Source organism: Sus scrofa, chromosome 2 (genome assembly GCF_000003025.6).
Source record: "Sus scrofa isolate TJ Tabasco breed Duroc chromosome 2, Sscrofa11.1, whole genome shotgun sequence".
Lineage (NCBI taxonomy): Eukaryota > Metazoa > Chordata > Mammalia > Artiodactyla > Suidae > Sus > Sus scrofa.
The window spans coordinates 26,785,866-26,903,509 of record NC_010444.4 but is presented as its reverse complement, the minus strand read 5'-3'; the positions used below and the strand labels follow the sequence as shown (position 1 = coordinate 26,903,509).

At 43.9% G+C, this 117,644-nt stretch overlaps 2 protein-coding genes across 4 annotated transcripts; both read left to right on the top strand.

The window, feature by feature from the left end:
• Positions 28,085 to 72,523, top strand: CAPRIN1 (cell cycle associated protein 1). The gene is made up of 19 exons (XM_005661021.3): positions 28,085 to 28,296; positions 28,861 to 29,076; positions 45,909 to 45,971; positions 46,064 to 46,150; positions 51,258 to 51,496; positions 51,589 to 51,671; positions 54,515 to 54,652; positions 55,787 to 55,839; positions 55,917 to 56,003; positions 57,333 to 57,488; positions 57,609 to 57,717; positions 61,043 to 61,104; positions 61,591 to 61,701; positions 61,907 to 62,056; positions 63,272 to 63,422; positions 67,102 to 67,296; positions 67,795 to 67,895; positions 68,298 to 68,361; positions 69,907 to 72,523. The coding sequence occupies exons 2-19, from the start codon at positions 28,861 to 28,863 to the stop codon at positions 69,969 to 69,971; spliced, it is 2,130 nt and encodes a 709-aa protein (XP_005661078.1). The 5' UTR covers positions 28,085 to 28,296; the 3' UTR covers positions 69,972 to 72,523.
• On the top strand, positions 76,450 to 117,338 carry NAT10 (N-acetyltransferase 10). 3 transcript variants are annotated; one of them, XM_003122875.5, is made up of 29 exons: positions 76,450 to 76,647; positions 78,555 to 78,677; positions 79,070 to 79,161; positions 82,519 to 82,690; positions 84,045 to 84,167; positions 85,762 to 85,823; positions 87,213 to 87,327; positions 87,424 to 87,531; positions 91,008 to 91,141; positions 92,431 to 92,524; positions 92,668 to 92,766; positions 96,671 to 96,807; positions 100,343 to 100,467; positions 100,877 to 101,027; positions 101,301 to 101,397; positions 102,838 to 102,954; positions 103,968 to 104,069; positions 104,159 to 104,233; positions 104,821 to 104,937; positions 105,770 to 105,903; positions 106,110 to 106,158; positions 109,285 to 109,381; positions 109,461 to 109,571; positions 110,486 to 110,658; positions 111,169 to 111,288; positions 111,623 to 111,721; positions 112,103 to 112,176; positions 113,253 to 113,336; positions 116,568 to 117,338. In XM_003122875.5, exons 2-29 carry the CDS (start codon positions 78,570 to 78,572, stop codon positions 116,677 to 116,679), a joined length of 3,081 nt encoding a protein of 1,026 aa, XP_003122923.1. In that variant the 5' UTR covers positions 76,450 to 76,647; positions 78,555 to 78,569; the 3' UTR covers positions 116,680 to 117,338. The 3 variants fall into 3 exon arrangements, with proteins under 3 accessions (XP_003122923.1, XP_005661077.1, XP_020938856.1); XM_005661020.3 differs by lacking the exon at positions 76,450 to 76,647 and adding an exon at positions 76,685 to 76,858; XM_021083197.1 differs by lacking the exon at positions 76,450 to 76,647 and having other exon boundaries at positions 78,553 to 78,677.

Sequence of the window (117,644 nt, the reverse complement as noted above, 5' to 3'; positions counted from 1 at the left end):
CTGCCAGTGCTTAATTAAGATACAAACATTTTGATGAAAAAAAAGATTAAGTCTGCAAATGATCTGAAATATTTCATTTCACCAATTTAGAGTATAATGTAGGTCCACGTAATAGTCAAATATAAGGGACTTGGAAGAAAGAAAAAATGAAAGGAAAAGAAAAGAAAAGAAAAGAAAAGAAAAGAAAAGGAAGGAGATCCTGTGTGGCTCAGTGGAAATGAACCCGGCTAGTATCCATGAGGATGGAGGTTCAATCCCTGGCCTTGGCTAAAGGATCCACCATTGTTGCAAGCTGCAGTGTAGGTCACAGCTGCAGCTCAGATCTGGTGTTGCTATAGCTGTGGCAGAGGGGGCAACTGTAACTCCATTCGACTCTGAGCATGGGAACTCCTAGGGTAGGTGCAGCCCTAAAAAGAAAAAATAAAGGACTTGAACTCACAGGCAGACCCTTCTCCGGAGGTTCTCCTTCACAAATGCCTGCTTCCCACGATGCCAGTGGGGTCTGCTGCATGCTGTCACCCCAGAAACTCAAACTGCCTGGGCAGCCCTAAGAAATGCTGATTCACTGCTGCCATCACCACTTCCCTTGGTAATTACTAGTCTGGTCAGAAAAGGTTCTAGAATCCACCACTTGCTCAACCGGGAAGTATTTGCTCCAAGTAAAGACATAGTTGTCACTCTTAAATCCTCCCAAATTAAAGGCAGACCCCACCATGAAGGCGAGGCAATCATGGTGGTCCACAGGACTGCCCCCTACGCTCTGCACAGTCTGACCAAGATCACTGAATTTTTTTTTTCTTTTGTCTTTTTGCCTTTTATAGGGCTGCTCCCTCGCCATATGGAGGTTCCCAGGCTAGGGGTCTAATCAGAGCTGTAGCCGCGGCCTACGCCACAGCCATGCCAGATCTGAGCCACATCTGTGACCTACACCACAGCTCACAGCAACACCGGATCCTTAACCCTCTGAGCAAGGCAAGGGATCGAACCTGAAACCTCATGGTTCCTAGTCGGATTCATTATCCATTGCACCACGACGGGAACTCCCCAAGACCGCTGAATTTTTAAATTTTATTCTTTATTGTTGATGAACAAGAAATACCAGTAAGGAAGCACACAGGAAGGGCAAAGCAACCAATAAAAGAAATATTATGCCAGCTATTGCTGTGGGTGACTGGAGCCTAATACTGAAGATCACTGAAATTGTAGAAAGCCATTTCTCCTTCTTCAAAGTCATAGGCTGGTCAAAGTCAAGCTCCATGTGTACTACTAAACAGAACAAGAAATCTCAGACCATACAGCATACAGGTTTAAGGTGAGCTGCAGAGCTTTCCTGGAGATCACTGGTGAATGTTTGCTTTATATATAAATAAGTAGCCTGCTATGGTGAGTTTCCCCAAAACCAAGGCATCAGCTCCAAAGGCAACTCCAGAAACTGAAACAAAACAGCTCCCTTGGATGAAAAATCATGCTTTACATAATGTACATGGAATATCCCATCTGCCAGAGTGAGGAAGGGGTACTGATGAGAGGAGAGGCTGGGATGGAAACCAGTCACAGAATGTTAGCATCATAAGGTTTAGTAGTTGGCCTCCCCATGAACCACTCCTCCCAGTAGCCACACCCTTGTGTAGTCCCCTCCCACAGCAACTCTGGGCTGACCCTGCTACTTGCTTTAACCAATGGAATGCAGCAGAAGTGATGCTGAACCAGATCTGAGCCTAAGATTTGAGAAAGCCTGGCAGCTTCTGCATTGTACATTGAGGAGCCTTAAGTCACTATGGAAAGGTATCTGGTTATTCTGTTGGAGAGACTACATGGAGAGGGAGAAGCCCTGAGACCCTGTGGAGAAAGAAAAAGGAGCAGCCCTCCCAGAATTCCAGCTGAGCTCAACCTTCCAGCCACTCTCCTTAGGATGCCGGATGTGAGTGAGGCATCTTGGACGTGCTAGATGACCCCCAGATGATCACAGTCCCAGCTGACGTCACAAGGAGCAGAAGAATCACCTAGCTGAGCCCACTCGACCCAGAGAATTGTGAGAAATTAAAAAAAACAAAACTATGTCTTTCTTTTGATAAGCCATTACATTTTGTGATTGTTTGTTGTGCAACAGTAGATAAGCAAAAGAGAAGGCACCATAAATTATCAGATAGAAAGATGATCCAGACAAACATTCTCATTTGGTACGTGCATTAAAAGGTTCAAAGCTTCAGCCAAGGAGTTCCCATCGTGGCTCAATGGTTAATGAATCCGACTAGGAACCATGAGGTTTCGGGTTCGATCCCTGGCCTTGCTCAGTGGGTTGAGGATCCGGCATTGCCGTGAGCTGTGGTGTAGGTTGCAGATGCGGCTCAGATCATGTGTTGCTGTGGCTCTGGCATAAGCTGGTGGCTACAGCTCCAATTCGACCCCTAGCCTGGGAACCGCCATATGCCACATGTGTGGCCCTAGGAAAAAGGACAAAAAAAAAAAAATCTTCAGCCAAAGCCATCCTAAGAAAGAAAAATGGAGCTGGAGGAATAAGGCTATACTGACTTCAGACTATACTACAAAGCTACAGTCATCGAAATGTATGGTTCTGGAGTTCCTGTCATGGCTCAGTGGTTAACGAATCTGACTAGAAACCATGAGGTTTCAGGTTCGATCCCTGGCCTTGCTCAGTGTTTCCATGAGCTGTGGTGTAGGTTGCAGATGCGGCTTGGATCCTGCGTTGCTGTGGCTCTGGCATAGGCTGGTGGCTACAGCTCCAATTAGACCCTTAGCCTGGGAACCTCCATACGCCGTGGTAACAGCCCAAGAAAATGGCAGAAAGACCAAAAAAAAATTTATATGGTTCTAGAACAAAGACAGAAATACAGATCAGAGGAACAGGATAGAAAGCCCAGAATTAAACCCACGCACCTATAGCCAACTAATCTATGACAAAGGAGGCAAGAATATACAATGAGGAAAGGACAGCTTGTTCAATAAGTGGTGCTGGGAAAACTGGACAGCTGCATGGAAAAGAATGAAATTAGAACACTCCCTAATACCATACACAAAAATAAACTCAAAATGGATTAAAGACCTAGATATAAGACCAGACACTACAAAACTCTTAGAGGAAAACATAGGCCAAACACTCTCTGACGTAAATGACAGCAACATCTTCTCAGATCCACCTCTTAGAGTAATGACAGTAAAAACAAAAATAAACAAATGTGACCTAATCAAACTTAAAAGTTTCTGCACAGCAAAGGAAATCCCAAACAAAACGAAAAGACAACCCACAGAATGGGAGAAAACATTTGCAAACGAGTCAACTGACAAGGGAATAATCTCTAAAATTTATAAACACCTTCTGCAGCTCCATACCAAAAAAACAAACAACCCCATCAAAAAATGGGCAGAAATGGAGTTCCCATTGTGGCTCAGTGGTTAACGAATCCAACTAGGAACCATGAGGTTGCGGGTTTGGTCCCTGCCCTTGCTCGGTGGGTTAAGGATCCAGCGTTGCGGTGACCTGTGGTGTAGGTTACAGACGTGGCTCAGATCCTGTGTTGCTGTGGCTGTGGTGTAGGCTGGCAGCTATGGCTCTGATTAGACCCCTAGCCTGGGAACCTCCATACACCGTGGGAACAGCCCAAGAAAATGGAAAAAAAAAATGGCAGAAGATCTAAACGGACAATTCTCCAAAGAAGACATACAGATGGCCAAAAAACACATGAAAAGATGTTCAACATCACTCATTATTAGAGAAATGCAAATTAAAACCACTCTGAGGTACCGCCTTACGCCAGCCAGAATGGCCATCATCAAAAGGTCTACAAAAGATAAATGCTGGAGAGGGTGTGGAGAAAAGGGAACCCTATTACACTGTTGGTGGGACTGTAAATTGGTGCAACCACTGTGGAAAACAGTATGGAGATCCCTCAGAAAACCAAAAACAGAATTACCATTTGATCCAGCAATCCCACTCCTGGGCATCTATCCACAGAAAACCATGACTTAAAAAGACGCATGTACTCCAATGTTCATTGTAGCACTATATACAATAGCCAAGATATGGAAACAACCTAAATGTCCATCAACAGAAGAGTAGAAAAGGAAGATGTGGTACATATACACAATGGAATATTACTCAGCCATTAAAAGGAAAGAAATAACGGCATTTGCAGCAACATGGTTGGACCTAGAAATTATGCTAAATGAAGTCAGTCAGACAGTGAGACACATCATACGCTATCACTTATATGTGGAATTTTAAAAAAGGACAGAATGACCTTCTTTACAGAACAGATACTGACTCACAGACTTTGCAAAACTTATGGTTTCCAAATGAGACAGTTTGGGGGATGGGATGCACTGGGGATTTGGGGTGGAAATGCTATAAAATTGGGTTGTGATGATCATTGTGCAACAGTAAATGTAATAAAAAAGCATTGAGTAATAAAAAAATAAAATAAAAATTCATTTAAAGAATGGGACAACTAGAGTCCAAACAAATTTTTAAAAATCCGTCTTAACTTTGGTATACATATGCCAGAGAAAGTCCAAGACTGAGAGTTAGGGTTTTGGAACTATGTGATCGCTCTCTTTCTCTCTCTCTAATGGTTTCAATATAACCACTTGTACAAAATAGAAATGTCAGCATTCAGTATCTGTTACACATATATTCATATTAAAAATAAAAACACTATAATAGTGCAAAAAAGGTTCAACACTTCTTGTGATCATTTTATAATATATAGAAATATGGAATCACCATGTTGTGCACCAGGAACTAACGTAGTGTTACAGGTCAATTACACTTCAAACAAACAAATTCATAGAAAAATAGATCAGATTTGTTGTTACAAGAAGTGGGAGTGGGGGAGGGGTTGGATGAAGGAGGTCAAAAGTACAAACTTCCAGATATAAGGTAATTAAGTACTAGAGATATAAAGTACATGATTAATATCATTAACACTGTTGTATGTTATCTATGAAAGTTGTTAATCCTAAGAGTTCTCATCACAAGGGGAAAATATTACTTTCTTTTTCTAAAAATTTTTTATCCGTAGAAGATGATTAATGTTCACTCAATTTATTGTGGTAATCATTTCATGACGTATGTAAGTCAAATCATTATGCTGTACACCTTAAATTTATACAGTACTGTACCTGATTATATCTCAATAAAACTGGAGGAAAAAAAGTGGAAAAAATGTATATCAAAGTAAAAATATATCTATAAATAAATAAATATTTATTGGCTAGGCAAGAAATAGAATTCTGGCCTCAAGGTTTTTTGTGGGTGTTTTTTTTTTGGTTTTTTTTTTTTGCTTTTTAGGGCCATACCCGTGGCATGTGGAAATTCCCGGGCTAGGGGTGCAATTGGAGCTGTAGCTGCCAGCCTAAGCCTCAGTCACAGCAACGGAGGATCCAAACCACATCTGTGACCTACACCACAGTTCACAGCAATGCCAGATCCTTAACCCACTCAGCAAGGCCAAGGATTGAACCTGAAAATTCATGGTTCCTAGTCGGATTCGTTTCCACTGCACCGCAATGGGGACTCCTCAAGTTTTAATTAAATACACTTTCTACTAAATCCTCAAGTGTGAAGAATAGCCATTAATTCACATTAAGTGCAAATTTTTAAAAAATGATCAAGGAGGGTAATTTTGCTTAAAAAGGACAGTTCCTTGGGCTTTAAATTAATATTCAATATATTAAAATTTTTTTAGGTTTTTAAGTTTATAAGTACTGTTTTAGTTACAAATCAAGTACCTTTGATATTCAATTACTTCAAGTTCTTTAATATTCTTTGATAGTCAATTACTTAAAGTTTAACAGACTAAATTCTCCCAAATAACTAGTCTCAAATTTACAAGTGTAATAAATATATCTAAATGTTTTAAACTGAATTTGCATAATATCCCCCCAACATTTCCAATAGTTTACAGGAAAAACATACAAGCCTATTTGCAAAATCTTTTTTTTTCTATCTTTTTTTTTTTTTTTTTTTTTTGTCTTTTTGCCATTTCTTGGGCCGCTCCCTCGGCATATGGAGGTTCCCAGGCCAGGGGTCGAATCGGAGCTGTAGCTGCCAGCCTACACCACAGCCACAGCCATACAGGATGCGAGCCGCGTCTGCAACCTACACCACAGCTCACGGCAACGCCGGATCCTTAACCCACTGAGCAAGGGCAGGGATCGAACCCGCAACCTCATGGTTCCTAGTCGGATTTGTTAACCACTATGCCGCCACGACAGGAACTCTGCAAAATCTTTTTAAGCACTTAAGCACTTCTTACAAATGCAAGAAATGCATTAATGTAGTAAATCAGTTTCTCTTGCAAAGAGTCTAATTCTACTAAAAATTATCTTACATCCTTCAGCTTAAAATTACAAGTCTAGGAGTTCCCGCTGTGACATGGTGGGTTAAGAATCTGACTGCAGCAGCACAGGTTACTCTGGAGGCATGGGTTCAATCCCTGGCCCCCAGTGGAGTGGGTTAAACAATCCAGTGTTGCCACAGATGTGGTGTAGGTTGTGGCTGCAGCTCAGATTCAGTCCCTGGCCAGAGAACTTCCATATGCCATAAAACAACAACAACAACAACAAAAAACCAAAAACAAAAAACTTCAAGTCTAAAATAACTCACATATTTCAGATAAAATATGCTGTCTGATTCTCAAATATGCCAGATTCTCTCAAATATTAGGCACTGTATCAGTCAGGATACCCTCTAGTTATTCCTCGGTAACAATTCCAAAAATCTTAGTGACGTAAACAACAATTTGACCTCTCACTCATACCACACGTTCACTTTGTCTTAACTGAGGGGTCTGCTCCAGGCATTGTTCCCTCTGGGACATAGGCAGATGGAGAAAGCATTAAATGGAGTGTTGCTGGTGACAGGAAGAAAGAGAGAATGTGGCATATTGTGTGCTAGTTCTAAAGCGCTCACCCCAAAATGACACATGTTATTTCTGTTCACATTTGCTTGGCTAAACAAGTTACTTGGCTACTCCTGACTCCAAGGAGGCAAGTAAGACAGCCTTTATCATATTTCTCTGCTCATGAAGTGGAGAGCTAGAAATACTTCATAAGAATAGCACTAATGGTCATCACAAGCACTAAACAGGAAAGGTACCTGTGACCCTAATAACTGAAAAACATAATACTAAATTTATTGTTATTGGTTTGACTTATTCAGTGATGTGTTGGAAAAACCAGCCTGTTCCCACCTACTAGAGCTGATTAAATTTGCAAGAAATATGCAAATCAGTAGTTAAATATTATTAAAAATTAAATTAGGGGAGTTCCCTTTGTGGTGCAGTGGAAATGAATCCGACTAGCGTCCATGAGGATGTGGGTTCGATCCCTAGCCTCACTCAGTGGGTCAGGGATCCAGTATTGCTGTGAGCTGTGGTGTACGTCACAAACGCGGCTTGGATCTGGCGTTGCTGCGGCTGTGGTGTAGGCTGGCAGCTGTAGCTCTGATTCGACCCCTAGCCTGGGAACTTTCATATGCCGAGGGTGCAGCCTTAAAAAGACAAAAAAAAAAAAAAAAAAAAAAAAAAAAAGGAGTTCCCTGGTGGCTCAGCAGATTAAGGATCTGACATTGTCACTGTAGCAGTTCTGGTTGCTGCTGTGGCTCAGGTTCTATCCCTAGCCCAGGAACTTGGTCATGCTGTGGGTGAGGCCAAAAATGTTTTAAATTAAATTACGTTTAAATTACAATTAAGTAAATTATATTAAAAACAAAAGTAATCAATACTCAAAACATGATTTTTTAATTATTTTACTACATTCTACTGTTATCTGTTTTCTCAAGTTTATTTACATCTATTGATCTGTAATGGTAGAAGTAATTTATAATGGGTTTTTATGGTCCATCCCTTCCTGTGTTCAGTGACATCTCATTATTAGCTTACAATTGGCCATGGTGGGATATTTCACACCATCAAAATCAGCAAACACTATAAATCAGGATTTGATTTGTTATTTTGTTGATTACCTAGATTTAAGAAAGCGATAGAGCTGGTGTTAATAACATAGTTTAAACTTAAAAGTGTGTGATGTCTATAATCGTGACATTGTGAATATCACAAAAAAAACTGAAGAAATATACTTCCAGTATTTAAAAAACATTATCTTGGAGTTCCTCTCTGCTAAAGAAAGAAAGAAAGAAGAAAGAAAGAAAAGACAGTATCTCATTCAGTAAAGAAGTTAATCATGTTATTGATAAACAAGTGAAACCCTGACACACAGCTTCATGATTTCATTTTCATCTTACCCATTAATGTAAAGGTAAATATTCACCAAAATTCATGTCAAATCTATACTTGTTTGTCAGTTGCAACCATTGGTTGGCTGTGAATATTAGATTTAGGTAAAAATCAACAAAAGCATTTTGTGATAGTCAGTTGCTATATAGAATTTAAAATAAAAAGTTATATATCTTTATTTGTATGTGGTGTTCTATTCTTCTTTTATGGCAATAAAATGTAAAACACACATGTATTTATGTATGTATATAACATAAACACATGTAGGCACACACAGGCACACATTTTCTGCCCAGAGAGCTAGATGAAAATTCAGCAGCAACATTCGGCTTACCTGATCTCAATATATCTTCCTGAAATTGCAATCTTTTGGAAAAGGTCAAGTCCTCAATCCTTTGACTCTGAAATTTGAAGTCACTAAAATCTACCAGAACAGATTTAACGTGATCCTCGAACGCCTGTGATAGGAAATTAAAAAAAAAATCACTGTCATAAAATTCCCCATGAGTCAAAAAAGATCCTAGACCCGTAGGTTCACTTTTGCCTCGGGCATAGGAAAATTAAAATCCCAGCTCTATGAGAAGGCCCTGACTCAGTCTCTTCAAAGGTAGGCTTGAGAGTTCCCTGGTGGCTCAGCAGGTTCAGGACCTGGCATTGTCACTACTGTGGCTTGGGTTCAGTCCCTGGCCCAGGAACTTCTGCATGCTGTGGCTGCAGCAAATAAACAAACAAACAAACAAATAAATTTTAAAAATAAAGGCAAGCTTTAAAAGAACAATAACATCAGGATTTCCCCAGTGGTCTAGTGGTTAGGATTCAGTCCTTCCACCGCTGCAGAACCAAGTTCAACTGAACCAAGTTCAATCCCCAGCCTGGGAAGTGAGGACCCCCACCCCCACCCCCCGTCAAGCCACTGCACTGCACAGCCAGAGAAAGAGAGAGAGAGAGAATGATAGTATGAATGGCGCTGAGTTGCTCTTGCATAGGGAATTCCTGGTGATCTTGGCTCAGAGCCTCCTGGGGGTAAAGACCGTCAGCCCCAGCCCTGACTCTGACCTGCCAGAGTTTTAGCAGGCAGTGAGACCTAGCCCCAGGGCAACAGTGTTGAGCAGAAACTTCTCTACACATGGTATGAGTTTCAGCTGAGTGAGCAGACAGAGTCTGGGGGTAAATGTAGAAAACTTCAGGCTCAAGCAGGTCAGTCTGACTTTCAGCTCCAAAACGTCAGAAACCAAGTTGTGCTAAGGCCCCAAGTCCTGAAGCCTTTTGGCTCTGAGTAGAATTGTAATGTCAAATGAGGCTTTTTTTTTTTTTCTTCCTAGAGCAGTAGCATAAGCTTAATTTAATTAATTAATTTATTTATTGTCTTTTCACCTTTTTGTAGGGTTGCTCCTGTGTCATATGGAGGTTCCCAGGCTAGGGGTACAATCGGAACTGCAGCCTCCTCCGGCCTATGCCAGGGGCACAACAATGCCAGATCCGAGCCATGTCTGCAACCTACACCACAGCTCACAGCAACACCAGATCCTTAACCCACTGAGTGAGGCCAGGGATCGAACCTGCAGACTCATGGTTCCTAGTTGGATTCGTTAACCACTGAGCCATGATGGGAATTCCCATAAGCTTAATTTTAAAATGGAAGGGAAGAGGAGGAAAAAGAAAGAAGAGAAGAAAGAAAAAGGCAGTTGCCTGGTCTTTAAAGACTGACATGAAGTTAGATACAAATCTAGCACCATGGCAAAGAGCATGCCCTTCATGCTTAAAACAGATGTGGAATGGCAGTGAGGGTTCTCACATAGACAAATCTTGGTAGGTCACCAAAGGGCCACATCCTAGCCTACAGGAGAGCTTGCCACCAAAGCCAGAAGTACAGAGGTAAAGGCAAAGAATGCTTCTTGGGTGTTCCCTTCACGGCTCAACGGTTAACAAACCTGATTAGGATCCATGAGGATGCAGGTTGAATCCCTGGCCTCGCTCAGTGGGTTAAGAATCCAGTGTTGCCATGAGCTGTGTGTAGATCGCAGACATAGCTTGGATTCTGCATTGCTGTGACTGTGGTGTAGCCCAGAAGCTATAGCTCTGATTCAGCCCCTAGGCTGGGAACTTCATATGCCAAGGGTGTGGCCCTAAAAAGCAAAAGGAAAAAAAAAAAAAAGGTTCCTAACAAAGGAAACTTTAAAATATCATCTTTTTATGTATTTATCTGTTTGTTTGCTTGGCTGTGCCTGCAGCATGCACAAGTTCCCAGGCCAGGGATGGAACCCATGCCACAGCAGTGACCCACCAAGCCACAGCAGTGACAACACCAGATCCTTAACTTGCTAGGACACTAGGAAACTCCTAGAGTCTTTTTAGAGGACTATTTTCTTACCCTCAAAATATTAGGCCCAACATTAGAAAAAGCCTCAGTTAACTCTGACCTAAATTATAGCTCTAGATCTTAGCTAAGTCATTTAAACTCTCTGATCCTCTGTTCTCTCATCTTGGTAAAGAACGCCCACCTCACTGGATTATTGCATAAATTGAGAACACGTATGAAGTGCTTGGCACATAGTAAGTAACCAGTAAATGTTAAGTTATGCTTGCTTCTTCTTAGGCTTTTCTTTCTTTCTTTCTTTTTTTTTTCAAATTTAAATTTTATGAGGCTTTGCTAAACAAATAGTTAGATATATACATTTTTTTCCACTGTACAGCATGGGGACCAAGCTACACATACATGTATACATAATTTTTCCTCCCATTGTCATGTGGCGATATAAGTATCTAGACACTACTTAGGCTTTTCAAGTAGTGTCTTGAAAACACTACTTAGCAGTGTTTCATACTAGATTTTTTTTTTTTTTTAAGTCTGAGAAAGTACTTGCCTTAGGGCTTATTTTTTTTTAATCATTCTTTAAAATTAGTAATGGCTTCATTAAGGATTTCTTAAAGAAAAATTAAGAATGTTTGAGGAGTTTCCATCATGGCTCAACAGAAACAAATCTGACTAGCATCCGTGAGGATACAGGCTTGATCCCTGGCCTTGCTCAGTGGGTTAAGGATCCAGCATTGCTGTGAGCTGTGGTGTAGGTCCCAGATGCGGCTCAGAGCCCATGTTGCTTGGCTGTGGTTTAGGCTGACAGCTACAGCTCCAATTTGACCCCTGGCCTGGGAACTTCCATATGCCATGAGTATGGCTCTAAAAATAAATTTAAAAAAAAGAATGTTTGATTAGAAGTTTCCCTGGGACTCGGGAAAAACAATTCAGTTTGACATGTAGTTCTGTACAGGTACTATCACTCATCTCTTTAATGTTACCTAAGTTTCAGCTATAGATATAGAAAGGAAGAAGTAGCCTCTGAAGGACTGTGCAAAGCAAATTCATAAAGACGTGTGTACTGGGGGAAAAAAGTGCCCCTGGTGATTGTGATGTGTGCTCATAAATATTAATTTGAAGGAATGGATTTTCAATCCCCTAAACTCCACAGTGAAGAACCTCTGGAAGCAAATTCAAATTCTGTTGCCAAGTTGTGCTTTCTTGCCCTAATTTCCAGTTAACTTTAGCATGCCCACAGGGTACATGGCAGAGCACTTCAGATCGTCTAAAGATTTACCAGACAGATATTTCACTTCCTGGTAGGTCCCTGGTTCTGTAAGGTGTTGCCCTGCCCTGGCCGGGAGCCAGGGTACAGACAGGAGAGGCCCTCTTCTTTCCCACAGCCAATTAAAGGGAAGGGCACAATATAAATCCAGTCTCATCTTGAGACATTACAGAAGTGGGGTTAGTTTCTCTCCTTTCATGGGGACTAAACTGGCCTAGTGAGTGTAACTTTGGGTCATCAGCCTCCTCTAAAGAGCCTGTGGAGTTCTTTGTACCCCTTTTAGGACATCAGGGCCAGAGGGAGAATTCTACCTGCCTTCCCAGAGAGCTGGTTGGGCTCTGGCTCAAAATGCCACTCCTTTTCTCTCCTCTACTTCCTACATTGTGTTCAGACAAAGCTTCCAGCATTATTTTAACTCTAGTGTTTCTGCCCAAAAGAACTTATGTGACTTCTCCCTCTACCTGCCCAGTTAGCAGCAAATGATGCCCAGGATTCAAGGACATGTAATTTTCCCTGGGAACTTCACAAATGTTAAGAGAGAGGGATGGAAGTCTAAGCGATACTGTACCATCTTCAAATCAACTAAATTATAGTGTTTGGAGCTTTGAGATTCTAGAGCTTAGGTTCAAAAATGTTGCCAAAATTCAAGCTAAGTATCAATGGGGTTACTCATATATGAATACCCCAAATTTTAGTTCTCCAATCCTGCTAGTCTGTTACGTAAGGTCTTGGAGCATCAAGATTAAGATTAGTGGTGTAATTGTGACTTCATTTGTGTAATCCAGTTTGTAAAGTCTGAGACCTAAGAGTCACCAGCAGCTCTGTGTCACTGTCATTCTGATCAAGTCATCTATGCCTGGTGGACCTTCGTTGCCTCAGGCACTATTATTGCATCTTAGTGGACCAGATACCTGATTGTATCACTGCTGAGACTTCACAACCCAAGCCCCAACAATTCCGTTGGGATGCAGCTTTAAGCTAGCCTCGAATTCCACTGGATTTAGTATAGATCAACTTCAATTCATTAGGCAGCACTGCTCTGTGCTAGGGTCCGGAGGGGGATGCTCCACAATAAAGATGTCTGGACTCCATGGTATATTCTCTGGGACTAAGCTAAAGTCATTTGAATTAAGACCAGACCCTCACATTACCCTAAGCTCAGTGTACCAGTGTCATGCTGATATTATCTAGAGTGAATGGAGCCAAGCCCTCTGCCCATTAGCCCAGAACCTGACATCCTCCAGGAGGTGGGTGGGACTAATCCACTCTGCATTCTCATCCCTGTTTTCCTTGCCACCTAAGTCACTGGTCTTCCATTATATCCACAGTCTGAAAGTGTGGTCCTTGGACCAAAGCATTCACATCACTTGGGCACTTGTTGTGCAGATTCTCAGGTCCATCTCAGATCTACTCAATCAGAAACTCTGGGAGTGGGGCCCAGCAATCTGTGTCTTAACAAGCCCTCCCCATGGCTGTGACGCACAGTAAAGGTTAAGAATGACTGCGCTATACCATCATCCCCGAATCCTCCCTGTTTCCTTGTTCCTGTGGCTATTCCTCATTGTTCTAATACACACCTCCCCACCCTAGCTCTCCAATGTGCCCTCTGGAGTACCTGCTTGTGATCAGCAAATTCCTCTGTATCTACGACATTTTCCAGGAATGTCCTCCACACCTCCTTGCATTAATTGAAACCCATTCTTTTGCAGAGCAGCCCTCTGTGGTGGTGGATCTGTACTCATATCCATTTACTGCAGGACAGGTCCTCGTCCTCCTTCTCTCCATCACTATGTCTAGACCATGACTTCTACCCCACCCTCTTGTAAAAACTCCTACTACTCCTTTGAGGCTCATGCCTTGTGGTTATACCACCCTTCCCCCTCCTTATTATTCAAATATTTTGTACCAGGCTCATCCTGGGTCGCTTCAAAGTCCATAATAATGGCTATCAACCAAGCCTCCAATTTCTTGACTATCTTATCTCCACTGACCATTTCCTTTGTCCTCTTCCATTGACTTCTGCAGTTATATTTAGTACTTTTGTCCCTTGAAATTGCTTTATCTCCCAAATCAAAAATACAAGCATCCCTTGGAGCTCCCTTTGTGGCTCAGTGGTTAATGAACCCAACTAAGATCCATGTGGTTGCAGGCTCAGTCCCTGGCCTCGCTCAGTGAGTTAAGGATCCAGCATTGCCATGAGCTGTGGTGTCAGGTGCAGATGTGGCTCAGAGCTGGCGTGTCTGCGGCTGTAGCATAGGCCAGCAGCTGTAGCCCCAATTCAACCCCTAGCCTGGAATCTTCCATATGCGACGGTGTGGCCCTAAAAAGCAAAAAAAAAAAAAGAGAGAGAGAGACAGACATAAAAAAATACAAGCATCCCATCCCCCAGCCACAAATTCTTGTATTACATTTGCTCAGTCAGCTGTTTCCATTATGATAATTTTCCAACCCTGCCAGAGTCCAGCTCCAGCCAAACCAGGGCCTCCTGAAGGATGAGTGGCGTGGGTGAAAGAATGGATACAGACCTGATGCTTCTGCAGGACTGCTCGTTTATTAATTAAATCAACCATGCTTATATACAATTTTTACTTTCCTTTGGCATACATCATTCATCATATATCTAGTGATATTTTTTAACTTTCCACTCCATCAAATGTTACCTTATGACCTGGCACATGACCAGGTACATTTGGGAACACAAACAATGCTCTTTTTTGTACTTTCCATTTGACTTTTTAGAATTAAATGTATTCATGTTGATGATCTAACTTTGTGGGTTGCAAAAGCACAAAGTTATTAATTTTATAATTAAAAATATTTTATGTGTCTAAAACCTAAGGCCAAACTATATTCTTTCAGTAAAGGCTAATCATATTTATCAAAAGTTATTTATTCTCAAAAAACTGGAAACCATAGCATTGACACTTCTTAGGGTTGGGCCAGTAGGCCTGGCATAGCAATATACAACTGACTGAAAGTAGGTAATTTCCTGACTTGTATTCAATTATGTGGTGCAAACTGCACAAGTTTTTCTATAGCTAAAGCCCAATTTTTACCCTATTCACCAACTAGTCCCTAGCATAGAAAAGAACTACCTGCTGGAGCATGGAGAGACCTGTGCCTCAAGCCTCTCTTTTGTCTCCAGGATTCTTTCACAGGTTAAACCATAACAGTCCAAACATGAAAGCATTCTATTAGGGTCTCTATAGAAAAAAGGGAGGAAACTCAGAAGTGAATGATGATCATAGAACAAGGGGGTAGTACGAATCTGTGGGTAAATACCAAGCCCCGACGTTTACCCTCCCTGGGGTCTTTTTTCGGGGAACTTTGACAGCAATTTCCCAGCTCCCGTAGTTTTTATTAACATCATAAACAGGCAGAGAAGAAGAAGCAGGACCGTCACTTTCGCAGACATGCTGTGCAGTCTGGGGTCCTCGATCTCCTGGACTTTGTCAGCAGGCAGACCTGCACGAACGGCTCCCAGCACAACCCCTTTGGGCTACTTAGGTTCAAAAGTTCCCCTTTAACTCTCTTCGCATTGTCATCTCCTTAGTTCCTTATCCAACTTTGATTGGATGTTCTATCATTGCAACCATTTTTTGCAAATATCCCCATTGACTTTGTCCTTCTGACCTTTTGTTGCTACGCTGGGCCAAACCCAATGTGGTTGACCTCAGCTGTCAATGAATCAGATATTGAACAAGCATCAACCTTGTGATGGGTGCTTTTATAGGCCTTGCAGATGGACATAGTTCTCTGTGCTTCCATTCCCCTTTAAAACTTGGTGTTGTCCTGGGTCATCTTCTCTTTACTATCTCAATAGATCTCATTTATTCTTACCTCATGACTTCAATTACTATCTGTATATGAATGACTCCCCCATTAAATGTTGAACCAAGACCTCTCTTTGGAGCTCCAAACCTAGCTCAAATATATGCTTAGCAAATCATTTGAATGTTTCATAAAACCAACAAATGAAACATACAAAACTGAGCTTTCCATCTTTTGGTTCTCCATCTGGCCTTTCTGAAAAGATGGTCTACCATCCACCCAGTTGCACAGATCAGAAACCTAGGATTCATCGGCGATGCTTCGCTCTCCCTCCCCACCCCCTCATAGTCTATCAGTTACCAAGTTCTATTTATTTATTATCTCCCTCTAACATACATGGAATAATATATGTTAAATCAATTCAATTCCCTTCATATCTCTGCCCGTCTCTGGTTCAAACCACCATCACCTCTCGTTTCACTGATTAAAGTGGCCTCTTGTATTCTTGCATCATATTTGCCTCCCTCCAATCCATTTTCTATAAAACAGCCACAGTGATCTTTCAAAACTGCAAATCTGATTAAATTAATATATCCTGTTACACTCCCCTGGGGTTCAAAACGAGGTCACATTCCTTTTCCTGTTCAAATCAGGTGACTTGGAGCCTTCAATTTGTCTCCCTTGTGTGATAAGTTCACATTCCAAAGGTTCAGATTGTCTTAATAAATGGAAGTGGAAAACCTGCTCATATTCTTTTTGACCACTGTGACTGTCAGAAACACCAAACTCCATTGGTCCTCTGTCCTTGGGGAGTCCTTATCCATTGCAGCATGATCTGCACTGACCAGGCACAGATGTCTACCCAATAGCCCAGGGTAATCTTTATTCAGGGAAAGAAAGTGTTATAATGATCCAGGCTCAAGAGTATTTCAGTTCTGGAAGTAGGAGGAAAAAAATCTTTCTTTGCAAGTGTTATATTCATCTACGATGGCTCAATGCCATGATAGGTCTGGGACCTAAATGTTAAAGCTCTTTTACATAGTTCAGTTAGTTCATTCACATGGATAAGGAGTGCTGGTAGGTGTCAGAATCTGCTTACATTTCCCAGGACAAAGCCATAATGCCGGAGTTCCTTTGGTGGCTCAGTGGTTAACAAATCTGACTACCATCCATGAGGACGCAGGTTCGATCCCTGGCTTTGCTCAGTGGGTTAAGGATCCAGCATTGCCCTGAGCTGTGGTACAGGTTGCAGATGCGGCTTGGATCCTGCATTGCTGTGGCTGTGGTTTCGGCAAACTGTAATGCCTTTGTGAATTTGTACATTTATTCCTGCCCAAGTTTCCTCCCGCGCCATTTAAGGCCTAAATACAAAGGATGTCTGTCCCCAGAGGCGAGACGCCTGGGCCCCAACACTAATCAGGATGCACCTGAAGCCGAAGGAGTTAGGGTATGGTCTACTCTCTGAGAAAGAAGTTTACTTTTTTTCCTCCCATTTTATTGAGATATAATTGACATACAGACTTGTATAAGTTTAAAATGTATAGAATAATGGGAGTTCCCGTCGTGGCTCAGTGGTTAATGAATCCGACTAGGAATCATGAGGTTGTGGGTTTGATCCCTGGCCTTGCTCAGTGGGTTAAGGATCCTGCGTTGCTGTGGCTCTGGCGTAGGCTGGCAGCTACAGCTCCAATTCGACCCTTAGCCTGGGAACCTCCATATGCGGGAGCAGCCCTAGAAAAGGCAAGAAAACAAAAAAAAGAAAAAAGAAAAAATGCACAGAATAATGATTTGACTTAAATATATCATGAAATTATTATGTTTAGTGACTATCCATCATCTCACATAGATGCAAAATTAAATAGAAAAAAATATTTTTTGCTTGTGACGCGGAGGACTCTTGGAATTTACTCTCAACTTTCCTATATAACATACAGCAGTGTTAATTATATTTATCATGTTATACAGTATATCCCTAGTACTTGTAATTGGAAGTCTGTACATTTTGACTGCCTTCATCTAATTCTCTCTTCCCCCAACACCCTGCCTTGGGTAACTGCAAATGTGATGTCTTTTTCTATGAGTTTGTTTTTTAAGAATAATTGACCTTCAGCACTATATTAGCTCTTGGTGCACAACACATTGATTTGATGTTTCTATGTTTCTAAATAATCAAAACTCACTTTTAACCAAAATTTCCCTAACTCAAGCTAGATACACAGGAGAATCCCAGAAGCTACTGCTCCCTCAACCCTCAAGTCTAATCAGCCATCAATCTTTGATGACTCTACCTATGAATATCTTCAGAATTTAGCTCTGACACTGCTTTTAGTTCAAGGTAACTGTCCTCTTACCATTCTAATCAGTTCCTACAGGTCACCCTGGCTCAACTTCCAATTCAACCTCCATACTGCATTCCCTGATCTTTCTAAAATATAAATTTGATCCTGCCTCTGTTATGTTTAAAGCTCTTTAATTAATACCCACTATATAGGGAGTTCCCTTTGTGGTGCAGCAGAAATAAATCTGACTAGTATTCATGAGGATGCGGGTTCGATCCCTACCCTCACTCAGTGGGTTAAGGATCCGGTGTTGCCGTGAGCTGTGGTGTAGGTCAAAGACACAGCTTGATCCTGCGTTGCTGTGGCTGTGGTGTAGGCCAGCAGCTGTGCAGCAGCAGGTGCAGCCCTAAAAAAAAAAGGCAAAAAACCCCCACACTGTCTATTGCAAGGATAGGATTCTTAATCTGAGATTCATGAAGCAAGAATCCAAATGGATGGACATCAGAGGAATTGTGGGTTATATGCAGATTTTATATTTGCGTTTTCCCAATGAGATGGCCTCTTTTCTTTTTTTCTTTTCTTTTTTTTTTTTGTCTTTTAGACCTGAAGTTCCCAGGCTAGGGGTAAAATCGGAGCTGCAGCTGCTGGCCTACACTGCAGCCACAGCAACATGGGATCAAAGCCGTGTCTGTGACCTACACCACAGGTCACAGCAACGCTGGATCCTTAACCCACTGAGTGAGGCCAGGGATCAAACCCACATTCTTATGGATACTAGTTGGGTTTGTTTCTGCTGAGCCACATGGGAACTCCAAGAGCATGAGAATTTTTTAAATGAGCAAATTAGTTTATGGTAAAAAAGCAGAATAGTGGTTACATTTGGGTTAGGTAAATTGACTGGGATGAAACACAAGAGGCTTTGAGATCCTGGCAATGTTCTATTTCCTGTTCATAGTGGTAGTTACACAAGTGTATTCGCTTTGTAAAAATCATTGAGCTGGTGCACGTTAATGGTTTGCACACTTCTGCTGGTATGTTATACTTCAATAAAAATGTCTCCTTATAATATTTTCAGTCTTTTATGAGCAAAAATATGGGCAAAACCAGAAGCCTGTATGAGAAAAACAGGTGGCTTGTAAGTGGGATTGGTTAACTCCTTATGGGATGCAGCCAGGAAAGGCCCTCTGGAGATGTTGCCAGTGCTGGATTTTGAAAGATAAATTTTACAAGCAGACAAAAGTGGGTAATGGAAAGAGGAAAGGCATTGCCGAGAGAGCAGCATGCTCGAGAGCACATGAAGGCATGGAATCATATGGTGTGTTTTAGGAATCATAAGCAATCCTATGCTGTTGGGAGTATTAGTTGAAGAGCAATGGCAGGGAGGGAGATGCAAACATTAAGACTGGCCAGGTCATGAAAATCCCTTTCATCCAGTTCAACAGCTTGAGCTTGAATTCTAGGTCTTAGCCTTTCCATAGAAATATATTCCTCTGAAATATGAATAAAAGGGGCCATCTCAGAGTTCCCACTGTGGTGCAGTGGGTTAAGGATCCAGCATTGCTATAGCTGTGGTGGTTGCAGCTGAGGGTCGGATTTGATCCCTGGGTTGGGAACTTCCATATGCCATGGGTGAGGCCAAAAAAAGAAAAAATACTAAAATTTAAATTTAAAAAGTGGCGAGAGATGGGAGTAAGATGACAGAGTAGAAGGACTGGAGCTCACCCTTCTCTCATAAAAACAATAAAACTACAATCAATTGCTGAACAACCTTCAACCCAATAGACTACAAACCATCAAAAAAGATATCCTACTCCAGAAGACAAAAGAGGAGGCCACATCAAGACAGTAGGAGGGGTGACTGTGCGATATAAGCAACCCCACACCTGCTGGATGGGCAGGCCACAGATTGGAAAGTAACTATCACACAGACTCACCTTTGGGAATGAGAGTTCTGAGCCCCACATCAGGTCCCCACGCCTGGGGATCTGCCACTGGGAGAAGGAGCCCCTGGAGCATTTGGCATTGAAGGCCAGTGGGGCTTGTGCACAGGAGCTCCATGGGACTGGGGGAAACAGAGACCCCATTCTCGAAAGGCACACACAGGCTTTTTCATGTGCACTGGGTCCCAGGGCAAAGCAGAGACTCCATAGGAATTTGGATCAGACCTGCCTGCAGTTGGATGTATTTTACCTTTTGGAATGATAATAATATATTAAAATTAGATAATGGTGATGACTGCATTACTCTGGGAATACACTAAAAATGAATGAACTATAGGAGTTCCCATCGTGGTGCAGTGGTTAACGAATCCGACTAGGAACCATGAGGCTGCGGGTTCAACCCCTGGCCTTGCTCAGTGGGTCAAGGATCCGGCGATGCCCTGAGCTGCAGTGTAGGTTGAAGACGTGGCTCGGATCCCCAGTTGCTGTGGCTCTGGTGTAGGCCAGTGTCTACAGCTCTAATTAGACCCTTAGCGTAGGAACTTCCATATGTGGCAGGAGCGCCTCTCGAAAAGGCAAAAAGACAAAACAAACAAACAAAAACTAATGAACTATGCACTTTTTTTTTTTAGGGCTGCACTCACAGTATATGGAGGTTCCCAGGCTAGGGGTAAAATCCGAGCTTCAGCTGCTGGTCTACACCACAGACACAGCAACGAGGGATACAAGCCACATCTGCGGCCCACACCACAGCTCATGGCAACACCAGATCCTTAACCCACTGAGCGAGGCCTGGGATCGAACCCGCAACCTCATGGTTAGTAGTCAGATTTGCTTCCACTGTGCCACAACAGGAACTCCGAACTATACACTTTATAAGAGGTGAATTTTATGGTAACTTATATCTCAATAAAGCTGTTACACAATAAAGTGTTAAATTTTACTTTTTTGCATACTTATTTGAATTATTTGCAATAAGCATGTATTACTACTGCAATTTCAAAAAAAACCCAAAGTTTTATTTTATTTTATTTTTTAGGTCATTTAATTTGTTTAATTTTAATTTTTTTCAGAAGTATATTTACTGAATTTTTTCTTTTTTAATTTTTTATTATAGTTGATTTACAATGTCCTGCCAATTTCTGCTGCAAAGCAAAGCAAAACAACCCAGTTATACATATATTCTGTTTCTCACAATATTCTCCATCATGTTCCATTACAACTGATTGTATAGTTCCCTGTGCTATACAGCAGGACCTCATCACTTATCCACTCCAAATGCAATAGTTTGCAACTACTAATCCCAAACGCCCAGCCGACCCCACTCCCTCCCCCCCAACCAAAATTTTAAAAAGTACTTTTTTTTTTTCTTGTGACAACGTTATGCACACATATTTCCTGTGACATTAACACCTCTTCTTTTTCTTTCATCAACCTGGTGTCCTGAACAACTGCTGTCTTTCTTTAGGTAGATATTCATGAGAGGAAGCAGCACCAGCTCCAACCCTAAATAATGCCAAGGAACACGATCTTGCAGTAGGTCGGAGCTGCCCCAGGGCATTTGGTTTACACAAAAAGAACCTAGAGAAAAGGTGGCATGAACTACAACTAGGCTGTCTAATACCTTCTATTTTTTATCTTCTGGCCTCTTGAAGAGGAAAATTGAAACAAAATTATAGCATAAACCATGATTTTGTAGTATGCTACTGCCACCTTTGATTACTTTTAAAATTTCTTCTCTCCTTCGTTTTCGTCCTTGCTCCAATAATTGAAAAATGTAAATAATAATAATGATGATGATAAAAAGAATTCCTCCAATCCTGTGCTTCTCAAAACACAGTTCCCAGACCAGCAGCACCAACACTACCCGTGGACTTGTTAGAAATGTAAATTACTGCTGGCCGAACATCCACACAAGGTGTGTGACACTCTGGGCGGGAGCCTGAGAGCGTGCCTTAACGAGCCCACTAGGCGATTCTGAAGCACAGCCCATGTTTTAGCACTTTTAAATCCTGCTGCTTTTTCTTAACCAGCAGCTTTTCAGTGTAATCTACAGTAGTAGGCGCTACGGATTTGCTGAGTCACTTTCCCTTCCCTTATCCTAACCTTCCATTCACCACTCTGCTTTCTCTCCCCAGCCTACTTCTCTCAACATTTTCTCTCCCATCTTGGTGTCTGATTGCTCCTTTTCAAAGAGCAACTCGGGTTTGCTGTCTTTTTCAAAGTTTCTGGCGATTGCCAACAACACCCTACTTAAGAGATTCCCCACAGCACTTCCTGGGAAGCGAGATAAGAGGATATCATGAAAAGAGGTTATTTTTGCTTGAACACTTTATGGCACTTATTTTTATGTGAAAATAAGCGGGCCACGTTTATTCACAAACTTGAATGAGCAAAGAGGAGTTTAATTTTTTAAAATGCATATCCCAAGATCTTAGATTTTGAGATGTAGATGCGGTATCTGGGGGTGGAGCCCAGTGGGCTCCATTCTTACAAGTGCCAGTGGTGATTTTGAAGGTGCCACCTTGCTCCCTTTGACAAACACCACACAAAGCAGGAGATTTAGGGTGGGATGGGGCTTCCAAACCTCTCCCCTTTGCAAATAGACACTCAACTGGAAAATCAGTACAATTAAAAAAAAAAAGTAACACAGGTCCTACATCTTTCTGGAACATTTTTCATGTCTTTGATTTAGTGATTTAGTGCTTAGGAAACATTTCTATCAAGTCCTTAGACTCTCAGGATTAAAAAATGTTATTAACACCTGAAGAGTAACCCATTAATGTGGGGGAGTTGTTCTTTTAGGTGTGAAAGTTACTCTTGAATAATATATATGCTGACTAGTTGTAGAAAAAATTCTGACCTAGAAATTATCATGCTAAGTGAAGTCAGCCATACAATGAGACGCCAACATTAAATGTTTTCACTGACATGTGGAACTTCTTTGCAGAACAGATACTGACTCACAGACTTGGAAAAACTCATGGTCTCCAAGGGAGACAGTTTGGGGGGTGGGGGGATGCGCTGGGGTTGTGGGATGGAAATCCTATAAAATTGGATTGTGATGATCATTGTACAACTATAAATGCAATACATTCATTGAGTAATTTAAAAAAGATTTAAAATGCAATAAATACATATTTATCAATAAAAAAGAAAAAGTTCTGAATAAAGTAACTTCATAATGTACTTATATTCTCCTAGTATGTAACTTTAAAAGTTTTATTCCTTTTAAAGTTTGTGCAGCAGTTGTCACTTTGAAGGAAATTCTTTTTTCTTAAACTACCATTATTTGAAGTGGCTTATATGTGTTAGTAGGAGAAATGAATATATATACATACATACTATATATTGCCTGAAAAAGACCATGATTATGCATCAGTTGCTAGGATACAAGATGAATATCTGTTCCTAGTTGTGTTATGTCCTTTCACGCTTTCTAAGGATTGTTTTTTCTGCCAGTGTCATCTCAATATTTTTACTTATGAAAGTGCTGGAAGAAATGACTACATTTTTGGCCTCTTAAAAATAGAATAGAGTTGCCCAACCTCAGCATTCTTGGCATTTTGGCCTCAGTAATTCTGTGTTGTTCTGTACATTGCAGGATGTTTAGAAGCATCCTTGGCCTCTACCCACTAGATGTCAGTAGCACCTCCCCCCCCAAGTTGTGGCAATTTAAAAATACCACCAGACATTGCCAAATATCCACGGCAGGTTGGGGAGGGGGTGGGGACAAAATTGCCACAGATTGAAAACCATTGAAATAGAAACATCACCATTAAAAGAATGTACAATTCACATTAAGTCACTATATAAAATTTTTAAATACCTGTGGTCAAGGCATTGTTGCTTTTATGTTGAAAACAGTGTGCTTCTACACAGTGTGTTCAATAAGAAACAACAGTGCTTTGTGAACTCACTGAAAAAAACTATTCTGGACATGTACCTCTATAAAATATGAAGCATATTTTGAAGCATATTTCTAACTGTAACATTACAATTAAAAGGTAGACATAAGAAAATGTTAGTAGGGGGAAAAGAATATTACCTCAGCTGATGATCAGAACGCAGCAAGGTAAAGAGGTGATATGGCTCAATAATATCAATACCTCATTAATACAATGATATACTGGTAGGCAACATTTATTGATAAAACATTTCTGCCAGGCATATTACTGCTTCTGAGAAGACAGAGATGAAAAACAAAACAATTGTTTTCTTCTGGTGAAAAGCCCAGGGGCTAATGGTGGCTCACGGACACACAGACAAATAGTTATGGCATTATCATAAAAAAGGATGTGCTGAAAAATTTATGATAGAAATGTCTGCTGTTGACTTGTAATAAAATGGCTGAAAAACAAAAGCCTTAGCTGTGTGAGCACTGTGGTTCACATTTAGGTCAAGCTTCTGTCAACCTGACGCAGAAAGGCAGTTAATGTAATTCAGATGAAAGTTCCCCTCTTTTGCTACAAATAAGCTTGTGGCATTAGCTTATTGGGTGAATTGAAGCAGCTCAACTATTTTGCCAAAATGATCAGGAGAAGTAGTTCAGTCAGTCACTTCACTTGACTATGGAGACTTCAGAGTGCTGTTGTCTAATGAGTTAAATAAGTGGATGTTAACTTGAGAGATTTGTGTTATTAAACTATATTAATATGGGGTATAACTTTTATACCACAGTTTTTGGAGAAAGTATTTTCCATTTATAGACATATTCTGCTCTCCCACTAGTTTGCTGGGAAAACTCTTTTTCCTATTTCTTCAGTGGTATAACGACTCCAAGGACTGTATGGCTTTACATTGGGGAAAAAAAGGCCAAAAAAGATAGTAAAGTATTAAACATTCTCACAAATGTAGCTTAAGTCACCTTTTTGTCAGGTGGGAAAGAGACAAATTTGGTTTGCTGGGACTATGGCAGTGGGCTGGGCAGGAAGTTAAACCAAACACACTGCTTTAAACTTCCTGGAACTGCTGACCTGAACAAATAACTACAAGAATTTCAGAAAATCAAGGAAACTGAATTGGGATAGATAGCATACTGAACAAACTGAGAGCATGACAGCTATGTGTGTCCACTAAAATATTTCTGGTTCACCTGGCTTCCTTTCAGGCATGATAAGACAGCATCTATTGGTTGGACAGGTCATGTGACCCTTTCTGTGACCTGGCTAATGAGGTGTGAGCACACAAGACACACAAGTATACCTGTCTAGAGTATTCAACTACCTGAGAAACCCCTGAGTTCCTTTTTTCTTATGGCGTAGTAATCAGCAACACTTGAGATGTGGTTTCTCCATCAGCCTGAATCACTGGTTGCTGTGAGCTAAACTCTCTGCCAAACCATGATGGGTGTGTATCACTTGTTATAAGCCAGGAATTGGCAAATTTCTTTAGTAAAGGGTGAGATAATATTTTAGGTTTTGTACATCATAATGTCTTTATCACTACTATTCAACTCTGCTGCCCTGTGGCATGGAAGCAGCCATTAAAATATGTACATGAATGGATGTGGCTTTGTTCCCCTAAATCTTTTACAAAAACAGAGGGCCATTTGGCCCAGGGACTTATTTTGCAGATTCCCACTTTAAGTCACAGAGCTTTCAGGATTGTTACTGCAGCATAACCTAGCCTATCCTGATACACTGTGGGCTGTGAGATGAACCACTAAACAAGACTTTGTCAGAGTTCCCATCATGGCTCAGGGGTCAATGAATCTGACTAAGATCCATGAGGACACAGGTTTGATATCTGGCCTCGCTCAGTGGGTTAAGGATCCAGCATTGCCATGAGCTCTGGTGTTAAGTAGAAGACGTGGCTCAGATCTGGCGTAGGCTGGCAGCTATAGCTCCGGATTTGACCCCTAGCCTGGGAGCTTCCATATGCCGCAGATGTGGCCCCAAAAGACAAAAGGCCAAAAAACAAAAAACAAAAAACCAAGACTTTGTCATATGTGTTGTCATCTATCCTGCTCCCTCTCAACAATCTTTCCTTTTTCTTGAAGCCTAATGTAGGGGTTGCTAGCTGGTAACATACCAAGGAAAGGCAGAAGAGCCTTTTCCTTCTTACTCCTAGTCATGACCGCTCTTCAACTCAAACCTGAATTGTCAGAGGTCTCCAAGTCATTGGCTTTCATACTTTAAACGGGCATCAGAATCATGCAGAGGGCTTATTAAAGCACAGATTGCTGGGCTTTATTTACCTCCAGAGTTTCTGATTCTCTAGGTCTGGGGAAAATTTGCCTAGCAGAATATTTCATGTCTGATCTTAAAGACACTGGTCAAATTCTATGGAATAAAACATTTTTCTTCTTTGAACTTCACTGGGCATACACATTGGCTGAGGACCTTGTCAAAATACAGATTACCTCAGTAGCTCTGGGATGGGGTCTGAGATTTGATAGTGACAGTGGTCAGGCTGAAACACTAACTGCCTCAAGGAGCTGAAGGATTTTAAATTTCCTTCTAGCCTTAGGCTTAGCATAGCTTTAGCTTAGTGCTAAGAACAGTTCAGGTGCTTAAGTCTTGAATAACCTTAAGTCAACTTTGACTTCTCTCACACCTAGCTGGTTGGCAAATCCTTTTGGTTCTACTATTGCAATGTATAAGCATCCAACCACTTGTCACCTTGTCACCACCTTCACTGTAACAGCCTGGCCACTACCATCTCTGGGCTGTATTATTTCAACAGACTCCTAATTGGGCTCCCAGCTTCTGCTCCACCCTCCCTCCCATTTCAAATACACGCTTACTGTAAATTCATTATATAATAGCAAGAGGATTAAAAAAAAAACACAGATTGATCATGTTCTTCTCTAAGATTATGCATGCCTGACTCCCTATTTCATTCAGCAAAAGCCCAAGTCCTAATAATGGCCTATCAGGCTTTACCTGACTGGCCCTCTTTGTCTTCGACCTCATCTCCTACTCTACTCTAGTCACTGTGGCTTTCTTGCTCTTCCTTGAACCCACCAAGCACATTCCCAATCTGAGTTCCTGGCACTTGGTTTTCCTGCTACCTGGAAAATTCTTCCAAGTGAATGGCCCTCTTCTTCAACTTCTTCGGTCTTGGCTCAAGGGTCATTCTAAGGCTTCTCCAGCCCACCTTGTTTCTTCTCTACCACTTCACTATCTGATATGCATTTATCTTCTCCCCACTTAGAATGTAAGCTCCATGAAGAAACTGTTTTGTTCACAATCCCTAGCACTCAAGAGTTCCTAGCACATAGTAAGGTGCTCTGTATTTGAAGACGAGATAACAGACTGCAGCTAACTGGAATATCTTGAGTCTGGAGGCTGCTGCTGTGTTTCTCTGGGCTCCCTCAGGATACACTGTTGCCAGCCAGTATTACTCATTTCATTCTCTAGGGAGCGGCGGGTTTGGTAGGCTCCTTTTCTAAATCCCTTCTATTATGGAATTTAAATTATAAATTGGTCATTTACTGTTGTCATACATCATGTGGCTGAATTTTCCACTGATTATATTTTTTTAATACACTTTCTTCTAGCCCTCAGCTGCTTTTTGTTCATTCTCCATAGCCTTATTACAATGCTGGAATAATTCTCTTGGAGCAGATAAAAAAAAAAAAACTGTGTTTCATTTAACATCTTAAGTTTTAGGTAAATTTAAAAGGAAAAAAAAATCTGATTCGTAATACTCAGGCCTCTTAGGTACCTGTCATCTTAAGGTAGCTGAAGATAATTTTAAACATGACGAGTCCAGAGTTTTAAGACAAAAACAAACAAAACCACCCAAACCCAAACATCCATCTTGCTCCTTTCTAACGCGTTTACACAGAACTCCTGGGTTACTGAGAGATTGTTTTGTAGGGGAAGCCGCAACTTGTCCTTAGACATTTTGGGGGTGTGGGAGTTTGCTTGCTCGCCGTACAGAAGGAATTCTAGAAGCTGGGATTGCACCACCCACCCCACACACCCCTTACTTGCAGAAACCTTTGCTCCCCCCCCCAACCCCCACCAAATAAGGGCTCCTCGCCCGGCAGTCGCCAGCTCCAGATCCAGCTGCTTGACACCTATTGTCCCTGTTTGGACGTCAAGCGACTTCGCCTGAAGGACCCTAGCTTTGATTTCGCTCAAAACTCAAGGCACTGCTCCGGCAGCCTCTCAGAGGCTGTTCCGACCTGGGCTGAGTGGCCAGCCCCCAGGCTAGGGTCTTGGGCAGGGGTGGCGGGAGGCTGGGCAGGCCCTTCCCCGCAGGCGTTCGCGCCGGGCAGCCCGAGCGGCAGCGAAGGCCCCCGCCCGCCGCTTCTCCCGCCCCCTCCGCCCCAGAGGGTTGGCTGCCTAAGTCCCTCCCGCTCCCAGCTCTCCGCCTCACTAGCAGCGGCTCTCGGTGCAGCGGGGAAAGGGCGAAGCGGCCTGCGCCCACGGAGCGCACGACACTGCCCAGAACGCACCGCCACCCTTGCCCCTTCAGCCGCCCCCTCGGGATCTCCAGCGGCCTCCGCGCGCGCACGGTGAGCGCCACCCCGGACTGAGGCGCTGAAGGGGAAGAGGGCCGCTGCCCCGAGTGTCCTTTACCTCCGGACTAGCTGGACTTTCGCGAGGGGCTTGCTCCTCAAGTCACCCCACCCGCCCTGGTCATTTCCAGTGCCCTTCTCCACCCTTCTCCGCCTCTCAGCCCCGATCGCTCTCTTCCCTCCCGTCCTCGCAGGGCGGCGAGGGCTGTCCCTTCCCTGCGGGGACCGTTGCACTGGCCGTTGGCGGCCGGCGCTGCGAGGCCCCGCCCCCGGCGCGAGCCTCGGTGCCCCGGGGCAGGTAGGCCGAGCCGGCGGCCGGCGCGGGGGAGGGGCGGGGGGCGGCGCGAGGCCCGGCCGGGCGCCCCGCTGGCGGGTCGCGCGCGCGCCCGCGGCCCCTTCCTGCCCCGGCGGCGCGCGCGCGCCGGCCCCGTCCCCACCCCCACCGCTCTCGCAGGCTCCCGCCCGCTGCGCGTTTTGTCCCGCGTCTCGCCCCGTCCGCCGCCTGACTCGCCGCTCTTGTCCTTCCTCCCGCTTTTTCTTCTCTCCCCTCACGGTCTCAAGATGCCCTCGGCCACCAGCCACAGCGGAAGCGGCAGCAAGTCGTCCGGACCGCCACCCCCGTCGGGTTCCTCCGGGAGTGAGGCGGCGGCGGGAGCCGGGGCCGCCGCGCCGGCTTCTCAGCACCCCGCGACCGGCACCGGCGCTGTCCAGACCGAGGCCATGAAGCAGATTCTCGGGGTGATCGACAAGAAACTTCGGAACCTGGAGAAGAAAAAGGTGCCCGGAGTTGGCGGGGAAGGGAGGGTTGGATGCTGACCCTGACTGCTGTAGCCTTCACGCTCCGCGTCTCGGGCGCTTCCCTTCCTCCCGGTCCCCACCCCCCACGCCCCGTCTCCCCGCTGGAAGTGGAGCTTCGTGCCCAGAAAACGGGCTCCGCGGGGAGGTGCTTGTCACCTGACCCGGACGTGGCGCTGGCCCCCGGGCTCCTTATTACTCTGCTCTTGCCGGGGGCCAGGCTGTTGGCCTTTGGGAGTGCGATGTGTAGGGGTGGGGGCCTGTCCGATCGCCGTGTGTGTGTGTGTGTGTGTGTGTGTGTGTGTGTGTGTGTGTGTGTGTGGTGTCCTTGTCTTCGTGGCCGAGGCTGGATCCGCGGGGGTCAGCGGGGGAAATGAGGACTCTCTGTGGGGAGGGCTCAGGCCCAACCGACTGCCTCGTGGAGTTGGGTTGTCCTACGTCCTATAGCCTAGGGGCTCGTCCGCCCCGTTACCGTGTACTTGAGGCTTGCGCAGTGGCCCCTCTCCTCCCTCGCAAGGGAAGTGTTTTTAGATCTTAAACTAGACTCGCTTCTTCCTCAGGCTCCCCTCTAGGAGCCTTCGACTTGTTCCCTCGCCCCCATCTCACGGGCGCCCCTACGTTTCCTTCTTTGTTTCAATTGTCTAGGTCCCCCCCCCCGAACCTCACGCTCAACTCGATCCCGAGAAGATTGTCTGCGGCGGCTTTTTGTCCCTCGGGGACTCTATAAAGAAGGATGGGAGGGAGGCTGCACCGATCGAGATTCGTTAGTCGCGGGGGAGGGGGGGGTCTGGGTTGGACGGAGGGGATCGCTAGGTCTCTGGGCACATGGAGAGCGCGTCTAACATGGCGGCGGCTACGGGGAGAGGGAAGCGCTTTACAGGAGCTGCATTGTGAGCACAAAGCGAAAGCAGAGGGGGAGGGCAGAGACCCGGCAGCCGCCCCGACTGGCCTCCCACACCTCCTCTCCAAAAAAAAAAAAAAAAATCGAGTCACACCCACAAATTTTTGGATTCGATATTTAGCCGTTCTGGGTCACACAGTGAAGTTTATCTTCAAGTTGGCCTTTTGTTTTATGCTTTCGGCGCATGACTGTGCCAGCTCTGTTTAGAGGGACACGTGTGTGCGCGCCCCTGTGTGTGTGTGTTTGTGTATGTGTAGAGAAAGGGTCTTGGCAGAAGTGAATAATTCAACATTGGAGGTGGGAAGGGAAAACAAATCAGTAGTTTAAAAAAAAAAATGAGGTAACTAACATCTATGATTATTACGCAAACTTTTGCCTTTTACCTTAAAAATAACTCCTTTAATAGCTTCTGTTTATCTGCCTCTAGTAAAACATTTATTCTAACATCTTGAGTGTTGAATAAGTCGTTTAAAAATGTTTTTCATTCATCCAGTAGTGTTACTTAAGATGTTGAAATAGTAACTACTTGGCTAAAATTTGGGCTGTGTGAAGAAAACTGATGATATTTAGGCCTTCATTACTTTAATTGCTTATTATTAATTTATTTTACATTTTGGGGGGAGTTTTAAAACGTTTTTAGAGTTGTTAATTCTGTCTCAGGTCCTATATTTGGGATTTCACTTGAATTTTATTTGAGGCTAAGAGATGCACTAATCGTGGATTTCTACCTTTGGCTTATCCTTTATTTTGATTAAACAAGTATGGTTTATTATAAATGAAATAATAGATTTATCAATATTAACAAGCAACAAAAGTATTTTAATTGCAAAGTAGCTATGTTCAAATGTGTAATAGGAGAAGCATGCCCAAGACCAGTATCTCGAGTCTGCCATCTGATTTAGTTTTTGCTGCTCTATTTGAAATTGAGACTTAGGCACCTTTTAAAAGGCTCTTAAGGCAATGGATAATCCTTTCAATCTGTTGATACTTACATAGTTGAATTTTCAGAATTCCTAAGACATATGTGTTTTCTTCTAGAATAGGAATCAGAAGATAAATATTAATGATGATGTATTTTAAGTGTAGACATCTTAATATAGATATTTATATTTTAATGACTGAAAAATGATTGTTGAAAATATTTATAACATAGCATTAGACACTGGTTACCAGCTGACTCAGTTGTGAGGTAATTTTTACATTCTAGTGTCCAAGTGTACCTGAAAAAGAAGTCAAGTCTATAAACCCTTTAAGTTGCCTAAGCCATGACAAGCCATTCATGTGTATAGGTTTGTATTACTATACATTGCCTACCCCTCCCCCCACAATTTTAGGGGAGAAAGTGATATAATTATTATTACAGAGGTTATAGGCTAAGTAGTAAGTACTGAAAATTCCCTTTTAATGATGGAGATTTAACAAATGATACAAAGTAACACATGTATTTCATATCTTTTTGTCTTCTCAGTATCTGGCTGCTAGGTAGCAGAAAGGTAAATTACAGTTTAGTGGGGCTTTTTTGATAACTCAGACTGAGCCACCTGCTTGTTAAATAGTTGAGTTGGAAGCATGATGTTGTGACTTAGTTACTAATAAAAATGATAGGTTTTATTTTTTGAGCAACTTCCAGGCATTTGGATTTTCCTCGAATTTAAGCATATATGATTTCTAGTTTAAATTGAATTTTTTCTATATCTAAATGATTTACTGTATGTATGAAAGGAGTTAACTATGACTCATTTTTTAATAATGAGGTTTTTTTGTTTGTTTTTTGCTTTTTAGGGCTGCACTTGAAGCATATGGAGGTTCCCAGGCTAGGGATTGAACTGGAGCTACAGCTGCTGGCCTACTCCACAGCCACAGCAATGCAGGATCCGAGCCATGTCTGTGACCTACACCACAGCTCATGGCAACGCCAGGTCCTTAACCCAGTGAGCGAGGCCAGGGATCGAACCTGCAACCTCATGGTTCCTAGTCAGATTTGTTTCTGCGGTGCCACGATGGGAACTCCAATAATGAGCATTTCTAATACACCTAAAGTGGGATTTACTTTTTACAAATCAGTTTTGAACCTTTTTGCAAGCCTTGGTAAAGTAAGATACTATTTACAACTGGATTTCTTTTTACTTCAGTCTGTTTAGCAAGTTATATTTGAGTTGTATTTTAGTCTTGACTTTTTCACAGGCGCCTTCTGGACAAAATATCTTTTTTCTAAATACCTTGATTCTAAAATCAAGTATTCTGATAAAAATTATTGCTAAGTAATACAGTAAAACACAGAGAATTGAAATACTTCTATTGTACTTCATTGAAAAAGCAAAAGTATTTGTTAATTTTTTTAATAAATGAAGCAATTAGAGGAAAGCTAAGCATCTGTTCAGTGAGAATGCATGCTTAACATTGATGAAATATGATCCTCTTATGTAATTCAACTAAGTGGCCTGGAGGTTTTTGAAATTTGCACTTAAGAAGTCCACATGAATGTTTACCAGAGAGAAGAAATGCAGTTGTAATGAAAAGAATCAAGTGTAAAACTCCATTTACCAGTCTTTCAACTGATTAAAGTACAAGTAATGATCAGATTACTGATTTGGTTGAGTGGTTGTTGTTTTCTTCATCACTTCTTGGTATAGAATTGGGCTCTAGGCTATGCAAGATGATATTTAGAAATCAAATCTTAACTTACACTCAAGAGAACTCATTCATATGGTAAGCTGTAATGTTTTGATGTAGGATAAAGGATGTTTTAATAAATAACATTTAAAATTATTATACTCTGTAAATGTAAGTTTAGATAGTAGTGACTTTGATAGGTGAAAGATTAACCAGTGTTGTCTAACAAAACAACCTGACAGTTTTGTAAACAATATGTGATCAGGAATGATAGCCAAAGTGTTCTCTTTTTCATACTTTCTAAAGTCTTTTTGCTCTTTATATATTTGCAGTTAATATTATTCTGAAAAAGGATGTTATTGTTAGGATGACATTTTTTTCCAGAGCATAGCAGTGTGCCTCTATTTAGACTTCAATTACAGCTGTTATACAGAATTCCTTTTAAGTATTTTGAAACAATTACCGTATTATTTCATAAGCAGGATCTTTTCTTGGGATTAACATCTAAAGTTTTTCTTGATAGTAAAGTCTCAGATGTGTTTATTTCTCCATTGGTTGCATGAACTATTCCTCTGCAATGCAGAGGACAAGATTACTATGTTTTGCATTCACCTTGTCCCAAAAAAAAGTATTTATAATGCTTAATTTGTTTCTCTTTGTCTCTGTGTGCTCTGTGTCTGTGTGACATAGAGAAATATTTAAAATTTCAATTTAAAAAGGAAAAGGTATGAATTCTCTCATGTGAGAGAATACCTCACATAAATACCTTTTTCTGGGATGAAAGTAGAATCCTAAGTATCACAAAGAGAATTTATTGTTTTAACCTAGCCATGTTATTTTACTCTAGGATAATTCCAATGTAGCAAGTTTTTGTATCAGAATGCATTTTGAGTTTTAGAGATTAAGCGTACAATTTGTCATCCTTTTGTGTAATTTCTTAGTTTACAGTTAGAACTAGGTGAGGATTAGCCTAGTGCTGCTTCCTATTTTTTAAAAAAATTAATAAGTACTTGAAAAAGGTTAAACTTTCAACAGTATGGTCTTAATTTTGTTATCATACTGTTAAAGATTTTAAGATTTTTAAAGAGCTTAATGCCATCTTAGAATTTTATTCCAATTCATTTTACAGAAGAGGAAATTGAGATGTTCATGTAAAATGACTCAGGTTGAAATGGGTGAATTCCAAGGTCTCTTGTAATGTTTAGGGAGGTAATTAGAATTTGTAATGCTATGCAACATAAGTATAATTTTTCATGTTTAAGCTGGTCCTGTAGAACCAAGTAGAGCCTTCTACTTCAAATCGTTTCATTTTAGAGTACTTCTCTTTAAAAAAGCTCAAAGCAAAAGAAAAAACTTTTAATTTTTTTCTTTGATAGACTTTTATTAATGTTTCATTGTTAAATTTGTGTTTGTAGGCTGTCTAGGTATTGGAGTCTGGAGTCTAGCAGTACAGGTGAAATCCCATCATATCAGGTATCATTGGGACAGCCATACTGTTGTGATGAAATTAACTCTATTAAGTGTCAACTCTAAAGTTTCTCTCTATGCTTAGATAAGCCCCAAATGTACATTTACCAGTCTCTTTTTAGCTTGGTATTGTTGTAGCAAATTTGGGGAAAGCATTACCAGTAGAAGTAGGAAGTGTGTCTATCTTTCCATCTTTTTTTTTTTTTTTTTTTGCTTTTTAAGGCTGCTTCCGTAGCATATGGAAGTTCCCAGGCTAGGGGTCTAATCAGAGCTGCAGTTGCTGGCCTACACCACAGCCACAGGAACTTGGGATCCAGGCAGTATGTGTGACCTCCATTGTGGGCTGTGGCTCATGGCAACACCAGATCCCCTACCCACTGGGCAAGGCCAGGGATCGAACCTACATCCTCATGGATACTAGTTGGATTTGTTCCTGCTGTGCCACAATAAGAACTCCTCCATCTTAATTTTTGTATTCCAAGCATCTTGATGTTTTTTCATTCCTTTTTGGGAGGGAAATGAATAATATATATGTATGTAGTAGAAAAGAATGAGAGGAGTGGCAGAAGAGATAGTCAGCTAAAGTTGGGATTGTAAGGTGGGTGACTTGCTCATCTTACTTCTACCTGAAGCTATATACCAGTATGAGTGGTGCGAGTAGAGTATGAGTGTAAAAACATAGATGAAAGAGACTTTAATGAGCAGAGTTTAGAATTATACTTCCTGAAGAAAGGGGAAGGTGTTCTTCTTGACCATGCTCAACTAAGAAGTCTGCTTCCTTTAACTTCCTGTGCTACCCATTGGCTGTACACTTCCTCGAAATTTTTATATTGGTTTATGTTCTTACCTCAGGTATTTTTCTAAATAGGTCGTAAGTTCCTGGAGGGCAGAGACTGTTAGTAACATCACACTGTACCTTGCATGTGGAATATGCTAAATAAACATTTGCTAGTTTGACTAAATCTTTACATAGAAATATTTGTAGCTTCGTCAACAAAATTGTTAAAATGGATTAATCCATGATAGGGAAAATGCTTTTTGTATAGAGCTGTTTACTTGTACTGCTTTTTACTGTAGTGGGATTTTTCCTGAAGGCTTTCCTCCTCTTGCTTCCCCTTTTCTTCCTTCCTTCCTTCCTTCTTTTTCTTTTTGGTCTCTTGAGGGCTACACCCATGGCATATGGAGGTTCCCAGGCTAGGAGCCTAATCGGAGCTGTAGCCGCCGGCCTACGCCACAGCCACAGCAGTGCCAGATCCGAGCTGCGTCTGCCACCTACACCACAGCTCATGGCAACCCAGATCCTTAACCCACTGAGCAAGGTCAGGGATCAAATCCGCAACCTCATGCTTCCTAGTTGGATTTGATTCTGCTGCGCCACGACGGGAACTCCAGGAAGTGCCTTTTCTTTCGTAGAATTAAGTAGGCAAGTAAAACGCTTATTTTAAAATTTAGGTAGCGTAAGCAAGATTTGTTAATGGTCTTAGGAAGGAGGACACAGATGATTCTTGGCATTTGCATTGGAAGTTATTAGAAATTTCATTGTATTCCCCTTAACACTCTTATCCAAACATGGAAATATATATTAATGTATCTGTTTATATGCTTTAATGTTTATATTTTACATTGAACTCCCAACAGAGTATGTAAATCATTCAGTTATACCAGCATATCCTAATGAGTAGTTTGGGTAAAGCAACTAATAAGTCAAAAGATACTTGTTAAGATTATCTATGAACATTTGTTTTTCAAATGCACAAGCTTTAGATTTTTTAAGAATATAATTCAAAGTATGTGATGCTGGGAATCTTTAAAATGTTTCATTTTCCTGCTAGGGTTAGGTGCTTCCATTCATTCAGACTTAAGTACATAATTATAGCCACAAAGAAAAAGAATTTTTAGAGGATTATTGTCTCTGTCCCCCCCCCCCAAGTTGGACAAAAATCTTGTCAAATTAAACTACTGGTTAGTTTTCCTGAAAAATTATCTTGCAGTGGGACCTTGGATAACATCTAATTTAGCATCCTTCTGCTGTCCTTTAGTGTTCAGAACTCCTGCACTCCTGACAGGTGTTCTTTGAGCTTTTGCATTAGTCAGTCTTCTAGGGCCTGGCAGAATCCTTATTTCTTAGTGAAAATCTGTTTCATTTTTAGACAAGCTCATGATGTTATGGTTACATCCTTGCCGCCACTGTTTAATACTTTATTTTGTTTTTTGAAACAACTCAGGTTTCTGCATGAAAAGGTTTTCCAGCATTTGAAGAGCACTGTAATGGATCACCTTTGGATTGTACTGTATGTGTTTCCCACCCTCCTTTTAAAAATTGAAAAAACTTTAGATTCTTTTTATCTTTCCTGTCTTCTGTGAATTTTCCTAGCAACTTAGTTTCGATTTGAATTGGAGACAGAGTCAGCTGCCTACCACTATGTGGGCAAAGTCAGAACTGATATGTCTAGGTGAAGAACAAGAATGTAGGGAATGGGAACTTGAAATAATGTCTGGAAGGACCACTGAAGATTATGAAGAGATGAGAGGAAAAGAAATTCTTGTCTTTCTGTGTTTGCATTTGTCATTTTACAGATTCTGCAGGTTCTTTCAGTACTATAGAAGTGATTTATTGGCCTGGAGACGTAAAATAATTTAAGATATAGCTAGGTGTTCCTACTGCTTTTGTTATTTTAGGCTCATTTTTAAGTATTCTGTCTCATGTGGAGATGCCCTTAATTCAGAATAGGAGTTACATGGTAGTCAAGCTAAAGATGATGCTTCCTTATCTTTCTTGTTATGACTGTTTATAGTTGTCCAGTTGAAGAATTTTTTGGCTTTTTGGAGCCTCTTTTGCTATTTCTTTTTAATGAGAGTTTTTCAGTTATTCATTTAGGGAATTTGTTGGATGTATCAGTAAGGAAGGAGAGCTCTGGAGGACAACTATTATGGACACTCATCTTCTAGCATCCTCATGGCACTGTAGTGAATTAAAAAACATTTTAGTAAAGTAACTGGTAGTGAAGGAAAAAAAAATCTTTTGGAAAAATGGAAGATCTGGGTGTACTGTGATTCTGGACAAAGAAAAGGAGAAAAGTAGCAGCCATGGGACAGAAAGAAAATGTGCAATGGCTGGAATATAGAGTGGGGAGTGTTGTCAGGCATAAATGATTTTTTCTAAGATTTATGACCTTAGGCAAGGTATTTGTCTTTTCTTCCTGTTTCCATTTAGGTGGAATAGGATTGATAATAGTGCCTCTCTGATAGGGTTAGCTACCTGATACTTTATTATTATTATTATTTTTGCTTTTTTTTTTTGTTTTTTGTTTTGTTTTGTTAGGGCCACACTTGCAGCATATGAAGGTTCCCAGGCTGGGGGTAGAATCAGAGCTACAGCTGCCCACCTACACCATAGCCATAGCATGTCAGATCTGAGCTGTGTCTGCGACCTACACCACAACTCACAGCAAGACCAGATCCTTAACCCACTGAGCAAGGCCAGGGATTGAACCCGCAACCTCTTGGTTTCTAGTTGGATTCGTTTCTGCTGTGCCACAACGGGAACTCAGCTGCCTGATACTTTAAATTTTAATGTCTGTCATGTAATGAATACTGCCAGCTATTATAGGCAGCAAAGAAGCAGGAGATACAGGGGGACTGGCAGCACTTGTGGGTAATTATTTCTCAGAACCACATGACAATATAGTCTTTTGACATTTCCTGGGTAATGTTTATCCCACCTCTAATCCATGGTTCCACTTTAGAGACTCTTAAGTAATCTGGGAAATGGCCCGATCTTTATCTTGCTTATATGTGGTGATAGAAATGGATTTTTTTTTGGTCTTTTTGCCATTTCTTGGGCCGCTGCCATGGCATATGGAGGTTCCCAGGCTAGGGATCCGATTGGAGCTGTGGCCACCGGCCTATGCAAGAGTCACAGTGACTCGGGATTGGAGCCATGCCTGCAACCTACACCATAGCTCATGGCAACGCCAGATCCTTAACCCACTGAGCAAGGCCAGGGATTGAACCCGCAACCTCATGGTTCCTAGTCAGATTTGTTAACCACTGAGCCACGGCGAGAACTCCCAGAAATGAATTTTTAATTCATTTAGGATGCTCAGTAGTTGGGATAGGAACCCTAAATGGAATTTCAAGACAGGTATTCAAGGTAGAGTCTAAGGATAGTTTTTTGTTATATGGGTATTGCGATGGGCTTTGAGTCCATCAGATGAGAATGAGCACGTTCAGGATGATATGGCCATAGAATGTGGTAGGCTTTCTGCAGAATATAGCTTAGTGATAGAAGAATGGCTCTCTTCTCCAGAAAAAAATACTTAATCATTTTATGTGAATGATATAAGTAGTTGACAGTTTGTCTTTACCATTCTCTATGTTAGGAACCATGTTATAGCTTAAACAAGAAGAAAAAGCTGTTTTTGAGATCCTTTACATCTGTCTTTGTCCCTGTTTTTGTTGGAGTTAATGTTGCATCTGTCAGTTTGACAAGTAAGTCCTTATTTCTATCTGTCTATGTATGTTTTTCTCTTTTTGGCCAAACTTTCAGCATGTGGAAGTTCCCGAGCCAGGGTTTGAACTGTGCCACATCTGTAACCAGAACCGTAGCTGTGACAGTGCTGGATCCTTAACTGGCTGAGCCATGAGGGAACTCCTTTATATATTGCTTTAGTTCATATTGCATATTTTAGCCCCAAATGAATAATGTTTCTATTTGTACTTAAATTAAGCCATTTGAACAGGATATGATAGTATGAATGAAGCCAGTTAAAATAGTGTCATTTTGTCTCTGAGTAGCCTATTTTTTCAGGTATTAGGAAAGATGTAGTATTGGGGCCAGGGCAGATGCCATATCCTTTTCCTTACCTCTAAAAAGCTATTTTGGATTGAGATGGAATTGCAAGCTACCTTCTTTTTAAGTAGAAAATTAGACTGGTTGAGTGGCCTAAGAGGCTTTCTGTTTCTAGAACAAAATTTGGCATTTGCCACTGCTTTTAATTGTAAAGTTCTCTAAACTGGAGCATTGGCTCAAAATTAAAGATTTAATAAAAGTACTACTTAAGGAGTTCCCGTCGTGGCGCAGTGGTTAACGAATCTGACTAGGAACCATGAGGTTGCAGGTTCGGTCCCTGCCCTTGCTCAGTGGGTTAATGATCCGGCGTTGCCGTGAGCTGTGGTGTAGGTTGCAGACGCGGCTCGGATCCCGCGTTGCTGTCGCTCTGGCGTAGGCTAGTGGCTACAGCTCCAATTCGACCCCTGGCCTGGGAACCTCCATATGCCGCGGGAGCGGCCCAAGAAATAGCAACAACAACAACAACAAAAGACAAAAAAAAAAAAAAAAAGTACTACTTAAGAATGTAAGGTGGGGACTTGCCGTTGTGGCTCAGCGGATTAAGAACCTGACTAGTATCCATGAGGATTCAGGTTTGCTTCCTGGCCTTGCTCAGTGGGTTAAGGATCCGGCGGCGGCGGCGGCGGCGGCGGTGTAGGTCACAGACGTGGCTTGGATTTGGCATTGCTGTGGCTGTGGTCTTGGCCAGCAGCTGCAGCTCCTATTCGACTTTTAACCCAGAAACATCCATGTGCTGCAGGTGCAGCCCTAAAAAGACCCCCCCAAAAAAAAAATGAATAAATAAAGGAAGGTCACAGGGTTCCTGCTGTGGCATTAGTGCGTTAAGAATCCGACTGCAGCAGCTTGGGTCATGTGCAACTGCGGAGTCATATCATGACTACAGAGGTGCAAGTTCAGTCCCTGGCCCGGGATCTTCCCATATGCTGTGGGTACAGCCATTAAAAAAAAGGGGGTGGTAACCCTTCAATGTTAAGATCATAAGTGTATCTTTTCTTATGCAAGTAATTTACTAGAGTAAATAGATTTATAAGTTAGTCTAGAAAATTATCATTTAACAGATTTTCTGAGTTTTCGTTTTTTTTTTTAAGTTGAACCAGTAAGCAATCTATTTTCAAAATTGAGGCTGCCATATAATGGTTTCTAGGGTCACAGTTCGTTTTGTATGTTTTAATTTAGACTGCTTCCTTATTTCTGCGTTCTACTGAATTCACTATTACAAAGGAATTCGGGTGTATTTGACCTAAGTTTGAGTGTTTCTCAAACTTAAGCATGCATCAGAATCACCCAGAGGACTTGATAAACCACAGATTGCTGGATCCACCCTTAGAGTTTCTGATTCACTGGGTCTGGGGTGGTGCCTGATAATTTATTTCTCTCAGGTTGCTAGCTAATGTTGTTGGTTTAGGGACAATATGTTGAGTTATCACTGACCTGGACCGATAAAGGGTCTTTGCTATGTGGGATCTGGTTATATGTAATAGTGGACAGAGGTCTTTTCAGTTCATATTCCATGGTAATAAAGTCTTGTATGTCTAAGCAGCCAGAAGAGCCTGTGTTATTCTGGTAAAAAACAAAACAACAAAAACTAGTACACTTTATTATAGAACAGATTTTTAGTTGTCATTGTGCAGTTGTTTTTTTTTTTTTTTTTTTTTTTTCCTTTTGTCTTTTTTAGGGCTGCATCTGCGGCACACGTAGGTTCCCAGGCTAAGGGTCTAATTGGAGCTGTAGCTACTGGCCTACGCCACTGCCACAGCAACTCTAGATCCCAGCTGCAGCTGCTCACCACAGCTCACGGCAACACCAGATCCTTAACCCACTGAACGAGGCCAGGGATCGAACCTGCAACCTCATGGTTCCTAGTCGGATTTGTTTCCACTGCACCAAAATGGGAACTCCGTCTTATTAGTAAGTTTTCTTTCTTTTTTTTTTTTTTTTGTCTTTTTAGGGCCCCAGCTGTGGCATATGGAGGTTCCCTGGCTATGGGTCGAATCTGGCTATACACCACAGGCACAGCAACACCAGGTCCTTAACCCACTGTGTGAGGACACAATCAAACCCATGTCCTCATGGATACTAGTCAAGTTTGTTAACCACAGAGCCATGATGGGAACTCCCTTATTAGTAAGTTTTGAGGTTCCTGGAATGAGAGACTTATTGGGAACTTTGACCAGACCCAGGATCTTGCTTTCCTGAAGCTTGGGCAAGGACAGGGAGTAGGATATTTATAACAATAGGATGGAAAGTGTTAAAAGCTAGAGTGGAACAAATGTGGAAGCTGTGATGAAGTTCCTGTTTTATTATGGTGAGAAAAATGTTTCATAAAAGACCTATAGTTTCCATTCATTTGATTAACTACATTTTTAAAATTGGGTCCCTATAGCTGTATTAATTTGGGAGTTCCTGCTGTGGCACAGTGATCTGGCTTGTTTCTGTGGAGGTGCTGGTTTGATCCCTGGCCAGGTGCAGTGGGTTAAAGATATGGTGGTGTTGCAGCTGCGGTGTGGATTCAGTCCCTGGTCCAGGGATCTTCCATATGCCTTGAGCACGACTGAAAAGGAAAAAAAAAAGATGCGTTAATTTAACACACTGAGTGTGAATGATCATGGATTAAGGAACTAGAAACAATGTTATAATAATGTAAAATCAAAATGAATAGATGTATGTATGAGCTTTGATAAAATGCCTAGATCTTTATTTTGGCTTCACAGAGGTCTTCCATACTTTTTGGTGACAATATTCCATGAAGAAGTGTACTCTGAAGCTGAGTTTCAAATAATAGTTGCTTTCCCTTTTCATTTCCCTCTTAATCTTCTTCCAGTTACTGCTGTGTGACAGATTATTCCAATACATAGCTCATTTTGTCATGCACACAGTTGATGCCCCCCAGGGACTCAGACAGGGCATGCAGCCAGGTTGGTGTGTCTGCTCCATGATGCCTGGGGCCCTGGCTAGGAAGACTAAGCCTTGTTTACTCATATGTCTGATGCCTGGGTTAGTAAGACTAGGATTGCTGACCAGAAACCTTACATGAGACCTCTCTTCATGGCTTAGCTTCCTCATAGCATGGCAGTCTCGGGGTTATTGGACTTCTTATGTGATGACTTGGGGTTCTAAACATGTTTGGTTTGGTGACCAGCAAAGAAGGCAGAGATTCATTGCTGTTATGACTCAGCCATGGAAATCATACAGGATCATGTCTATTGTACTCTGTTGGTTGAAGCCCACTCATAGAATGGCAGAAGAGTTGGACTAGTTCTTTTTTTTTTTTTTTTTTTTTTTTGTCTTTTTGCTATTTCTTTGGGCCGCTCCTGCGGCATATGAAGGTTCCCAGGCCAGGGGTCAAATCGGAGCTGTAGCCACTAGCCTACGCCAGAGCCACAGCAACACGGGATCCGAGCCGCGTCTGCAACCTACACCACAGCTCACGGCAACGCCGGATCGTTAACCCACCGAGCAAGGGCAGGGACCGAACCCGCAACCTCATGGTTCCTAGTCGGATTCGTTAACCACTGCGCCACGACGGGAACTCCTGGACTAGTTCTTAATGAGGAAGTGCCAAGGTCATATTGTAGAACAATATGTGGGACTTAACTTTAGAAAACGTAATCTGCCATAGATCTCTGAGTTGGATGAATTCTGTATTTCTTATTGTGTAGAGAATTGGAGCTTTTCTCCTATAGGATATCTTGTCCACCTGTAGGATAATACAGATTCATACTCAAGAATTACTATAGGTTAAAGTTCTGACAGTATCCTGAAGTCTGACAATCTTAGTGTCTTTTATCTAGCACATGATTTTAATTTTTATTATATAAACTATATGTCCATTGCAGAATATCCTAAGTGTACAAAACTAAGGAAAAAGATTCCAGCTATAATTATACCACTCAGTATCATTCCTGACATTTAAAAAAAAAACTTACTATATTTTTATACATACACATTTTTTAGGAATTTGATTGACATCCATTTTGATTTGCATATGTATTTTAAATTCTCAAGACATTGAATGATAAAGCTAGTTATATAAAACTATCCCATGTGGGATACATAGTACATTCAGTGTATATTTAAATCTTTTTTTTTTTTTTTTTTTTGTCTTTTTGCCATTTCTAGGGCCACTCCCTCAGCATATGGAGGTTCCCAGGCTGGGGGTCTAATCAGAACTACAGCTGCTGGCCTACACCACAGCCACAGCAACGTGGGATCTGAGCCGCGTGTCTTTGACCTACACCACAGCTCATGGCAACGCCGGATCCTTAACCCGCTGAGTGAGGCCAGGGATCGAACCCGCAACCTCATGGTTCCTAGTCGGATTCGTTAACCACTGAGCCTCGACGGGAACGCCTGTATTTAAATCTTGATTTAGGAGTTCTGGTTCTGGCTCGGCAGAAATGAATCCAGCTAGTATCCATGAGGGTGTGGGTTCAATTATTGGGTCGGGGATCCAGCACTGTCATGAGGTGTGGTAAGGTTGAAGACTTGGCTTGGATCCTGAGTTGCTATGGCTGTGGCGTCGACTGGACCCCTAGCCTGGGAACTTCCATAGGCCGAGGGAGTGGCCCTAAAAAAAAGTATAATCTCGATTTAGCAACAGTTTCCTTGAAAAATGTGTAATACCATAAAAAAAGAAGATAATAAATGCCAAATATAAGCTAATAGCAATTTTTTTTCTTTGCCTAGTTGCTAGAATTTTAACTGGACTAGCCCTAAATTTTAAGACCTCCCCCCTTTTTTTGGGCCATGCTGGTGGCGCAAAAGTTTTCAGGCCAGGGATTGAACCCACAACACAGCAGTAACCAGAGCTACAGCAGTGACAGCACCAAATCCTTAACCTTCTGAGACACTAGGAAACTCCCAGGCCCCCCCTTCTATTTGCATATCTTCTATTATCCAAATAGGGGAAGCAGATTATAATGTTCTTATTACATCCTAAATCATAATTAAAAGCAAATCTTGGAGTTCCAGTCGTGGCACAGTGGAAACGAATCCGACTAGGAACCCTGAGGTTTCGGGTTCAACCCCTGGCCTCGCTCAGTGGGTAAAGGATCCAGCGTTGCCATGAGCTGTGGTATAGGTCGCAGACATGGCTCAGATCTGGCATTGCTGTGGCACTGGCAGTAGGCCAGCAGCTGTAGCCCCAGTAAGACCCTAGCCTGGGAATCTCCATGTTGCTGCGCCGTGGGTGCGGCCCTAAGAAGACAAAAAAAAAAAAAAAAAGCAAATCTTCTCTTTTTCTTCTTTGGCTGTGCACATGGCATGTGGAAGTTCCCTGGCCAGGGATTGAACCCATGCCACAGCAACAACCCAAGCTGCTGCAGTGATAACACCAGATCCCTAATCTGTTGTGTCGCAAGAGAGCACTTAGTTTTTTACTTCTTAGAAGAAAAGGGACTACCCTTTTAAAAAAGTGAATGAACTGTCTTTGTTCATCCTCAGGGTGTTTGAGGCAGTTGAGCTCTTATGCTTCGGTTTGGCCTGCTATATTGGTGTAAAAATCTTGAGTTTTTTTTTTTTCACCCAGTACACTTGAATTTTATGTGTTTAGTTGGAGGCTTGTTGTTTGTGTAAAATAGTTCACCTAAATAAAATTAGTTTCACCATCCTGTAATATTTTAGTGATTATAGTGATTTTATTTATATTCATTATAACCAAGGAATTCAATAAGCTTTTTAATTTAGTGTAGAATGGTTATGCAAGTTGACTGTTGTTCCTGGTACAAAGAAAATGGATCTTTTGACCTAAAACAGCTTCCAGCATTGCTTTTAAATTTGTCTCTGTGCCTCTGAATGTGTTTTGTCAGAACTTTACTTTGTCTCTTTTTTTTTTTGTCTTTTTAGGGCTGCACCCAAGGCATATGGAGGTTCCCACGCTAAGGGTCTAATTGGAGCTGTAGCTGCTGGCCTGTGCCACAGCCACAGCAATTGCAGATCAGAGCCGCGTCTTCGACCTACACCACAGCTCACAGCAACGCCGGATCCTTAACCCACCGAGCAAGACCAGGGATTGAACCCGCAACCTCATGGTTCCTAATCGGATTCAATTCTGCTGTGCCATGATGGGAACTCTTGTATTTTGTTTCTTGATTAATTTTATTATTGCTAAGTGTAAGAAACTATGTAAGTTTGTAACTTATTGTGATTATTTAAAAACTTGTCCCCTTAATTTAGATTTCTACTTACTCCCTCTCTTCAGACCTGTAAAAACTGAGTTTTTGATTGTGCTTTGGTACTTGAGTATCTTTGGAGGGAGGTTCTTAGCTAGTAGTAATAGCCTAGGAAACCTCCGGAGTTTTCATCCTAGCAAAAAAAAAATAGGGGTGGGGTGGGGAGGGATGACCTTAAACTAGAAGCTTGATTTCCTTGCCTCACTTCTTACACATTAATTACATTTGTGAGAAAATAACAAAAGCAAAGCTGTTGACTAATGTACTGTGCCTATAGGTGATACGATAGCTTGAAGTTATTTTGTGTCCACTAAAAATGGATCCGGTACATCAAAGACAGTATGCGCACGTGTTTATTCAGGATAAATACGCTCTTTTTATGCCACTTACTCATGAATTCTTTGGCAGGGGGAGTAAAGGACAGAAATTTAACACTAAATAAAATGTCTGATGGGTTCACTTGGATCTAAGTGGGATCCCAATAAAATTGTGGCCCTTACTCGTGTGGGTACGTGTCATATGCCTAGGCCATCTGATGCATCTTTTTTGAGAAACCTAAAGAATAAGCAGTGTTTTGTCATTGGGTTTTAATATAATATTTGGTACTCCATCATTTAGCATGGCTGGAGTACTTAAATTCGTTTTCTAGTTCACTGTTAAGTTATTTTATATACTAAAACATTGTATATGTAATAAGTATATTTAGGGCAAGATTTGAGACAAACTTAGCAGACTATGTATATTTATTTTAGCATGGTTAAGCTCGTATATACTTTTAATATGGAATATAATTTTTTTTCTTTTAATATAGGGCAAGCTTGATGATTACCAGGAACGAATGAACAAAGGGGAAAGGCTTAATCAAGATCAACTGGTAAAGATTATATATTTTATTAAAGATAATACGCTCACAGTTTTTAATAAGAAGATTAATTTTGTGTTGGTTTCTGTCTTTTGTTATCTTAGGATGCTGTATCTAAGTACCAGGAAGTTACAAATAACTTGGAGTTTGCAAAAGAATTACAAAGGAGTTTCATGGCATTAAGCCAAGATGTAAGTAAAAAATGGTGTGTATTTATGAAATCTTAAAAAGGAGGGCATAGAGTTCCCATTGTGGCTCAGTGGTTGACAATCTGACTAGCATCCATGAGTACACAGGTGTGATCCCTGACCTTGCTCTGTGGGTTAAGGATCTGGCGTTGCTGTGAGCTGTGGTATAGGTTGCGGACACAGCTCGGATCCTGCGTGGCGATGGCGATGGCGGTGGCGTAGCCCAGTAGCTAAAGCTCCAATTCAACCCCTAGCCTGGGAACCTCCATATGCCGAGAGTGCAGCAGTAAAAAGAAAAAGAAAAAGAAAAAAAAAAAAAACAGAAAATTTTGTTTCTCTGAGTTTTAGTTCTTGCATTATTGTTCATAAGTTCTCGACCAGGAGAGAGGATTGGATCCAGTTAACATCTAAGATGCTTTCAAATTCTGTAAAGTTTCATGTAACACCTAAAATATGCTCGAGTTTCATTTATGACAGATGTGTCATTCGTTTAAAAATTACCTATGCAAATATCACCCTTCTGTCTGCATGATCTACTTCCGAGGGTCAAGATCCTAGGTTAGTTAAATCTGCAGATACAGAGGGTGGACTAGGAGGGACTTGAACCTCTTTGGATTCTGGTATCCATGGGGTGGGGATGGGATGTTTTGTTGGTGTGTGTGTCTTGGGATCGATTCCCTTCAGATAATAAGAAATGACTGTATATAAACACAGTAGGCATTCGTCTTCCAAGTATTCCTTTATGCCTGATGATTATCTTACAATGCCATTAGCAGAAAATAAAGAGGCCTCGTTATATAATTGGTAACTACTTTCTCCATTAGAGAAATTAAGGGGTGTGGCCAACTGATACATTGCTCTTCTGTCAGCTTTTTTTTCTTTTCTTTTTTTTAAGGCAGCACCCGTTGCACATGGAAGTTCCCAGGGTATGGATCGAATCAGAGATGCAGCTGCCAGCTTAGGCCACAGCAGCAGCAACACCAGATCTGAGCCACGTCTGCGGTCTACGCCACAGCTCGCATCAATGCTGGATCCTTAACCCCCTGTGAGGCCAGGGGTCAAACCTGCATCCTCATGAATACTGAGCCACAAGGGAATGCTTTTTTTTTTTTTTTTTTTTTTTTTTTTTTTTTTTTTTTGTCTTTTTGCCTTTTCTAGGGCCACTCCCGCATATGGAGGGTCCCAGGCTAGGGGTCTAATCAGAGCTGTAGCCACCAGCCTACCCCAGAGCCACAGCAACACAGGATCCGAGCCGCATCTGCAAGCTTCACCATAGCTCATGGCAATGCCGGGTCCTTAACCCACTGAGCAAGGCCAGGGGTCGAACCCGCAACCTCATGGTTCCTAGTCGGATTCGTTGACCGCTACACCACAACAGGGACTCTGGGAATGCTTTTCTATCAGCTCTTAATCCAACAAAGTGGTGTGTTTCTCCCAGACGTCTTTTGATGTGACAAAAGCCTTTGGGAAAAGGGTAAAAATTAAATACAAACAAAGTCAAATACTTTCTTGGAAATTGAGACCACAAAATTAATATCTTTCTGAGTTAGTATAAACTTACTTGGTGAAAGGCTTATAGCAACGTTGAATCATAAAGTAGCCTGTGATTTGGTGAAATGAATAAACAAGATCGGTTATTATGTGATGAGAGGCAGTGTAGTACAGAGATGAAAAATTCTGATTCTGGAACCAGACCGCCTGGTTTGAATCCCGATTTCTGCCACTTATACTTAATAGTTGTATGACTTTAAAGAGTTACCTTGAGAAGTGTTGGAGTTTTCCTGAGAAACAGAGCCAGTAGGGTAGAGGAAGGGTGGGAGAGGGAGTGGGGAGAGGCTGTCACTCGTCTAATCTGTACAGATAGCAGTGATAATAGTGCCTACATCATTATGGGCTTGTGCTTAGAACAGTATTTGATGCATAACTGTTTCATGCACTTAATGTTGTTACTTTCTAAATTTAATTTTTTTTTTTTTTTTTTGTCTTTTTGCCTTTTCTTGAGCCACTCCTGCGGCATATGGAGGTTCCCAGGCTAGGGGTCGAATTGGAGCTGTAGCCACCGGCCTACGCCAGAGCCACGGCCACGCGGGATCCGAGCCGCGTCTGCGACCTACACCACAGCTCACGGCAACGCCGGATCATTAACCCACTGAGCAAGGGCAGGGATCAAACCCGTGATCTCATGGTTCCTAGTCAGATTCATTTAACCACTGCGCCACGACGGGAACTCCCTAAATTTGACTAAAGGTGGAAAATATTGTTGACAGCTCCCAAAATGGAGTAAAGGAAATTTAATTTACACCCAAGTAGGGGTTTGTTCTACTTAGCTTAGATCAGAGCCTCAGACTTGATGAACCCTTCTCAATTTCTTATTCTGATCTTTTTTTTTTTTTTTTTTTTTTTTTTAAGTGGGTCATAGAAGTAGAAATGTTATATACAGCTTAGTGTAGACTATTTCTGAAGCTAGGGTCACTGTGTAGATGAAAATACTTGTACCTTCCTTTGCTTCTTTTTAAAAAAATGGCTGTACCTTTGGCATATGGAAGTTCCAGGCCTAGGTGTTGAATCAGAGCTGTAGTTGCCGGCCTGTGCCTCAGCCATGGCAACCCCAGTCTGAGCTGCACCTGTGACCTACACCCCAGCTTGCAGCAGTGCCGGATCCCTAACCCACTGAGTGAGGCCAGGAATCAAACCTGAGTCCTCATGGACACTACATTGGGTTCTTAACCCAGTGAGCCCTTGTTTTTTTGGTATGTGTTTTCAGGAACTTTTCACTGGGCCTTTAACTTTATTGGCGGTCCTTTTATTTAACTCTGATTCTTTTTGTTTTATTTTAGGGCCACAGTCGAGGCATATGGAAGTTCCCAGGCTAGGGGTGAATTGGAGCTGCAGCTGCAGGTCTACACCACAGCCCCAGCAACTCTGAATCCGAGGTGCATCTGTGACCTACACCACAGCTCGTGGCAATGCCGAATCCTTAACCCAGTGAGTGGGGCCAGGGATCAGACCCATATCCTCATGGCTACTAGTTGGGTTTGTTTCTGCTGCCCTACAATGGGAATTCCTACCTCTCATTCCTTATTGTATGTACTTTTTATTAACTTTTTTTTTTTTTCATTCAAGAGCTTCTTTAACTTAGCTCTAGCCTACATTCTCTAGTCTTCATAATGTTCCCTACTTGAACTGCTCATTTCATCCATAGTGGCTTTATTATCTTACTTCTTTTGCTTTCTTGACTTACTTTCTCATTCCTGCCTTTCTTCTAGAATATTTCCTGCCTCCAGCTACCTATAAAGATCTCTCTGCTCTAAAATTGCACACACACCCCAATAAGACCTATCTTAGGAGTACATGTCACATTCTCCTTGAAAGCTTGCTGGACCACTCTTGCTTAGAGAGATCTCAAGTCTCTATTCATATGTACTATTCACACACTATTTATTTATTTATCTCTCTCTCTTTTGTTCTTTGTCCTTTTAGGGCGGCACCCTCGGCATATGGAGGTTCCCAGGCTAGGGGTCTAATCAGGGCTGTTGCTACCGGCCTACGCCAGAGCCATAGCAATGCCATATCCACGCCGTGTCTGAGACCTACACCATAGCTCATGGCAACACCAGATTCTCAACCCACTGAGCTAGGCCAGGGATTGAACCTGCAACCTCATGGTTCCTAGTCATATTCGTTTCCACTGTGCCACGACGGGAACTCCTCACCCACTATTTATGGTTAAGATATCATTTAATCTGTTACCCTATCTCCTGCCATTATACATCTGTTGTATTGCAACCTTTATCATTTCTTCCACGTCTCTCTTCCCCATTTCTCCTTTTGTTATATATTTCGTGTGTCCTTATTTTGTTTTTTTCTTTTTCAGTTTATCCTAGTGAGGCTCAGAAAGGGGGAGAAGATGGGAAGGAAAACCTTGTCATGGGGAGTAACCTTGTGGCTCATTGGGTTAAGGATCCTTTGGCACTGCTGTGGCATGGGTTTGATTCCTGGCAAGAAAGAAAAAAAAAAACAACACTCTCATGGCTTTTAAAAAGACTGACCTTTCTTTGACCCATACTGATGCTAAGTGTGTAAAAAGGAGAAATTTAAGTTCAGCTGATGCTCTCCTTTCAGCCCTTCCCAGGGAAGAAAAGGAGTGGTGGAAGGAGAAAAGTAGTGGGGAAAATATATTCATACTTAGCTTTTCCCTATCTTTTACTGCCACCTTCTTTTTCTCTGGCAGCATCCCCTAATCTATAAAAACAAATCAGTTTTAGTCACTATTTTAAATAAGTTGGAATGCCTTGTTAATGCCAGTGGTAGATTGTTTGGGATGAGGGTCAGTAATGGATGTTGACATCTTCTTAGTCAGTAGTAAGCACTTAAGAGTTTTGGACCATTTTTTCATAGAGATAGATATAGGTAATTTTTTTAGTTGTGGCTGTATTGACCCAGGACCTTAATTAACATTTTTAATCTTTATGGTTTCTGTTACCAAAAATTTCAAAACTAGAGGAAGGACTATAGTGAACTCATATTTACCCATACCTAGTTTTTAGTTATTGTTATCATGGGCAATTGTATTTCATATATACTTCTACTCCCTTGTTTCCTGTTAGATTGTTTTGAAGCAAATTCCAAATTGTTTCATTGGTACCGTTTCAGTATAGTAATCTTCTAGGGAAAGAGGTATTTTGAATTTCTAACATCTACTTAAAACAGATGATTTATTTTAGGAGTTCCCATGTGGCTCAGCAGAAACGAATCTGACTAGTATCCATGAGGATGTGGGTTTGATCCCTGGCTTCGCTCAGTGGGTCAGGCAGGGATCTGGCGTTGCTGTGAGCTGTGGTGTAGGTCGCAGACAGTACTTGGATCTGGAGTTGCTGTGGTGTAGACTGCAGATGCAGCTTTAACCTGGGAACTTCCGTATGCCACACCTCTGGCCCTAAAATGTTAAAAACAAAACAAAACCAAAAAACAACTTTTTAAGTTGAGGATCAGTCTTGTTTGTCAGGTCACAAACAAATGAATGACATATGCCTTATTTATGTTGGACCTGAAATTGAAATAGAGTTTCATAAAATTCATTTCTGTGTCTTATGTTGATATTCTCATGCAGATTCAGAAAACAATAAAGAAGACAGCACGTCGGGAGCAGCTCATGAGAGAAGAAGCTGAACAGAAACGTTTAAAAACTGTACTTGAGCTACAGTATGTTTTGGACAAATTGGGAGATGATGAAGTGCGGACTGACTTGAAGCAAGGTTTGAATGGAGTGCCAATATTGTCTGAAGAGGAATTGTCATTGTTGGATGAGTTCTACAAATTAGCAGACCCTGAACGGGACATGAGCTTGAGGTATACTGCTGTTTGATAATAGAAATTCCTAAATGTTATATTGAGTTGGCAACTCAAAGGTAGTTAACTGGCTGCGTTTTTATTATTTTAAGGTTGAATGAGCAGTATGAACATGCCTCCATTCACCTGTGGGACTTGCTAGAAGGAAAGGAAAAACCTGTATGTGGAACAACCTGTGAGTATCATTGACATCTTTTGATTTTGTGCCTGAGAATCTTTGAAATTTGATTTCCTATTTAAAAGTTATGTTAATTGAAGAAATTTTAGAACTATGTAAATAACGTTCATCCACTATTTACTTTTTGGTTTATTTTCTTTATGTATTTGTATTATTTTTGCAAAATTTTTGTGTAAGTCAAAACACCAGCATCAAACATTCAAAAATCTGTAAAGACAGGAGTCCTAAATTAATGTGGTTTTGTTCATAAGTTAATTCTAGTTAAGGCGGACACATTAAATCCAAATTGACTCTTCATTGTTTTTGGTATTAGATAGGGGCTGGTTTTTTCTTTTGGATGACATTACGTGAAACATATGTACTGTACCCAGTACTTTGTACTCATGGTCATTGCCTTGGTCTTTCTTTAGTTTTTCTTAGACTTCTAGTAATTTGAGACTTTCTTTTTCTTTTTCCCTGTATTTTAAAAAAACTAATATCTAGACAAGTATTCTATATGTGAGCTCCTTAACTACAAATATGCGATTGTATTTTGATCTTTTTTTTTTTTTTAAGAGTGTTTTAAGTTTTACTACCTCAGTAAATGAGGAGTTTTAGATTTGAACCCCTTGGTAAATCAGAATAGAGCCTTAGATATTTTTAAAGTCATTTTAGGGAAGTAGATTTTTGAACATATATGCCAAAAATAGCTGTCTGTGCTTTGTTTTTAGCTATTTGGTTGAAAAGAAACTAATTGGGTTATAAGATTTAGTTGGCAAAACTATATGATGCAATTTGGAGTGTATTTGCTTTAGGGAAGTGTGTAGATCTCATATGAGGAACCACTCCTTTTCTGTCTTTTCATGTAAGAAATCATTTTCTTGTTTGTTAACTTGTGTTTATATTTCTTTGTAAAAAAAACTTTGGCTTCTTGATTTTAGTTCTGCCACAAATATGTATTGATTTTACCACTTGAAGTTTGGAAAGTGATTGTCATGTATGTAAACTTGTTAGCTTCAAAAAGTAGTTTTAGGTCAAGCCTCATCAAATTTTCATGAGCATTATTGAGGAATAACAAGGATTAAAGTCCAAGCTTTAAGTCTACTTTGGTATTATTTTCTACCTAGTGTTGTTCCTGCATCTTAGGGATGTAACATCTTTATCTGTAGTTAATGCAAGATACAGTTTACTCAAATTAGTATTTTTATGTGCATTCAATTTTCATACACTTTTTAAATTAAAAAAATTTTTTCCTTGTTTTTTTGGCTGTGCTCCTGGTTTTTGGTTTTTTTTGATAGTTTTATTTTTAATAGGATTAATTTGATAATACTTTGATGTAATGTTGTCCCCGAACATTTTTCTCTGTAGTGATCCATTAGGAAATAGCCTTACTCTACATCTACTCTACCAGGCCAGGAAATTGAGAGTAATTGACAGATACCTTCCTCCACTGCTCTCATGTGCCCTTTATGTCTTCGTGTACCAAATTCTGACAGTTTTATTTGCCTTTAAGATATTTTTATTTTTTTTAATTTTTAAAATTTATTTATTTTTTTGCCTTTTCTAGTGCCACTTCCCACTGCATATGGAGGTTCCCAGGATAGGGGTCTAATCGGAACCGTAGCCACTGGCCTATGCCAAAGCCACAGATCTGAGATGCATCTGTAACCTACACCACAGTTCACAGCAATGCCAGATCCTTAACCCACTGAGCAAGGCCAGGGATCGAACCTGCAACCTCATGGTTCCTAGTCGGATTCGTTAACCACTGCGCCACGACACGAACTCGTAAAATATCTTTTGAATCTACTTCTCTTTCTCTACTTTTCTGCCTTTCTTGTCTATGCAGTCTCTTAAATAAATCTACCACCACCCATCCCTCGTTAAAGTCTTTTAGTGATTTTATTTTAATCACATCTGTTAGGCGTTTATCCTTGACTTTGAAGACTTTGCATGTTCTGGCCCATATGAGTCTCTTCAGACTCATTTTTCCTTATGCTTTTTCTTACTCTCTAGGTGTCAGCTTGAATGCATACTTTAATTTTCATACATTTGGCATCCTTCTTTGTACAGGCCTTTGTAAATGATGTTGCTTTTGCCTTGAAGCACTTCTTTCCTTTCTTCTACTGATCTTCCAGATCTCAGCTCTTGCAGTACTTAACACCAAGAAAGCCTATCATGGTCTTTCCCTAACTAGGTCCAATCCATTATACTTCTGTGTAGTACTTTTCATAGATGTAACTTTACTGTTTTTGTGTTTGATAACTCTTCTCAGTTGGACTGTAAGCTTAGGGAGGGTAGATACTGTATCTTTTACTTAGCTTTCTGTAGCTCCAGTGCCTAGTATATTGCCTAACACATAGTTAGGTGCTAAATAAGTGTTTATTGAATGAATAAATGGTAATTGTTAGCTCTTTTTGAACTAACTTATTTAAGATACTTAAAGTTTATTACAAATAGGGAGTTCCCTTTGAGGTGCAGTGGAAACGAAGCTGACTGGGAACTATGAGGTTGCGGGTTTGATCCCTGGCCTCGCCTAGTCAGTTAAGGATCTGGCGTTGCCATGAGCTGTGGTGTAGGCTGACAGCTGTAGCTCCTATTAGACCCCTAACCTGGGAACCTTCATATGCTGTGGGTGCAGCCCTAAAAAGCAAAAAAAAAAAAAAAAAAAAAGAAGAAGAATATTACAAATAGTTTTTTGGCTCCTATCATTCTGTTATAAGTATCTGTTGGAATTTAATGTTTTTAGGTGGTGATGAGGGTTTCCCCCCCACCACCACAGTATTTTGTAGAATGTTGAATCTTATTCAAGTCAGGCATCCTTAGATAGTCCAAGATTATAATTCATATTCTGTTTTTAGATAAAGCTCTAAAGGAAATTGTTGAGCGTGTTTTCCAGTCAAACTACTTTGACAGCACCCACAACCACCAGAATGGGCTCTGTGAGGAAGAAGAGGCAGCCTCAGCACCGACGGTTGAAGACCAGGTAGCTGAAGCTGGTGAGTACTCAGATGGATGTGAGCTTTAGTTTAGGGTCCTGTTTTTATTTTCCTTTACTACAAGTTCAAGCTGTACATTTCTTTAGTTGTGTATGTACACTTAGATTTTTAAAGAAACTTTAAGCATGATCACTTATTAAGATAAAGCAAATTAAGAGTAATTCCCTGAGGTATTAAATATCAGTTGTTTATCTTACTGATCTTGATCACAATTACAAACTGATGTTTTCTCTTGCTGCAGTATTGCTGGGTTGGAGTATGGATGAGAGGCAACTGTTATAAGGCTTTTCAAATAGATTTTTGACTGATGTGCCTAGATTTATTGCCGTTTACCATGCCAGTATATGACATGAATGGTGTGAGGTTTTGTTCTTTTTTTTTTTTTTTAATGATGGAGGATTATAATTCCATGATCTTGAACTATAAATTCCTCAGTTGCCAGAGTTCTGTTCTAGCACCCAGCACATCACTAATATGTAGGTAAGCACTTATTATGAGTATTTCTATGATAACTTAAGTTGCTGAGTAAAATTTTGAGTACTATTGAAATTATTGGTGGGGTATACATTTTGTAATGGGTTAAAAGCATGGATTCTAGAATCAGACTGCCTGGATAAAATCTTGGCTACAACACTTTGTGTAACTTTGGGCGAGTTACCAAACTTCTCCATACCTTAGGTTCTCCACTTAGGAAGTTATATGTAATACATGTATATGGTGCCTGGCACATGGTAAGGCATGGTAGTAGTGTTAGCTATTAGGTTGAAACTAGAAGAGAAGATTGCACATTGATGGAATTTATGGTGGCAGAGCAACATAGGACAGTTGTTGTCCCCCCACCCCTTATCACTTTCATTTTACCAAGTAGATTAAAATGGAGAATTGGATGCTGTTTTATTGGCATTTATACTTGATCTGGAATAACTCCTATTAAAATAAAGTAATTTATTTTGGAATAAATGGAAAACTTTCTAAATATATTGTAAGAATAATAAAATATAGAAATTGACTGTTGACTATAACTAAATAAATTCAAACTGTGATGGTGAATTGTTTTGGAGATTGAATTAATTGTTAACTTTAAGAAAAGATAACTCACACTGTTTTGTCTCGTTTTTTTTTTTAACCTCTTAGAACCTGAGCCAGCAGAAGAATACACTGAACAAAGTGAAGTCGAATCAACAGAGGTATGATTTTTATTTAATGCTGTCTTTTCCTTTCTGCCTTTCAAACAGAGGTCTCAAATATTTATTTTGTTTTGCAGTATGTAAATAGACAATTTATGGCAGAAACACAGTTCAGCAGTGGTGAAAAGGAGCAGGTAGATGAGTGGACAGTCGAAACAGTTGAGGTAAGAGTTCTCTGTTACAAGGTTGATGTCTTTTGTCTTTAATAGTAATTTTTATTTCCTAATTAACAGATTTAGATTAAGTATTTTGTATTGTTAGTACATTTATTATAATAACAAACTCAGATTGTTCTGTTTCAAAGATGGTTTGCTTATTATCTCTGTGGATATTTAATATAATCACTGCTTTGCTGATCCAGTTATATGAAGTTATACAGATATTGGAGTTCTTGTTGTGGCTCAGTGAAAACGAATCTGACTAGTATCCATGAGGACGCAGGTTCAATCCCTGGCCTTGCTCAGTGGGTTAAGGATCCTGTGTTGCCTCAGATCTTGCATTGTTGTTGCTGTGGCTGTGGTGTAGGCCAGGAGCTATAGCTCCGTTTTGACCCTTAGCCTGGGGACTTCCATATGCCGCGAGTGTGGCTCTAAAGAGACAAAAAAAAAAAAAAAAAAAAAAAAAAGGAAATTATACAAATATCTGTGTGTAATTTAGGGGGTTAATCTGTCTATCAAAGTATATGATTTTTTATCAGGTTGCTCTATAAAAATCTGAGTTTCCACTTGGATAGCCTTCAGAAAGACCTACCTTACAGAGTGATACATTGGAGTGTCATTTTAGATTCCTCCTCCATCCTAGTGCTGTTGATTACCAGTCTCTGTTATCTCAGTATTGCTTATAAAGGAGATAAGGTTATGTCTTGCCCAGGCTCAACTGGTATGACTTGCTCAGGCTTAAAAGCCAGAAAAGGAATATAAATTTGAGGCAATTAAAAATTAGTGCGATTTCTCAGCAGAGCAGGGAGTTATTAAAAACAATAATCAGGAGAAATTATTAGAACTAGGAAAATGATAGGTGGAATGAGCTTTGGCTTTTGTGGCAGTCTAGATGAAATGATTGAGCTTGATGCTGTGGTATCTGCAGAGAGAATGAAATGATGGGAGCTCAAGCTTCATGATAATAATAGTCAACATTTCTTGAATGTTCAGCATATGTCAGGTAGTGGAATAGATTTATGTTTGATATAGATATGTAGCCTTACTTAATGTAAAGGCTTAACAGTTTTAAGTAAAATCCATGATTTTAGGAAGTAAGCACAGATAGTTTGTTGAAAGCAGTTTACGGGGTAAATCTGAAAGTCTACATGGTGACCCTGTGGAATTGGGAACATTGTAGAAGTGGCATTGATCAGAACATTAAAGTTAGCATCATTTGGTCAGGTTGACTGCATTTGAGTCTGCTATTCTGTTTACACTATAGATGGCCTATGTAATTTGGGGACTGGTCATGATGACGGACCTCTGTCACTGTTCCAATCCATTCCCCTTTAGGTGGTAAATTCACTCCAGCAGCAACCTCAGGCTGCATCTCCTTCAGTACCAGAGCCTCACTCTTTGACTCCAGTGGCTCAAGCAGATCCTCTCGTGAGAAGACAACGAGTACAGGACCTTATGGCGCAAATGCAGGGGCCCTATAATTTCATACAGGTAGGTGTGGTTTAGTCAAACACTATAACAGAAGGTTTAAGCGTTTACATTTTTAGTCAAACACTATAACAGAAGGTTTAAGCGTTTACATATTTAATTCCATTGTATCCTAACTTGTAGGATTCAATGTTGGATTTTGAAAACCAGACACTTGATCCTGCCATTGTATCTGCACAGCCTATGAATCCAGCCCAAAATATGGACATACCCCAACTGGTTTGCCCTCCAGGTTAGTAATGATACTTTTTGTTTGTTTGTTTTTTGGTCACACACTCAGCATATGGAAGTTAGCCACCAGGGATGGAATCTGAGCCATAGCTGTGACCTATACTGCAGCTGTGCAGTGCTGGTTTCTTAACCCACTGCCGCTGGGCTGGGGATCAAACCCACACCTCCACAGTGACCCAAGCTGCTGCAGTCTGATCCTTAACTTATTGCACCGTAGCAGGAACTCTAGTGATGGTACATTTTCATTTGAGAAATAAAGGATAAAGCCAAAGCTTTCAGGTTTTTGTGAACTTTGTGAAAATTAATTTTTTTCTCTTTAATGCTTGCTTAATATTTAGATCTTGTATCTTTTAATTTTATAGGAAATATTACTTTTTTTTCTGTAATATGAACACTAAATGTAGTTCCATCATGTTAACTTTACTGGCAAATAGACATACATAAAAGTACATGCAGGAGTTTACACTGTGGCACAATGGTATTGGTGGTGTCTTGGGAGTACTGGGATGCAGGCTCAATCCCTGGCCCAGCATAGTGGGTTAAAGATCCGGCATTGCCATAGCTGCAGCTTAGGTTGCAACTTTGGCTTGAATCTGATCCTTGGCCTGGGAACTCTATATGCTGCAGGGTGGCCACAAAAAAAAAAAAGTACATGCAGATTTACAATTCGGTGAGTTTTCACAAACTTGAACACACCAGCACCCAGGAAGTGGAACATTATCAGTACCCCAGAAGCCTACTTGTCCTCCCTCTCTCTTTGCCCCTTATTTTTTTTTTTTTTTTTTTGTCTTTTTGCTATTTCTTGGGCTGCTCCCGCAGCATATGGAGGTTCCCAGGCTAGGGGTTGAATCGGAGCTGTAGCCACCGGCCTACGCCAGAGCCATAGCAACACAGGATCCAAGCCGCATCTGCAACCCCTTGCTCACGGCAACGCCGGATCGTTAACCCACTGAGCAAGGGCAGGGACCGAACCCGCAACCTCATGGTTCCTAGTCAGATTCGTTAACCACTGCGCCACGATGGGAACTCCTCTTTGCCCCTTATTAACCACTTCCTGACTTACAGAACTATGGACCTGTTTTTCCTATTTCAAAATTAATCTAGGAATAAAAATAAGTGTCTTTTTTGAAGGATGATTGCAGCTTTTTAGAATTTCTGAACATTTTATTACTTAAATAAAAATATGAGATGCAGTAGCGAAGTGATTTAGGGAATGCTTAAGAGGAAAGGAGAAAAGATAGACTGAAGACAGCTGAAGTTTCAAACTACTGTTTTTACACCAGTTTTTGAAACATCAACATACTAAATAGGGTAGGTGCGTGGTGTTGTGTTCAGTGGAGCATCTCTTTTGAGTTTAGTAATTTTGAGTTTTGTTTTTTCCTAGAACAGGCCAGCATTAAGGACATAAAAGTGGAACCATATAAAGTAGCACATTTAATATTGTTAATCTTAAATGTCATGAAAGGAGTTGCTGGTAAAAACATGTTTAATGAACACAATTAATATGGTAACGTAGTTAGGATTTCTCTACTTTAGAGAAATGGAGCTTATATCTCTCCACCAAGAGTTAGAAAACAGGAGTTCCCGTCGTGGCGCAGTGGTTAACGAATCCGACTAGGAACCATGAAGTTGCGGGTTCGGTCCCTGCCCTTGCTCAGTGGGTTAATGATCCGGCGTTGCCGTGAGCTGTGGTGTAGGTTGCAGACGTGGCTCGGATCCCGCGTTGCTGTGTCTCTGGCGTAGGCCGGTGGCTACAGCTCCGATTCGACCCCTAGCCTGGGACCCTCCATATGCCGCAGGAGCGGCCCAAGAAATAGCAACAACAACAACAACAACAAAAAGACAGAAAGACAAAAAAAAAAAAAAAAAGTTAGAAAACAGAGCCAGGGAATCAGAGTTACTAGTGTTCACTTTTTGAGCTCTATCAGAGGGAGAAAACAAATAGTTTTAGCTGTGCCAGTCCACAAATGCAGCACTTACATAACCTGTAAAGCTATTTAGATATTCCGGTAATGCTGAGTTCATTAGACACTCCAATGAAAATAACTGTTTCCAAATGACTAACCAAAGATACTATATGTTTTTTTCTTTTTTTTTTAAGATACTTTTTTTTTTTTTTTTTTTTTTTTTGGTCTCTTTAGGGCGGCATACAGAGGTTCCCAGGCTTGGGGTCCAATTGGAACTGTAGCCGCCAGCCTGTGCCACAGCTACAGCAACACCAAATCCGAGCGGAGTCTGTGACCTACACCACAGCTCATGGCAACACCGGATCCTTAACCCAGTGAGCGAGGCCATGGATTGAACCCACGTCCTCATGGATGCTAGTCAGGTTCATTAACCACTGAACTGTGAACTCCTAAGATACTTTGTTTTAATTATCTGTCTAAAAGTGATTTGGGAAGGGATTGAAAGGATGATGGGAGCTGGCAATAATATGTATACTAAATTGTATGTAGGCTTTTAAAGGTGTGTTTTTATTTATTTATTCCTTGTGGAAACATTAGAATTTTTTTCCCCCCCTTTTTGGCCACGTGTTCAGCATGCGGAAGTTCCTGACCAGGGATCAAATCTGTGCCACAGTAGTGACAAGGCAGGCCACTAGGGAAGTCCTGGAAAAATTTGAAACTGTATTGAAAGTTAATAATGTTAAAATGTCACTAGATGGAGTTCCTGTCGTGGCGCAGTGGTTAACGAATCCGACTAGGAACCATGAGGTTGCGGGTTTGATCCCTGCCCTTGCTCAGTGGGTTAACGATCCAGTGTTGCCGTGAGCTGTGGTGTAGGTTGCAGACGCGGCTCGGATCCCGCGTTGCTGTGGCTCTGGCGTAGGCCAGTGGCTACAGCTCCGATTCGACCCCTAGCCTGGGAACCTTCATATGCCGAGGGCGCGGCCCAAGAAATAGCAACAACAACAACAACGAAAAGACAAAAGACAAAAAAAAAAAAAAATGTCACTAGATACTATCTACCTAAAGTCTTGTGTAAGAGCAATGCCACTTAATAGTTGCTGCTTTAAAAGACTCTGGATAACACTGGCATTGATTCTTATTATTCTGCTCTATACTTCATTTTTAGTACTGTCTTGATAATACCTTATGTTGCTTGACTAAAGTGAAAGCCATTCTGACAGTTGACTAATAATGACTGGCAATGAGTTGAAAATGCTCACTTGAAAACCAAAATCTTACCTATATTTTCCCGTTTATTTTCATGATTACTAAAAAAGTTTTTTGACTATGGAAATTTGACTTTAGCAACCAAGTAAAAGGTATTTATACATCTCTGAAGAACTTTTTTTATGACAATTTTTTTGGTCAATTTTGCAGTTCATTCTGAATCTAGACTTGCTCAGCCTAATCAAGTTTCTGTACAACCAGAAGCTACACAGGTAAGAGTGATATAAATATTTTTGTAGGTTTGTTTTAATCAGTTATTAGACTTCTTTCTTAGTTAGCTTGTGAAAATCGGGTATGAATTTAGTCTGCGTCTGAGTCTAGCATGGGAAGCTGTCAGCCTTTATTTCTATATTTTGATTTATTTTTTTCTTTTGATGAACTTAGCATCTTTTTTGTTGTTAATCTTTGTGTTTATAATGAAGGAAGAAGCCTTTTAATTTTGAACTAACAATTGGAGAAGGACATGTTTTCAGTGTCATAATTACAAAATTTAGTGTAGATGACATCATCATAGAAGCATTTGTGAGAAACTTGATAATTGGACTAGAGTTTATTTAACTTTGAACTTTAATAATATGTGTATTTTTACAGTTACTAAGTATCATAGTCTCTTTAACAGGTAATGTCTGTTTCTTAGCTCTCTGCATTAGAGTTGCTTTGTAACAGAATGAAGCTTTGTTTTCTTTACTTATTTGTAGGTTCCTTTGGTTTCATCCACAAGTGAGGGATATACAGCATCTCAGCCGTTGTACCAGCCTTCTCATGCCTCAGAGCAACGACCACAAAAGGAACCAATTGACCAGATTCAGGCAAGTTCTGTTACCAGGTCATATAAACTTCATTAATTGGTTGGCGATAAATAACTGTTAATATAGGATATCTTCTTTTTGGACCTAATGCATGCACTGCGGTATTTGTATTTCATAAAATGGTTGAGTTTGTTAGCATGTTTGGGTGATAGACTTGGCTTATTTAGGTCATCACTAAAGTGCATCTATTCACTTTTGTGTTTAGGCAGCAATCTCTTTAAATACAGACCAGACTACAGCATCATCATCCCTTCCTGCTGCTTCTCAGCCTCAGGTGTTCCAGGCTGGAACAAGCAAACCTTTACATAGCAGTGGAATCAATGTAAATGCAGCTCCATTCCAATCCATGCAAACGGTAAGCAAATTAATTCAGCTAACAGTAAGTGCCTGGTGTGTAGTCTTCATGCTAGAGTCTCAACAGAATGTGTTTAACTTTGTGCTTGAGTCTGCATCTACCCTAGCTGTAGAGTGTATATTTAATTGACCATAAACTCTCATTTTTTTTTTTTTTTCCGTTCCCAGAAGAGAAGAAAAATTTGATTCTTCGGTGTTAGGTGTCCACATCTTTTTGTTTTGTAGGTTCACCTTTCTGATTTGATTAACAAAATTTTGAACATGCCGAAAAAGTAGACTGATGAATATCTATATGTAGACCATTACTTTGAATTAACAGTTCTTTACACTTTGTTGCCGTATTTGCTTATTCTTTTATTTTACTGAAGTTATTCTCAAAGTAAATTAAGAGATATGACACTTCACCCTGGTTCTTCAGTAATAAGCATCTCTAAATTGCAGAATTTCTAGAAAATAATGATAATGAAAATACTGTGATCTATAGTATGCAACTAAAACAGTGCTCACAGGAAAATTCTTAGAGTTGAAATACTAACTTTTGGAGTTCCTGTCAAGTGGCTCAGCGGAAACGAATCCGACTAGGAACCATGAGGTTTCGGGTTTGATCCCTGGCCTCGCCTAGTGGTTTAAGGATCCAGTGTTGCTGTGAACTGTGATGTAGCTCGAAGATGCGGCTCAGATCTGGTGTTGGTGTGGCTCTGGTGTAGGCTGGCAGCTGTAGCTCCCATTGGAACTCTAGCCTGGGGAACCTCCGTATGCCCCAGGTGCGGCCCTAAAAAAAGGACAAAAAAGACAAAAAATAAATAAATAAAATAAAATACTAACTTTTGACTACAATATCAATAGAAATAAATATTGAACTTAAAAGTTCATAGATTTATTTAATTTATATAAATGATACTGTACCAGGCGGTTTTATCTCTTAAAAGGATTTCTCATGTGCAATAGCATTTCCAAAGCTTCTGATAATGTGTCTTTAATCCTCATTTGTATTCTGCTTTAACTACAAGGTTGGGGTTAGGGAACAATGTAGTATATATGTATTTTAATACATTGAGGTATATTTCATTAATTGAAGGATTCGTATGTATGTATGATGTCTGAGACTTCTCTAATGCTCTTTACATTTCAGGTAAAACCAGCATTGAGATCTGCCGTGTTGAAAGTAGGAAAATTAGCATAGTGAAAAGAACTAATTTACTTTATTTACTTGTAGGTGTTCAATATGAATGCCCCAGTTCCTCCTGTTAATGAACCTGAAACTTTAAAACAGCAGAATCAGTACCAGACCAGTTATAACCAGAGCTTTTCCAGTCAGCCTCACCAAGTAGAACAAACAGAGCTTCAGCAGGAACAGCTTCAAACAGGTAGGAAAACTAGTGTCACTTCCTTGGCTACTTACTTGTCAGGAATTTTTTTTTTTTGCCATGTCATATGGTAGTTCCCAGGCCAGGGATTAAACCTGCGTCATGGCAGTGACAGCAATACCGGATCCTGAACTGCTAGGCCACTGGCAAGCTCCCTCCAGTGCAGTTATTGGCAGTGTTATGTTAGGAGATTTTGGACTTCATTTGTCTTTTTTAGGGCCACACCTGTGGCATGTGGAAGTTCCCAGGCTAGGGGTCCAATCAGAACTGCAGCTGCCGGCCTATACCACAGACACAGCAAGGTGGGATCTGAGCCTCGTCTTCGACCTGCATCACAGCTCACTACAACGCTGTATCTTCAACCCACTGAGCGAGGCCAGGGATTGAACCCACGTTTTCATGAATGGATACTAGTTGGGTTCATTTCTTCTGCGCCACAAAGGGAACTGCAGGTCTTGGTTATTTAATTCTTAGGAGGCTTAATAGGAATCCTGCAACAAACTGGCAAACTGCTAAGAATCATAGGAATTAATGCTTTAATTTTATCACACTGATGTGAATAACAAATTTTGTTTGTCCAGTTTCATGATAGACTTGGGTCAGCATTGATTTTTTTTCTTACATACCCCTGTAGTGTTATTTGGCATCACTAATGAGTAGGGAGGTTCAGTCAACCATAATCTGATAGAAATTTGTCAGTTAGATTATCTGTGCTCAGCTTCTGAATGTTAAAACTGGGCTTCTTGTTCTTAGGCTCTTTTAATTATTTGATGCCTAGCATACCTTAGTGATATTTTGAGTTTGGTTCCAGACCAATGCAAAAAAATGAAAATCTTGGAGGTCCTGTGGGTTAAGGACCCGATGTTGTCTCCGTGAGGATGTGGGTTTGATCCTTGGCCTTGCTTAGTGGGTTAAGGATCTGGCATTGCTACAAGCCGTGGCCTAGTTTGCATGTGCGGCTCAGCTCCAGTGTTACCTTCACTGTGGTGTGGGCCTCAGCTGCAACTCCAGTTCAACCCCTGGTCTGGGAACTTCTGTATGCTGAAGGTGTGTAGCCATAAAAAGGAAAAAAAAAAATGAGTATCTTGATAAAGTGAGGCACATGAAATTTTTGGTTTCCTAGTGCATAATAGAAATTCTGTTCACACTGTATGTACTATGATCTATTAGGCATGCAGTCTTAATTCAAAAATACTTTATTGCCAGAGCCCTCTGTTGGCTCAGCCAATTAAGGATCTGGTGTTATCACTGCTGTGGTTCAGGATATAGCTGTGGTGCAGGTTCAGTCCCCGGCCCAGGAATTTCCACATGCCGAGGATGTGGCCAAAAAAAAGCCCAACTTCATTGCCAAAAATGCTAACTGTCCTCTGAGACTTCAGTAAGTTGTAGCAATAACATCAAAGATCACTGATCACAGATAACCGTAACAAATACAAAGTAACAGTTTGAAATATTGGGAGAATTACCAAAATGTGACACAGGAAATGTGAAATGAGCAAACACTCTTGGGAAAATGGCACCAATAGACTTGGCCTATGCAAGGTTTCTATAGACCTTCGATTCATAAAAAATGTACTATCTGTGAAGCCCAGTAAAGAGAAGCACAGTGGAACAAAGTATACTTGCATTTGTAAGTTGGTTTTATAGCAGATATATTTGGGTCCTCTAGACATTATGCTGACATGTTTGCTATTTTAACTTTTTCATGGTAGTGTAATGAAATTGAGTTAGTATGTATCATTTGATTTGGTTAGTTTTGCCCTTTGTGCCAGTTGATTTCAAACTGTCTTGTTCTTTTTTTTTTTGGCCGCTTCTGCAGCACATGGAATTCCTGGGCCAGGGATCAGATCTGAGCTGCAGTTGCTACCTATACCGCAACTGCAGCAACGCTGGATCCTTTAACTTACTGTGCAGAGAGATTCTACCAATTTGGTTGTGCCACAGCAGGAATTCCCAGATTGTCTTATTCTTATATTCTACTTGACTTTACTAATAGATTTTGAAGCACTTGAGCTAGATGGTCTTTTCTTAACCATTTCAAAATATACATTATTTATGAAAATCAATAAAACATTTGCAGGTATTTTCAGTAAAAAATAAAATTCGCTCATGTGCTTTTCTTAAATACTTCCACACTAACCACTCTAGTAGGCTCTGTCATCTCTTATCTTGAATATTGCAGTTGTTTCCCTTAATTCTTATTTTATTTCAGTCCGTTCTTCACATACTAGTCAGAGTGATTGTTTTAAAATGTAAATCAGCAGAGTTCCTGTTGTGGCCAGTGGGTTAAGGACCTGACATTGTTTCTGTAAAGGTGCGGGTTCAATCTCTGGCCCTGGCTCAGTAGCTGGCTCAGTGGGTTAAGGATCTGGAGTTGCTTCAAGCTCTAGTGTAGGTTATAGATGGAGCTTGGATCTCGTGTTGCCGTGGCTGTGGCATAGGCCACAGCTGCAGCTCGGATTGGACTCCTAACCTGGGAACTTCTGTGTGCCTCAGGTGTAGCTGTAAAAAGAAAAAAAAAAAATCCATTGTCTCTCTCTTGTTCAGAACCTCCATGTGACTTCCAATTACATTTAAAAAGATACCCAAAGTCTTAACCTTTGTTTACAAGTATTTAATTTGGCCCCTGCCAGATCCTGCTATATATCGTGTTTTCTTCCTGTGTGTGCATACCAGCCACAATCACAAGCGCTGTCCTTTCTGAGGACCTTTGAACTTTCTTTTCTTTTTGCCTGAGACTTTCTTCCACTGATGTTTGCATGGCCATGCTTTAAAAGTGTTTGAAATGTGGAGTTCCCGTCGTGGCGCAGTGGTTAACGAATCCGACTAGGAACCACGAGGTTGCGGGTTCGGTCCCTGCCCTTGCTCAGTGGGTTAACGATCCAGTGTTGCCGTGAGCTGTGGTGTAGGTTGCAGACGCGGCTCGGATCCCGCGTTGCTGTGGCTCTGGCATAGGCCAGTGGCTACAGCTCCGATTCGACCCCTAGCCTGGGAACCTCCATATGCCGCGGGAGCGGCCCAAAGAAATAGCAAAAAGACACACACACACACACACACAAAAAAAGTGTTTGAAATGTAATCAGGTATTAAGGTGGGATGTAAGTTGAAGGTTCTGTTCATTTGTTTGTGATTGAGTATCCTACCATATAGCTGCTTAGCTGGGGGAGAGTATGGGTTTTGTATGTTTTAAGTATCAAGGGAATATTAAAAGAATTAGAAAACTACCACTAAGGAGTTTTATAATGAAAAAAAGTTACAAAATGGTAAATGAGTGTATAAATAAAGATCGTTTGATTATTGTGGGTCTCTTGTGTTAATAGACAGATGCCTCTAAAAAGATGTTTAATAATATAGCCTTTCAAGTCATTTGGAAGGATAGGATTGTGTATTTTGAAAGATTTGGAATCATTGTTGGAGAATTTGATTCCCATTAGCTTAGTACAGGAGTAGGAGAAAGAGCCGGGCCTTCATTAGTATGTAGTTTTTCCTTACTGTCAATATGAACACGTAAAGATGTAATTAAACTTCGAGGATACTGTGTAAGACATTTCTTAAACCAGAAAACGTGGGAAAACAAATGTAATGAGCTGTGTGTATGCATGTATGTATTCATGTATGTATGTATACAGCTTTGTGTGTGTGTGTATATATGTATGTATTTTTTTTCTTTCTATTATAGTGGTTGGCACTTACCATGGTTCCCAGGACCAGCCCCATCAAGTGACTGGTAACCACCAGCAGCCTCCCCAGCAGAACACTGGATTTCCACGTAGCAGTCAGCCTTATTACAATAGTCGTGGTGTGTCTCGTGGAGGCTCCCGTGGTGCTAGAGGCTTGATGAATGGATACAGGGGACCTGCTAATGGATTTAGAGGTAAAAAAAAAAAACCCAAAAAACAACTTCATGTTTTTTTCTGATTTGTACAATATATTTCTATGTATTGCACATATTTCTATATGTCATGATTTTTAGGAATAACGTGTATCTGCATTAGCTTCTTAGGTACACATTTTTAGTATGTGTTGAGGTAGTCATTTTAAATTGGCAAAATTGGGACTGAGCTTTTTGTATGTATTAAATCCATATCTACTACTATACTTTAGGGGGAAACTGCTTTCTATAAATTATCAGACCTTATGGAGGTTTTCTTTGTTTTTTCATGTGTATATGCATGGATGGGTGAAAAATTTCATCTATAAGACAACTAAGACTCTAGAAATGTATGAACAGATTGACTCTAGATAGGAATTTAGAAATTAGTTTGAGTAACTAGCATGGCTTACAGTTTTTCATTCTTTCCCTTGGTCAGTATTAAGAAAGTAAAAATTACTTACGAAGATGATAAAATTATTTTCTTGTCCTAAATTTTAGGAGGATATGATGGTTACCGCCCTTCATTCTCTAACACTCCAAACAGTGGTTATACTCAGTCTCAGTTCACTGCTCCCCGGGACTACTCTGGCTATCAGCGGGTAGGTAAAATTGTTTTAAAAGTAGAAATCTGTCCTAAAATATCCCCAATGAAAGGGACTGATGTAGCTGCTTGATGGACTTGAATAACTAATTTGGGACTAGTCTTGTACCTTTGTACAAGATAATTCCTTATTGAAAATGATGACTTGCTTTTTGGTTTCTTGCTTAAATAGGTTTTCATTTAATGGAGTAACAAAAACAATGATATTTAAGAGCAGAGAAATATATGTCATTGATCTCGAGAAGTAACAATTATGGAATAACTTGTAGCAATGCTGTATTTCACTGTTTAAAAGAAAAATAAATCTGTATTCTACAAGCATTAGGCTATAAGAATTAGTGGTAGATGGGTACACGTTAAAAATTATCTTTGCTTCAGTACTAACTAGCTTGTCTTTTAGGACGGATATCAGCAGAATTTCAAGCGAGGCTCTGGGCAGAGTGGACCACGGGGAGCCCCACGAGGTAATATTTTGTGGTGGTGATCCTAGCTCCTAAGTGGAGCTTCTGTTCTGGCCTTGGAAGAGCTGTTCATAGTCTGCATGTAGGTTACATGTTAGGAATACATTTACATTTCCAGACTTGTTGCTAGGGATTAAATGAAATGCTCTGTTTCTAAAACTTATCTTGAACCCAAATTTAATTTTTTGAATGACTTTCTCCCTGTTACCATATAAACTGTCTTGAAAACTAGAAGAACATTTCTCCTCCTCAGAAAAAGTGTTTTTCCAACTGCAAATTATTTTTCAGGTCCTAAAACCTGCTAAATGTTTTTAGGAAGTACTTATTGAAACATTTTTGTAAGACATTTTTGGAATGAGATCAAACATTTATATAAATTTATTATTCCTCTTTTATTTTTCAAACATGCCTATTATATTTTAGGGCCAGAAACCCTTTAATGGCCAGATAAGCCATAGTTACATTTAGAGAACCATTTAGAAGTGATAGAACTAACTGAAATTTTAATGCCTTTTGGACCACTATTAGTGATATAAATGTCAAGTTATTTCTGACTTTTAAGCAAAACCTCCAAAATTCCTAACTTAATAGAAGTATACTTAAAAATTACAGGTTTTAGGAGTTTTTGGTTTTGTCTGTTACCATAGGAAAACTACTTCCTATTTGGGCAGGAAGTCAATCTGTGTAACAATTAGAGACAGCATTTCATATGATCTGATGTTCTAAATGGTTCTCCGATTTGAGGGAGGTTAAATTGAATAGGTTTCCTCTAGATATTGGCCATAACATGTATAAAATGTATATTAAGGAGGAATTACAAAGCACTTTGATTTCAATGCTAGTAGAAACTGGCCAGCAAAAAAAGGTGCATTTAAAAAAAATGGATCACTTGGGAATTACTGACTTGAAGTATCAAAGGATATTTGCATGTGAATGTGGGTTATGTTCTTCTTTCTCATCTTGTAGCATATTCTATGAAAGTTAAGTTGACTGGTAGCTAAAAATCTGTTTTAACAGCATGTAAAAAGTTACTTTATCTGTTACAAGTCATTATACAATTTTGAATGTTCTGTAGTTTCTTTTTAACAGTTTAGGTAATAAGGTCTGTTTTTCATTCTGGTGCTTTTATTAATTTTGATAGTATGATGTTACTTCCTACTGAAATGTAAGCTTAGAGTGTACACTAGAATGTAAGCTCCATGAGAGCAGGTACCTTGTCTGTCTTCACTGCTGTATCTATTTCCAACGCCTGATGACAGTGCCTGGCACATAGTAGGCACTCAATAAATATTTGTTGAATGAATGAATGAATGAGTACTGGTGGAATACTCCATTAGATCTGCTCTTCTTTTAGCTAGAGAACATGAGCAAATTTGCGCATGACAACTTCCAGGACAGGTGAAACTTGAACACTGAAGAATTGACCTCTTAAACCTAATAATGTGGTGACAAGCTGCCCACATGCTTCTTGACTTCAGATGAAAATCTGCTTGAAGGCAAAACAAATAATATTTGAAAGAAAAACCAAATGCCATTTTTGTCTTCTAGGTCGTGGAGGGCCCCCAAGACCCAACAGAGGGATGCCGCAAATGAACACTCAGCAAGTGAATTAATCTGATTCACAGGATTATGTTTAATCGCCAAAAACACACTGGCCAGTGTACCATAATATGTTACCAGAAGAGTTATTATCTATTTGTTCTCCCTTTCAGGAAACATTGTAAAGGGACTGTTTTCATCCCATAAAGACAGGACTACAATTGTCAGCTTTATATTACCTGGATATGGAAGGAAACTATTTTTACTCTGCATGTTCTGTCCTAAGCGTCATCTTGAGCCTTGCACATGATACTCAGATTCCTTACCCTTGCTTAGGAGTAAAACATAATATACTTTATGGAGTGATATCTCCATAGTTATCTGAAGTGGCTTGGAAAAAACAAGATTGACTTTTGACATTGGATAAAATCTACAAATCAGCCCTAAAGTTACTCAGTGGTAATTGACAAAACTAAAATATTTCCCTTGAAAGGAAGATGGAAGGAGTGGAGTGTGGTTTTGGCAGAACAACTGCATTTCACGGCTTTTCCAGTTAAATTGGAGCACTGAACATTTAGATGCATACCAAATTATGCATGGGCCCTTAATCACACAAATAGGGCTGTCTACCAGCCTTAGGCTTTGACACAGCACTATTCATCCTCTGGCCAGACAACTGTGGTTAAAAATACATGTAAATTGCTTTTTTACCAGCTGATAATGTATAAGACAAAGCCAAAGTGCAAAATTAGGCTTTGATTGGCACTTTTTGAAAAATATGCAACAAATAAGGGATGTAATCTGGATGGCCGCTTCTGTACTTAATGTGAAATACTTAGATACCTTTTTGAACACTTAACAGTTTCTTTGACAATGACTTTTGTAAGGATTGGTACTATATATCATTCCTTATGATGTACATTGTCTGTCACTAATCCTTGGATCTTGCTGTATTGTCACCTAAATTGGTACAGGTACTGATGAACGTCTCTAATAGATAATCATAACACTCTTGGTCACATGTTTCTCCTGCAGCCTGAAAGTTTTTGAAAGAAAAAAGATATCAAATGCCTGCTGCTACCACCCTTTTAAATTGCTATCTTTTGAAAAGCACCAGTATGTGTTTTAGATGGTTTCCCTATTTTAGGGAAATGACAGTCAGTAGTTTCAGTTCTGATGGTATAAGCAAACAAATAAAACATGTTTATAAAAGTTGTATCTTGAAACACTGGTGTTCAACAGCTAGCAGCTTATGTGGTTGACCCCATGCAGTTAGAGTTACAAATTTTATGGTTATTTCCAGCAGCTGTTTCTATAGTACTTGCACTTACCTTTTGTCTAACTCTGATTGAATTATCCATTTCTCATGGAGGTATTTATATTCAAAGTGGTGATTACTTCCCTTAGATATATAGGGAGAGTCCTAAGTTTGATGGAGATGGAGAGTTTAGTAAGTTATGTACTATGTTGAAATTTGTGCTAGCAGTTGGAGCACTAGTTCTGTGTGCCTATGAACTTATGCTGCTTTGTTGTATCCCACTTTGACTTCATGGAGAATTAATCCCACCTATTAAGCAAAGGCTACTAAGTTAATGGTATTTTCTGTGCAGAAATTTTGTTTTCAGCCTTTAAAGAATTTTTCCAGTAGGTGCTCAGATACTTAAAAAAAAAAAAGAAAACCCACAAAACTGTTCTCAAACATTCATCAAGAGACAACTGGAGTTTTTGCTGGTTTTGTAACCTACTAAATATATAGGCTATTGAACATTCCACATTCAAAAGTTTTGTAGTGTGGTGGGGAAGGCGGGAGGCGGATTTTCAATGTTTATTTTAAAATAAAATAAGTTCTTGACTTTTCTCATGTGTGGTTGTGGTACATCATATTGGAAGGGTTATCTTTACTTTCGCAAAAAAAATATATCTTCTAGCACCTCCCCTTGTGTGCTTTAAGCAACATCTGCCTGGGATGTACCACAACCATATGTTTGCTGTATTTTAGGGGAATAAAACATTCGTGGTTTACTGGGTAATCCCTAGATGATGTATGCTTACAGTCCTTCTATATAAAAGGACTATATAAAAAACTAAAATTTGCTGTCTGTGTAGAAGATAATTTCATGACATTTAAAATCAAACTTGAAGTAAATAAGTTCTTTATACAGTAATCTCTATGAATCAGTTCAGAGATGGGATGGGGAGAAATGCTTTCTAGTTTTCAAATTTCTATGCATTAGTGCAGATGTGAATGTGTAAAGGTGTTAGTAGTTTGATTATTTCTATGTATGTTTTTAAAGGAATCATTTGTTCTTTTTGAAATATACCTTTTTTTTTTTTGGCATTCTACCATTGCATTCTCAATCGAAAGCTTTTATGCCTCAATTCAGACTATATTTTTTAAAAGAGTGCCTCATTATGGGGCAGAGAACTTTTTAAAAAATCCCATTACGATCTGAGTCTTGGTACTAAGTGTTCTGTATAATATGTGAATACTTGTCCTACCTGCAGAAGGCCTTTTGTTTGGTCAAGTGCATATTCTAGCAGAGTTCAAAGTAAAAGATTGTCATACATGGCACTGTAGCTTCTTGGTATAGCAAGACTCCTTGTATAAAGTACTTTCATAAATGCACAGTATCAATCATCTCATGTGGATAATGAGACTCCTATTTTAAGCTTTAAGGTAGAGTGTCATTGATAACTTTGGTTAGGACAATTTTATTTTCAGATCCTAATATCCTGAAGGAATATGAAAGAGTTTTTCTGATCACTGTATCTTGATATTAAAACAAAATTCGTTAAATATTTTTAATCAGTTAGCTTCTACAGTTCTTTGTCTCCAGTATATATGACTCTGTTATGTGGGAGACTTAACTTGGAGACATGAGAATGTGTGTGATTCTCAGAAGGCTCATTAACTGAGGTGCTCTGTTGACAACCAGTTCATAAAACGTAGAAGGTAGTTGAGCAGTCAGCCTAAGTGTCTTAGGAAATTTGTATTCATTATATCTTCAATAATATATCTTATTAGGGGGAATGGGATACAGGTAAGCAGAGTTAAAATTCTTCATTTCATCTCCAAGCTCCTGAATTCCCATTCCGGTTGAGTTCTTAATTAGCGCTCTTTAAAGTTTTATTGACTATAAGTTATATTTAAAAGAATCAGTTTTGTCCTTGAGCTTATCCCTTCCGAAGAGTTAATGGGGAGGGAAAACTCTCAGGAATATAAAGGTAATTTGTTAAGGCTCATCTCTATACCCTTTCCCATTTTGAATTCTACAAAAATACTGGAAAAGACTAGTGAATGTTTTAAATTAGATTACATCATTAAAATCTGATAACTTATTGTCCTTGAGTGAAGTTTGCTTTAGTTCTTTATACTGTCCCACAAAGTAAGTGGAGAAGTGCTTCTCCTGAGAGGAGGGGGAAAAGCTTAAATCTCTAGTAGCCTTGCCTTACTTACTTGTTAGACGACTACATTTTTCTCAAGCAGGATTTTAATCCTTTACTTTAACAGCTGTTCTGAAGCCTAATCAGTCCTGTGCAGAAGACTGGCTCTTTGAGTGTGAGTAGTGAAAGACCACCTGATTTAGTAAAGTCAGTTTTTTAGTAAAGTCAGTTTTTAGTGTTGTGTTCTTAAAGTGCTGACTTCTTCATATTAGGAAGCCGCTGTGTTACGTCAGCAGACCAAATCTTTATTCAGCAAATTTGGGTACTCTTTGCCTTGCCATCAATGGTGCAAAATCACTATGGTTCCTGTTTCCATTGAATGGTCTTATCAAAGATACTGATGTGATGACACTAAAATATAGTAAATACCATGATGGAGCAACATGGTTGATGATAGGTATTAAGGCCATGATAGGTTATGACCTAGTCAAAGTGATCAGGAAAGACTTGAAAGGGAAGATTAAACCAAGACTTGAGGCTGAGGAGTAGTTAACTAGGTAAAGAAGGAGAGAGAATTGTGTGTCCAAATCCAATCCAGTGACTAAGTTTTTCACTCAAGTGAAAAGAGTATAGATTTATTAGAGCTAGAGATAGGCTGAAGCAACAGATAAGAACTACTATGAACAGTTTTAGAGTTCTATTACATGTTAACTTTAATCTCCATTTAACAGTTGAAAACTCAAGGTTTTTAAGGTGTGTGTATAGAAGGTGGGATTGGGAGGGAGAGAATAGCGGGTCACCTAATAAAACTGCCACTTAAGAACACTCAGTGCAGGAGTTCCCGTCGTGGCACAGTGGTTAATGAATCCGACTAGGAAGGAACCATGAGGTTGTGGGTTCGGTCCCTGCCCTTGCTCAGTGGGTTAACGATCCGGCGTTGCCGTGAGCTGTGGTATAGGTTGCAGACGTGGCTCGGATCCCGAGTTGCTATGGCTCTGGCATAGGCCAGTGGCTGTGGCTCCGATTCGACCCATAGCCTGGGAATCTCCATATGCCGCGGGAGCGGCCCAAAGAAATAGCAAAAAGACGAAAAAAAAAAAAAAACAAAAAAAAAACAGTGCAGTGTTGAGAACAAAATAGACGGGCTAAGAAATGGCTTTTGCAGTAGCCCATGTAAAATTATTACAACGTACAGTGGAGGGTGGTAGTGAATGGATTCTTTGTATTTACTATATGTAAGTGGCTACTGCTCAGTATTGTTGCAGACAATACTATCATTCTTCCCTAGGTGATCTTACCCAATCCCACGACTTTGACTCCAGCCAGCATTTTAGTTGCTTATAAATATCTCTTAAGTCCTAAACTTCCTGAAACAGATTATACTCAGCATCTTGATTGGTATGGCATAAGCATTCCAACTCCATCTCTCAAGGAACCTACATCCAGTTGCTCAGGACAAATACTTTGGATATCATCTTTTGATTTTCTCTCATACCCTGTATCTGTAGTCCTTAATTAGGCAAATCTACATGGTTCTATCTTGAAAATATATTCTGAGTCAGCTAGCACTTGTGACCACCACTGCTATCAGAACAGGTTAACTACAGTAGCTTATAATGGTTTTCTTTCTGCTTGTGCTCTCCTGTAGTGTGTGTATGTATGTATAATACATACTTTGCACAGCAGCCAGAGCTTTTTTTTTTTTCTTTCCCTTTTTAGGGCTGCATCTCTGGAACATAGAGGTTCCCAGGGCAGGGATCATAGTGGAGCTGCCGCTGCTGGCCTACACCACAGCCACAGCAATGCCATATCTCCAACCCACTGAGCGAGGCCAGGGATGGAACCTGCGTCCTCATGGATAATAGTTGGGTTCCTTACCGCTGAGCCATGATGGGAACTCCAGCCAGAGCCTTTTAAGAGGGCAAATCAGATTTTGTCACTTTCCTATTACTCAAACTCCAGTGGTTTACTGTCACACCTAGAGTTAAATTCCAGATCTGACACCCACATGCCCTTTGTTATCTGGCCTAACTTCCCAGTTTTTCCTTTGGTTGCTGTACTCTGGCTATGTTGGCTGCTTTGTGGAGACTTCCCATCGCCAAGTCACTAAGTGTTCAACCTAACGAGTGGGAAGACTTCCCTGAAAGGTTCTTAAGATTCGTTCTTTTAAATTCAGGTCTTTGCACCAGTGTCACCACCTGAATTCTTCCATTTCCCCTCTAAAGAAGCACCCTAGTTTTCCTTGCTGGATGGCTTTTTGTCTTAAAACTTACCGAGATTAAGTTTCACGAAGGGCAGGAATGTTTTGGTCACTTTATCCCTTGTCTCTGACATACTGACATTTCTTTGACATTAAATCAAAAGTTTAATGGTGGGTGTTGGACTAAAATGGTGGTGCTGCTTAGATTTGGAGGTACAGAATTAACGATTTGAGGAGGGAGTTTCAGGAGGGAAGAGGAATGAGTTCAGCTTCATTCTGATTGAGGCATCCAAGAAATGTCAAGCAAACAGTTGGATTCGTTTAAGTTCAGCGATGTGGTTCAAAAACACTAACTGTATAGGTGGCCCTTTAAATCAGCTGCTTGAGCAAATTCGTCGGGGAGGAGGGAGAGGAGGGGAGGTAACTGAAGAACAGAGCTCCAGAGCCGGCTTTCAGAACAGCGGCAGCATTTGACAGCCCAGTAATAGACCTAAGGGGATCTACAAAGTAGAGCAGCCGAATAGGAGAGTAGAAAAACCTATGGAATCCCAGGCAGATCTATGAGGTCATTACCGAGTATGAGGAGGGTCAAGTAAGATGAATGAGATAGGTGTGGAGATCGAGTTTCCTCATCTAGTTACGTTAAAATGGAAAGCTAATTTAAATAACTGACAAAATTACGCACCGATCCAGGAGCGTTTCGCATGAACCACGCTACCTACTGCTGAAAACCCTGGACCACATACCGTGTGCTGCCCCAGACCTATCTGGGCACCTGAGCTCGGCCCAGAGCAGTGACAGACCTGGGCGTGCGGGCGTGTCTGTGCTTATTCTGTCCTACGTAACCAGGGTATCTGACAATGACAAAATACCCCGGCAACACAGCTCTCGCGGGTAGAGACTAATCCGCACAGCCGCAGTTGCTGCAACCCCGCCTCCTGGGTTTCTGACGTCATCACTCAGAGACAGGGTTGCAAGAGGTCCCCTCGCTCGCTGTGGCCGCGCCGTCAATGCGCTGGCGCACGCACCGCCTACCATCGCCTGAGTTGTACCAGTCGGCCGTCAGGCATACGCTGGGGACGGCCGGCTGCTCCTGGTACCGCAGAAGGGGTTCCCACGTGCTTCCGCCTCACTGCTTGTTGGAGTTGGCTGAGGTCGGGGCGCAGGTATCCATCACGGGATGGCGGGGGTCGGTTTCGGGATTGGTGTCCGTGTCCTTCCTGGGCCCGGAGGAGATCGGCTCCAGGATGAACGCTCTGCATCCGTGCTGATACCGGAGCCCGCCGACTGCCTCCCAACCTGGACTCTCCTAGATGAGAGGATCCTCTTCCTCAGTAGGCGGTCACCCTCGGGAATGCTTCTCGAGCGCGTTCACAGGTTGCGTGGCTGATCTCCACCCTCTAGGGACTGTAGCTGAGGTGGGCGGGGGGATGTCGGGGTGAGTGAGTGGGTGACAGCCTTTTGCTTTCCACAGAGCTTGCCCACATTTCCCGATTGCAGCACTGGGCATTGAACTGAGGCAGTTTGATTCTAGATCCTCCTACACCCTTAGCTACTTCGCAATGCTTATTCTTTATATTCTTTATTCAGGACTTGGTTTTGTTTGCCAGTGCACCTAGAATGGTGCCTGGGACATAGACACCGTGTATATGTGTTAGACTAATAGATGAATGAGTGAAAAACAAGTCATCTTCCCCCTCATCCGTTAAGGCTTCCTTGTCCTAGCCCACAGTAATCTAGACTTTCATCAGACCACTGTCTGTAGCTGTTATTTTTACATCTAATTTTGTCTATCTTTAGACAGATTATCCCGCATTTCTTTCTCTTAAGTATTTTCTCCAAGGAAAATGAAAGCTCTTTGAAATCAGGTTCTACTTCTGGGGTTGCCGCTGTAACTAAATCGAGAAGCAATAAGTAGTTGTTGACCGGGGATCTTTGTGTGGCCAGCAACACAACTGATAAGCCAAATCAGATTGGTAAGCTGGAAAGAGTTCAGGTTCTGAAATCAAGGGTACCTGAATAAATCCTGCCTCTGTCACTTTTCCTTGAGTTACTTGAGATTTTATACTTGGTCCTTTCTTTGTAAAATAGGAGTATTGGTTGTGACATAGTGTTTTACAGTAGACAGAACAGCTAAAATCCATAGGTTAGAAGCCCAATTAAGGGAGGATTAAGGTTCAGTTAGTGAGCTTTATTCATGAAATGCAGCAAGCACTGAGGTTTCTAAACATGTCATTATTACTTTTACATTGTAGAGACAATTGAGATTTCAAATGTTTCTCTGATGTATTTATTATGATAATAACATACTGTTTTATCATATGTAATCAAAGTAATTTTTGAAATCTTATCTGTACAGGCTTCAGTCTAGTTTTCCCTCCCTTGAGGAAACAATTGGACATACTCCATCATAGTAATCTATAATATTCAGGGATTTCTTTTCCCTGACTTTGTTAATAATACATGTGAATTTAAAAAACCCCAGAACTCAAAAAAACCCAAACCAAACCAAACCAAAATAAGACTCACTTGTGATCTCACCATCTGTAAATAACTATTTTACAGTTTGGTGGTTTTTTTCCCAGTCTTTTTTTTTTTATTTCCTCTGTGTTTTATGTACATGCATATCCTGCCATGTTATCCTCTAATAAAAGCGTCTATATCCATATCCTTAGATCATTTTTGAAAAAGATTTTGAACAAATAATTTTGGACACTTACCTTATTTTCTCATATGTTCCCATAGATTTCTCATGTATTTTAATCATTTTAATTTTTTTTGGATATTGTTTCTGATTTTTAAAAAACTCCTCCAAACGGGTGGAAATTACAGCTTCCCTGTTGACTTCCCATGCCGAGGGAACATTTTCTTTGCCTTCCAAACTTAGTTTCCCAATTTAAAAAATGAGGCCGATGTATTCCCTAGGGATCTATTTGAGGGTTAAATAAGATAATACTTATAAGTGTGCCGTGTAGGCCCTAGCCCCACAAGAGGCAGCCAGCTGATGTTCCTTATCCACAACCTGGATGCAAAATGTTCATGCCACGTTGTGTTTCCATTCTTTCTGCTATAGTGACAGTTTTTCACCATGCATCGGAAGAAAGTGGATAACCGGATCCGGATTCTCATTGAGAATGGGGTAGCTGAGCGGCAAAGGTCTCTCTTTGTTGTGGTTGGAGATCGAGGAAAGGATCAGGTAAGACCTGGCAAACGCTTCCTGACTTACTCTGTGTCCTGTCCCAAAGAGTCAGCATGTTACAGACCCTCCGGGGTTTCACAAATAATGATATTAGGGTCCCTTTGACTGGTTTTCTTTAAGTGAAATGCCTAGTGGGAACATTCCTTTCTATCTTGGAAGTGATAAATACTCTATATTTGGAATTATTAACAGAGAGGTTAACAGCTTTTGATACCTGGGCTGGTGGACTGAGTGTAAGGGTTAGTGTCTGTGACCTTCCTTCTAGTCTCAACCTGTGCTCTTGGCCTGACTCTCAGTTTATTTTCCACGCCTGTCAAATGAAGTCTTGGGTCTGGCAGTCCTGAAGGTCCGTTTTGGCCCTGAGATTCTGTGGCTTTTTTCTTTGGCAGGTGGTCATACTCCATCACATGCTGTCCAAAGCAACTGTGAGGGCGCGGCCTTCAGTGCTGTGGTGTTATAAGAAGGAGCTGGGGTTTAGCAGGTAAGCTTGGCCCTTTGCGTGTCCAGTACCACATCCCATTCCTGCTCGGGAGTTAAATGCTAGGAAACCATTCCTCGACATGGATTGTCAGGGGTCGTCAGTGAAGGTGCTATCTGTGGACCCTTCCAGTAGAGAAAATAATAGAGCTGATGTCCTTTCTTCATTCCTGACAATAAATTTCAAATCCTTTTCATGCTCTTTAAGTTCCCGGCCCAATTCCTTGCTCCCTGCATGTGATTTTTCTTCTTAGTTTTCTCAACTGATCAGGCCCTTTTCATGCAAGTTCCTTCAATTGCTCTTGGAAGTCACTGGCCACCTGATGTCTGATGCAACAGTTTTTCTTCCTCTTTCTCCTTCTTTTCAGAGCTCATCCTTTACTAGTCCACTACTGTTTTGTTTTGTTTCTTTTGTTTTTTTTTTAAGGCCTGTACCCATGGGAGTTCCCAGGCTAGGGGTCACATCAGAGCTATAGCCACAGAATAGCTATATGCCACAGCCACAGCAATGCCAGATCCAAGCTGCATCTTTGACCTACACCACAGCTCATGGCAATGCTAGATCCTTAACCCACTGAGCGAGCCCAGGGATCAAACCGGAATCCTCATGGATACTAGTCAGGTTCATTACCACCGAGCTACAATGGAAACTCCATCACTACTGTTTTTGACCATTGGCTCGTCTTATTTTTTGAAGCTATGGAACTTACGACTTCTTACAGTAAACAGCTGACCTCCAACACAAACACACTTAGGCACAAAGGGAATGTATTAAAGTACAGTTGACCCTTGAACAATGTGGGTTTGAACTGAAAGGGTCCACTAAACACCTGGATGTTTTTCAGTAGTAAATACTCTAGTATTTAATCCTGTGGGATTCTGTCCTTGGGCCTCTTCTCCCTCTTTTGTCCCCAGATGCTTTGTCTCTGGGGTGGAGCCTGAGATCGTGTCTCAGCTCTGGCTGCTCTCTGCTGTGGTGAAACCCCCTGCCCTCGCCCTCTCCGTCCTCACCCACTGAGATGCTTCCCACTTTTCAGGGCTTTCCTCCTTCAGGAAGCTTTTCCTAAGTCCCTCAGTCATAGCACATGACCCCTCTGCCCTCTTCAGCTCCTGTCTTCTCTTATAGTGCTTGTCACCTTACCTTCTCCCTCTGGACAGAGTCTCTTGACCATTGGCCTTTTTTTGGTCTTTTCAGGGCCGCACCTACAGCAAAGGGAAGTTCCCAGGCTAGGGGCTGAATCCAAGCTACAGCTGCCGGCCTACACCTCAGCCATAGTAATGCCACATCTGAACCGCATCTTTGACATGTCAAAGCTTGTGGCGATGCTGGTTCCTTAACCCACTGAGTGAGGCCAGGGATCGAACCTGCATTTTCACAGACACTATGTTGGGTCTTTAACCCGCTGAGCCACAGTGGGATCTCCAACCACTGGCCTTTTTTTGACTTCCATTTAGTGAAGAGGCCTCTCCTACTTATCGTTATATTTTCCTATTTTCAAATAATCTGACGTGTTTGTAGCTCAGTTAATATCTGTTGACTTGAATGTGGTATTAACAGGCTCTAAAGTTATTTTAATTTTATTTAAGTACCAAAGGCTAAATTTGATTAGTTCCTATCCTTTGGTCTTAAAGAGACTTGATTCTGCCTAAAAGAAACTAAATTTTTTGGTAAATAGTTTTGCCTTCTTAAAGAAATTATAAAAGCTTTATTATAAGAAATATGAAAAATACGGAAAAATCACAAAGGTGAAAGTAAAAAGCACACTTATGCTTTGTAACCATTTAATGATATGTCGCTATTATGTGGCTTTAAACCATAATTGGCATATTCTTTCATAGTTGGGCAGGTAGGCATTTTAAATACAGAGTGAAAATAAGGCCTGTTGCACATCAGCAGAATTGTAAGTTTCTGGGGCTTCTGATTCCCACTGCTGTTCAGTTTGATGTCAGATGGGTATAGAATCAGGCAGTTGAAAGTGTTCTGGACACATTTTCAGTTCAGTGAATTCAGATGGATGCACAAGTAGGCAGTTGACAGTGTTCTGGGCAGATAGGCCTTTCAAACTTACCCCATGTGATTTCACTTTAAAATTCTCTTCTGGAGTTCCCTGGTGGCTCAGTGGGTTAAGGATTGAGCATTGATCCTGCTGTGGCTCTGGTCACAGCTATGACATTGGTTCATTCCCTGGCCTGGGAACTTCTGCATGCTTGTAGGCACAACCGAAAAAAGAAAAAATCTCTTCTGAGCCATCTGTAGCTCTCCTGCCACTGTCTTGATGTGGCAGAGCATCAGGTTCAAGCTGATGCTAAGGCATGAACCAGAGGGGCCGTGGAAGTCAACTCGCCTAGATGCCTGGAGGGAGGCCTGGCAGGGAAGGCCTTGGTTCTAGCTATTCAGTTGGAGAACTGTGATACAATTTTGGTCAGCTCTGATCCTCGATTCTAGAGTTTTCTTCTTTTCTGTGAAAGAATTCATCAACAGTTGGGTATATTAAGAGGTCGTTTTTGGTTTTTTTTTGTCTTTTTGTCTTTTTAGGGTCACACCTGCGGCACATGGAGGTTCCCAGGCTAGGGGTCGAATTGGAGCTGTAGCTGCCGGACTTTGCCACAGCCACAGCATTGTTGGATCTGAGCCACATCTTCGACCTACACCACAGCACATGGCAATGCCAGATCCTTAACTCACTGAGCAAGGCCAGGGATCAAATTTGTATCCTCATGGATACTAGTTGGGTTCCTTAACCACTGAGCCACGATGGGAACTCCAAGAATTTTTTAAGTAAGAAAAGTTCGGAGATCTTTGAGAGATATCCACATTTCTTTTCAACCCTTATATCTTCTAAAAGTATTGTCTTGGCTTAGAGCTGCCCTGGAAGACCTGATCCCACAGTCTGGGAAGGAAGTGGATGATTCATTTAGGAAAAATGAATAGAGTAACCTGCCATCATGATGCTCTCCCAGGTCCTCTGGGAAGCCGTGCCGTGTGGTTGAAGCATGGGCTTGAGACTGAGGTAAAGAGGCCACCAAGGTGCGGTTTCAAGCTCTGGCCAAATGCGAGGTTTGGGGACTCCCATTACCCTTTTTGTAAAGCGAATTGCCTGGTAAAGGTGAGAGCAGAATGGCAGGGTTCCCACACAGACCTAGCACCCTCTCCCTCTGAAGCCCATCCTCTGAACCACTCTGCCCTAATGCCTCTGGGTTTCCTTTACCTTTGAGGCCAGGGGATCAGCCCCATGATTTCCGAGTTCCCTGCTAGCTCCAGAAGTCCAGGGGAGGTGATCACTGAGCCTATCCCCTGTTCCCAACTCTAGCCTCTCTGGTTAACTGGCTCTCATGGGGTGGGGGGGGGTGGTGATTGCAGTCATCGGAAGAAAAGAATGCGACAGCTGCAGAAAAAAATAAAGAACGGGACGCTGAACATCAAGCAAGATGACCCCTTTGAACTCTTCGTAGCCGCCACAAACATTCGCTACTGCTACTACAACGAGACCCACAAGATCCTGGGCAATACTTTTGGCATGTGTGTTCTGCAGGTGGGTGCCCTCCCCCAGGCTGCGGCGACTCAGCACTGTGGGGGCTCCGTCTGCCTGGCTTCCCGGAGAACAGGTGGACAGCTCCTCCGCCCACTGTCAGTGGGCCGCTTGGCCACCTCCCGCAGGAGCCTAACTCACCCCACATGAAAAGAACCTTTTCCACCTAAAGCAGCACTTGCCTAGAGGTTGTTTTAACCACCTGGGTACAGACCTGTGTCCAGACCCGTGTTCTCTCACATCCTATCTGGACCTAACACGCACCCGCACACGCCCACAGTCCTAAAAGTCGCTTCACTTTCCCCCCCTCAGAGAACTACCTGGTGCATTTTTTCACTGGTATGTATTTTTTCTTGCCTGGCACATTAAAAGTTCCACCGTTTTCTTTGTTTTAAACTCTGGTGACCTTTGTTTTCCTCTTTGATTCTTTGATACCTGTAACAGCCCAGCCCCCATAGAAAGAAGACATTTAAGCACAAATACTCTGTAGTTATACCATATGCATGCACTACTGTGATGCCATGCATTATGAAATGTACCTTATAAAATATAAGAAATGAGGTAGACATTTTTGAACAAATTTTCGGTTTTTTCCTTCTGTATTTCAGTGGGTTGTCCATGCGTTGCTGGCCCACATCCCATTTGAAAAGAGCACTTTGCCTGTTCTCACCTGATCACTGGTGCTGTGATGATGACTCCTTTAGGCAGTGGCTCCCCCATGTGGTGCAGTTTTGTCAAAACAGTTTGGATTTGTGAACATAGCAAAGAATCAATGTGAGATATATCTGAAATTCAAGTATGAATCAACGATGATTGGAGGACTTCTTTCCAAATTAGGTTTTATCAGAGATTATGAGGGACATTTTGAGATAAAAAACCAGGTGCACCAGGCCTGGGCTGTCCTCTGGGGTCCCCTAGTAAGGGACCCTGTGTGTGTGTGTCCTGGTGAGTTGGGTAGGGGGTATGGCCTTGACTTTGCTCTAAGCCCTCCTTGTACCTTATCACCTAGCCCTCGATTGAGCGTCCCTGTAGGTGCTCTTTGTTTTTTTTGTTTTTTTCTGTCTTTTTGCCTTTTCTAGGGCCGCTCCTGCCGCACATGGAGGTTCCCAGATTAGGGTTTGAATCGGAGCCGTAGCCACCAGCCTACACCAGAGCCACAGCAGCGTGGGATCCGAGCCACGTCTGCAACCTACACCACAGCTCATGACAATGCCGGGTCCTTAACCCACTGAGCAAGGCCAGGGACCGAACCCGCAACCTCATGGTTCCTAGTCGGATTTGTTAACCACTGCGCCACGACGGGAACTCCTAGGTGCTCTTTTTATAACCAGCTGATTCTAAGGTCTCCTACTTCCAGGATTTTGAAGCTCTGACTCCCAACTTGCTGGCCAGGACTGTGGAGACCGTGGAAGGCGGTGGGCTGGTGGTTATCCTCCTCCGGACCATGAATTCACTCAAGCAGTTGTACACGATGACCATGGTCAGTGTCTGGTTTTCTAACTTGACTGTGGGGATTCGAGTCAACCTGTGTTTTTGCTGTAGGCTGCTTCCTTTTAAAAATTTTTATTGAGCAGCTCCAGGGAGTGGTTAACAGTCTCTGGGCTGGGAGTGCTTTGACTGCAGTGAATGAGAAAGTGACTGCACAGAAACCTCAGTGGCCCTGAATGTGCCTAGGAACCTCAGAATCGTGCCTTTGCTTTCAGGCATTTGCAGCTTCTACACCAGCGAGATTCAGATGTGAGGCAGCTGTTGTGTAGTTAAATTTCTAAAATAGTATATTCCACAGAGAGCCAGGCCAGTGGCTAAGTCTGAGTACCACAGAAAGGGGACCATGCACAGACGTCCTCACGGCCCTCCTCCCAGTGGCTGATGAAGGAACACGACCGTCGCACTCCCAGATTGGCACGAACTTCGACTCTGGGAGCTTGGTGTGGGGAAAATTTTTCTCCTGTGGCTGGGGGTAGGGATGTGTCTGACTGGATGCAAAGCTGGTCTCTGACTCATCGGTTCTGCCACGTGGGTGTTCTGAGTGGCAGGTTTTGAGCCATGTCCACAGCCAGCTGCTCGGGAGCTGTTGGGATTGACCTCAGGGTTTCATGAGCTGTGGTCATCTGGTGAAATGGACTTTCCTCAAATCTTAATGCCTGTTTCCTGTCACCACCCTTTGTGTCACCTCACCACACAGCCCCTCTGGGCTCCTCGGAGTCCTCAGCCATGCCCTCTCCCCTCAGTGTGCTGTCACCCAAGGGCCGTCACAGCTCTGTTCCCGTGGGGACATCTGCCTGGCTCACTTCCTCACCGCCTCCAGCCCCTGCCGAGACACCACCTCCTCAGGGAGCCCTCCCTCACCCCCTGCGGAGAATACATCACCCCTTAACCTGTTTCATTTTTCTTCAAAGCATGTTATGGCCACCCAGAGTTACCCACGTGTCTGTTTCTTGTCTGGCTTCCTGTGCTCGTCTCCAAACTTCCTGGGAGCAGGGACTTACTTTCCTCTCCCGTATGTTCCCTGATCCTGGAAGAGTGCCCAGCCTTTAGCAAGCCCTGCTTAAACATCTGAATGGATGATTGTCTGGGCCCTTGTCACTCTGTTCTTCCTCCCTCTCATCCCCTCAGATGGCCTTCCCTCACTACTCTGTGTAAGTGCCCCCCTATTGGCTGTCACTGCACCCTGCTTTTCATTCATAGTGTTTGCCAAAATCTGTATCTGTTTGTCTCCGTCCAACCATTTGACTGTAAGCTCCGTGGGGCTGGGGCTCGGGCTCATGGTTTACTAAATACCACTGTGCACGCAGCTTGTGGGCATGTGCAGTAATTGAACGAATGAATGTGTCTCATGATGCTGGATAAAACAGGAAAAGTCAAAGACGAGGCGAGGGGATGTTGGTGTGAAAAAAAAACATTGCGTTGATGTCTGATCCCAGCTCCAGACATTGCATTTGGCCAGTTTAGTGCAGCAGGTAAGGCAGGATTTTGTTTCTGGCAGCATTGCTGGTGCCTCTTTTATCCTGTGGTTGCTCGATGGGACTTCATCGCAGTCGGGTGCCTTTGGTAATGGACGTCATCTCTTTTAGGACGTGCATTCGAGATACAGGACCGAGGCCCATCAGGATGTGGTGGGAAGATTTAACGAGAGGTGGGTCTGGAGCACATTTCTCATTTCCTCTACCGTGGGGAGCCCCAGTGGGAGGAATAGTTTCATCCTGGACCCAGCTGAAAGCTGCGCTCTGTCTGAGGGCAGGTAGTACTGGACCCCAGGTGCCGAGACTGCTGACAGCAGCGGTAGTCGTGGAGCTAACTGGACGCAGGAGACTGAGTGGAAAGCTGGGGCCTGGATTCTCTCTTGCTTCTGGCCCTCACCAGATTGCTCTCCCACGCTGGCTCTTAGCCTGTGCATCTGTCAGAGGGGTGATTTGTCTGGCTCACTCCTTCCCCAAAGGTGTTTCACAGAAAGAACACTGGTGTCTGAGAAGGGCCTGGTGACAAAAGGGTTTCCTGGTTCAAGTTGTCTGGGAAATGCTGATACGGTTTTTCTTTTACAAAGATGCACGTTAGCCTCTTGTAGCCTCCGAAAAGTCCTGCAGCACCAGGGACCCCGCCGAGCCCCTTTGAGGGAACACCAGTTAGCCACATGTGAAACGCCTTAGGGAGGAAGAAGCTGTGGCCTGCGTAGGTGGTGCTCAGCCAGAGCAGGTTTGCCCCTGGGGAGCCTCACCAATGTCCAGAGACATCCTGATGTGGGTGTCCTGGGGGAGAAGGGGTGTTGCTGGAGGGGAGAGGACAGGGATGCTGCTGAGCAGCTTACAAGGCACCGCAAAGCCCCTCCAACAAAGAATTACCTGCTCCAGACTGTCAGTCGTGCTGAGGTTTCGCAGTGCTGGCCTCGGTGAGCATTTCTGATTTCACCCCCCAACCCCATGCTGCTCAGTAGGAGTGGGCCTGGAGGTAGCCCAGGGCTTCTGGATGGAAGCGAAGCCTGTGAAGGTAGAGTGTGCGAGGCCCTTTTCTTGCAGTTGTGGGAGAAGCTTGGATTTTACAGCCAAAGATGTTTTTCCACACTCAAAAATGTTTGTGTCATAGGGCTAAAGGGAGCTTTCCTCCCCACCCTTTATTTTGTCCTCCTCGTGGAAGAAAGTCAGTCCATTGGTATATATGCTTGTTTGTTTCCCTGTGTGGCTGCTGAGCCTCTGCGGGTGGGGTTGGAGTTCCCCACTTCAGGGAGCTGGAGCGTGAGCCGGGGAGGGTGTGGAAGGGCCCGGGACCCTGGGAGCAGCAGCTTCTGCACCGTAGGAGCCCTTGTGCTCAGTCTCTTAAGCGAGTTCCCGTTTTCTTGTTCACTGTGTCAAGCCTGTTGGAGCACCTTCTGCAGGAGGCTGGAAGTCATCTGGCCCTGCTGTCCAGCTGGTTTTGGCTGGCTCCCGCTTTTTTAGAGACGTGGAGCTAGATAATTTTCTTGGAGAAAAGCCTCTCCCTTGGGGTGTAGACGTTGCCCCCGGCCCCTCACGACGGTGGTTTTGTTTCTCAGATTTATCCTTTCTCTGGCCTCGTGTAAGAAGTGTCTCGTCATCGACGACCAGCTCAACATCCTGCCCATCTCCTCCCACGCCGCCAGCATCGAGGCCCTACCTCCCCAGACCCCGGTGAGCCGCCCCGGGGTCCGGGAATCTGGGAGAGGCCGCGCTTTCTGTGCTCACCTCCGGTGGCAGCGGCCAACCTTCTCCTCTCCTTTGTGGTAGGATGAGAGTCTTGGTCCTTCTGACCTGGAGCTGAAGGAGCTGAAGGAGAGCTTGCAGGACACCCAGCCCGTGGGCGTGCTGGTGGACTGCTGCAGGACCCTAGACCAGGTGAGTGTGGCGTCCGAACACCCCCACGGAGCAGCACGGCGGGAAGACAGCAGGCAGAAAGCAGGAACTGAGTTTGGACAGCTTGAGGCTTGGCTCCTGTCTGGGGAAAGAAGGAGCCTTTTCTGGCTCACGCTCAGGCAGGCGGTAGCTGCAGGGGTTCACAGCAGAGATCTGCTGCTCGCCTCCCCCCTTCCCCTTCCCCCGGGTTTACAGTCCCGCGAGCTGGGTGCTGGGGCACAGGGGTAACATTTAAAGAGGAGCTCCTCCAGCACTCCAGAGGGTGATGTACCTATGTGCTTTAAGTTTTGATGCCATAAGTGAGGACAGCTGGAGGCCCCTGTTCCAGGGTGAGGTCTGATGAAGGAGGCTGTGCACTCGATCTCCAGATTCGGACAGCAGATCGGGTAGGAGCTGCCAGGATGCACGTATGTGCTCCCTGAAGTGGCAAGGGCTGGTAAACCTGGCTTCTCCGCTGCTTCCTGGGCAGTGATGGGAACTGAATGGCCATGGCCCAGAGGCTTGCATGCTGTCAGATGTGTTCGGGGTTCCGGTCCAGCCTGAGCCAGACAAACAGCCTGGGCTCAGCGCTGGGCTCTTCCCTCCTGATGGAAAACAGCTGCAGTGATGCCGCCCACTCGGGCCTCAGTCTGGTTTCCCGTTACATTCTGGAAATAGGATCACCAGCTACAAAGCTCTCTCTGCGGCAGAGGCTGCAGGCTCTAGGCTGCTTTCAGCCACTTCCTGGTACCTTCTTCATCATCAGAGAGAGGGAATGAGAGAGGTTGCAGAAAGGGCAGAAGAGGGGAAAACTGCAATGCAGTAGTAGTATTACAAGGAAATAAATAGCCCGTGGCAAAAAAAAAAAAGCACCCAACAACAACAGCAACAAAAAGACCAGAAAGTACGAAAGTGTGCATCAGAGATAGAAAAGTGTTCCTGCTTGGCCGTCCCCCTCTGCGGAGACAGTTGTTATTGATGGTTTATTGTCTGTCTTTCTGGAACTTTTTCTATGCATATAAATGGATATTTTAAACATCTACGAAGGGATCACACTGTACAGAGCGTAACTGGTCCCCATTGGCTTGAGTCCAGCTTTTCTGCTATTATAAGCAATGTCGTTAGGACATTCTTACAGATACAGATCTGGGGGCACTAGTTTCCAGGAGAATTGTGGGGTTAGAGTTCGTGTGTATTAAAATGCGTGGAACCCCCACCAGTGTATGAAAAGGCCTTATTCTCTGCAGTCTTGCCAACACTGGGTACTCTTTTTTGCTTTTTAGGGCCGCACCCATGGCGTATGGAGGTTCCCAGGCTTGGGGTCCAAATGGAGCGACAGCTGCCAGCCTACACCACAGCCACAGCAACACCAGATCTGAGCCGTGTCTGTGACCTACACCACAGCTCATGGCAATGCCAGATCCTTAACCCACTGAGCAAGGCCAGGGAGTGAACACGCAGCCTCATGGTTCCTGGTCAGATTCGTTTCCGCTGCGCCATGGTGGGAACTCCAACTCTGGGTACTCTTAAACTTGCAAGTCTTTACCATTCTGATATAGGAACACAGGATCATTGTTTCAATTTGTGTTGCTTTAGTTATGAGAGAAGCAGGTACCTTTTTCTTAGAATTACTGGTCATCTGTTTCACTTGATTTTGTAAACCAGCCTGCTTTGCTTCTTTGTATTGTTTTTTGACTTTAGGCTATTTTAGAATGAAGTTTTTAGTCCAGACTTCATACCCTTTTATCATATTAGTGGATACTTCTAGTTATGTTTTAAACTTTTCCGTTCTAAAGCAAACTACAAATGACACAATACAGCATTCAGCAAAGGCCAAGTTAAGACAAGTAGGATCTGGGTTCCCCCCCGAGTGTTTCCATCTGGAGAGACTCCAGCTTCTCGAAGCCTCTCTCCTTTCTTCCCTTCCATCTGCCTGGGCCTGAGTCTCATCAGGATCTTCTAAGTGTCACTACTTGGTCGAGTCCAGCAGCTTCTTTAGGACTGGACAGGCCAGGCTGGACCATCAGGTCTTCTGCCCAGTCTCATGGCCTGTTCCCAGGGCAGATCCCACTTGGGGAACAGAGTTTGGCCCTGGAGTAGTATGTGGTCCCTGCTCTCATTCAGCAGTGTTGACACCTTGTTTCCTTTTGGGGGGCCGGGCACCCCTCCAGGCCCAGGGCTCAGCAGTGAGCAAGTGAGATACACCTGCTTTATGGGCTTACATTCTGGTGGGATGAGGCAGGCAGAGAATCAAGGCAACTAGCGAATCCTCTGGTGCAGAGGGAGGCGCTATGTAGATAGAGAAGCATGAAGACCAGCAGGGAAGGGCAGGGAGTCCCTGGAGGAAGAGGGGCTGCAGGTGCACATGTGGTCAGGGAGGGCCTCGTCGAGAAGGTGACATTTGAGCAGGCTTGAAGCAGTTGAGAAACGAGCCCTGTGGCTCTGTGTAGGGAGCGTGCTCCTGATGGAGGGCTCGCCAGGTACACAGGCCTGAAGTAGGAGTGTACCTGGTGTGCCCGAGCACTTGCACAGAGGCTGATGCTCAAGCAGAGCGAGTGGATGAGGGAAGGAGGAGATGGTGGAGGTCTGGCAGTGCGGGCCTGGGGCTTACACTGCGAGGTGGGGTCGGCTGAGAGTTTTTTGCTTAGGGTCTCAGCATAGCTGCCAGAGGGTTATCTGGGCTTCATTTAAAAATTAATTAATTAATTAATTAATTCCAGTTATCTTTTGTTCTTGTTTTCTTTAACAAATAATTTATTTGCTTATTCAGTTGAAGGACTGCCTTGTGCTTCTTGAAGCCATATTCGTAGACCCCTGCCCCCCCCCGCCCCCAGGCTTAATTTGAAAAGCATCCCTCTGGCTGCTGTATTTATTGTGCTGGGTCTAGATTATAAGGGAAGGAAGGTGGGGGCAAGGAAGACAAACGAGGAGGCTGCTGGAATCATGGAGGCAAGACTGGCTGGCAGCCTGGACCAGGGCGCTGGAGGAAGGAGGATGGTGAGGGAAGTAGGGTTTTTGTGATTTGGAGGTGGTATAGACAGGGTTTGCTGATGAATCCGGGACGGGCTTCCGGCCTGAACAGTTGGACAGTTAACTGGGGAAGGTCATAGGTGGAGGAGGATTGAGGGGACATTGAGGGACATTCGATGTTCAGGGTGAAGTTTGAGACGTCTCGTCTGTTAGACGTAGAGGTGGAAAGCGGGGCCGTTGTGTATGTGTATGAGTCTGGCCTGCGGGGGAGAGGTCTGGCTGGGCATGTGAATTTGGGGGTTGTCAGCGTCTAACTGGTGTTGAAAGCCTTGAGAGCAGGAGATGACCAAGGGCGTGAGAGTCCCAGTGCTGGGCCTTGCTTTCTGGTCTGTAAGCACTGCCCCCCTTGGTTTAGCTTTGGTGTCACCTGACTTCTCTGCGGTGAAGGTGGCCGATGGCTGGACCTTGGCCTTTCTCAAAGCTCACCTAGTGTGTTTCTCTTCCCACAGGCCAAAGCTGTCTTAAAATTCATCGAGGGCATCTCTGAAAAGACCCTGAGGAGTACTGTGGCGCTCACAGCTGCCCGAGGAAGGGGAAAATCTGCAGCCCTGGGATTGGCCATCGCTGGGGCGGTGGCTTTCGGGTAAGGGTCCCCCATCTTCAGGCCCCCTGGGCTCTGTGGGAGCAGCGTGCGGGAGCAGCGGTCCGGGGACAGCGAGACTGTTCCTGGGTCTGAGTGAACTCCTGTGTGATTTCTCTAGGACTTGGGTTCCTGTCTAGAAACAGCAATACCGTTTCCCCCCCCAAAGCCCCAAAGATGCACATATACACGTGAGGGCACACCGGGGCCTTTGTGATCATTATTTAGAGTTGAGCAAACACACAAGCGCAAAGACATCGAGGGTTCAGATGAGGGGGCTTGAAAGCTTAGGAGAGGCGCATGGCATGACCAGCCTTGCTTACTGAGAAGAGTACACATAGGACATTTTGGTGATTTTGATCAATAGAAGATGTTTGCTTCTGAGGAGCTGCCTTTTGAGTGTGATGTTCCTTTCAGTTCTTTTGTCCTGGGTGGGAGATTTATGCAGCTGCCAGGAGAGCATGTGTTTCCAGCTTTGCAGACATAAATAGTAGATCTAGAATTTACCACGTCTTCCTGTGTGCATTGTCTTCCTTGGTGCTCCTAATAGCAAAGTTAGCATTTCCCAGAGGGATGAACCCAGGGAGTTTCAGTGGCTCACCCAAGAAGCCCCAAGGCAGTGCTGGTAGCGCTGGAGCCAAGCTCAGCTTCTGCTTCCTAGTTCTTTGTTCCTCTCTCGGCTCCAGCCTCACCCCTCAGCCATTAGCATCCTTTATACTGAACCCTCGAAGGTTCACCCCCGCCTTGGCCTGAGCATGACTGAGCACCTTGGCTTCACAGTTTGAAACCCTCTCAGCACAGCTAGTGGTGAAAGGGCAGCTGGCTCATGTTTCCGTGTGCAGGACTGAGGGCGGCAAGCCAGCCCTGACCCTTAGGGCCTGGTCCCCGCCGCACCCTCAGTGGTGCACATTCACAGATGCCGGTTGCAAATTGCCAGGACCTGCCACCTTCAAGTTAGCAGTGTGTTTTCATTAGTTTGGGAGGGAAAAATATCCTCGGGTCTGGAGTTGCTTTACTTTTCCTCCCCAAAACGTGTCCTGACTTTTTTTCCTGCTGTCATCTCTGGTTACTACCAAATAAAATGTTTTTCTTTCTTTCCCTTTCTTTCTTTCTTTCTTTCTTTCTAAAATGTTTTTCTTTCTTTCCCTTTCTTTCTTTCTTTCTTTCTTTCTTTCTTTCTTTCTTTCATTCATTCTTTCTTTCCTTCTTTCTTTCCTTCTTTCTTTCTTTCTTTTCTCCAAACATTTCTTAGATTTCCGATGACTTTAAAAAAACCCTCTTTGGTTCAACAGGTACTCCAATATCTTTGTTACCTCACCGAGCCCGGATAACCTCCACACGCTGTTTGAATTTGTGTTTAAAGGATTTGATGCTCTGCAATATCAGGTAGGAGATTGGAATAAGAGTTTATTGTGATTCCAGGCTGAGTGTCAATCCAGGGGAAGTCCTGAGAACACCAGCTTTCTTAACACTCAGTTTCTGAAACTTGTTTCTAATAGTTGTCATTGGTTTGGCTCTTTTCCCATCAGGAGCATCTGGATTATGAGATCATTCAGTCTCTAAATCCTGAATTTAATAAAGCGGTGATCAGAGTGAACGTATTTCGGGAACACAGGCAGACCATTCAGGTGAGGCTTGGTCTAAAACCCTGCCGCTTAGGGCCAGTATCCTGCCGTGGATAAATACTCTTAAGGTCTCTGCTTTTGTAGTTGCTTTCTGCGCTGTGTACTTTAGATAGTGTTGTGGTTTTATGGTGTCTTTTAGATAGTGTTGTGGTTTTATGGTAAACATGTTCCAGGTTTTCAGCCTCCTCTAAAGAATGATGTTCAAGCAGCCTAACAAATGTATGTAGCCAGATTGGGAAGGTGTAGTTTTGTCCCCTGAGAAATGGAGCGGGTAGGATCGTAAGTGTGCTGATGGGCTGAGGGAAACATAATCACTTTTTCTGACGTCATTTCTAATTTTGCTCAGTTACAGCAGGTTTGGAAATGATGCATCTGTGACTAGAACAGTAACCTCACCATTTAAAAGAAAAAAAGGACTTTGTTACATGTACTCTGAATATTTGTGGTTTAGCCAGTGGCCTAGTTTCCTTTTTAAACAGCATCTCCCTGAAAGCTCTATAAATCTCCAGTGCTCTGTGAGCCTGAATGGTCTCTACTTGTCCAAAAGCTGCAATTTTGTTAAATCGTGACGGGCTTACAGAAGAGACGGAGACCCGTGGGCTCCTAATGGAGCAGCTTTATTGATTATTTTTGAGGTTGGGTTGGGGCAGGAAGTGGGCCAGGTAAACTTGGCGGTTTATGCCCTTGACCTTTATGCCCGTGAGGCACATGTATATGCCTGTCGGGGGGTATAGCTTTTATCAGAGATCAAGGTTGTAAGGAATGGTAAGTATTTATGCCTTTTCCCTCAAGGATCTTAATTTTTTTCTTGCTGGGTCTTTTTCTAGACCCTCTTCATTCTGTATATTTCTTCCTGCCTTTGCCTGCTTCCCTCAGCGGAGAGGAGGAAAGGCTGGTGTTGGGTAGGGTGGGCTGGGGGGCAGGCTGCAGGCGGTGAACACGGAGATCTGTTACAGCTCAAGAAAAACACACAAACCAAAGAAGGAAAACGTTTCCCCGAAACGCTTGGCTCAGCACTTGCTACTTCTTGGATCTGTCATCACAGACCCTCTCCTATTACTGGAGTCATTTTGTCTCCAGACTGGACTTTAAGTGCAGAAGAGGTGACCTGACTTTATGAGGCTACATTTGTGCCCCTTTGAGGCATCTTCTTTCTTGCTGGAAATTGAGAAATAGAGGAATATTAATGTCGGCCATGCCTCTCCAGGGGCCTGCTTTCTGCTGCTTTTATGAGGTGCTTGTTTAGTTTTTCTCCATAAGAATCCAAGACACGGGGCCCCATTGAGGACATGTATCCTGCTGGTGCAAATGAGTGGGGTCTCTGCCTCTTTGATTGAGCAACTTCTAGCAAAGCAGTTTAAAAATCTTATTTGTGGAGCTCCCATCATGGCTCAGCAGGAACAAATCTGACTAGTATCCATGAGGATGCAGGTTTGATTCCTGCCCTCAGTCGGTGGGTTAAGGATCTGGTGTTGCCATGAGCTGTGGTGTAGGTCACAGATGCTGCTCAGATCTCGTGTTGCTGTGGCCCTAGCCTGGGAACCTCCATATGCCATGGGTATGGCCCTAAAAACATTAAAAAAAAAAAAAACAAAAAAACAAAAAAAACCCTTTTTTGTAATGAAGTACTTATAAACTGCAGGAAAGCACAGAGACCAGTATAAAATAACACTCAAATGCCCAGACCTCAGGCTTAAGAAACGCTGATGTCTCGCTGTTTGCTGTGTTTGTTTCATATTTTCCGAGGGTGGGGGGATTTTCATCTTTTTTTTTTTTTTTTTTTTTTTTAAGGCTGCACTCGCTGCATATGGAAGTTCCCAAGCTAGGGGTCAAATTGGAGCTACAGCTGCTGGCCTACACCACAGCCACAGCAACCCAGGATCCGAGCTGAGTTTGCAACCGATATACCACAGCTCACAGCAACACTGGATCCTTAACCCACCGAACCCACAACCTTATGGTTCCTAGTCGGATTCATTTCTGCTGCACCACGATGGGAACTCCTGTTTCATATTTTAAAAAGCCGTTTATATTTTTGTTGTAAAAATCTGAAACCTCGCAGGCACAGTTGAAGTTCCTCTTGTACCCTTCCCCAGCCATTCCCTTCTGTCCGTCCGCACAGCAAACTCCTCTCTGAGAATGGTGTGTTTGCTTTCAATTCACCTGTTTCTGTTTCATTACATGATTATGAAACCATCGATGTTAACGTACTATACTTGTCCTTTTTGAGCCTGTCTTTGTTCACTCAACATTTGTTCTCAGGATTTGTCCAGATTGAAGTGTATAGGTCTGGTTGACTCGTTTTTAAGCACTGTTTGAAGTACATTACAATTTATTTATGTTTCAAGAATTGGAATTGTTAGGTTTTAGGGTTTGTGTAGATTTCCAGCTTTCTTGGATTTTTTCCAAATTCTCCTTTAAAGTGTTTGTACAGATTTACTTTCACCTCAATCCTTTCTCAGGTTTTTATATCCCCCCCATCCTATGAACACTGGCTGTTTTACTGCTGTTTAAGTGTTGCTTGTCTGCGTGTGAAATGAGATCTCCTTATTGTCTTCATTTTGCGCTGATTACCAGTGAGGTTGAGTACCTTTATGGTAATCGGCTGTTTAGGTTTCCTTTTCTGTAAAATACCTTTTCATGGCCTTTTGCAAAGTTTCAAAATAGCAGGAACCTCTAAAGAAACTGAAAGCATTGTTTGTATGCCAGCTCTTTGGCCTAAGGGTGCCAAGCTAGCTCATGGCAAGTTTGTGACATTAGATGGCCAAGCTAGAGAGTTCCCGTCGTGGCTAAGTGGTTAACGAATTTGACTAGCATCCATGAGCACAGAGGTTCGATCCCTGTCCTTGCTCAGTGGGTTAAGGATCTGGCATTGCTGTGAGCTGTAGTGTAGGTGGAAGACTCAGCTTGGATCCTTTGTTGCTGTGCCTGGGCGTTGCTACAGCTCTGATTCGACCCCTAGCCTGGGAACCTCCACATGCCTAAAGTGCGGCCCTAAAAAGCAAAAAAAAAAAAAAAAAGATGGACAAGCTAATAACATAAATAAGGACGTGTGAGCTTTGAGAAGGGAATAAGTTTACTTATTTATTTGCTTTTTAGGGCCTCACCCATGGCATTTGAAAATTTCCAGGCTAGGGGTCTAATTGGAGCTCCAGCTGCTGGCCTACGCCGCAGCCACAGCAACATGGGTTCCGCATTTGCGACCTACACCGCAGCTTTCAACCACTGAGTGAGGCCAGGGATTGAATCCGAAGCCTCATGGGTACTGGTCAGGTTCATTATTGCCGAGCCACAACAGGAACTCCCAAGAAGGGAACAAGTGTTAGAAGTGTCCCCACCAGCAGTGTGGGGGTGGGGGGGGGTGTGTCTTGACCTTTGTACTGACAGTGTCAGAGCAGCACACACAGTACCCAGCATGTAGGGGATGCTTGAGAACCCTGACTTCTTCCTCTTTAGCCATTGCTGGGGCCAAGCTTGCCTCTGGCCCCCTGGCCAGAATGAGGCTGGGGAGAAGCATGAGAAGACGAGAGAGGAGAGAAAGGGAAGGGAGGCACCACGTGTCAACTGCTGTGTCCCGGGTGGGGCATTTTTACAGATTTACCTGATTTTTTTTTTTTTTCCTCAAGCAGCCATCAGGTATTTCCTCCATTTTCCGGAGAGGAATCTGAGGCTCTGAGATGATGTGACCTACCCGGGGTCACACAGTCATTGGTGAAACCGTTTGGACCCAGGTGTCTGACTCTAAGCCCATGCCAACTTTGCACAGGCAGGGAAAAGTGGAAAGGAGGAGTGAGAGAAAGAAGAAAAGGGAGAGAGAGAGAAGAGAGACCTCTCTGTCAACACATTGGTGATCGCAGCTGTGCCAGTAGCTGGCCAAGCTAATGATACAAACGTTTCTTTCCCGCAGTATATACATCCTGCCGATGCTGTGAAACTGGGCCAGGCCGAACTTGTTGTGATTGACGAAGCTGCCGCCATCCCCCTCCCCCTGGTGAAGAACCTCCTGGGCCCCTACCTTGTTTTCATGGCATCCACCATCAACGGGTGAGACACCTCGGGCAGGAGCCGTTGCTCCCGTGCGGGTTGTTCCTGGTTGGATTGTGTTTTAAGGAATATGGCCTGGGCCTGGGTGCTTAGGGCTGATGGCTGAAGCTTGATTCTTTGGGGCTGCTTCACTCTGTCCTTGGCCTTCTGCAAATGGGAGCTGACCCCTTCATAAAAAACTGCAGCTCATTTCTGGTCTGAGCCGCAGCCCACCAGGATGGTCCCCACAAGACTGAAGAATTTCCTAACCCAGTTAAGTGTCTCCTGTCTGTAGGCCTGATCGAGTTCTAAAGAGTACATAGATGGCCGTACCAATGTCTTGTATCTTAGAATTATGTGAAAATATCGTATGAAATAAAGTAACTGTATAATTATCATAAGAAAGCAGACTTATGATTGAAGGGCTTTTTAAAAGATTTTTTAAACATTCAGTTCTTGTTTTCTATAGGAAAGTTCAAAAGGTAAGGTAAACAAAAGGAAAAATTAGAGGTCATCTGACCATCTAGAGACAGCTTCTGTTAGAATTGTGTATATTTTCTGTGCACGTATTTTGCTTTTTCATTTTGAATGAGAACTTAAATAGTTTGCATTTGTTTTAAATCTGCCTTTTTTTTTTTTTTGGTTTTTAGGGCTGCACCTGTGGCATATGGAAGTTCCCAGGCTAGGGGTCGAATCAGAGCTGCTGTTGCTGATTGCGCCATAGCCACGGCAATGCAGGATCTGAGCTGCACCTGTAACCTATACCACAGCTTGCAGCAACGCCAGATCCTTAACCTACTGAGCGAGGCCAGGGATAGAACCCACCTCCTCATGGATACTAGTCAGGTTCATAACCACTGAACCACAAGGAAACTCCTGAATTTGCTTTTTTATGTAAGACCATACTGTGAAATCTTTCTAGGTCAATATATACATATCTTCAATATTGGAAAGCTTTCTATATGGAAGTCACATCTTTAAGAGATAATTTTATATTACAGATTAATTATTGTGACTGTTTTACACTAAAAATCATTAAATAGATTATACTCTTTATGGTTAACAGATTTACTGAGATATAACTCATATAGTAGTTTTCTCATTTAACATGTATAATTCAGTGTTTATTAAGTATACTCAGAGTTGTGCAACCATCACCACAATCAAATTTAGAACATTTTCATTGCCTTGGAAAGAAATCCCATACCCCTTAATTATCATCCTCTAGTTCTTCTCTACCCCCCAGTTCTAGGGAACCACTAATCAACTTTCTCTGTCTATGGATTTGCCTGTTCTGGACACTTCATATAAATGGAGTCAGAATGTGTGTCTTTTGTGACTGCCTTCTTTTACTTACCCTGATGTTTTCAAGGTTCATCCCTGTAGCTTGAATCAGTGCTTTATTCCTTTTTATGGTCAAATAATATTCCATTGTTATGTTTATAAACATTTGTTTTTTCATTCATTCCTTGACGGACATTGGATTGTTTCCGTCGTTAGGCTATTAGGAATAATGCCGCTCTGAACATACATGTACAGTTTTTGTGTGAACATATTTTCCATTTTCTTGGTATACCCAAAAGTGGAATTAGTGGGTCAAGAGGTAACTTTCTGTTAAATTGTTCGAAGAACTGCCAGATTGGTTTCCAAAGCAGCTGCACCATTTTACATTCCCACCAGTAGCGTTGGAGGGTTCCAGTTTTTCTGTGTCCTTGCTAGCATCTATATATCTTTTTTTTTAATATCTTTTTTTGTTTGTTTTGTTTTTGTTTTTTTAGGGCCATATCCTCAGCATATGGAGGGTACCAGGCTAGGGGTCGAATTGGACCTAGAGCTGCCGGCCTACACCAGACCCACAGCAACACGGGATCCGAGCCACATCTGTGACCTACATCACAGCTCACAGCAATGCCAGATCCTTAACCCGCTGAGCGAGGCCAGGGATCGAACCTGTGTCCTCATGGATACTGGTCAGATTCGTTTCTGCTGAGCCACGGTGGGAACTCTTGTCGTTTTGATTATAGCCATCCTAGTGAGTATGAAGTGGTGTCTCATGTGGTAATCCTTTCCATTTCCCGGATGGCTGATGCTGTGGAGGATCTTAGCATGGGCTCACTGGCCGTTGTGACCCCTGCCTCCCCGCTCATTTTTCTAATTGAGTGGTCTTTTTATTACTGAGTTGTAAGTGTTCCTCCAATATTCTAGGTACAAGTCTCGTATGTATATGACTTAGAGAAGTTTTCTCCCATTCTGTGGGTTTTTTCCCATTTTCTTGATAATGTTCTTCGAAGCACAGGTTTTTTTTAGTTTTGCTGCTTGTGCTTACTCTTTTTTTTTTTTTTTTTTTTTTTAAGTCAATGGAATTCCCTTGAGAAAACTTTGCCATGTGGCACAGGCAGGAGGAATAAAACACTTTAAAATTATCAATTTTTGGATCATTGTTTAAAAGTATTATTTGAAATACAACTTTGTAAGTCAACTGTACTCCAATAAAATACAAAAAAATTTTTAAGAGGAAAAAATGTAGTATTTGAGTAAGAGGATGTATTTACACAGTATACTCATTTATAATAATGAGTCCTATGAAACGATGCAGTCCTAAAAGTAAAAGAAAACCATTGAGCAGGAGTTCCCGTCGTGGCGCAGTGGTTAACAAATCCGACTAGGAACCATGAGGTTGCGGGTTCAGTCCCTGCCCTTGCTCAGTGGGTTAACGATCCGGCGTTGCCGTGAGCTGTGGCGTAGGTTGCAGACGTGGCTCGGATTCCGCGTTGCTGTGTCTCTGGCGTAGGCCGGTGGCTACAGCTCTGATTCGACCCCTAGCCTGGGAACCTCCATATGCCCCGGGAGCGGCCCAAGAAATAGCAACAACAACAACAACAAAAGACAAAAAAAAAAAAAGAAAACCATTGAGCAGTCCGCACCTTGTGGTCATGTGGGCATGTGACAAAAGACAGGAGAAAATTCAGTTGAAAAGAGTTGGTTCAGCAATCAGATTATAGATGGTTTCCTCCCCTCCCTCTCCTAATTTTTGGATACTTGCTTTATGTCACCTTTTAAGTGAAAGTAGTCATGAAAATTACTAAATTTGTTTAATCTTGATTTTTCCAAACTGGAAATGTTCTCTGTACGTTCTTCAAGCATGTTACTTCTAATAGCAACTCTTATTAATTGGCCATTTATCTGTGTTCCATTTCCATTATGCTGAAGGCTTTATTTAAGTCTTCTCAGTGCTTACTTTTTTAGTTCGCAGCCCAGGCCTGTGAGGTGTGTAGGATAATCGCCTTTTGAGGAGGAGGCTAAATGAGGTTGAGTTCCGTGCCCAGAAGCACTAAGTGGACATGCCAGGACTTGAGCCCAGGTCCCGATGATTCTGAACTGAGCCACTGTGCAGTCCTGCCTCCTTTGGGCATGGACGTGCTACACTGGAAGTTCAGAGGTGACGGCTGTCCTTGGTGAGCAAGGGTCTGGAGTTCCAGCAGGACGAGGAAAGTAGTTCTGTGTCCTCTCCTTGAGAGTGGAGTTGATGCCTGATTGCCTTTGCTTTTGCTCCCAGCTATGAGGGCACTGGCCGATCCTTGTCCCTCAAGCTAATTCAGCAGCTCCGTCAGCAGAGTGCCCAGAGCCAGGTCAGCACCACCGCTGAGAACAAGACCACGACGACAGCCCGACTGGCATCAGGTACCCCTGGAGCTCTGAGTGGGCCCACAGTGCATAGCAGGTCACTTCCGACTCTCTTGCTGGATCCTTCCCATCGTGGCAACAGGGGCAGTAACAAACCTTCCTGCCATCAGGTGGAGAGGTTGAGTTGCTGCTGAGAAACAGCAAGCCAGTGACCCCCCATGGGAGGCTGACCTGGGCCTTCTGGTGGCCCGGCTCTTGTTTGTCACATCTCAGGGCATTGGGTGCACTGACTTAGCAAGATCCCTTCAGGAGTGGTGTCGAGGCAAGTTGAACGCCCACCCAAACTTTTAAATTCTTGAGTTTACGTGGGCACCACGTGACAGAGAGAGAGTAGAACATTTGCCTTGCTCTTTGGGGAAAAAGGTATTTACTGCTTGTTCTTATTGTGTGTGTGTCTTGGGAACAGCGCGAACTCTGCATGAGGTTTCCCTGCAGGAGTCGATCCGATACGCCCCTGGGGACGCAGTGGAGAAGTGGCTCAACGACCTGCTCTGCCTGGATTGTCTCAACATAACTCGGATCGTCTCCGGCTGCCCCTTGCCTGAAGCCTGTGAGCTGTATCCTCCTCCGTTTGTTCTGTGAAAGGGAGGGGGGCGACCGCAGCATCAAGGGGTTTTGGCCCTTTGCTTCACAGGCTGCTGCTCTAGGGAGAGGGAGCGGTTGTGCCTTGTTTATTTCCCTTCTCTTCCTGCCCTGTCCCATTTCTGCTGCCAGGCAGGGCACCCTCTTCCCAAGCCGAGGGAAACTACATACCCAGGTGGCCCTTAGAAACAGTGTGTCCTGTTTGGGGCTCTCTTTGCTTTGTTTTGGTTGCTTAACTCCAAACTCAGCTACTATGTCAACAGAGATACCCTCTTTTGCTACCACAAGGCCTCCGAGGTTTTTCTCCAACGCCTCATGGCCCTCTACGTGGCTTCTCACTACAAGGTAACTGCAGCCAGCCCTTGGGGGGACTTCAGCAGTGAATTCCAATGCTCGGCAGTGCCCTTTTACTTGGCTTTTTGCATTGTTTCTCACCCAGTGGCTCAGGTGATCATTCCCTGGGACTCGGGTGTCCTGATGTTGGTGGGGGCAGTAGTGCTGCTGGAGGGGTTGCGTTTCCCATCGTTGTTCACGCTTGTCTCGGGCTTCCAGCTTTGCATACAGAGTGAGGGATTTCTGCATGGAGCTCCATGCGTGGTAGCTGGAGAGGGTGGAAAGTTTTGCCCATTTTGAATGAGGTTCTTTTATTTCTGAGGCTAAATGGGTGGACTGAGATGACATGGCAGTTGTAACCCAGGGGTGCTCTTGGGCTGTAGACCAGCCTGGTTATTTTTAATTTTTCTTTTCTTTTCTTTTCTTTTTTTTTTTTTTGTGTGTGTGTGTGTGTGTGTGTGTTTTTGCCTTTTCTAGGGCCGTTTTCGTGGCATATGGAGGTTCCCAGGCTAGGGGTCTAATCGGAGCTATTGCTGCTGGACTATGCCAAAGCCACAGCAACGCGGGATCCGAGCCGAGTCTGTGACCTACATCACAGTTCACGGCAACGCTGGATCCTCAACCCACTGAGCAAGGTCAGGGATCGAACCTACAACCTCATGGTTCCTAATTGGATTCATTTCCGCTGTGCCATGATGGGAACTCCTAGCCTGGTTATTTTTAAGAAGCAGTGAATGAGAATTTGGAATATTTGAAAGTCTTAAAAAGTCCCATTGGAAAGGACAGTGTTTGAGTGTCTAGGTAGCATCTTTTTTTTGTTGTTTTTTAAGGGCCTCACCCGTGGCGTATGGAAGTTCCCAGGCTAGGGGTCAAATTGGAGCTACAGCTGCCGGCCATAGCCACAGCCATGGCAAAGAGGGATCCGAGCCACTTCTGGGACCTACACCACAACTCACAGCAATGCCAGATTCTTTAACCAACTTAGTGAGGTCAGGGATCGAACCCGCATCCTCCTGGACACTAAACGGATTTGTTTCCACTGCGCCACAATGGGAACTCCCTAGGCAGCATTTTTATGAACACCCTTTAATGGAAGGCTGAGGGTGTTAGAAGTGGTGAGAGGTTTTCCTGAAATAGCAGCCTCTAACCAGGAAGAAGTTCCCTTCCCAGCTGTGGAGGATACAGCACTAACTAAGCAGTTCTCTGCCCCAGCCCTGTAGCCTCAGCACTCGTGCTGAGGTGACAGCAGACACTGGAGGGGGTCCCACTCAGGCCGTTACAGAGGGTCTCAGGCTGGCTGGCCGACGTGTGGGGAGCCAGCACGTTGATGGGTTTCAGCACATTGCTGGGCTTTGGGGAAGGCGGGGTCTCCAGTCACCGGATGATGCTGGCATAGCCTCGAGTGAGGACAGGAGGAGGAGTGCTTCTCACTGACGGGTTTGTGCCCCACAGAACTCCCCCAACGATCTCCAGATGCTCTCTGATGCACCTGCTCACCATCTCTTCTGCCTCCTGCCGCCCGTGCCCCCCACCCAGAATGCCCTTCCAGAAGTGCTTGCTGTCATTCAGGTACGGAAGCTGAGGGGTCCTTGAGGCACTGACTTGAGGAACTGCTTGGGATCGGGGATTAGTTCCTTGGTCACTGCAGCTGGCGAGGGCAGGCTGTCGACTCCTGGTCTGGAGGCAGTGGCAGGGTGTATCCAGGCAGGCGATTGGGGTGTGCTGAAGGAAACCATCTCCCTGACACAAACCCAAAGTCCCACAGTTTGAGGATGGGTAAAAGCCAGAACCAGCCACTCATATTTTGACTTACGGCTCCTTCTGAAAGAGAACTTTGGAGACTTTGGAGTTCCCTGGTAGCCTAGTGGGTTAAGGAGCTGGCATTGTCACAGTTGTTTGATCCCTGGCCTGGGAACTTCCACATGCCGTGAATGCGGCCATAAAAAAAAAAAAGAAAAGAAATTTTTTGGTTTTCCTTCTTTATTGCAAAAGAAATACACGATACTTGTAAAATTAGATACAGATTGGAAAAAATAACATTTTTAATGGCTGGCATGTATTTGTCCATTTATCATTTTTTCTTTGGGTAAATATGGGGTCATAGCATTTGTTCATCTGTTTTCTTCCCCAGTGTGTCAAATATTCATAATCCGCACACTCATTAAAGACTGCATTGTATTTCATTACACGCACATACCACACTATGTTTATCCATCCTCTGTTAGAGCCTTGGGTCATTGTGAATTTGCGCAGTTCTGTGCAGAGCCGAGAGAGTGTCCTGCGTCTTAGTGGTGAACCCACCTGTACACCCTGCGTGGAGACCCTCTGCTGGCGTGTTTTGCTCTCTGGGCCAGGAGGGTGTCTGGAGTCTGCCTTCTTAGCAACAGTGTCAGGGTGCCCACGGGACATAGTAATGAAGTTTTCCCAACATTTCCCATGGCTGTGTTGGTTAGAGGCTTAAGCGTGAGCTGGAGTGGAAACAGCCGGCCTAGCCAGAGGAACGGGCGAGCTGGCAAGCTTCCGTGGGTGGGCTCTGAACTTGGAGCCTGCCTTCCGTCTGCCCTGCCCTGCTTCCCCCACAGGTGTGCCTCGAGGGGGAGATTTCACGCCAGTCCATCTTGAACAGCCTGTCCCGAGGCAAGAAGGCTTCGGGGGACTTGATTCCATGGACAGTGTCGGAACAGGTGATGCACTTTCTCTGGTGTGTCTGCGCGAGTGCAGCTGGCTGTGTTGGAGCCTGCATTGTTAAGTTACGGCTCGTGTCTCCCCACAGTTCCAAGATCCAGACTTCGCTGGCCTTTCTGGTGGAAGAGTTGTTCGCATTGCTGTTCACCCGGATTATCAAGGGGTAAGGTGCCCTGGTGCCTTCAAACCTGATGTGCTGTTATGAGCCACAGCTGTGTTGCTGGCCACTCCTTAGGGCAGGTGCACTTGTTTAAATACGAAGCTGGTCAAGGAGTAGAAGTTCCGGGAAGCTGGTCACGGATTAGCAGATCCGAGCTCCCCTCTGCTGTGGGTGGTTTTCCCAGGGCTGGGGGTGGGCGGGTGGGCAGGGTCATGGGATGTGCTCACCCTTCCTTCGTGAGGACAGGGGACCTGTGAGCCAGATCTGCTTCCCATGGTTACCTCCTGCCTCATCAAAGACCCCAACGAGGAGTTAGGTGTAGAGTCATCTGTTTGGAGCTGGCTGACCTGTGGACCAGAAAGCACAGCCAGTCATCCTCACGCTCATGTGGCAGGTGGGCTGCTCTTGATGGGCCAGGCAGCTGGAGAGGGGGAGTCATTCCACACTAAGGGGCTCTGCTTCAGCCCGTTGAGGGGTTTCATTGGATCTCGGCATGAAGGCTTTCTAGAAGCAATACAGGGGCGCAGAAGTTGTTTGGACTCTGAGGACATTTCTCTTCCCTTCGCCTGTTCCCCCGGGTTTGCTTCCAGATGGGCTATGGCAGCCGAGCCCTGCAGCTGCTGCAGATGTACTACGAAGGCAGATTCCCTTGTCTCGAGGAGAAGGCCCTCGAGACGTCACAAGAGATTCACACCGTCAGCAGTGAGGTGAGCGCCGTCTGGCCGAGCTCCGGCTTCCCGGGAGACGGATTGCCTGGGTCCTTGGGAGCCTCGTGGGCCACTGGCTGTGGGCTGGGCTCTCAGCTCTAGCGGCAGGTTTCCTCGCTGATTTAGGAGAAGCTGCTCTTTCTCCCCGTGGGGCCCTTGGATGAGCTTCATCAGCATCACCTGGGAACTTGGTAGAGCCCGGTTCTTGAGCTGGGCCCAGACCGCCTCGAGCCGAGGCTCCGTGCGGGGCCCAGTGGTCTGCCTTAACAAGCTCCCACGTGAAGCCGATGCATGTTCCGGCTTAAAACCACTGCTTTTCAGCCTTCTCCTCTTCGTACTGAACCCAAGCCGAGGGAAGCTCCGTCTTCCTGGGTAGGAGTGAGTAACGCTAGGAACCGGGGCGGCTTTTCACACGCCTTCATCTAGTTTTTGCCGTGTGCCTGTCCAGGAGATGGGGAAAGGGACTTGTAATTAAGGTCAGGCTCAGAGGTATCAGTTCCCAAGAGCCGAGCCATCCGGTGACAAACCTGTGCCTTCAGAACCCTACCTCTGTCTCTCTGAACATCTGTTAGGCTTTTCTCAACTGTAGGCTCCTTTTGGCATCCTGGGTTCCGAGCAGTGTGAATGCACGCATGTCGAGGGGTTTGGTATCCCTTGGGGTGATCACTGGACTTAGTGGTGCTTTTATATTTTAAAAACCATGGGAACAAACCAAGAAACCTGTCCTGGTTTTTGCTGTTCATCTAGAGCCTGGTGGGACAGGGGTGCTTGGGCCTGTCGCTAACCTTTCTTCCCCCCCGCCGGGGTCCGTGCCCTCCCCTGGCATCCTCAGGCCGTCAGCTTGCTGGAAGAGGTTGTCACTCCCCGGAAGGACCTGCCTCCCTTGCTTCTCAAACTGAACGAGAGGCCCGCCGAGCGCCTGGATTACCTGGGGGTGTCCTACGGCTTGACCCCCAGGCTCCTCAAGTAAGGGTTGGCCTGCCCTTCCTGCCAGCAGCATCCCTTTGGCCTCGGGGTCCTGAATGAGCATTCGGTGGGCTGCTGCCCGCCTTGCCGGCCGCGTCTTTGTCAGCTGCCTGTTGACTCCCCGCACCCCTGGCTCTAACCAGCTTTATGTGTCAGCTGCTCCTAGAAGGCGCACACAGTGACCTGCTCTCTTTGTATCTTTACAGATTCTGGAAACGAGCTGGGTTTGTTCCTGTTTATCTGAGACAGACCCCGGTGAGTGAGGCATCTGGCAGAGGGGTTGGTGACAGGTCTGTCCTTGCAAAGCCTTGGTGCCTTGCATTGTGCTCTGAGTCAGCAGGCCTCTGTTACCAACAGGTCTGTTCTGATGGCTCCCAGAGCAGCCAGCCTCACAGAAAGGCCATGTGGTCACACCTCTTCCCCACTACACAGTGCAGTGGCTTTGTGCTCAATTCTAAGGTGGCAGAGGGTGCATGTAGACTTGTTTACCAGATTCTTCAGTCCTGTAATCTGGGAGCCTCTTTGAATTTGTGGGATTTGGGGGGGAGGTGGTTTTTTTGCTTTTAAAGGCCACACTTGCAGCATATTGAAGGTTTCAGGCTAGGGGTTGAATTGGAGCTGCAGCTGCCAGCCTATACCCCAGCCATAGCAACGCCAGATCCGAGCCACACCTGTGATCTACACCATAGCTCATGGCAACACCAGATCCTTAACCCACTGAGCAAGGCCAGGGATCGAACCTGCCTCCTTACCACTAAGCCACCATGGGCACTCCCTTTATTTTATTTTTTTTTAAAAAGGAAGAGAGTGGTTTTAGGGAAGGAGTGCAGTTGCGCAGACTCGCATCGGAAGTTGGCATCTGCAGGAGGGATGTGACTGTGGATGCCAGACAAAGAAGGGAATAGGGAAGGGGAGAGATAGTTCTCATAAAGAATTTATTTGGCACCTCCCCTGAATCAGATGGCGAGCAAGAGAAGCCACAAAGTTCAGATGGGTAGAAATAGGTAACAAGTGAATGAACGAGAAATTTTCAGGTCGTGGTATGTGCCGCCAGGAAAACCAGCTACTGAAATCATAGTGTAATGTGATGAGCAGTCAGGCTTCTGAGGCGTCGATGACCTTCCAGACCACAGCCTGAATGATGAGAGCGGACCGGCCATATGACAGGCCTGCCTGCAGGAAAGAGCATTTCCTGGAGCAGAGGGCACAGCGCGTGTGAGGACGTGGGGTGGAGAGGAAGTGGTGATTGGAGGTGCACAAGTTCAGTGTGGCCGGAGGGCCCTGAGAAGGAAAGGGTGGTGGTTCGCGGCCGGGCAGGGGGCTCTGGGCAGGGCCTGGGTTCCTTTCCTGCTCCGTTGGAGGGAGGAGTTGGGGAGAGGTGCTGGGGCTGCTGTGTAGACGAGTAGAGGCGGGGAGATGAGTGCGTGAGAGATGCGGTGGTTTGGCTGAGGAGGACGTGGTGAGCTGGAGGGAGGTGGCCAGGTGGCAAGTGTGTTGGGAGGTGAACTGATGAGATGAAGGAGGGGGAATGTGGCAGGTGAGTGAACGGAAGGCTCTGGCTAGAGCTTAGGTTTTTGGCTTGAGAGACTAGGTGAGAAACCGTGTCGGAGGTGCTGTTCGCTGAGATAAGACTCATGGCGGGAGGACCGGGTTTGGAGGTGAACGTGGGGATTGTGTTTGGCACCGTGGTGTGAGATGCCTGCGAGGCAGCTAAGTGGAAATAAGGAAGTAGGCAGTTGACTGTGGGAATCTGTAGTTCACAGGGGAGCCTGGGGCCGGAGACAAATTTGAGAGCCCTCAGCATATACAGCCTGGGGTCGAGGATTTCGAGGGGTCTGTTTCCTTCACAGCTGTACCCCCAGTACTTCATAGCATCTGTTATGTGTAGTATGTGTTCGGTAAATAATCTCATCAGTGAATAAGTTTTAAAGTTGTTAGAAATAGGAACTGAAAGCAAAGAGGATGAGTCCTTGGCGTCTCCAGTGTTTAGAAGAATGAGCCAGAAAACACAGCAAGGGAGGTGGAGAAGCAGGAGCCTTCCTTTGTAGGAGCAAGTCAGGAAGGTGTTGTCAGAAGCCAACATAAATGCATGTGTCAGGAAGGGGAATCGTTGCTGTCAGAGAGCCCATAAGATGGGGACAAACGGCCGTTGGGCTTGGTGGCATTGGTGATCTGAATGGCAGCAGTCTCGGTGGCATGGAGGGATTGGCCACCAGAGAGAGTGGGAGGTGGGGAACAGACGGAATGCACGACTCTTCCACGAAGCAAAGGGAGCAGAGGAACAAGGCGGCTGGAGGGAGGTTGGCGTTACGGCGGGTTTATCAGATGGGAGATTCTAGAACATGTTTGTGTGCTGGAGGGTATGATCCTGTAGAGCTGGCGCGAATACAGGCCACGAGGGCTGATGGCAGGAGTGCCCGCCTGGAGGAGAGGAGGGTGGGACCTGGAGTGCAGGAGGCGGGCGGAGAGCCTGGGCATGGGAGATGTCGGTCCGCTGGTTGAGTGGGTGTCGAGAGCATGAGCAAGTTCTCATTGCACCTCTTTTCCGAAAGAAGGGAGGTCAGGGGCTGAGAGGGAGTGTTGGAGGCTTGATTTGGGGAGCTCAAGGTCACTATCCCAGAGAGGTGCCCATTTGAGAGTTTAAAGTGGGGCAGGTGAGGACCGCTGGGTGGGTGGCTGCTTCCACGTGGCAGGAGCAGCTGTAGAGGGGCTGGTTCCTTGTCACCGAGTTTGGTCAAGGCTGGGGTGTAAATCTGGCAGTCAACTGCAAGGAGCACGAATCGCAGAGAGTTCAGCCCAGACCGCGGAACGCCCCTTCAGTCTCTTTCCCCGCACTGCTTGTTTGTGACTTGAATGCCCTTCGGTTGAAACCCATTAGGTAATTTTTATGGTGTTGGGCGTTGCAGTTGTGTGTAGTAAAATCTTTAAAACCCGTGGTCGCTTTTTAGCACCTAAAGGAGCCTGCACTTGTGAACCAGTTGCAGCAGGGGAACTCTAGCCACGCTGGGTTGTGGCCATGGATTTTTTTTTTTTTTTTTTTTTTTTTTTTTTACTATAAGCACCCAAGACATGCTGATTGAATCGTGTGGTGTTCAAGTTCTAATGACGCCAAGTTCAGAATCTGGCTGATTTGGGCAAGTGGCTCACTCCTCGGGTCCAGAGCAGAAGGCGTGCCCCGAAGGTCTGAGCAGGCCTGCGCCGTCACTGGGGCACCTGCTCAGAAGTGGCAGCACTAAGTGGCCTCTGAAGGCTGTCGTGTAGGCGAGGCCCCCTCTCCTGCCGGGGAGGAAGTGCGGGCCCCTGGGCGCCAGGAGCCTGCCTTCCCTGTGTTTGCCGTTTAGCAATGACGTCCTTCTTAGAAGGGGGTCTTGTGTCTCCCAGAATGACCTGACTGGAGAGCACTCATGCATCATGGTGAAGACGCTGACGGACGAGGATGAGGCCGACCGGGGCGCCTGGCTCTCAGCTTTTTGGAAGGGTGAGTGGGGGAGGGGGGAGCCGCAGGGTGAGGGGCCCCGAGGGCCTGCAGACCTCTGACGGTGTGGTTGGACCCGCAGATTTCCGAAGGCGGTTCCTGGCCCTGCTGTCCTACCAGTTCAGTGCCTTCTCTCCTCCCCTGGCTCTGAACATCCTTCAGAACAGAAACATCGGGAAACCCACGCAGCCAGGTGAGCTAGTGGGGCAGCGGCAGGGCTGGTGGCGCTTGGTTGTGCGAGACGGGAGGTGGCCAGGCGTGTGGTCCAGGGAGAGGGCTGAACTAGGACTGGGGTTGGGGCTGGGGGTGTGGGAGGGGGGTTGTTCCAAGCCTGTATCTCCCCGCGGCTCCTCAGTAGGGCCCCGCTCTGCCTCAGCGACACCATCACCCACTGTGCCTTTCATCTTCATGACAAGGCTTGGGGGATGTGACTTGGCTTTAGAGGTGTCCACACAGCCCTACAGCTGGTCAGTTACAGAACCCGATCTAAGTCCTGTGTGAGCTAGGCTAACAAGCCCGATTCTGAGGCTGTTTCCTCATTCATGAACTTGTAACAAGACCATGCTGCCAGCCTTCTGTGACCAACACATACAAGTGCTTTGGGCATGTAAATTCTGTTTGAATATTTAAAACACAAAAAAGGTGTAAGGGATCATGAGCTTACACAACAGCTGTGGGTTTTTTCCTGTTGCTAATTATGTGTGTCTGCCCCCTTTTTGGCCAGTTCTTGGGTGGAAGACTGTTTCTCGGCTGGGTGCAGCACACCTGCTTTCTGTGATGCTAGGTCCCGAGGGGAAGGGACGAAGTGGGGGAAGAGCCTCGTGTTCCTCTCACCCCAGGGCCCTGCAGACTTTCCTTGGTCTGCTGTGTTGGCGTGGAACTCTGAGCAAGGGTTGCACGTCTCCTGTCCCCGTCCCTGCCTCCCCTCTGCAGGAGAAGGGTCGGGGCTGCCTGGTGGGGCATGTTATATGGGTGGGAGGTTACTTCCAGGGGACTCCCGCCCTGCTCTGGGTGAAGCTCCTGGGGTGCCACCTCGGGACCGTCGCGTGTGCTGTCTGGGGATCCCGTTGGCTGCCCTGACCCCCTGGTTCTGTTGCACATATTCAGCCCTGTGCCGGGAGGAGCTGGAAGCGCTCTTCCTCCCCTATGACCTGAAGCGGCTGGAGATGTACTCACAGAACATGGTGGACTATCACCTCATCATGGACCTGATCCCGGCCATCTCCCGGCTGTACTTCCTGAACCAGCTGGGGGACCTGGCCCTCTCTGCTGCCCAGTCGGTAGGTGGCCTGCAGCTGTGTGCTCGTCTTGCGTGAAGCAGTTTCTCTGCTAGGAATTGGTTTGCACGCGCTCATGTAATTTTGTGCATTTAATTCCTCTCGGTTATGATAGGTGGGTAGTGGTCTCACCTTTTACAGGTGGGGACTCTTCAGCTCGCAGGTTAGCCTTGTGCTCAGCCGTGCAGTTAGCAAGCAGTAGAGCTGCAGTCTGAACCCGCATTCTTCTCGGCTCCCCCATGTTGCTTTGATTCTTGCTCTGCTTCATCAGAGCTCCAGGAGCACCTCTTACTTTTAGTGCAGCTGTGAAGCAGCTGTTTGCCAGGATGAGAAGCTCATTTGGGAATTTCAGGAGGGGTGTTTCCAGTAACAGGATGAATAAGAAGATCCCAGAATAGTGCCAGCTGATGTTTTGTCCCAGATGCCAAGGGACAGGAACTCTGGTTCTCGGTGCCATTTTCACGGGCAAGAGCCTGTCCCCGCAGCCTCTCCAGCAGATTTCCTGTCCTCCAGGCTCTTCTCTTGGGGATTGGCCTGCAGCACAAGTCTGTGGACCAGCTGGAAAAGGAGATCGAGCTGCCCTCAGGCCAGTTGATGGGACTTTTCAACCGGATCATCCGCAAAGTTGTGAAGGTACCTTCAGCAGGGTTTTGGTCCGTTTGGAAAAAATGTGTCAAACCCACTCCCTCCCCCAAGATGCAAAAACGATAGCATTTGGCTGTATTTGACACACACACACACACATACACTGAAGCAGGTGGCTCCAGCTGTGTCTGCAGTGTTCTGCGTTCTCTCCCAGAGGTGCCCTGCGCAGAGTGTGGCGTCTCCGGTCGGTCAGTTTCCCTGCTCCTCCCGTGAACGTGTGCTCTCCTAGACCATGCGGGGCATGTGCTAAGTGACTGGGTAACGCGCTGCTGGGTTTCTGCTGCGCCTTCATCTTCTGCTTCCCGGCCTTGCTCTTTTGTAGCTGTTTAACGAAGTGCAGGAGAAGGCCATCGAGGAGCAGATGGTGGCAGTGAAGGACGTGGTTATGGAGCCCACGATGAAGACGCTGAGTGACGACCTGGTACGCTCCCGCCCAGGGCCCCGTGAACGGCGAACGTCCTGCGGCAAGTCCAGACGCTGGGCCAGCCCTGGGCGCCAGTGTTCCGTGGGTGCAAGCACTCCCACGGCCCCCTGCCCTGAGGGCACCCGAGTGCACACGGTCCCGCTCGAGGCCTCCTGCTGCCTGTGCGTGGCACCGGCTGTCTGGGGGCTGCTATTGTAAACAACCAGTGTGTCCCTTCAGATTTCCAGAAGGCACGTTTGATTTTCATACACGCTCTTGGACAAACCGCCTCTCCCTGTGGAGAAGGAGGGGTCTGCTGGTCGTGCTGGGATGTTCTGTCCCCTCACAGTTCTGTGATGTGGCCTCTGCTTGACTGTCCTTCTATGGCTTTGCCCACAGGATGAAGCAGCAAAGGAATTCCGGGAGAAACACAAGAAAGAAGTGGGGAAGCTGAGGAACATGGACCTCTCTCAGTAAGGCCCCCCTCCTGCCCGTGGGCAGCACGGAGGCTCTGCCTCGGCTTCCAGGCCCTCAGTCTGCATGTCTCCCAGCTCACGTCCTGGTTGCCTTGGGCGCTGTTTCATGGGATCGTTTATAGAACCACTGACAGCTGAGAACCTTGTAATCCACTGTTTGCATTCTTTTGAAGAATTTGGTTTCCCCAGATCAGCTCTACCCCTTTGTAAATCACCACTTGCTGTGGTGTTCCCGAGATCCCATGGGTCCCACGGCAGGCTTTGGATCCCTCGGTGGGGGATGCTTATCGATGAGCATCCACTTTTAGTGGCCAGTTCTTAATACTTGGCTTTTGCATGTGAATTTGTTTGAAGAGGGGATTCTGCTGCAAACAGACCTACAGAATAGGAGTTCCCGTTGTGGCTCAGAGGGTTAAGAACTCAACTAGTATCCATGAGGTTGCGGATTCAATCTCTGGGCTTGCTCAGTCGGTTAAGGATCCAACAAGTACAAGCACAGATGTGGCTCAAATATGGAGTTGCTGTAGCTGTGGTGTAGGCTTCGGCTGCAGCTCTGATTTAGCCTCTAGCCTGGGAACTTCCGTGTGCCGAGGGTGTGGTCCTAAAAAGTGATGGTGGTTGATGGACTTGAGATGGAGGCGGCCAGGAGGTCCCTGTTGAGCTCTGCCCTCAGCTTTGCAGCATCAAACTCTTGACTTGCCAGAACTGCTGGATCCCAGAGAGGTGGGGCCAGGTGCAGTTCAGGGGCTCGTGGAGGTAGGAGTGAGTGAGGAGACAGTGGGGGTGACAGGAGGCTTCTCTGGTGGGCAGTTGATGAGAGTCAGGTGGAAGAAGTCGGGCCGCTGCCTCCTGTGCAGACTCACCCCTGCTGGCAGGCCTGGCCCTGCTTGCTCCCATGACGTCTCTGCCCCCTGGGCTCAGCTGCATGCCCGTCCCCTGCTCTGCTGTTCAAACGCTGGCACAGCTCTGCCTGGCTTCTGTCGTAGGATATGTGTGATGAGAGCATTGTCTTTTTTTCATTTACGCTGTCCTCTCGTTTCGAGCAGGCTCTGATATTTCCATTTATTTTCTAGGTACATAATCCGTGGGGACGATGAAGAGTGGAATGAGGTTTTGAACAAAGCCGGGCAGAATGCCTCCATCGTCAGCCTAAAAAGGTGAGGGCCTCCATGTCACTAGGAACTTTCACTAGGAAATAGGTTGGAGCACAACCTTTGAGAAAAGTCACTGCTCTTTCCTTAGAGGGTCACTGCTTTGGTAGCTTACCTCCCACCCATCAGGCAGGGGCATCATGTGGGCCTGGATCTCTGCGTATCCCTTGTGTTTGCAGGTGTGCAGGGCAGACGGGCTTGTGCACAGCCCTGGAGTTGCCACACTGGGTACTTCAATGCAGCATCCCCTTCTTGTTCAGAATAGCAAAGGGGTCTGTGTTCTCACTGCTTTAAAGATGAAGTAACCAAGGCTCTCAGGTGTTAAGCAGCTTCCTAAGAAGCGTAAATAGCTGGTCAGAGGCAGAGCCAGAATCAGGACCGGATTTGTCCGTAGCAAATCCTGTAGTTTTAGCTGTTATACTCTCCTTCCTCTGTGCCAGCCGTTCTGAGAGTTTCCTTATATTACAAAAATTGAGGACCCCAAAGGGCTTTTGTTCATGTGGGTTGTATCTGTATTTCCCCATATTAGAAATGAAAAACTGAGACATTTTTCAAAATGTTTATTCATTCAAAATAAATTAACAAGAGTTCCCTTGTGGCTCAGAGGTAACGAACCTAACTAGTATCTGTGAAGATGTGGGTTTGATCCCTGGCCGTGCTTGGTGGGTTAAGGATCTGGCATTGCCATGAGCTGTGGTGTAAGTTGCAGACACGGCTTGGATCCTGCACTGCTGTGGCTGTGGCGTACGTAGGCCGGTGGCTACAGCTTCGATTCAACCCCTAGTCTGGGAACCTCCACTTTCCACAGGAGTGGCCCTAAAAGGCAAAACTCAAAAAACAGAAGTAATTATCACGGACCCATTATGGGTTTCTTGTTTTAAAAATATCCTTTTTTGGAGTTCCCATCGTGGCTCAATGGAAATGAATCTGACCAGTCTCCATGAGAACGAGGGTTCAATCCCTGGCCTCACTCAGTGGGCGTTGCTGTGACTGTGGTGTAGGCTGGCAGGCAGCTATAGCTCCAATTAGACCCCTAGCCTGGGAATCTCCATATGCTGCGAGTGCGTCCCTAGAAAGACAAATATATAAAATAGCTTTTTTCATAAAAACTTTAGTGAGAAGAGTGGCCTGGCTTTACATGTATATGCTTGTGCATCTCTGATGTCAGCTCCCTCGAGAGCAGCTCGCTTCTCCCACCTGCTTTCATGTGTGTCTGTTGTACTAGCACACGTCTTGTAGCCTCTGGAAAACGGAGCATTTGGGAGAAAAAGTTGAAAAGGCAAATCATGTATTAGGATTGCTATGAAAATAGTATTGGTCTTGGGGATCCCAGGACTCACTGGACCACTCTGAACACCTTCACCCCCCAGCCGCTTCTCTGCAGAGTGGTGTGTTTGTAGAAGGCAGTGGTTTCTATGGGCTGTAACCTTTGCTGGGGTTCCCTTGGGAAGACAGGCCTCCCCTGCCCCTGGGCCTCTGGCGAGGAGGCTGCCACACACAGCTGGTTTGCGGTGAGTGGGCTGGGTGGGGTCTTGGCCTTGACATAGCCAGGTCCCCTGAAGGGTTTATTTGGAGAGGAAATCTTGTGACTCTAGGAGCCATAGATCCCAGCAATCAGATATTCTCCTGCCGTCGCCTGAAATCACCGTGCTGCCTGGACGGTTCCACTGTCGCTGCTGGCCTCATTTTCCTGATGTCCTCTGATGGGGCCCAAAAGCCCACTGTCGGTGTGTCCTGATTTCTGGCTCAGGCACCATGGCAGCTGCAGCCCAGGGCCTGTGGTGGCTGTGGCCTTGCGTGAGGCGGCTTTGACTGGAACAAGAAGTCGGCTGTGTGCCTGGGGTGGAGACAGCCGGGTTCCGTGCTCCGCAGAGCTTGGCCTCTCCCGCTGTTCGTTGGGCTGTCACTGCCCCTGGGGCCTCCCGCATTACCCGGCCTGTGTGGCAGTTCATGCACCTGAGGGCTCTGGGTGAATCTGGAAGCTTGCACTCGGGGAGGTCATGACACTGGTAACTGTCAGTACGTATTCTTTGAGGCCTTTTCTCCTGTTTCTGAGCAGTCACCTCATCCAGGTGAGGTTAATGGTCTCTGGACAGAGCAGACACCTCCCCATAACTGCCTCCTTCTGGGGGGGTGTTTATTCCAGGGCAGAATGATACTGGAGAGACTCTTTAGCCTCTCGGGCCATAATAACCTATCAGGTACCTGCTGGCCAGCTGCGGCGCGTACCCGTTACTACTGCTTGGGATTTTCTTCTCATTTTCTTATTTTAAGAAAAATAATAGCACATCAAAAAGTATTGTATGGGAGTTGCTGCTGCGGCGCAATGGGACCAGCGGTATCTTGGGAGCACTGGGACGCAGGTTTGATTCCTGGCCTGGCACAGTGGGTTAAGATCTGGCATTGCCGAAGCTGCAGCTTAGGCTGCACATGTGGCTTGGATCTGATCCTTGACTCAGAACTCCATATGCCATGGGGCAGCCAAAAGAAAAAAGTATTTTATGGTTTTCTTGGGAGTTTCATGCTTAAGGTTTGTCTTCAGGATCAATGGGATAATATGTCTGATTTCCAGGGTAATCCTTAGTGGTAAGCGGTAGGAAGGAATTGAGCTTATAATGCCTTGGATTTTCTTTCTTTTTTTTTTTTTTTTTGGTCTTTTTGCCTTTTCTAGGGCCACTCCTGCGGCATATGGAGGTTCCCAGGCTAGGGGTCGAATCGGAGCTGTAGCCGCTGGCCTACGCCAGAGCTATAGCAATGCGGGATCCGAGCCGCGTCTGCAGCCTACACCGTAGCTCACAGCAAGGCCAGATCCTTAACCCACTGAGCAAGGCCAGGGATCAAACCCGCAACCTCATGGTTCCTAGTTGGATTCGTTAGCCACTGCATCACGACGGGAACTCCATAATGCCTTGGATTTTTCCTCCAGTTTTGGACGGGGGACATACAGGTTTCAGGAGTTAAGGCGTAGATTTGTTCCTCCACAGACTAAGACCTTGATCAGGGCAGGAAGTGGGTTGGTGGGGTGTAGCCCCAGCCCCCAGCTGAGTGCCTTATATACAGGCTTGCAGGGACATGTGTGTCTGACTGGGTGTTCTGCTGACATCAGGTTTCAGCGGGTGGAAGCCTTTTTTTCAGACGAAGCAAAAGGAAGCTTAAAGCAAAGCAGTCTGCAAGGTTACAGACCCTTGCATGTTCCAGTCCTTCTCTTCCTACTCCTGTTCTGTTTTTCTTCTCCAGTGACAAGAAAAGGAAGTTGGAAGGCAAGCAAGAACCCAAACAGAACAAGAAGTTGAAGAAAAACAGAGAGATGAAGAACAAAAAGGATGCAAAACTGAAGCGGAAGAAATAGTGGCGAGAAACTTGGGCATAGGCGGCGGACTTGTTAGGAGACACCCTGACTTTCTGAACTCCCTCTGGCTGGACAGGGCGCCCGCCGACTGGACTGTTAAAGGCCGGAGGCCAGCGGCGAGTTCAGCCTGTGGGCCGAGCTTGGCTTAAGGCAGAGTCACCTCCAAGTGGGTCTGCTGAGAACCCGAGGCTTGGCAAGCCCCCACCACCGGCTCTCCTGCCCGAGTCCAGGCCTGCCTTCCCTGCGTTCATCTTTCACTCGGCCCAGCTTTTTTGGTTCTTTCCCACACGTGTGGAAGCCGCATTGGCTCTCGTTCCTTCTCAGGTGCCAAGTACACCGCCTCCTGGGGTGCCCGGGAGGCCGCTGGGGCAGTACTGGGGCCTCTTGTCGAAGACATGACCAAACTCCCTGAGGCGGGAGCTGCAGGCACCCTTGGTCCAGCCAGGCGGCTGTGGCTGTGCGCTGGGGTCCACACGGCCGTGCTGCTGCCTGCTGGCCCAGAAAACCCTGAACTCCTAATATAGGAAAAGGTATATCATCTGAGTCCCCAAAACCTGTCATTTCATCCATTTGGGACGAAATGTTGGGAAAGACCTTTTTGCTAGCAGGGGTGAGGGGGGATAGAGAGTCTATTTTTAATAAATGACATCTTAGAAGGACCCGCTGCCTGCCTGTGTTCTCCTTGACTTCACATAGCTGGAAATTGCACTTTGCCCATTTCTTCTGGTGTATCTTGGCAGCCAGGTCTGCTCTGGGGGTCGAGAGGGCGGTGGTGCTGGAATCGAGGCAGAGGGAGGGCTGCGTGGCCAGGGCTTCTTACCCACCCAGGAGCCTGGGAGAAGTGGCCATGCTGACCAGTGCTGGCAAGGGCCTTGGTGTGGCACCTGGGGGCCAGCCAGCTGTGCCTCTTCCTCCCCGGCTCCTGTCAGGCCGTGTGGTCCCCTTCACCTCCTATGAACAGAAAT

Bases quoted from the DNA above. Each gene is read 5' to 3' on its own strand.
- NAT10 (XM_003122875.5), top strand. From the start codon at position 78,570: ATGCATCGGAAGAAAGTGGATAACCGGATCCGGATTCTCATTGAGAAT. The intron at 85,824-87,212 runs GTGGGTCTGGAG...TTTGTTTCTCAG, and splicing joins GTGGGAAGATTTAACGAGAG to ATTTATCCTTTCTCTGGCCT. The intron at 92,767-96,670 runs GTGAGGCTTGGT...TCTTTCCCGCAG, and splicing joins AACACAGGCAGACCATTCAG to TATATACATCCTGCCGATGC.
- CAPRIN1 (XM_005661021.3), top strand. From the start codon at position 28,861: ATGCCCTCGGCCACCAGCCACAGCGGAAGCGGCAGCAAGTCGTCCGGA. The intron at 29,077-45,908 runs GTGCCCGGAGTT...CTTTTAATATAG, and splicing joins GGAACCTGGAGAAGAAAAAG to GGCAAGCTTGATGATTACCA. The intron at 56,004-57,332 runs GTAAGAGTTCTC...ATTCCCCTTTAG, and splicing joins GGACAGTCGAAACAGTTGAG to GTGGTAAATTCACTCCAGCA.